This window comes from Lygodium microphyllum, chromosome 6 (genome assembly GCF_053477565.2).
Source record: "Lygodium microphyllum isolate KBCC chromosome 6, Lygodium_microphyllum_v1.1.10, whole genome shotgun sequence".
Classification (NCBI taxonomy): domain Eukaryota; kingdom Viridiplantae; phylum Streptophyta; class Polypodiopsida; order Schizaeales; family Lygodiaceae; genus Lygodium; species Lygodium microphyllum.
Genome location: NC_141140.1, coordinates 120,339,124 through 120,483,302, shown reverse-complemented (window position 1 = coordinate 120,483,302; position 144,179 = coordinate 120,339,124). Strand labels below are relative to the sequence as shown.

At 39.6% G+C, this 144,179-nt stretch overlaps 1 protein-coding gene across 2 annotated transcripts; it reads right to left on the bottom strand.

Annotated features, from left to right (window-relative positions):
* Nucleotides 1-95,210: 95,210 nt before the first annotated feature.
* Nucleotides 95,211-98,151, bottom strand: LOC148035040 (pentatricopeptide repeat-containing protein At2g13600-like). Of its 2 annotated transcripts, none has more exons than XM_087679932.1 (3): nt 97,530-98,087; nt 96,812-97,112; nt 95,211-96,640 (listed from the first exon to the last, which is right to left on the bottom strand). In XM_087679932.1, exons 1-3 carry the CDS (start codon nt 97,743-97,745, stop codon nt 95,832-95,834), a joined length of 1,326 nt encoding a protein of 441 aa, XP_087536058.1. In that variant the 5' UTR covers nt 97,746-98,087; the 3' UTR covers nt 95,211-95,831. The 2 variants fall into 2 exon arrangements, with proteins under 2 accessions (XP_087536058.1, XP_087536057.1); XM_087679931.1 differs by having other exon boundaries at nt 95,215-97,112; nt 97,530-97,924; nt 98,006-98,151.
* Between the last annotated feature and the right edge of the window lie 46,028 nt (nt 98,152-144,179).

The following is a 144,179-nucleotide window of genomic DNA, read 5'->3' as shown; positions in this document are numbered from 1 at the left end:
ACTGTTTCCTATGCTAAAAACACTTGTTGTTGTTTCTTTTTTATTTGTGCATGCATTGATGGTTGCACAAGAAATATTGATTGTGCTTGCAACAATTAGATCTGATTGTAAAAATATAGTCAGGATAATAAGAGGGCCGAACACGGAACCCTGCTCCAAGGGGGATTGTTTTGTACTGCCACGAGGAGCTTTGGACCAGCCCCGATGGCGAGAGGTCAATCTGTTACACAAGAGGAGGTAGGAGTGCCAGGGGGGCTCTGGCAGTAAATCTCTTGCTTGCTCCTAAGAAATACCTGACCCTCACATGAATCAGGATGGAGGGTTACTTTTCTTTTGCATAGACACAAGGGATTTTTCGGTGAGCAGAGGTTTATCTTCTGCATAGGCAGAAGGGAAAAATCATTGTAAATAACTTTGCGAAATAATAAATAAATAAAATTTACCAAAATACTATTTTCTCTATCTTTGTGTTGTGGCGTAAAATTATGTGAAGGAACCTATGATAACGCGTTAATTAATGAAGCTGCTTTCATATGTCATAACTAATGTGATAGGTAATTAGAAAACTAAAGAAAACCATTTGTGGAAAGCGAGTGGGCGAGATCCCTAACGGATTCGTCCTACGGATGGGTGGTCTCGGTAAGCGGGGAGCTTCTCTCACGAGATTAAATGAAACATTAATTAGGAAAAATTAGGTAGAGCCGAGCGTTGACTTACCTAGGGTCAGGTCTTAAAACCTTGATCAATAATTATCTTAGGGGAAAGGTGTGAGAGCTGTGCCAGAACTCCGTTAAGATTCCTTGAATCCTAACTAGTTACTGAAAAAAAGAGTTGCACTCCATGAACCAAGGGTAACTACAATCGCTCCAGTCAGACGAGAAGCCCTTGTGGGACACCTCTAATGGAGCTAGCTGATGTATCGAGACCTCAGTTTTCAAATTAGGACTCCGAGCTTGTAGGTTGATCCTTGTGGGGATGGCCGGTACCTTCCATTTACGGGGGGGGGGGGGGGGGGGGGGCTTTGGGAAACCTAGATGATAGAACATGTGCATTCTCGTGCAATGCTGGGCGAAGCTGTCTAGGATAGTTCACCGATGGACCACTAAAATGTGCATGCCAAGGAATTGTTAGGTAGGCATGTGACATATGTCCAATTTCGGTACATATTGAGGGAAATCACACAAAATTATTAGAGGTGCTTGAATATTTACTTTTTCCATTGCTTTGAGGGATGAACATCATGTGATGTGCTATATAAACTTGCTAGTTAACTAGGGGTAATTTTTTTTGGGACAAGCACCACCTATCAACCACACCATTTAGAAAAACAAACCCCTTGCATGAGCAAAAAATCAAGCGACCTCAAAGGAAAATTTCAAAACTACAAACGTTACACTAGTACTAACATTACAAAGGGACCACCAACCATTTTTGTCCACATTTAACAAACTACACACCATTAAAATATCAATAATATGCAAAGTATATGTTGATAGAAATTCACAACTCAAGCAAACCTCCTATGAAATAGAAAATACCTCGGATGATGATAAATCTCTTATAATATCTTCCCACATGATCACAAGTACTATCAAAGTATCTTGAATTGATCTTAGAAGTATTTGAGTTCCCACATGCCTCTTCTTTTTCCTCAATGATGTGATGTATCCATTAAGCTTCTATCATATGGATTCAAAATTCACAACACATCAACTTATATTTGGAGATATTTTGCAACACAATTTTCAAGATCAAACTATAGAGTCTAAAAAAGTTTGAGATTTAATGTATCATGAGTTGCAAAACTTTCAAAATTTTAAATAGTTATAAAATTTACCAGTTCATGGAACTCGATTCAAAACAACCCCTCCTATTTTTGTTAGTCAAAGGTTCTTATATATTTTATATCAATTATAAAAAATGTTCTTTTATAAACATTAAAAATTTGTGGTAACACCAAGTTGTGGTAGGTGTTACAAGAAATAAATTTTTGTTAGTCAAAGGTTCTTATATGTTTTATATCAATTATAAAAAATGTTTTTATTAAACATTAAGATTTGTGGTAGTTGTTACCAAAAATAATATTTCGTAAACATTTTGTAGACATTTTCCAAATCTCTCGAATGGTGTTTTACAAACATCCCTCATCACAATGGTAGCCCCTCTCTTAAATTTAGAATGCTTTTTTTTTTCCCTTTCCAATCCTTGCAATTCCCTTTTCACTAAACGTTGGTTTCTAGTAAACACTCAATTAGAAAACATGAAGACTTCCATGGAAGTGAACTTTCCAATCAATTATCCATGATTAGTCACCAAAAGCAAACCTACATGCTACCATGACTTATAAAAAAACTATAGTGCACCACCATCAAAACATAGTCTCATATATCAATTATCAACTAGACATACCACACAGGATGAACTTAGACCAAGCAACTCAATGGTAGGTTATGAATGACTTAGACATCCAATCTATTTTCACTGCACAAAGGACCACCAACAATAGCACAAAGGAAGATGGAAATTATGATCAATCTTTTATTTAGTACATGTAGCTACATATATACATCATATGTCTAGAACAGAAATCATGAAATCAATCCACAAAAGTAGGTTTAAGATAGATAATGTCGCTTCCATGGTATACTAGATGTCCTAGCTATGACCAATTGATCTCACTGTTGATGCATCCTCACAATGGACATAAACATATGTGTTTTCATGAAATAAGCAGTAAAAGCCTTGCTCCAAATGTAAAATACAAGATATTGTGAGTATAAATATTATGTTCATCATGTGGAACAAAATGAATATGAATTTTAAAATGGAGCAAATAGCTATATCTATCCATGTACAACACTCTACTTGTGTGTGTGTGTGTGTGTGTGTGTGTGTGTGTGTGTGTGTGTGTGTGTGTGTGTGTGTGTGTGTGTGTGTGTGTGGAGCATTGAGCCATAACTAGCTAGCATCACTCACAATTTTCTTGAGACAAGAAATAGCAACATTATATGTGCTTATGGTCTTGCTTGAATATTGAGACTCACTAGGCAGGAAATATCACTTGTTGCAAGAAATCTCTCTATCAAAAGAACCTCAACATGATTGTTAAGTTCTTCAATAAATCTAAATGAGTAGATTGCCATTCTTGGGCCAAACCTATTCACATATTTGCACATTTTCATTGCATGTTATAAGTAAATACTTACATATCAATATCAAAACATTCAAACAAGAAGAGCCTTTAAGATCCCACAAGTTCATGTCTTTACACCATGACAAATTGCCACTTACCAATAGGATGAATATATAGACTTCCCAATCCCCTATCACAATCGGCCTACTTCAAATTTCCAATTATAAGTTACATGCATAAGGTATACTTATCTCATTGTGTTGACATGGAATGATAAAACATCAACACAACTAAATATGGGGGTCAAAAGCTTTGCACAACCTTGCGAAGCTGCTAGCAAATTACATCAAGTTACAAGGTTCTCTTGGTTACCTTATAAAAGTGGACAAGTGCAAGCATGCAAGTTAGTTGGGCGAAGACAAAAGGCTCATTACATCTGCACATATCTAGCAACTTTAGGTTACCCCTTTACATGATTTTTTTTAAATTCCTAATACCAACTCTACAAGACTAAAACAGTGAAGATCTAGAAAAGCAACAAACGTTTGGAACTATTTGTCAGCTTGATTCTTGTGATTGTACTCATTTCCAAACAAAGCCTCTCTGCCAATCTAGTTGACAACTCTTACCTTGGACACCAATAGGTACCTCAAGCTTCACATTAGGTGGCTTGTTGAAACCAATTGCCATGAGTTTATTTTTTGTTTGAAAGAGTACTCCGAGTGCTTGAAGTTAAGTGAAAGGATATGCCGCCTCATATGCAAACAAAAATTGAACTAATATATGCGAGTGTGTTCGCTTGATTAGAAGCTAATCCAATTCAACGAGGGAAATTAAAGAAAATGGCATGAGCTTATATATGTAAACGAGCTAATATGAGATATTATATTACGTAGTTTATAGAGTTTTGGTTAAAAATTGTCCTATGGATGGGACCGCAACTGCCTAGCAAGATTAAAAGCGGCTCAATTCCGACAACTCGTGCGATCGATTTGCCGTAAGGGGAAGCAGCGATGTGGTTGTCCGTCCATGAAATATTAAGGCGGAATGGTCCAAGGCTTGTGCCTACCGTGAGCAGAGAAGAAAGGGAAGGTGCAGGATGGTAGGGTGGTGGGTCCATGCAAAGCATACTTTTAGCCACAGCCAAAGGCTTCCTTCCACGTTCAAAGGATTCGGGATGACATCTAATTTTCCAAGGTCGAGTGGTGAAAAGGCCAACCATGGATGTTATGTCTCACTCCTAGGACGCTTGGGGTTAGTGGAGCTATGGACACCCCTTGCCGGAGCTGTAGATTGCCATGAACCCAAAGTCTAGGCATCGGAAGATCCTATTCTAGATACTGGATGAAATTTATGGTGCCGTGTGATTTGGACTGGGTACTTCTGTTAGACAAAGGGATACATATTTCTCCTATATGGGCAGGAGACAAAGATTAATTGGAAAATAAGTTAAGGAACTTGTTTGTAAAAAGGACTGCTTGTTTTGTTTTCGTGTTGGTGCTGTAAATTACGCAAACGAACCCTGTTTCCTAAAAGGCCTAATTAAGGAAGTTGATTTTGAATGTCACACATAAATGTGATAGGGACTAATTAGAAAACTAAAGCTATCAAGGGAAGCGGGTGGGCAGAACCTTGACAGGTCTGTCCTATAGCAGGGTGCTCGTAGAGAACTGGGAGGCTTCTCACAAGGTTTTACTGACGTTTGACCTTTAGGAATTGTTAAGTTAGAACCTTGATTCATGCCATTTTAGGGGTCTGGAATGGGACTATGCTGCCTACAAGCAGAGAGGTTGAGCAATGCATCCCTCTCATTTTCCATTCTCCTTAAACCAAGTCAGCACGGGTCTGCTTCAGATTGGGTATCTCTGCATAAAGTAGGACGTCCAAAACCTGACGCTAGAATGCTATTAGGATGACAAATAGGAACCCAGATTTTAGGTCAATCTTAGTGGGTTTGATCACAAACGTTCCGTTGCGAGGCAGACTCGGGAAACCCTAGGTGACAAACCCCAGAACATTCCATGGGAGTGCTGGTGGCGACGCTTAGATTCATTTCTCGATGGACTACTAAAATGTGCTTGGACCACAGGCACATTACAGTTGATATCGGAGCAAAACTTCGTAATGATGCGTGATTGATTAATGTATGGTTCATAAACATATCCTAAACAAAATAGCCTAAGCTGCATGGCTTGATTGTTAGGCACCTCCTGCACTCACAAATGCTGACATGCAAGAGAAGAAATTTCTTCTCAAGCAGATTAAGGAACCCAAGTTTGGTGGAAAAGAGATAGACATTGCAGCAGAGGCGGAGATATGGATTGAATCGATGGATGATTATTTCTTTGCTTTAGGAACTACTGCTACCAATCAAGCAATGATAGCCAAACTTAAGCTAGTTGGCCAGGATTGGTAATGATGGAAGTAATGATGCAAGGATCAAGGTATTTCTGAAGTAGTTATCACATGGGTTGAGTTGAAAGATGTTGTATGTAGACGATACCTTCCGCCAACCTAATAGACTTTGAAGATAAATAAATTCTTCAGGCTCAAGCAGCTGGAATTAACCATAGAAGCCTACTACTCAAAGTTTGTAGCCCTACTAAAATACACACCACCTATGGATATTGCACAGCAAGTATCCAAGTTTTGCCATGGCCTGAACACTCCTCTGAACCATCGTCTTGAAGAAATGCGTCCAACGGACTTGCAAGATGAGTTACTTTGAGCAAAGCCAATCATCCAAGAACTTAAATTGGGCAATTGTGATAACGATGGTTCTCGAGATCAGGACAAGTGATGCCACACGTGCGGAGAAATAGGGCACATTTGTAGGAAATCTCCCTACCTAAGCGGTATGGCTTGATTGTAAGGCACCTTCTGCACTCACAAATGCTGACATGCAAGAGAATAAATTTCTTCTCAAGCAGATTGAGGCACTCGAGTTTGGTGGAAAAGGGATAGACGTCGCACCAAAGGCGGAGATATAGATTGAGTTGATGGATGATTATTTCTCTGCTTCAGAAACTGCTGCTATCAATCAAGCAATGATAGCCAAACTTAAGCTAGTTTGCCAGACTCGGTTATGGTAGAAGCAATGGTACAAGGATCAAGGTATTTCTGAAGCCGCTGTCACATGGGTTTAGCTGAAAGATGTTGTACGTGGACGATACCTTCCGCCAACCTACCAAACTTTGAAGATGAATGAATTCTTCAAGCTCAAGCAACTAGAATTAACCTTAGAAGCCTACTACTCAAAGTTTGTAGCCCTACTAAAATACGCACCACTTATGGATATTGAGCAATAAGTATCCAAGTTTTGCCATGGCTTGAATGCTCCTCTGAACCATCATCTTGAAGCAATGCGTCCAATGGACTTGCAAGATGCGTTATTTCGAGCAAAGCCAATCATCCAAGAACTTAAATTGGGCAATTGTGACAAAGATGGTTCCTGAGATCACGACAAGAGATGCCACATCTGAGAACAAATAGGGCACATCTGTAGAAAATGTCCCTACCATCAATGCTTCCATTGCAATGAGCTGGGACACGTCCAAACAGACTACCCCGATCTAAGTCCAGAAGACATTGAGCCTCGAAGAAAACGAAGCTACATAGGTGTAGTCTATGGATGTATAGAGGAATCAGATGAAGACAAAGACTTAGAACCTACAACACCTCTTCAGGATGATTAAAAATCCTAGAAATTTTGTCAACATGAAATACAACTTTTATTGGAATAAACTTTTTTCGTGTAATCTAGATTCGGATAGATCTAATATAACAAGATGTTGTTTCAAAAACCACATGCCTATGAGTGATCGAAGTAGCGCAGCGGAAGCATGGTGGGTCCTAACCCACATGCTTTAAGCCCCATTAACACTTGTCTTCCCCCTGGTTCTTTCGAGATGAGAACATCTTGAGTTCTCTAAGGGGGAGAGAATGTAATGTCCCATGGACCAAAACCCCCCCTTCCCCCCCCCCTCTGCCCCCTTGGTTATCACCACCACGTGGCGGGAAGGGGAAAGGACGACATCGATGAGGGAGTTGCACACATAGTTGATGAAGATGAAGGAAGAGATGAAGTATGAATTCAAGGGGAGCTGGAGATGATGTCAACAAAATTGACGATATTGATGAGGAAATCCATCAAGCTAAGGACGATAATGAGCCACCTCACTCCCCCTCCCACTGCCTGCATTCCGCCTAATAATACCACCCCTCCTTTCCACTATATAGACCCCCTCCCCCCCCCCGCCCCCTCCCAAATCACAAGAGGAGGACAAGCGACATTACCTCTTGCCATCCCCCTTGCTCCCGTGAGAGAAAGAGAGAGCCCTTGCTCTTGTGTGTGTGAGAGAGAGATCCCTTTTTGATGTTGTGAGAGAGGGAGAGCCTTGATACCCAGGTACGCAATAGGAGAGAGAGAGAGAGAGAGAGAGAGAGAGAGAGAGAGGAGAAGAAGAGGAGAAGAAGAGAAGAAGAGGGAAGAAGAGGGAAGAAGAAGAAGAGAAGGGAGAGAGAGAGGAGAAGAAGAGGAGGAGAAGAAGAAGAAGAGAAGGGAGAGATAGAAAGGAGAAGAAGAGAGAGAGAGGAGAAGAAGAGAAGGGAGAGATAGAAAGGAGAAGAAGAGAGAGAGAGAGAGGAGAAGAAGAGAAGAAGAAGGGAGAGAGATAGGGAGAGGAAGAGAGAGGGAGAGAAGAAGAGAAGGAGAAGAAGAGAAAGAGGGAGCCCTTCCCCTCTTTAGAGGGTGACTACACACCGTCTCTCCCCTGCAATTTATTCCCTTTCCCAATGAGTTAAACCTCCATCACAATCAAGGGAAGTCACCTCGGCACATCATCTCTTCGACGAGAGACAGAGAAAGGGGGAGCTACATAAGCCAAAGTATGGCCCCCAAATGAAGAGAGACACACATCAGTAGTAATCCCACACCCAACAATGGAGCCATCGGCCAAGGCGTTTTTGCAAATACAAATACATCGGGTATGGATAATTCATATCCAAATATCTAGGTATCAATTGCCATCTCTGCTATTCATTGAGGCATAGGTATGCGCATGAATCCAATTGAAGAAGTAGCTTGAATTTATCTTTTTTGATAATTAACAAACTCATAGGGGATCATAGGCTACTTCTTTTCCCAACCATAGATGGCCTTGCATAGATTTATGCATATGGTGCATTGAGGTTTGCACAAACCCATGTACTCAAATACTTTGCATCCCAATGCTATGCGATGAAGTCACGTGGCATAAAGAACATAAAAGCTACTTAAGGGTTATGCACATAGATGGTGCATGCTTGGGAAAGATTATATGACACATGCATCAATGGTACACAAATTGACCTTACATTAAAGTCTTGCTAATATCATGAGCTACTAGCTCATTGGGTTCTTGGAGTTATGCGTAGCGGGTGCAAAAAACAATCATTAGGATTATAACTATGATGCCTTGAGATTTGTTTGATAATATGTTCATCAATCCTATTCGGGGTTAGGCTAGATACAACAACAACCTTAGGCCAAGCGAAGAGCTCAAGGACTAGGAAACCTTGAGTCAAAGGAAAGACCGATGCTTTTGTACTTGTTGGGGAAAAGGTCAGGTTCTCAATCAAAGTAAGTGCTCAATAGAATTTACATTTTTTCATTGTTGTACCAGACCTTGGCATGTGTCTTAGACAATGTGTTAAGTAAATTTTGCATGGAACCGCTTAGATCCTAAGGGGGAGAGTGAGTATGCAAGGGAAGGGTTACCACGACTATTCTTGCAATGTTTGGAAAGGAGTACCATTGTTTGTTGGTTGATCAAATAATGTCCTAAATGCTCTTGCATTAAATTGACTGTTGGGATGTGACTGGATGATTACTCCAAGTGCTTGTGTTGATGGTAAATGCATGGCGGGGTCTGTGATGACAAATTTCCATGAGGAGTAAAGGAATGTTTTCCTAGAAAATGATACTAGGCTGATTGCCTTGATTGTGCTAGGTTCTTTATTGGATTAATTAAGGAATGATATTTTGCGTGGGTGGATCATCTCCAAGGTCACATCGCATTTCAACCCAAGAGGGCGCTGCTCGATTCACGAGCCCAAGGTCGAGTGGTGAAAAGGCCAACCACGGATGTTGTGTCTCACTCCTAGGATGCTTGGGGTCAGTGGAGCTCTGGACACCCCTTGCCGAGAGTCCGAAACGGAGCTGTAGATTGCCATGAGCCCAACGTCTAGGACTTATTCTAGATAAAGTATAGAATTTATGGGCAAGAGACAAAGATTAACTAGAAAATAAGTTATGGGCAGGAGCCCAACGTCTAGGGCATTGGAAGATCTTATTCCTTAACTTATGGGCAGGAGACAAAGATTAACTAGAAAATAAGTTAAGGAACTTGTTTGTAAAAAGGACTGCTTGTTTTGTTTTCGTGTTGGTGTTGTAAATTACGCAAACGAACCCTATTTCCTAAAAGGCCTAATTAAGGAAGTTGATTTTGAATGTCACACATAAATGTGATAGGGCCTAATGAGAAAACTAAAGCTATCAAGGGAAGCGGGTGGTGGGCAGACAGGTCTATCCTACGGCAGGGTGCTCATAGAGAACCGGGAGGCTTCTCACAAGGTTTTATTGATGTTTGACCTTTAGGAATTATTAGGTTAGAACCCTGATTCATGCCATTTTAGGGGGTTGGAATGGGACTACACCCTACGTGCAGAGAGGTTGAGCAACACATCCCTTAGTTTTCTATTTTTCTTGAACCAAGTGTGCGGCATGCATTTCTTCAATTGGGTATCTCTGCGTAAAGTAGGATGTCCAAAACCCGATGCTAGAATGTTGTTAGGAGACCTTGACAACTAAGAACCCAGATTTCAGGTCGATCCTAGTGGGTTTGGTTGCAAATGTTCCATTGCGAGGCGGAATCGGGAAACCCTAGGCAAAAAACCCCGAAACATTCAATGGGAGTGCCGGGTGGCAACGCTTATATTTGTTTCTCGATGGACCGCTAAAATGTGCTTGGACAACCAATAGGCGGGCAAGTGATAGTTGGTATCAGAGCAAAACTTCGTAATGATGTGTGATTTATTAATGTATGGTTCATAGACATATCCTAAACAAAATAACCTAAGTGGCATGGCTTGATTGTCATGCATCTCCTGCACTTACAAATGCTAACATGCAAGAGAAGAAATTGCTTCTCAAGCAGATTAAGGCACCCGAGTTGGTGGAAAAGGGATAGACGTCGTAGCAGAGGTGGAGATATGGATTGAGTTGATGGATGATTATTTCTCTCCTTCAGGAGCTGCTGTTACCAATTAAGCAATGATAGCCAAACTTAAGCTAGTTGGCCAGGCTCCATTATGGTGGAAGCAGTGGTGCAAGGATCAAGGTATTTCTGAAGCTGCTGTCACATGGGTTCAGTTGAAAGATGTATGCGGATGATACCTTCCACCAACCTACCAGACTTTGAAGATGAACGAATTCTTCAAGCTCAAGCAGCTTAGAAACCTAATACTCAAAGTTTGTAGCCCTACTAAAATACACACCACCTATGGATATTGCGCAACAAGTATCCAAGTTTTTCCATGGCCAGAATACTCCTCTGAACCATCATCTTGAAGCAATGCATCCAACAGACTTGCAAGATGTGTTACTTCTAGCAAAGCCAATCATCCAGGAACTTAAATTGGGCAATTGTGACAAAGATGGTTCTCGAGATCAAGACAAGAGATGCCACACATGTGGAGAAATAGGGCACATATGTAGGAAATGTCCCTACTATCATTGCTTCCATTGCAATGAGCTGGGACACCTCCAAGCAGAATTCCCTAATCTAAGTCTAGAAGACATAGAGCCTCGAAGAAAACGATGCTACATAGGTGCAATCTATGGATAAATAGAGGAATCAGATGAAGACGAAGACCTAGAACCTACAACATCTCTTCAGTATGATTATAAATTCTAGAAATTTTGTAGACATGAAATATAACTTTTATTGGAATAAATTTTCTCTTGTAATCAAATTCAGATAGATCTAATACAAGAAGACGTTGTTTCAAAAACTGCATGCCTATGAGTGATTAGAGTAGCCCAACAGAAGCGTGGTGGGTCCTAGCCCACAGGTTTTAAGTCCCATTAACGCTTGTCTTCCCTTGTTCTTCCAATATGAGGACATCTTGAGTTCTCTAAGGGGGAGAGAATGTAACGTCCCGCGGACCAAACCCCCCTGTCGTCCGCTGCCAAGTGGCGGGAGGGGAAAGGAGGACGCCGACAAGGGAGCTGCACGCATCGTTGACGAAGATAAAGGAAGAGATGAAGTATGAATTCGATGGGGAGCTAGAGGTGACGTCAGCAAAACTGACGATATTGACAAGGAAATCCATCAAGCTAAGGATGATAATGAGCCACCTCACTCCCCCTCCCACTACTTGCATTCTGCCTAATAATACCCCCCCTTTCCATTATATAAACCCCCCCGTATCACAAGAGGAGGACATGCGACATTACCTCCTGCCACCACCTTGCTCTCATGAGAGAGAGAGAGAGAGAGAGAGAGAGAGAGAGAGAGAGAGAGAGAGAGAGAGAGAGAGAGAGAGAGAGAGAGAGAGAGAGAGAGAGAGAGAGAGAGAGAGAGAGAGAGAGAGAGAGAGAGAGAGAGAGAGAGAGAGAGAGAGAGAGAGAGAGAGAGAGAGAGAGAGAGAGAGCCTTTTCTACTGTTATGAGAGAGGGAGAGCCTTGATACCCAGGTACGCAATAGGAGAAAGAGAGAGGAGAAGAAGAACATAAGAAGAGGGAAGAAGAAGAAGATAAGGGAGAGAGAGAGAAGAAGAAGAAGAAGAAGAAGAAGAAGAGAAGGGAGAGAGAGAGAGAGGAGAAGAAGAAGAAGAAGAAGAAGAAGAAGAAGAAGAAGAAGAAGAAGAAGAAGAAGAAGAAGAGAAGGGAGAGAGAGAGAGAGAGGAGAAGAGAAGAAGAAGAAGAAGAAGAGAGAGAGATAGGGAGAGAGAGAGAGGAGAAGAAGAGAAGAAGGAGAAGAAGGGAGAGAGATAGGGAGAGGAAGAGAGAGGGAGAGAAGAAGAGAAGGAGAAGAAGTGAAGAAGAAGGAGAAGAAGGGAGAGAGATAGGGAGAGGAAGAGAGAGGGAGAGAAGAAGAGAAGGAGAAGAAGTGAAGAAGAAGGGAGAGAGATAGGGAGAGGAAGAGAGAGGGAGAGAAGAAGAGAAGGAGAAGAAGAGGAAGAGGAAGAGGGAGCCCTTCCCCTCTTTAGAGGGTGACCACACACTTCGTCTCTCCCCCGCAATTTATTCCCTTTCCCCATGAGTTAATATGAGATTGAGAACTTCTCATGGTAGTTGGACATGCGCCCACTTAATGTATTGCGGAGTGAGGAAAAAAATTGATGGATCAAAAGGTTTGGAGGTGGTTCACACACATTCAGATGGTGAGAACTATATGAGATTTGAATGTTGTAACACCGACTTTGCTATGTATGTCTTTGAAGATCACTCTTCTTGTTTTCCCTCTAGGTGATCATAAGAGAAGAGAGGGGACTGCAAAAGGAAAGCACAGCTTCTAGAACAAGGGAAACATAAAAAGATTGGTATATGCTCAATGGATTAGTATATATTTCATCAGAATGTATGCAATTCAATTCAAACTGTTACATTTTCAATTGATAGTTGGGGTGCATAATGACTTCATTGATCCCTTAATAGACTTGTATTCAGATGAGAGTCCGTCGTAATCAAGGGAAGTCACCTTGGCACATCATCTCTCTGACGAGAGATAGAGAAAGGGGGATTTACATAAGTCGAAGTATGGCCCCCAAATAAAGAGAGACACACATCAGTAGTAATCCTGTACCCAAGAATGGAGCCACCGGCCAAGCTGTTTCTGCAAATATGAATACAATGTCGGGTATGGATAATTCATATCCGAATATCCAGGTATCAATTGCCATCTCCGCTATTCATTGAGGCATATGTATGCGCATGAATCCAATTAAACAAGTAGCTTGAATTTATCTTTTTTGATCATTAACGAACTCATAGGGGATCATAGGTTAATTCTTTTCCCAACCATAGATGGCCTCGCATAGATTTATTCATATGGTGCATTGAGGATTGCACAAACGCACGTACTCAAATACTTTGCATCCTAGGGCTTTCCCGTACTTATTTTGGGTATCTGGGGCGCTTTCAGGCCCATTTTAGAGCTGCAAGGTTGCGGATAGCAATTTTAGGGTACACTATGATTTCGACTGTATTGATTGAAAGTGGGTGCATAGGTTACAGATTTCGAATTTGTAATTTTTGAGGTGTTTGCAGGAAGGAAACATAAGGTTTATCTATAAACAGGTTGCATATTACATGTACTATTGAGCAATCAGTGAAAAAGGTTGCTTGGTGTATTGTTTTGCACCTGTTGTAAAAGATTACAGAAGACTAGCTTGCTATGTTGTATCCTTGTTTGTGATAATGGCAAAGAACAGTGGAACTCCCATTATTGAGAAGCTTGACAAGAACAACTATCCTTCATGGAAGTTCCGTGTGATGAACTTCCTCATTGGAAAGAGCCTTTATGAGTTTGTTTCAAGTGAAGAAAAGGAGCCAGAGCTGGGTATCCCTCTAACTGCAAATGAGTTAAAAGCATGGAAAGAATGGAGTGTGAAAGACAAAAATGTAATATACTAGTTATATCTAGTCATTAATAATATGATATTGGGACATATCAGGAATGGAGAAACTTCACATACAACTTCGATGGTTTTTGAGAATATGTTTTTAGTAAATACAAAGGCACAAAAGATTCAACTCAAGCAAGAGTTGAATGCCTTGAAGAAAGGGAAAATTTCTATCAATGAGTATGTATTGAAGGTGAGGAGCATTGCAGATGCTTTAGCAGCGATTGATGCAATGCCTGATGATGATGATTTGGTTTCATCCACTTTGAGTGGCCTTAATAATGAGAAGGCATGGAAATCATTTGTTACTTCAGTATACGTACATAAGCCATTTCCAGATTTCGATGAGTTGATCTTTCTCATGATTATCGAAGAGATCAATATGCAGGGTGACTCATATGAAAAAAATGGTGAATATGTTCAAGTATTTTACTCAAGTTCAGGAAGGGGACGTGGTAGTCCTCTTCGAGAGGCCGTGGTATGGGACGTGTTGGCGATAACTAGCAAAATAGGTTCAATCAGCAATTTGGTGAAATGCAAGTTTCAGGAGGCCGAGGAAACTTTAGAGGCAGGGGGAGCTCTAGAGAAAGAGGTGGATGGCAGAATAGAGGTTCTGGATTTTGCTATTGTTTGCCATTATTGTAGCAAAACAAGCCATATTCCAGCCCATTGCTATGCTAAGAAGGATGATATTCGCAGTGGTAAATTGTGGCAAGGAAATTATGCATTGTCTTCACGACAGAATGAAGACAAAAATGAGTGTCTGTTTGTTATGTAGCATATGATGAATGCGGTTACAGGAAAGGGGACACATGATGATGTATGGTATGTCGATTCAGGTGCATCTAATCATATGATCAGTCATGTTGAATGGTTTGGAGAGATGCAAGACTTACAAAATCCACGTTATGTGTAGAAGGATGATGATTCATGTCACCCAATTTCACACATTGGAAATGTTTCCTTGTCCTTGTATGATGGCCAAACAAAGAGTCTGACAAATGTATTACATATGCCATCAATCACAAAGAATCTAGTGTTTGTTGGCCAAATGGTAGGGTAGGGGTTGTAGTTCCGATTCAATGCAAAAGGTTGTTCTATAGAAGACTTTGATGATACGTGCAGGTTGGTTGCAAAAGGAAGTAGAGTTGGTCTCATGTTCACTTTAGATGCTGGAATTCCTGCAATGGATATTGCTATGTATGCTAAAGGAAAAGGAGTAGTTGCAGATATTGAAATATGGCATAAACATATTAGACATGTGAATGTGCAAAGGCTGAAATTAATGCAGTCTAGAGGATTGGTTATATGGTTGCCTTCTTTTAGAGTTGCAGAATTGCATAAAGTCCGTGAAGCATGCTAGTTTGGTAAGCAGGCAATACAACCCTTCTCACATGACAGAGAAGTGAGTAGGAAAATACTTGATGTAGTGGATACGGATGTTTGGGGGCCTACACAGAATGTATCTCTTGGTGGCAGCAAATACTTTGTCACATTTATTGATGACTGTTCAAGGAAATCTGGGTATACTTCATGAAGGAAAAGAGTGATGTGTTTGAGCACTTCAAATCTTTTAAAGCAGATGTTGAAATAGAAACAGGATTAAAAGTGAAGTGCTTGAGATCAGATGGAGGGGGAAAGTACCTCTCTAATGAGTTTAGTGGCCTCCTGAGGACTCATGGGATAAAGAGGCAATTTACTTGGAGGTATATCCCACAGCAAAATGGGGTTGCAGAAAGACAAAATAGGCATATTGCAGAAGTCGCACGGGCATTAATGGCTGAAAAGAATATGCCCAAACATTTTTGGTCTGAGGATATCCATACTGCTGTCTACATTATGAATAGAACTCCCACAGTTGCAGTTCATGGGATGACTCCTGAAGAATGCTTTACTGGCAAGAAGCCCGATGTATCGCACTTGAAGGTATTTGGATGTGTTGCATATGTTCATGTGCTAGATGAGCTATGGAAGAAGCTTAATCCAAAGGTAGAAAAATGTATTTTTATTAGATACTCTTTAGAGCAGAAAGGGTATCGCTGTTATAACCCTGTCACATATGAGTTCAGAGTGAGTAGGGATGTTATCTTTGATGAGATGGGCAGCTGGTATGCACCTGGTGGTGATGTATTAGTTGATGATAATGATTATGACAGCTATGTGCAGAAAGAAAAAAAGAATCACGGAGTCTTAGTGGACCAGAAACATTATCTGTTACTATACCTACAATGAACCCTTGGTCTGGGAGACTAAGGAGTAGCCCCACATCTTCAAGTGGATCTATAAGTGTTGCAGGGAAGGACAAAGGAAAGAAAAAAGTGTTGGATGGTAAATGATGTATCTACCAGTCATTTGGAATTTCATGGAGATTTTAGTGGTTCGGAGAGTTTGGATGATGAGCTTGGTATTCCTTCAGTCAGGACACCAAGTGTATATAGAGTTCACAGTAATGTAAAGGCTCCATTGAGTGATCCGATGGTATGCAAATGTAGCAGGGTTAGATACCTTGTTAAAAGATTTAGCTTTGAAGGTTATGTAACTCACCATTATGCTTATATGGTGAAACTAGTTGAGGATGTTGAGCCCACTTGTTTTGAGGATGCTGTTGGTCATGCTCATTGGGATGCAACAATGGATGAGGAGATGGCTGCATTAGAAGCCAATAAGACTTGGGATTTAGTATCCTTATCTAAGGGTAAGAAAGCTATTGGCTATAAGTGGGTTTACAAAGTTAAGCATAATGCAGATGGTTCTGTTAGCAGGTATAAGGCTAGGCTGGTTGCAAAAGGCTATGCTCAAACATATGGCATAGATTATGAAGAGACATTCAATCCAGTTTGCTAGGATGGCAACTGTTAGATGTGTGATTGCTTGGCAGCAGCCAAAGGTTGGATTTTGCAGCAAATGGATATTAAGAAAACCTTCTTGCATGGTGAATTGAAAGAAGAAGTGTATATGGGAGCAGCCAGAAGGTTATGAGGATTTAGAGCATTCCACATATATGTGCAGGTTAAAGAAGGCACTCTATGGGCTGAAGTAAGTACCTAGAGCATGGTCTGACAAGATTGGAGAGTATCTTGTCAATATTGGATTTTGTATTTTTGATGTTGATCACTCACTTTATGTGAGAAAGGGAGATGCAGATTTGGTCATCATAGTCATCTATGTGGATGACTTGATTATTATAGGTGACAGTGACAGTGGAATTGCTGAAGTTAAGGACTTCTTGAACAAGAAGTTTGAGATGAAGGATTTGGGTGAGTTGAGATACTTTCTTGGTATTGAGATGATCAAATGTAATGATGGTATATGGCTATCCCAAATGCAGTATGGCTTGGATATGTTATTCAAGTATGGTATGATAACATATAAGCCTCTTTCAGTACCATTGGAGCAGAATGTGAAGTTGAGTGCAGACGTTGTGGATGAGATAGAAGACCCTACTATGTTCAGGAAGATAGTAGGGAGTTTGATTTACATGACTATCATAAGGCCAGACTTGAGCTATGTTGTTGGCCTTGTCAGTCAGTTTATGCAGATGCCTAGAAAGCCTCATTTGGATGCAGTTAGATGTATATTGAGGTATGTGAAGTCCACTTTACATTATGGACTTTTTTATGAGGCATGTAAGGATGTACAGGTCTTTGGATACACAAATGCAGATTGGGTTGGTAGCATGTAAGACAAAAGATCTACTAGTGGATTCATGTTTTCCTTTGGTAGTGCAGCAGTTACATGGAGTAGCAAAAAGCAACATGTAGTTGCTCTATCGAGTACAGAGGCTGAGTATAGAGGTACTGCTATGGCACCATGTGAGGTGGTATGGCTGCAAAAGTTATTAGGTGATTTGGACGTGCAGGGAGATGGTCCAGTCTTCATTCATTGTGACAACATGAGCAGCATACAGCTAGCTAGGAATCTAGTGTTCCATGCTAAGATAAAACACATTGAGGTGCACTACCACTTTGTGAGCAGGAGAGATTGACTTAGTATATGTTAGCACACAGGATCAGATAGCTGACATTTTCACAAAGGCATTGGATGCAGAGAAGATTCGAAAGTTCTGAAGCTTACTTGGAGTTGCAGAGATAGAGTTGAGCTTGAGGGGGAGTGTTGAGATGGCAAGCTCAACACATGCAGACATTGATGATGGACCGCCTGGCTAGATGAGTCCGTACATCTACACTTAGCACGTTGGTGGTCATTATGATACTCACATGGCCACTGACTTATCACTTATTATATTTAGTTTGTTACACTTACCAATAGCTGGCAAAGATATAATGCCAATCGATTAGTGTTGTCACTTATGCATTGTTTGACTGAAAAGGCCACTTTCCTTTATGTTGTATCTTATCTATACTTTGTATACATTGTATAGTGTGTGGGAAAAGAAGAAAAAATCAGCAAGAAAACATTTTGGCCTCCATCTCTCTTCTTGTGTCCTTGAGTGAGCTTCCTCTTGTGTATACAGTGTGTGTTTGGCGTAGCAGCTCAAGCAAAGTCCCCCACCATGCGATTCTTGACAAGGGCAAGCGAAGAGCTCAAGGACTAGGAAACCTTGAGTCAAAGGAAAGACCGATGCTTTTGTACTTGTTGGTGAAAAGGTCGGATTCTCAATCAAAATAAGTGCTCAATAGAATTTACATTCTTGCATTGTTGTATGAGACCTTGGCATGTGTCTTAGGCAACGTGTTAAGTAAATTTTGCATGGAATCGCTTAGATCCTAAGGGGGAGAGCAAGTATGCAAGGGAAGGGTTACCATGACTATTCTTGCAATGTTTGGAAAGGAGTACCATTGTTTGTTGGTTGATCAAATAATGTCCTAAATGCTATTGCATTAAATTGACTATTGGGATGTGATTGGATGATTACTCCAAGTGCTTGTGTTGATGGTAAATGCACGGCGGGGTCTGTGATGACAATTTGCCATGAGGAGTAAAGGAATATTTTCCTAGAAAATGATACTAGATTGATTGCCTTGTTGATGCTTGGTTCTTAATTGGATTAATTAAGGAAGGATATTTTGCACGAGTGGATCATCTCCGAGGTCACACTACGTTTCAACCCAAGAGGGCACTACTCGATTCACGAGCCCAAGGTCGAGTGGTGAAAAGGCCAACCACAGATGTTTTGTCTCACTCCTAGGATGCTTGGGGTCAGTGGAGCTTTGGACACCCCTTTTCGAGAGTTTTGAACAAAGCTGTAGACTGCGTGAGCCTAATGTCTAGGGCGTTGGAAGACCCTATTCTAGATACTGGATGGAATTTATGGTGCCATGTGATTTGGACCAGGTACTTTTGTTGAATAGAAGGGATACATGATTCTCCTGTATAGAAAGGAGACAAAGATTAACTGGAAAATAAGTTAAGGAACTTGTTTGTAAAAAGGACTGCTTGTTTTGTTTTCGTGTTGGTGCTGTAAATTACGTGAATGAACCCTCTTCCCTAAAAGCCTAATTAAGGAAGCTAATTTTGAATGTCAAACATAAATGTGATAGGGCCTAATTGGAAAACTAAAGTTATGAAGGGAAGCTGGTGGTGATGGGTCTGTCCTACGGCAGGGTGGTCGTAGAGAACTGGGAGGCTTCTCACAAGGTTTTACTGATGTTTGACCTTTAGGAATTGTTATGTTAGAACCTTGATTCATGCCATTTTAGGGGGCCAAAATGGGACTATGCCCTATGGGCAGAGAGGTTGAGCAATGCATCCCTTTCGTTTCCCATTCTCCTCCTTGAACCAAGTGCGGCATCGGTCTGCTTCGGATTGGGTATCTCTACGTAAAGTAGGATGTCCAAAACCTGACGCCAAAATGTTGTTAAGAGACCTTGACAACTGGGAACCCAAATTTCAGGTCGATCCTAGTGGGTTCAGCTGTTGCAAACATTCCGTTGCAAGGTGGACTCGGGAAACCCTAGGTGACAAACCCCAGAACATTCCATGGGAGTGTTGGGTGGCGATGCTTAGATTCATTTCTTGATGGACCACTAAAAAATGCTTGGACAGCCGGCACATTATACTTCAAGTCATCCACATCTAATGCATCAACATCTTTTATAGCCATGTAGAACAATCCCTTGAAAAGTTTCTTATCTGCCTAAGCAAGGTTGACATCATCTTGAAACCATTGAAATATGGGCTCTATTTCTTTGTCCAAGTTGAAATCTTATTCAATAGTAGTATCAAATTATGCAAAATAGTAGAGAAACAAGAAAAACCATCAACCGTCATGTTAGAATTGTATGAGATAACTAGGAAAAGCAATGATGCAGGATGTACCTTCTTATTGAATATTGTCACATTAATAATAGTTGCATTTAAGATAGACAGAAGTATGTTCTCTTGCTCACTTCTCTCAAAACCACCTAAATCCTCAAGATCAAGTAATACATAAAGAAAATCAGTCATCCACTCTCCATCAATAGTATGACCTCTTGCTACATCAAAAAATGAACTAGCTAGGTGATTTAAAAAGTGGTTTTTGCCGTTGCTTTGTTCACCCATTGAGGATCATAACCTTCACATCTCCTTTCCAATCACTTAGCACAACATCGTAGATGCCAAATCACAAAAGATTAGCTAGAGAGACAACATCCACATATACTACATTTGCTGGAATCTGAAGGCCATTAATCAATGGCCATATGGAGCTATTTTTTTGTGTGAGCTACCTACAAGGTATTGAGACAAACTAGCTACCATACCCACTTGCTCAAGGGAACTAAATTATGAGAGTTTCCCATCCCAACAACCATTCATCATTGTATTTCTATACATCTTTGCTTTGTCCTAATTTTATCCCAACTTTTATTTGGAGGATCACTAGCACACACAATCTAATGATTTTCTCAAAGGAACACAAAGGAGGACTGGTTGTATATTTGTCATATGCATGGTATACCAAAGTAGGGCAACGTGATCTAGGAGCTTGCCTATCATAGTTATCAAAAATTGAAAGAAGCAGACAATTGACAAAGACTCATCAAACATAGCCATGAATCTCCAGTCCTTATCAACTACCGCAAGATCAATATCTATCTTAAGTTCTTTTGTTGGATTTGTCCCACTCATTTGAGCACCAAAACATACATGTAAATATAAATTATCTTTGGCTTCAATGATTATGAGGGCATGTCATGTTTTTGAATGGACTACTCTCTTGAGCATAAAGGATCAATAGTAATTATTTCAATAGCCTCATTGCCGGTTGAAGTCAAACTATGGCTTAAGTGATCATTAGTTGTAATCTCATCTAACTCTTTCTTTTCTATGACCAACTTGATAGCCTTCGACTAATTGTCTCATTGTCCATCTCCTCAATGTTATATACCAATGAAAGCTTTGCATCATAAGCCAGCATGAGAAGTTTTTCTAGGGAAAATTCATGTTGCTTGTTTGGCTCAATTGTTTACCTTATGGATGGGGCATATCATCATGCATACAAGAGGTAAAGAGCCTATGATCATCATCTATCCATATGAGAGAGAGAGAGAGAGAGAGAGAGAGAGAGAGAGAGAGAGAGAGAGAGAGAGAGAGAGAGAGAGAGAGAGAGAGAGAGAGAGAGAGAGAGAGAGAGAGAGAGAGAGAGAGAGAGAGAGAGAGAGAGAGAGAGAGAGAGAGAGAGAGAGAGAGATCTACAACAAAAACCACTCGAGTTACATCTTACTCTTTTCTAAAATAACTCTTTCTTTTTCAAAAGCAAGAAATTAGTATATGTGAGCTGAAAAGTGGGTCACTTAAGTCGAGTTAACTATGGGTAGTTTTTTTGTGTAGGCACCACTTTGTCACCACACCTTCATAATAGCATATGCTCTAACAAGAAATGTTAACATATTGCAAAAATTTCAAAACAAATTTAGAATCTAAAGTAGAATGTTTAAAATCTTAAACGAACAAAAATTCTAGTCAAGAAAAATGGCAAATACATATGATCTTTATATATCTATGTTAGTTGTCTACATATGTCCTTATATATCATATATATCACCCTAATTCACCCAGTACAACCAAGTTAGCTATGGCTACGACTTGAACCCAAGAATTCCAAATAATTAGTGCTAGAATTTGAGCTTTTGATATACTTGTTCATATTGTACAATTAGCTCGTCAACTTATATTACATGTGGCTCTTAGACCAAGAATCTAGCCATTTGTGGACTAACATTAGAGTTGGCATCCCACATTGTGATGCCACATTAGTTGATCAGGACACCTATATAGAAATTACATGGCACAACAGACAGATTTGAGCAAGGAGTAGAGAACGCATAGCAAATACGAGAAGAACATAAATTGCTTTAATCTCTAATGAATTGATACAAAGATGGTTCTTTCCACTCGTGTGCTTTCACTATGAAGGTTAGATGGTGATCTAGATAGATGATAGTTGAAGAGCTTAAGGGTGGCTAGAAGAACTCTGACTAGGTGAAAGATAGATTAACAATGGTTTTGGAGGGGTCTTCCTTATATAGCTTGAAAAGGTAGTCTAGTTAGCCCATCCAACCATATTATAAACCTTCCCTAGTTGATCAGGGAATATTCTCTTAGCTTCAGGCCAAGGATGCTATCCCTAGATCCCCATCAAGGGACTCGTGAAGGGATAATCCATGTCATTCCCATATATGGTGGAATCCTTGTTTGTAATGCCCACCCATGCTTTACAAGCCATTGGTAAGTCCACTATCAACTTGGGATTCCTCAAGTACCGGAAATATCTATCATTGAAACATATAAGAAAACACACACATTCATAATAACCTAGCCACCAATTGAGAGAAAAAAAATAGCTAATAGTGATAAGAACTTTCCATTGCATTTTTCATACATGTGCAGTATGCAATACGAGATTGCATCTAGCTAGGACTATGTAGGACCATCATCCTTCTTTTTTATCTTGTCCTTTTAGTCAAATTTTTTTATAATTCCAAAAAAGTTTTTTTTCCTTTATATCAGAGAGAAATAATCATGCATAGAGGGACCGGTAGGTAAGACTAGAGGATTCCCCTTGGTTGTTGGTTGCCAATTTCACCTCATCCTCTAAACTCTAGAATGCATCTTCCTCAATCATGTCTAGTAATATCTCTCTAGATAGGGGAAGGGCAAAAAATTGGCTTTTTGAGCAAACTTTTCTGGGCCATCTCCATTTCTTATTCCACATAGTCCACTTATTCCATCCCTAGATATTTCCACCACGGCTTTCTCCACCACCACCACCACCATCATTGCTGCGGCCACTGCCACCGCCACCATGGCTACCTGCACCACTGCCATTGCCACCTCCACTACCACTACCACTACCCTCACCACCTCCATGATTGCCACCACTACCTTCACTCTGTATACCTCTCTTTCTCTCTCTCTCATCTTTTGTTCTTAGTTTCTTAGTTTCTCTCTCTACATGTATATTCCATTTTTCTCTTTCTAACACACTTGCTTAAGTAGCACTCTATCTCGTGTAAATGATTCTCTCTCTAGCATGCAATGTGGGCACATTGATGCGATTGCCTCAAAGTGGTACACCATGGCCCACACCTCTCTCTCTATCACCTATATACATACATACATACATACATATGTATATATATGTATATAAAACTTAGTCACTCACTCACTCTCCGTGTTTGTCTCCCTCCCTCTCTCTCTCTCTCATGCATGCGATCAATTCACATAGTATAATAATGCCTCATATTGGATTACGGCATGTGTTGTAACAAACACTTCTCTTAAATCCTAAACATCTCTCTCTCTCTCTCTCTCTCTCTCTCTCTCTCTCTCTCTAGAGCTCTTTGTCTCTCTCATAATGCGAATGCTTGTGCATCTACTTTGTGATTTTAAAACTTTAATTGTAATGGATTAATAGCTCCCTCTCCCCTCTCTCCCCTCCCTCCCTCAAACAAATTTGATACAAGACAATTCATACAAGCAATCCAAATGTACATTTATATTGTGTTAACTCTGGCAATAGTGCTTTTACTTGACAAATTAAGAGAGACAAAGTCACAAAGGCTTGTCAAAATTTTGATATAAGCTATCCAACTAAATTGTATATCAATACTTTCTCGACAAAATAAAATGTAGTTATATTAAGATGTAGTATTGGCATTGTATTAGCCTCCCATATTGATTATTTCTTATTCTATGTTGCAAGGGCTTCTAGTGAGGTCTATGCTAGGGGACGATTGTGATGTTGCCTATTTCCTTGCTTGACAAGATAGTCTCATGAAACAAAGTATCTAGAACATACACTTGGCTAGCCTCTTGGTGACTCTTGCATTGGATTGGTAGAGTTTGTATTTAGCCATTCATTTGGGTGATAGTAAGAGCACATTCACCCTTGCAAATACAAATCTCCTCCTCTCTCTCAACATTAAGAATTGGTTGTTTGTATAACATACTACTTGTTTAGTAAAATAACAGAGGCTACAAATATATAGACCTTAATCCTAGCTTTTGATGTGACACATGACGATGGGGCCATTTCAAATGCAATCTATGCATGCATGTGCACACACACACACACACACACACACACACACACACACACACACACACACACACACACACACACACACACACACACACACACACACACACACACACACACACACACACACACACACACACACACACACACACACACACACACACACACACACACGTTTAGAGAGAGAGAGAGAGAGAGAGAGAGAGAGAATTAGCTATTGATAATAAGTAAGTTAATTATTATTACTATTATTAGTTTATAATTTGTTAATTATTATTACTTAATTAATGATTAATTATTAATAGTCATTTAATTATTAATTACTAGGTTTTTAATTATTAATTAATTCAAATGTATTAAATTGATTAGTACCTAGTTAATAATAAGTAAGATAATTAGTAATAAAATTAATTTAATGATTAATAATTAATAATTTTTTATTAATAACCAAAATTGGTTATTAATAATTAGTAGATAATTAGTTAATTATAGATCCTTAGTTATTAACTAGATAGTAATTGTTAATAAATAAGTAGTTATTCACAATTAAGAAAATATATTAATTAATTAGTAAATTGAAAATTTTATTATTATTTAATTATTATTTAAATATTAAACACTAATTGTATCGATAATTGATTAATATAATAAATAAGATAATTAGTAACAATTAGTTATTAATGAGTAAGTTAATAAAAACACAACTCCGCATACATTGGAAGGTTGATAGACATGTCGCCACAAAATCTTGAGTTCACCTCCTTCTCAAAGAATTCTTGGACTCCTGTATTTCCATCATTGTTACTCGATTCTAGCTCCTCTACATACTCCAAGCTTTCGGTGGCCTCCACCCCTTGCAATATCAACCCCTCTATTTGCATATTGTCCTCATCTATGCTGGGAACATCGCTTTGATCATATACTCTCGCACTTCGGGGAGATGAAGGTATAACATATCACCATTGAGGTTGTCGGGGGTTTGGATAGAAAATTACATATTCAAAATCACATACAAGAGAGATTTAACTTTTGTCACATGTATCATGTCATAATAAAATTGAAAAAAACATGAGTTCATGCGCTTATTCACAATGGGCCAGCAACACAAATGTGTCGTGCAAATCCGTCCATCTTTTTTCGAAATCTATTTCGAGAATTCCAGATGGACCTCGTCAAACTGTTGCTCTAGCTTCTTCAAGTACCACTTTGAACAATTGCACATCGAATAGGATCATGGAGAAGCTACGGTAATCCATCGTGATAATACTTTGCAAGTTCCCAAAATACTCCATCTCATATATAACCGTGTTTGGATCTGTTGCTCGTCATTGGCTCTCTTGATCGAACTTTGCCATGATACCACAATTTGTTGTGGAGCGCATTTTGTCGATACGCTCCACGTGGAAATGTCGTCCGCGCGACCACACCTATATATTTTGTAATGTACATTGAAACACTCAATTAGTTGTCGCATATAAAATATAGATACGACAAACCCTAAACACGTTGTCACCTTTGGACTACATCCCCTTGAGAATTCCCACTCCTCGGTTGAGACCTCTACCCCTTCGCGAGACGCTGCAGTCGAAGCTCCATGCAACCATCGCATTGACATAAACCGCGGCATCTGTTCCATGCCCTCAAGATATTGAATCGATCGATGGCGCATACTATGTCAAAATTTAGATCGCATTCTTCCCGATCTTTCCTGGCTTGCTCGTACCTAGCGAGCCACATCTCCATAGAGGAATGGTGTAACATACAAAAGCAATTCACTTTCTCCTCCATTGCAGCATCCGTTATTTTTCCTACCCCATTTTCAACCACCATATCTCTGGTCAGTCTATCATCATCCTTCAGCGACCATAGCATATTGTTGTTTGAATCCACTGTTGGCAACCACTTTGAAATATGCATTAATGCCTTAGACACCAACCAACCTTCAACCATGCTACCTTCTGGTCGAGCTCGTTGTCGCACAAAGCCTTTCATGGTTTTCATGAGGTGCTCTAAGAATAACATCCATCACATATGGACAGGTCTAGCAATCTCCACTTCATCTACAAGATGCACAAGAAGGTGGATTTGTATCGTGATCATACTAGTGGGTAAGTATTTCTTAAAGAGACAGACCATCTCCACTGCTCCCTGCCTTGCAGATTCAATAGAGAACGTCTTAATCTCCTTCTGCGAGATCCATTGCACTAAATTTGACAACCTGTAAATCACCCCACGTATTTTTGGAGTAAGGTATCTTGCGATCGCGATCGGTAGTACAAACTACCACAAATGAGGAAGTGTTATGAACAACGAATACACTCCAAATAGAAAAATACGCATGCCACTTACAATCCATTCATAGTACAAACGTGACATATCTTATGCCAATCATGGGATTTTAGCCTTGATAATTGGTCGTCTTTAGAAAACGCAGACCTGAGAGAACGCATCATATGTGTCGGAGTGCAGATAGACTTGATAATTTGCTTCACAATGCACTCTTCTTTAGTGAAAAAACCCAAGGAGCGTGAGGTAGCTACAAGCGACCATCAGCACTCGACTGCGGCCAAAGAACCTCCACCTTGCCTACCTCCTTCAAATCCATTCATGCCCCTACACCGTCTCTCTTTGCTATGATGTGGTCCCATAGTAAGCTACCCACATTCTTGAAAATATGCATGGGATCCAACAAGTAGTTGTTGATCTGTAAGTGGGTCCAATACAGCAACTTGTAGAAAACTGAGAACCATCACATTCCGTTTGGATGTGACTCCGTGTGGACCATTTTTAGCTCGTACCAGCTTTGGGCGTTCATATGTACTGGAGGTCATCCAAGAAAACCTTCCCTGAGTTCATGACCCTCTGGCAAGAAAGCGGTGCGTGCTTGATATACCATCTTCTTCATGGTTTGTGACCCTTAGGAGTCTAACTATGGCCCACACAATGGATATGCATGATAACCTGAGGTAACCAAACCTATCCCAACACCTTTATCCAGTGAATACAAACTTGAAAAAGCTATGATAGATATTACCAACTAGAATGGAAGCCTACTTACCTGAGCACTCCCCGAATCCCAAGAAGTCATGCATGATCCACATGAGAATGGCTCGAATATTGGCGGACCGCCAGCCATCACGCTTGTTCATGTTTTCCACAGTGACCCCCTCCTCCCACAAAATCTTAAGCTCATCAACTAATGGACGAAGATACACATCCATATTCTTGGCTTTGTAGTAGTCGGGAACGAGTAAGCTAAGGATGAGATGTCCCTTATTCGTAGAAAGCCATGGAGGGATGTTGTACTTGACAAGGACTATAGGCCACACACTACAAGAATTTGAGTGCAGACCGAATGGGTTCACGCCATCCATAGCAAGACCGAGTCGAAGATTCCTTGGCCCTCGAGCAAAGCCTGGAGAGGTAGAGTCAATGTGACTCCATGCGCGTGAATTCACTGATATTCATTGAACTCCATCTGTGTATCTATTCTGTGCATGCTACGTTGTCAAGCTCCCCATGCCGGACGTACGAAACATGTGGTTTATGGGGGGATAAGCAGAAAGTGTCTAAAAACTTTTTGAGGGATGGTTTGCCCTTGCAAGTCCTGTCGATACCTATGAGCATCACACTTTGGACATGTCTCCATAGTCTCGTATTCTCCTTGAATTAGTATGCAATCGTTGATACATGCATGGATGCTATTGTAGTCCATGTCAAGCTTTCATAAAACATATCGCGCATCATCATGAGACTCAGGCATAATATTTGCAAGTGATAATATATGATACTTCAGTAACCTGAAAAAAATCATAAAACTCCTTGAAAAAGTACAATTTTTTTAATTATAGTGCTGAAAAGAAATCAACGAAGCATACGTACAAGGTACTTGAACAACTCAATCACACTCGCATCGCTCCACCCGTATTTTGCTTTCACACTTAGGAGTGCAAATAGTGTCTTTAGGCGAGATACTCGGCACCCATCATCTAATGGTATGGATGCTTTCTCTCTAAGCGAATCAGATGTCTCGACATCCATGGGTATCAATGCATTGATCATTGCCTCTATCTCAGGCTCCAAGATTGTAGGAAAGTTTGGAAGGCTACCTGTCTCCTCTGGTATTGATGGTATAGATGGGGTAGTACCTTCCAAGTGGTGGATTGGCTCAGGCACTCCATCCATTGCACACCCACGAACTCTTCTAACTGGCCGCAAAGGGTGCACTCCTCCTTGGGATGAGATGTCACCTCCCTGGATAGAAAATTTTTCGGCCACACCCAATGTTTTTGTATATGATATTCAATTAGTTTGCAAATACAATGCATAATTGATATACACTTTTCTTACCGTTTGCTCAAAATCTGAGATCGCCTGATCAATGATCTCTAATTGAAACTCGCCAAAGCATCGTACGTGTTCTATAGGCAATCGATGTTTTCGTCTAATTGCCACCTTACATTGAGAGCAAGGACATGGGACATGTTGATTAAGATACGCCTCGTGATCTTGAACATCACGACCTTCATCGTTTTCCATTTGGTCTACGTTACGACAAACAATTTGTTTTTATTATCATTATTTTTTTCTTTTTTAAATTATTTGAGAAGGGGTTTCTTCTCTTATAACTCAACAAAATTAACGTATGTAAAGTCTCCACCCACCCACAAATTAACATATGTCGGAGTGTTTCCTGTCTCATGGTATTGCACCGGACCTCGCTACCACTACTCCTAATACTACTATTACTATTACTACAAACAAGAAAAGAAGAAGTTAAAGAACAAGATCTTACCCTCTCTTTGTTTTTTATCCATTCATTCTCTTCTCTCCCTCCTTCTCTCTCTCTTTTTCTCTTTCTTTATTATGTTGTATGTTTATTCCCTCTCTCTTTGTCGTTCCTTCTTTCTTTTTCTTTCTCCCTCTCCCTCTCTCATTTCCTTTAACAAAACATCTCTCTCTCTCTCTCTCTCTCTCTCTCTCTCTCTCTCTGCTCTACTACTACTACTACTACTACAAACAAGAAAAGAAGAAAAAACTACTACTACAACAACAACAACAAATAAGAAAAGAAGAAATTAAAGAACTACTACTATAAAAAAAAGAATAAATTTAAAAACTACTACTACTACCACTACTACTACTACAAATAAGAAAATAAGAAATTAAAGAACTACCACTACCACTACCACTACAACTACCAAAAGTAAGAAAAGAATAAATTAAAGAACTACCACAAAAAGAAGAAGAAGAAAAGAATAAATTAAAGAACTACTAAAAAATAATAATAATAATAATAAATTAAAGAACTACTACTACTACCACTACTACTACTACAAACAAGAAAATAAGAAATTAAAGAACTACTACTACTACCACTACAAACAAGAAAAGAAGAAATTAAAAAACTACTATTGCTACTGCTACTACTATTACTACTACTACAAACAAGAAAATAAGAAATTAAAGAATATGATCTTACCCTCTCTTTGTTTTTTATCCATTCATTCTCCTCTCTCCCTTCCTCTCTCTCTTTCTCTCTTTCTCTATTATGTTTAATATTTTTTCCCTCTCTCTCTTGTTCCTTTTTTCTTTTTCTCTCTTCCTCTCCCTCTCTCATTTCCTCTCTTTCTCTCTTAGTACACATCAATTTTAACAAAAACAAGCAAAAGAAAAGGAGAAAAAATAAAAACAAAGCAAGAGGGAACAATGCACTCACCGCAGAGCCCCGAGGATGGATTCGGCGGCTCCTCTTCGCGACGGCGTCTCCTCTTCACCCTCCATACACTTCCACCTCTTCTTCTCTCGTTCTCTCCCTCTCTCTCTCAAACGCAAGATGCAGTTCGCTCTCCTTTTCGCTCCCTCTTTCGTTCGTTCACGCAAAATACCACGCTCGGGTTTCGACCCACTTTTTTCGCCTGAGTATCGTCGCTATTTGCGTCGTTGCTAATTTGTGTTGGAAATGGCCGTTGCTATACTCCTATATCCTTGTAGTGAAGATAGAATTTATGTAGCAAAGATATATAATGCAATATCTCTTTAAAAAATATTCGGGAGATTGATGAGTCATGTACACCAAAAATAAAATTTGCAAGTCATGTGTGATTTGGGAGATTGATGAGTCATGTTGTAACTTGCAAGTCCTATTTTAGTGATTTTTTCTTATTTTTAGCCCTAAAATATTTTTAAAATAGCAAATAAGCTCAAAAGTTCCTTTAAAAAGTTTACTTTTTTTTCAAAGTATAAGATATTTATTTAAAAAATTATACTTTTTTGATAAATATAAGATCTCATTAAAAATAAAGATAATAGCATTATCACATAAGTGAATTGAGTAGTGACCATTATCCTAAAGTTGAAAAATCCTAGAAAAATCAAGCATCTTAGATATAGTTGAAGAAGACTTGAGAAAACCATGAAAAAGAAAAAAATCAATTTCTTATACTTTTTACATTATAAAATATTCATTTACTACTTTTACTAATATTAAAGAAATACACTCCAAAGATAGATTATTATTTTATATATGTACACTCATATCTTATAACTCGTGATATAATAAAATAATTTAGATATAAAAATTAAATAAAAATTAATTTTTAGAATCATATTAAAGTATATTAAGTTTTTTTAAAAAGTTTATTTACGTGAAGTGCTAATGAGAAAAACTAAATTCTAAATGGTTTATATATTTCTAGTCCAAAAAATCAATAGCGAGAGATATATAACTTATACAAAGAAAATAACATTTTTTTTTTCAATGGTGTATACCATTAACCTTAAACATATATCCAAAATTTGCATTTTCTTGTAAAAAACTTATAATGTGTTTACACTATTGAACTCGATCTTATATATATGTTTTGTTTTGGTTTATGAGTCAAGTATACACAATTAGATTTTGCAAGTATTATCACAAACCAAGTTATGCAAGAGCTATCATAAGAACTTATATCTTGAACATGACTTGTCTTATCAAGAACTTCAATATGTCTCTAATATATTCTAATGTCTTGGAAAGTACCACTCAATCTCTCCATAAACTGTTGCTCAAAACTTGTTGATGGAAAGATGTTTGTAGAAAATATTCCATTTTTATTACTTACTCTGATAGAAAAAAAATTACATTTGTTACTTGTATCAAAAGTTATTGTGTATTTGTAGAGAAATACATTTAGTTGGAGGCAAGTATAGATCCCTAGCCATATAAACATACTGAAGCTCAGCAAGCATTCTTGAGGTGTATCCTCTTGTTTAGCTTGTTTTCCTTTGTGGGAGCCTTTACAAGATGGTAGTTTTGTAATCTGATCATTTTTACAATGAAAGTTTTGGGCTTCTAAGTTTCACATGTACTTCTAGTATAGATTATACAAGAGTTTATAGAACAAGAAGGGCGCCTTGTGGATGCTATGGAAAAATAATAAAAGCATATATATATCGTGTAGAGAAAGAAACACAAGGAGAAGGTTAAGAAGGAGAATTCAAAGAGCTTAGATACATGGGTGTGACAAACATAAGTCATGTTGTTTCAAAATATCGAGTATTAACTTCAAGTCCTATATTTGTCATACCGTTTGATAGCTTTTGTTAGTGAATAGGACTATTGGGAATATCAAAACATGTTAGAATTTAAATATTTTGGCTAAAAAATATCTCTCAGTTTTTAAAATATCGTATCTTTTGATAGCTTCGCTAGAAAATAGGACTATCATGACTACCAAAACATGCCAAACTTTAGATATTTCAGATATAAAAGAGAAGAGAACTTCAAAATGGACTCTACTATATCCAAAGTGGAGGAGACAACAATACCACATTTTTTATATACATGGCAAACTCTCTTTGGCTATTTTCTTAATCAAGGGATCAACAAAAGTACAAAATTTTCATGTTTTTGGTCCTAATGTATATATACGGCTTTAACAACTATTGAGAGGTGGAAACTTATCAATCCCACTTTTCTCCAAGGCTTTGATCGCAAACTCTACAACAGATGTCAAGTTTTCTTTACTAGCTTCTCATTGGCATTATAGTATGCCTTGCCCTACTTGGATCTATATTTCGAGTTAGAGAGTTGTATCTCTTTTTGCTCAATTGGCTCTACAACCATATCATAATAGTCTTGCATTTAATAAATGTAGTTATGTTAATGGTATTGACTTGGATGTAATATCTAGCAAAAAATGGATGATACACTAAACTTGAAGCAATTACCTTCCACATGACATGGGTGAGAGCAATCAATGCTACTTGATACCATGTGGAAATGGCTGACAGCTTTCTGTGTGCTTGCACCCATGTCGGGGGAAGGGAAAGAAGTGAGCTTTTCGTGTGAGCATTTAAGTGAGCTTTTCTGGGAAACCTCCATTTCTTGTTCCACACATTCCACGTATTCCTCCTATTCTCTTGTGCACATATCAAGCACTACTACCACCCCCTATTGCCACCACCATCTCCACCACCACCACCACCACCACTGCCACCACCATCACCACCACTACTACTGCCATTACCACCACCACCACCACCACCGCTGTCGCCACCTCCACCGCCACTGTCATTATCACCTCCACCGCTTTCACCACTACCATCCCCTCCCATGTTTCTCCCCCCATGTTAATTAAGATCTCTCTCTCTCTCTCTCTCTATCCCCCATCTTCCACCAAATATTCTCTCTCTATTTTCTCTCCTCCCCATCTCCCTCTCTCTCACTCTCTCACTCACACACATACACACACACACACACACACACACACACACACACACACACACACTCTCTCTCTCTCTCTCTCTCTCTCTCTCTCTCTCTCTCTCTCTCTCTATTGGAAACTTCTCGCTTCTCCCTCTCTTACACTCACCTTCTCTCTCACTTGATCTCTCTCTCCTTGTGTCGCTCACAAATACATACACACCCACTCTCTCTCTATTCCTCTTTCCTTTCCCTCCCTCTCTCTCTCTCTATCCATCTTTCCTTTCCCTCCCTCCCTCTCAAATACATACACACCCACTCTCTCTCTATCCTTCTTTCCTTTCCCTCCCTCTCTCTCTCCCCCTCTCTCTCTCTCTCTCTCTCAAATATAGCAACTAAATAAAGCAACTAATGAATATTAGATCAAAGAGCACTAGACCAAATAAGCAACTCTTCCCTTTCTCCCCCTCTTACACACACACACACACACACACACACACACACACACTCTCTCTCTCTCTCTCTCTCTCTCTCTCTCTCTCTCTCTCTCTCTCTCTCATGCGCTCACGAAGACACACACAGACACACTCACACGCACGCACACACACACTCTCTCTCAAATAGCAACCTCTCTCTCTCTCTCTCTCTCTCTCTCTCTCTCATACACACTCTAAATTAGCAACTTCTCTCTATCTCCCCCTCTTAATTTTGCAAGGGTCATCCATCCATTTTTCACAACCCTCTTATTATTACAAGGATCAAGGGTTTGCATGAGGTAAATTATCTTAAACACTTTTAGTTGTTAATATCAGGACAAAAAGAATCACATTGTTATCCCACATGCATATATACATTTATGTACCTCTCACTTTTATGTGCATGATTTGATATTATATCCTGATATACACTCCCATTGTGCACACATAGGAAAAACTACATTGTGCATGCTTTCGCTACTTTCAATCGAGCATTATTGTGTGGACTTACTACAAGAGGATAGGGTATCAAATAGTTTGTTGGTTTTTTTTCCCACAATACAATGCCAATAAGATTGGTTTGTATTTTTGCAGAGGGGATACAATTCTTGAATTTCAACCTATAATGTTGAAGGATGTGCCAGTCACACAAACACTATTGAACTAACATGTCTCAATAATACTATCTACAATAACATTTTGAAAAAAAAATATGTTGCTAATTATGAATTGATCATATAGAGGGCCATACTGAAAGTCACGTGGAATTTCACTTGCAAGACATCGTCTCCCACGAAGCTACAATGGTGCAAGATGTTCCAACCACACATGCAGGTGAACAAACATGAAGAAGAATATTATCTATCGTTAACATTTAGTAAGAAGAATATGTTACTAATCAAGGAGTCAATGTGCAGAGGTCCATAACATTGAAATCCCTATGGAAGACCCCTTGCAAGTCGGTGTCTCCCATGCCGCTATGATGGCGAAGGTGGAGTGGCGTACTATTCTCTATGACCCATTCGAGATCAAACATGCATTGCAAAATGATTAGCCAAGTGAGGCATTCTCTTGATTGCTATAGGCATTGGAAGAGGTCAACCAAAACAAGATGGTCGAGGTTAACGAAGAAACCACAAACACAGCATGCAATATCATGGTGGTTCGTCTCCCTGAAGATAGTGTTGTGCATGGATTGGAGGATGGAATTCCATCATGGAACTCCCATATTGAGGCAGAGTTAGCTGATGCCATGTATCTGGCTGATCGTGTTCTCAAGGATGCAATGATGTTATTGTTCCTTGCCACAACACACTCCATGGTAGAGCTTATCGAGCAAGTTGTGGAGGATGGAAACCGACAGATGGAGTCAGGGTAGAAGTTTAGGCCTTACACGTGGCACAAGTTATTCATTGCGAGACACCTATATGTATCATTAGAGGTAAAGAGGTGAGAGTTTTAAAGTCATGATATGCTCATGCAAGATACTATTTTTGCATATCACACTTGTTGGCTCCATTTAGTGAATATAATTACTAAAATTAGTATTTCAATCTTTTAATGTAGGTACATGTGCTATATTTTCTAGCATACATGCGTTCAGATATTGCTTACAATGGAATCATCCCTCTAGAGTTCACAAAAGATGACAGTGGGTGCAAGATACATCAGGATCCCCAATGAGAGGTCAATATGAGGTCCAATGTTGTTAAACTATTGTTGATATGTTTTGTAAAAATTTAGTAGATTCCTAATACGTTATACAACTACCAAATATTGTAGGTGGCATGTAACATGGTAGGGCTTTTTGGAGCTCATTCTTGCAAACGAGGTCGAATCCACTGAGGATCAGAGGTAGAAGGAAGTAGAGATAGGAGATGGAAGAGAAGAAAAAGAATAGACAAGAGGTAAACATGATAAAGACAAATCACAATGAATTGAATCAATACGTATTGGCAGAACCTGAAATCCTTTGTCTAGCACTACTCAGAAGCACTCTCCACGCATTAGATCTCATGGAGCTCCTTCATAGACCAAAAACGTGCATCGAAATAACAGCTCCTTCTCTACTGCTCGGAACCCAAATTTGATGGCTCCATTGGCTTCAGAAGGGGGGTAAAACCCTAGGACACCTGATCAGGAGTCTCCCAGATCACTTCTTCTTCTTCTTCTAGCTCAAAGTGCAGTTTTCAACCTGTCAGCAACAACGATCGCGAAGCGTGTGATTTCGCCAATCTATCTTTCTTATGAAAAATCCCATAACTAGCTAAAAAGGCAACTTGATTTTTGCATGCCATCCTAATCTAGAAGCTTTCATAGCTTTTTTGGTTTTTTACAATAAATAATATAAAAAATAGGCTAAAATTATCCAAAATCCTAGTATTTTTGGATAATCCATGCCACGGATACTAGTGCTAATGACTCAAATCACATTAACTCTCTACATCAATAAGAAAGTCGAATGATGATGCACTCCAGAGTTTTTCACACTGTGCCTACGTAGTGGCACAAGATCCCACCCCCTCTGAATCTGCACATCCTCTGGTATGTGCCACCGATGCACCACCTGGATCAAACACCCATAGTATCAACTTGTTGCTTATCATACATATAAGAAAGCATCCCCCTGGATCATAGATCAAAATACTCGGCATTTGTACAACTCTTGAGCCATACCTAGTACCTCCTCTAAGGTCATAAGGCCTTGGGTGTGCATCATACACTAGAGGTTGTTGAATCTCCATATACATGCTATCAATACACCCATCAATAAATACATAGTAGCATGCCTGCTCTTTCAAATTCTATCACATGGGAAGTTGCTTCTGATAACCTTTTTGCTCTACATCCAACATAAACTGAGCCTCACTTGCATTCAACACATTCTCACCATCACCGAAAATAGTGAAACAATCCATATCTTGAAGCATGTTAGAGTTGCCTGTCAAGGCCTCTAACAAAGCATCTGAAACATTTTCGAGTTGTAAAGCATTACATTTAACATCTTGTACATGCATATCCTCGAGCTTATGAACTATTTCAGAAACGATAACTTTATCATCCTTCAAATCATGTACATCCAACAAGTCACCAATCTTCGTTTGAGTCCCTGCATCAAGTAAAACATTATCTTCATAAACCTCTTCAGATACATCAGGAAAATCTATAGATGCAATGATTGACTCTTCCACTACAGGGTCTTTCAAGGTATTCGTGGTTGTCTCAATATCAGACTGCAACTTATATCTTGGTTGCTTGCCCTTCTTTTTGCCATCTTGTTTGCTATCCTATTTTTGCTCCTGACTGACCTCTTCCATAACATGCTCAGGAGGTGACTAATTTGTAGCTTTAGACTGATCCACACTTATTCTTGTTATTCTTTTAGATGTCCCTACATTATCTTCATCTCTCTTTCATTTCTCTTCCACAAGTACATCCGTGTTTTGTACCTTTGCTAAATATGCATACACTAAATATGCATCTACCGGTGATTCCCAACCAGCGAATGTCTTGCCCTCCATGAGACATTTTACTATCAGTAACCTTTCTCTTTTCAACTGCATGTAAAGCATGTGTCCATATTTTAGCCTTTGGACCAACCATCACTTGGCCATGCATTCTATCCAACTGTAGACCAAAAGTAGAATAAGCATTTCGAACAGCCAAGTCTTCCAATAACTTTTGCATATATCCCTTTCCAAAATTCAAAGCAAGAGGCAATCCCGTTTCTTGTGCATGGATCTTTCCATCTTTCTAAAAGATGAGCTGTCATGCCAAGGCCTCCTAATAGGCAGCACAATCCTTTCTCTCATGCTGCAAACTATCACACCACATACATTTTTTTCTTGGCTTGGGAGCTACTGCCCATCCCCTTTCCTTTTATCCTTTTTCATCCAATTTTGCAACCTTCAGTTGAAGATCCCACATGCCTTTAACCAATTGATCTAAGGCATATTCCCTAACACTGGGAACAATAACATGTACAGCCATAGGGTTAGCCACAAAAGTGGGTGGCTTACTAGAGATACATCAACTGTCTGCCCGTAATAGTGGGCAGACTGGAGACATGCAATCTTTCTCTTCTTCTATGCATTTTCACAAATGTAGCAACAGCTTTCTTGAGATGTCTCCACTTTGTTTTCAAACCTGTCTCTATAGTTTGATCCTCTAGCAAATCATCAAGCTTCTCTTGAAGCTCAGGATCAGCTACCTGTAGAAACATTTCAATTTTTTGACTTGCGAGAGTTTGCTGTTCTGCAAGATCCAACTGCTCAAATTGACTTTCAAATTCTGTTAATAATTCTATAGCTACAAGACCTTTATTGGGTTGTAAAACCCACTCTTGAAAAGTCTTGTGCGTAATCAAACTGGTATCTAATGTAAAATTCTTCTTTGAGTGTCTTCTTGAAAGCTACCCAAATCAGCATCCTGCATGTATAATTCAGTAATTCACGCTTTCAATTCATGTACAGTAACACGTACAAAATATCGGCTCCATGTAAGTTGAGCATTCCAAAGAATTACATCTTTTGAGTATAGGTATGTACATAAGCAGATACATTCGTGCCATTGAATAACTTTATCTCATGCTCAACTTCTTGCAGAGCATTCATCACAACACTTTCTGTTTGAGTAGAAGCCTGTGTCACCTATTGTTGTTGTTGTACTTGCATAAGCATATTCATATTTTGCACCAACTATTGCAAAACATCATTGGAGATTGTGTTCAAAGGTTCTCCCATCTTGTCTTTCCTTCTTCTGACGACCTTTCACATCGGGTTCACCAATGTCGGAGGGGTTTTTGTCAAAATATTGAATCCACAAGGGATCAAAGGTAGAAAGAAGTAGAGATAGGAGATGGAAGAGAAGAAAAATAATAGACAAGAGGTAAATACGATAAAGATAAAGCACAATGAATTAAATCGATATGTCTTGGCAGAACCTGAAATCCTTTATCTCACACTACTCAAAAGCACTCTCCAGGCATCAGATCTCTTAGAGCTCCTTCGTAGACAAAAAATGTGCATCCAAATAATAGCTCCTTCTCTGCTGCTCGGAAACCAAATCTGATGGTTCCGTTGGCGTTGGAAGGGGGTAAAATTGCACAACACCTGTTCTTGAATCTCCTAGTTCACTCCTTCTTCTTCTTCCAGTTCAAAGTGCAGTTTTCAGCCTGTCAACAACGATCGCAATGCACACGATTTTGTCAATCTCTCTTTTTTATGAAAAAAAACCCATAATTGGCTGAAAAAGCCACTTGCTTTTTGCATGCCATCCTAATCTAGAAGCTTTTCTAAAATTTTCAAATTTTTACAATAAATAATATTAAAAATAAACTAAAATTATCCAAAAATCTAGTATTTTTGGATAATCCATGCCATCGGACACTAGCACTAATGACTCAGATCACATTGACTCTCTACATTAATAAGAAAGTCGGATGATGATGCACTCCAAATTTTTTCACACCGTGTCTGCGTAGTGGCACAAAACCGTGTTCTTGTCTTCTTTCCTTCCCTACAGAAGGACACACATCACTATCAACATCATATAATGATAGAATATTTTAAAGCTCTAACATCATCCAATCATGACATGTGTGGAATTCACGAGCATCATTTCTTTACCTCTTTGCGCACGTACCACGTCTGATGTGACCTCAAATCCACGACACTCAATTCTTCTATCCTCTGCATGTTAAAAATTATTGTTGATGTTACTTTGGTGATGAACAAGAAGTACATGTCTTCACATCATGAGTTTTGTACAAAAGAAAGCTTAGCATCTTAGTGCTCTATAATACGTGTGTCAATTGATGCCTCACTGCTTCTCATCATTGTCATGCATCTCTCTATAGCGGTGTGTAAGGTAACACTCTCCACCGCAACATTTGTAAGAACTTGTTGTATCCTTCTATCCATGCCAATGTCACACAGACCTCCTTGGTGATGCCTTCCATTGCGATCCTCATACATGCATTGATCCTCCTGCACATTTGCCCATTCCCCACACTCTCTTGGCACATTTTATATAGCCCTCCTCTCCATCTGCCCATACATGAACCGGACTTGCAAAGTCACCATTACAAATCTTGAATGGATTGACAAGATAGCACCGAAGACATGCTACTAAAGAAGGATATTGTAAACTACCCGTACAGAAGCCTCCATGCTACCAACTTCATTGACTTCTATGACTCTATATCTTTTTCTGGCTTGAAATCATGGAAGACAATGCAAAACATTTGCTCTTTATGCTTTCTCTTTATCTCCTGGGTGTATTGGAAGAACAAATCATGTTCCACTCGAATGGTATAGTAGTCCTTCCAACTCAAAAGCAATCTCTTTCCTCCGTCTTGCAACATGGCCCAAAAGGTCTCTTGTCTTACCCAACTTTGAAATGGTGCATTTCCATCTATTCGAATCAAATATATGTTGTTTAATACCAATTTGTCAAACTTATGATGCACATAATTTAGATGAACAAGAATAACCTATATTTAGGCATGCCCATCAACGTTCAAATTTTCCTGTCAGAACTCTCCATGGCCTTCAATATCCTTATGCGATCTGCCTCATTTAGCTTTGAGGATGCCAATGTGTATACTCTCTCTTAATTCAATACACCCCCTATCTTAGAGCCCCACTCTAAGCATGAGACAGTTCTGCATTGACAAAAACATTGTTACTTTGGAAAAATGTAGTATAAGTACATATAGATGGCAGGTACGAGGTAGCAACTTATTGATACCACTTCTCTCCGAGACTGGGGTCTGCAACTCTTAGCAAACGTCGAGTTTTCTTCATGATATTTTCATTGATACTATAGTACACCTCACCTCACTTGGTTCTAAACTCAGAGTTGAAGAGCTGTGTTTATTTTTATTTGATCAGTCACACTGCAATATCATACTCGTCCTGCACTAGGTAAATAGGGACAACATCATTGCATCAGGAAAAAATGCATTAGAAAAAACATTTTTAAGATAGCTTGAAGAACTACCTACCTTCCACATAACATGGGAAAATGCAATCAATGGTGCCTTGTACCATGCGGGAATGGGCATCGGCTTTCTGTGCGCTTGCACCGATACCTTTCCCTCATCAGTTAGCTTGTCAAAAATAGTTGTGTGGTCAGCCTCTTCCCTAGCATCCTTGCTTCACAAACAAGGTCTGGATATGAGGTATGACTTTTGTGCCAGCCTGTGTACATTCTATATTAGGATCTCATGAATATGGTATGTTGCATATCTATTTGTACAAGAAATAGCTAACAAAACCTCCCCCTCTGCCACATTTGTCACTTTCACAAGGCGACAATCAACGCGCACATGTTGCCTTGCATTATCTAGAAAGGCGATTGCAAACAATCAATTACGTTAAGGATGGTGTAAGAAACAAACACATTGTAGAATGTTAAGGTCCTACGGTTTAGGGCCACTTACATGTGTATATCTCATTCATCCATGTTGTGAGCCGATGGTTACCATCCCAAACATAAAACATACAATTTGACAAAAAGGCCCAATCGGTGCCGTTGATTTCTACCTCGAAGTCATCATGCTTCTTTAGCCAATGGGGATCCCACTTAGTTCTAATCGTATCATCAACCTCCTTGCATTGGTGTCTTGGAGTCTCTAATGACACTATGAATATACCCATCCCTCTAACATACCCATTGCAAAAAAAAGTTTTCGAGAGTTGCTTGTACCTTGATGTGACTTGTCTAATTGTAGACATGGAAACCAAACGACATAATGGGATGGGTGGCAAAGGGGTGGATGTCTGCATTTGAATTAGATGATGAAGTAATTAATGCCCAATCAATGTAAATAAATGAAAATCATAATCTAAATCATATTGCCATCTCTTACAAGCACTCATCGTCAATGTTTCCAACTTGTCTTCTATGCATGCTTGCACAATACGTTTATCGCAAGTGACTGTGAGAGCGATCTCACCAGTCGTTTCACTGGCATCTGTCATGTGCTTCCTTTCGGCTCATTGTGTTCGATTCTTCTTGGGTTGCGTACGAACTTGATGCTTTGATGGTCATTGCTTTCCTCGTCAATATCACTCTCCGATAGTACGAGCTTTCTCTTGCCCTTCCTTGCCTGTGTCATCGAAGCGTGCCCACCTTCTCCTAATGTCACTACTTCCCCACATGCAATTGCTTGTAGCTAGTCAATGATCGCATTTTTGTTACTCTTCCTCTCGCTCTTGGAGGGCGACTCCTCCCTTGCGATTGCATGTTGCCGGTGGCAATAGCCTATCGTCCTGTTGTAGATCGTGGAGGCAAGTCAGAGTTCTTGAGAGACTTGTCTGATCATCGATCTCTTTCCTAAAAATAATGATCCGAAATAGGATAAGAGGGGGAGATAGAGCAATCGTAACAAAAATCAAGAGAGGATCTGCTCACCATCTATTCAATTGGCCATTGCACAATTACATTTTCCTCAACATTAATCTCAGTAATGCCTTTGCCATGGGCCTTCATACCCCTCTGATGCACAATGGTGATAAGAACTCCCACTTCTCCCCAGGGAGCAATCTCGGTGAGGGGAACGTTTATCGGACTAAACCGTCTGCAATCCTTTCATCACCCTCGTAAAGGGTAACATGATCTTGTCTTTTGAAATCAGATTCAGCCATGATAGAGGGGCTTAGGGTTACTTCTTACATATATATTGATTCCTTAAATTCATGCCAATGAAATACCAATTGAGAGAGAGAGAGAGAGAGAGAGAGAGAGAGAGAGAGAGAGAGAGAGAGATGACATTGGGGAGGGAGAGAGGGGGGGAAGGAAGAGATGACATTGGGACAAGAGAGGGAGAGATAAAGAGAGAGTGTGTGAGAGGCAAATACAAGGAGAGAGAGCGAGAGTGAGAGCGAGGGAGAGGGAGAGGGAGAGAGACACAAAGAGGGGAGAGGAAGGAGGAGATAGAGAGAGGAAGGAAGGTGGAGATAGATTGAGAGAGAGAGAGAGAGAGAGAGAGAGAGAGAGAGAGAGAGAGAGAGAGAGAGAGAGAGAGAGAGAGTGTGTGTGTGTGTGTGTATGTGTGTGTGAGTGAGCGAGTGAGAGAGAGAGTGGGAGGGGGAGAGAGAGGGAAAAGCCTGGGATAGAATGGTGAGATAGAGTATGTGTGACTGTGTGAGAGAGAGAGGTGTGGAGAGAGAGAGAGAGATGGAACTATACTAAGGGTAGGGGACAGAAAACAAGAAGTTGAATTGCAAGGGAAGGGGGGTCCTTTTAAAGACAAAGGAGAGAGAGTGAGGGAGGGATAGAGAGAGAGAGAGAGAGAGAGAGAGTCACATACCAAGAGTGAAACATTTGCAATGTGAAAAGGGGGACAGGTCCTTTTATAGGTGAAGGAGAGAGAAAATAGGGGGAGAGAGAGAGGGGAAAAGAGGGAGAGCATGTGATATGTGTGAATTTTTCTCACCAAAAAGGGCTCACCGGAAACTCCTTGTCGAATAATTTATTTTTTTGATAACCCATTCTTGGATAGTAAATTTTAGCCCAACAAGATTTGTGGTTTTTTTTCGCCCATTAAGGGGCTGTTGTGGCGACCCCTTTTTGGTGAAAAAACAGATCACAAATCCGAGAATATACAGCACTGGGAGAATAGGGACCAATAGGATATGGGTTTTTTTCTACTCTTGGGTGAAAAAAAAAAACCTATACCCTATTGATCCCTATTCTCCTCATGTAGTATATTCTCAAACTTGTGGTCTGTTTTTTCACCAAAAAGAGGTCGTTGGCAGCCCCTTATTAGGCAAAGAAAAACCCACAAATCTAGTTGGGCGAAAAGTTACTCTCGCAAGAAATGGGTTGCCAGAATTTTTTTTCGTTCGATAAGGGGCTGCCGGTGACCCTTTTCTTCCGGCGAGAAAAAATTACACACATCACATGCCCTCTTTCTCATCATCCTTTCCCTCTCTCCCCCCCATTTTCTCAACTAATTAATAAATATTTACTTAATTAAATTTATGAGCAAAAAAGAGATATATAATTTTCTAAATAGTAGATCTTTACACTCCTAGAAGTGTAATGTGAGATAGTCATATAAAGTAGAAGCTTATACACACTCGTTCACACATTGCTTTATTCATGTTGTCTCTCTCTTTCATCCCTCTCCCATCACTTTGTTACTCTCTCTTCCCTTGCCAAACTAGATTTGTGGTTTTTCTTTTTCACCTATTAAGGGGCTACTAGCGACCCCTTTTTGATGAAAAAACAAACCACAAATCTAAGAATATACAACATGGGGAGAATAGGGACCAATAGGATATGGGTTTTTTTTCACTCTTGGGTGAAAAAAAAACCCGTACCCTATTGGTCGCTATTCTCAGAATTGTGGTTTGTTTTTTTGCCAAAAAGGGGTCGTTAGCAGCCCCTTATTAGGCGAAGAAAACCCACAAATCTAGTTGGGCGAAAAGTTACTCTTGCAAGGAATGGGTCACCAAAAAAAATTTCGTCCAGTAAGGGGCTGCCGACAACCCCTTTCTGGCAATGAAAAATTCACACATCACATGCCCTCTCTCTCATCACCCTTTCTCTCTCTCCCCCCATTATCTCAACTAATTAACAAATATTTACCTAATTAACTTTATGAGCAAAAGAGAGATATCTAATTTTCTAAATAGTAGATCTTTACACTCTTAGAAGCATCATATGAGATAGTCATACAGAAAAGAAACTTAACACACTCATTCAAACATTGCTTGTTACTCTCTCTTCCCCCATCACTTTGTTACTCTTGCTTCCCTCGCCGAACTAGATTTGTGGTTTTTTTCACCCATTAAGGGGCTGTCGGTGACCTCTTTTTGGCGAAAAAACAAACCATAGATCCGAGAATATACATGGGGAGAATAGAAAAAAAATACCCATACCCTTGGTCCCTATTCTCCCCATGCTATATATTCTCGGATCTGTGGTTTGTTTTCTCGCCAAAAAGGGGTCGCCAACAACCCCTTATAAGGCGAAGAAAAGCTCGTATCCTATTGGTCCCTATTCTCCCCATGTTGTATATTCTCAGATTTGTGGTTTGTTTTTTCGCCAAAAAGTGGTCATCGATGGCCCCCTTCCTGGTGGATTTGTGGGTTGGTTGGGGGTGGGGGCGGGCAAAGAGGACTTGTGGGTTGGTTGGGGGGGTTGGTTAAGGGGGCACTGGCACCCCTTTCCTAGCGAATTTGTGGGTTGCTTTGGGGGGAGGGGAGGGAGGGGGGAAGGGTGCACTGGCGCCCCCTTCCTGGTGCTTACCTATGTCGCGTCCGCCCCGCCTGTCACACTGCGTCTGTCCCCGCCATTCGACGAAGGGATTTGTTGGGAGGGGGGGGGGGAGCAGAGAGGATCTGTGGGTTGGTTGGTTGGTTGGGAAGGGTTGGTTAAGGGGGCACAAATGCCCCTTTCCTGGCGGATTTGTGGGTTGTTGGGCAGACGGGGGGGACAAAGAGGACTTATAGGCTGGTGGGGGGGGGGGGGGGGGGATGTTGCTTAAAGGGGCATCAGTGCCTCCTTCCTAGCAAATTTGTGGGCTGGTTTGGGGAGGAAGGGGGCGCTAGCGCCCCCTTCCTGGCACTTACCTGCGTTGTGTCTACCTGCTTATCGCACTGCATCCGTCCCCGCCAACATCCATCTGTTCGTGCGTTCTCTCTCTCTCTGGTGGGTGGGCGAGGAATCTCTCTCACTTATATAAAGACAAAAAAATTAAAAACCATTATTTAATTCCTTCTAAATTGAGAAATTAATTAACTAACTAATCAATAGTGATTAATAGTTAAGTAAATAATTAATTGATTATGAACTAATTAATTAACTATTGATAAATTAGTTAATTTTTTATTTTAGCAAGTTAACAAAAAAAGTAAAAGTGCTATTTATTTTTTTCTAAATTGAAAAATTGATTAACTAACTAGTAAATAGTTATTAATAATTAATTAATTAATTAATTAAGTATAAACTAATTAATTAACTTTTAATAAATTAGTTAATTTTTTATTTTAACAAGTTAATTAAAAAAGTAAAAAACGTTATTTAATTTCTCCTAAATTAAGAAATTAATTAACTAACTAATCAATAGTGATTAATAACTAAATGATTAATTAACTGTGAGCTAAGTAACTAACTATTAACAAATAAGTTAATTTCTATAACGTACCCGTCCCTCAAATGGCGGGACACGTCTTAGCAGCCCATCGGGAAGAGAGTCTAGAAAGCTCCACCTGGCACTTGCAAGGGATGTCACAGGGTTTGCGACCTGAAGTCCGGGATCCTCGTATAGTCAGGTCTTCCTAACAGTCTTCTAGCATCAATCTACAACTGCTCCACTTTTCGCAGATGCAACTGGATCCAAGCAGACTCATACCGCACTTGGTTCAAAGAGAATGGAAAATGAGAGGGATGCATCGCTTGACCTCTCTGCCGGTAGGGCATAGTCCCATTCTGGTCCCCTAAAACGGTATGAATCAGGGTTCTAACCAACATTGTTTAAGGTCATCATCTGACTTTTCCTAACATTTCTCGTTAACATTTCCTTTGAGAAAAGCTCTCGGCTAACCGCGACCACCCTACCATAGGATAGACCCATTGGTCACATCCACCACACTTCCCTCGGGGGTTGTTTTAGTTACCTAATTACCTACCACATTATGTTTGACACATAAAAGCAGCTTCTTTAATTAACCCATAAATCACAGGTTCCTTTACGTAATTTAGGGCACAGACACAAAGACAAGATAACAAGATCAAACACTTCCTTAACTTATCCTTAGATTAATGTTTGTTTCCCATCCATACAAGAGAATTAAGTGTCCCTTTCTGCCTCCGTAGAAATAATCCTTCCGTATCCCGAAAATAAAAACCCGAAAGTTTATCCTACCAAGATTCTACCTTGTAACTAGTATCAAGGCCTCGAGATCCCATCTCGAGTCACGTAGAACACTTGTGTAGGGTCCGAAGGCATTGGGATTTACGGCCAGAGCCCCTCCTGGCACCCAAGCATCCTCCTACGCCAAGTAATTTCCACAGAGAGTGGAGCTCCGAGAGGAACACCAAGGAAAATGGAATTCTCTTGCAAGAAAATCTATCTTGTAACATCAACAAGCTTGTTTATCATGTTTCATATGATCACAATGAAGAAAAGAACACCAGGCACAACAAATCTTCATGCAGCATCATGTAGATCTCCCACGGTTTTTTAATAGAATCAACCATATTCTTCAACATCTTCACAAAATCCATCAATAGAACAAAGAAATCAAAGAATACACCATCTTTGAATGGAAATACATCACATAGTATTCATCTTCAATATCTTCATAGTCTTCTCTCTCAATCTCTCATATACAGTCACTCTGTTTCAGTAGAATTGGCTATCTCTGGCTCTCTCTCTCACACTCCATCAATAATACATCATATCCTCACTACAATCTCTCAAAATCACTCTCAATAATCCCTCTTAGGTCGTGGATACCCCTCCCAAGAGGTATGTCTGATATGAAGAGTCACCAGAGCCACTACAGTGTCCTTTCATAGCTCACTACTGTCACTTCACTCTAGTCTTCTCTTGAGTCTTCAGCAGCTACTTCTTCCACTTCTTTCAGCTCTTTTGCACTTGTATTCACCTCTTTCCAAGGCTAGAAAACTTTCCCCAAAGTCACACATACATTCCACAGAACACTTACAGAAGCATACAGAACAGTCTACAGAACAGTACCAGAACAACTACAGTACAGAACAGAACAGAAACAGAACAGAAGCAGAAGCTCTACAGAAGACCTACAGAAGGTTACAGAAGGTCATCAAAACCTCATAACTCATTCTCAAATCATTCCAAACTCTCACAAACCATTCAATAAGCTTTCACAATATCTCATTCTTCATCAATCAATACTCCTTCCCTCCTTACAGAAGACAATCAGAACAAAACAGACCAAAACAGAACAAAACAGAAGGTATACAGAACCATTCAGAACCTATCAGAACATCACAGAACCATCAACAAGCATCATGATCTTCCAAAACACAATCAATATCATCCAAAACATTCTCAAACCACTTCTAAATCAACCAATCATCCCATAAAATCAACCATTCAGCTCTCAAAAACAACAAAAATCAGCCAAAAAACAAGTCATTTCAACACTCAACATATCCCCACACTTAATAAGGAAGCGTCCTCGCGACCCAGGAAAAAGGGAATACAAGTTCAGGGAAAAGCTCAACTTTGATCTTCAATATCTTTTCACAAAGAATCCATCCACCATGACCCCATCTTATAACCTGTTTCTGATATAAAAATACAAAGAAAGGAAAACTCTTTTGAAAGTAACACCTCTTATCAAACTAAAAATCACAACAAATTTGTAAAGGATATAAAAGTTTGCTTCTTCTTCTTCAGCATCTGCTTCAATTCTCCAACCACGACCCCATCTCTACAAATCTCCAAAACATAGCTCGTACACAAAATCCAATAGGAAACCACCACGTTCGTTTGGCATTACTGTGGAATTAGTTTGACAAAGGGAAAAATATATAGCATAGCGGTGAGCCAATTGTTGGTAATAGAGGAGGGTAGGAACAGAAGGTCCTAAGAGAGATCGTCTATGATAAGCATCAAAGAAGGTAGCATCAAATGGATTATGTTTTGAAAGATAGGTTAAAAGATCCATCCTCAGTTGGTTAGTACTCTGGACAAAGGTAGGAGCTGTGTTTTGTCTTTGATTTAGGACCACTGAATCAATCATGGGATGCCACGAACTATCCTGACAATCAGCTACTTTGGAGGAATAACTTTGAAACATATCAGCTATGCGCAACTCCAAATGATGGACATATAGAACAGCGTGTAAGACCACATCCCCCACATACCATGCCATATCTACCTCATCTGGAATTAACAAATCTCCTCGGAGATACATGTATGACATCAACATGGTATCTGGCGTGACAGAATCTTCAAAGACCATTCTGACTACCTCTGTCAACAACTCAGCAGACCAAGCCCCACTCCAGCCATCCTCTGGAAAAGGTAAATCCATCGTGGAAAGCTTCATATAGAAGACCAACTTCTGTAAGTGGTAGTGGACAAAGAAAGAATGGTCTGGTAGGACAAAGTCCTGAAATTATTCAAAGGTAGACCATAACAAGTCCATTCTGGACTGCAATCTTTCCACTTTGTCTTGGAATAGAGGGCACAAAGTAGCCTGTCTCTGTAGGGCAGCCAAATCCTGCTGTGAAAGAGAAGGAATTAATGGAACAGGAGGGCTTGGAGGAACAGAGCGGGACTTTGCAAGCTGATCTTGCAACTGCTGGATTTGGGAGGCTTGGTTGGCCACTGTGTCATTAGCCATCTGTAAAGCTGAAAGCTTGTCATCTAAAATAGCGTGGAATTCTTTCGCTTCGCTGGACATCCTCTCCTTCTCTGTTAAAAGGCTAGTAACCTGTGACTGAGCCTCGAATAACTGGGTCGTCAATGAAGAAATCTCATCACTTTGAGTGGCAACCAGTTGGGTTTGCTGTTCCATTTGCTTAAATAGATCTGCTAGGGTATCCTTAGCAGAAGCTAACTCAGATGTTGCCTTATGCAACTGGTCTTTGGATTGCATGAGCTCCTCATAGAAAGATGCGTACAGCTGCTGAACACAGGCTGTCACTGACAACTCAATGGAACTTTGAATATCCTTGCAGAGGAAAGGAATGGCATCTCCTGAAACGAGACTGTTCAGGGAAGGAACTGAGATCTCCAAGGATCCTTCTCGATGTGCTCTGAACAGGTTATTGCAAGTGAGATACCCAGGAAGTTCACTGCCAGAAGTAGCAGGGAGAGGAACTGAGGGAAGTACAGCAGGGGCTTTATCCGCTACCCGCGTCAAGCGTTTGCGCTGAATGACCAGGGGAGGCGGAGAATCATCATCCTCAATGTCAATGGGTGCTGACTCTTCTGAAGGGGGAGGAGGAGGTACTGGATCGGATGGAGGAGGTGGAGGCACAGTCTTCTGTAAACCTGAATAGGTCAAGAAGGCAGACAAATATGATCCATAGGTAACATTGGTAACATTACCCCTCGTGACTTTAACAAAATGCTGATCCATTTTAGTAAGGAGGTATGTGCTCCAATCAATAGCAACTCCTTTCAGCACCATCCTGGAAGCTGTGAAAAGCTCTTTGGACAAATAGTGGGATGGCGTTTTGGCAGGCATAAACCTGTCCTGAAGGAACTGACACATCGTCTTCCATATGGGTTCAGTAATCATAGAAAACGAAACTCCTGAAGAGTTTATCACTTTCTTAACATCAAGGACTTCCCTTGTCTGCTTCTGCAACAGTTTGAGAATCTCTTCATTAGAGAAGAGCTGACGAGTGGTCACAAAAGGTTCTCCTTTGAAGGGTAAAGACAGAGCCTTCCCTAAGCCTCGAGATGTCAATGTCATAGACATGCCTTGGACTACTCCGGTCTTCTTGCTGTAAGAGGCCAGGAACTCATCACATACGGACGGATCCTCTGGAAGTAATGGAAAAGGAGTGGCCACAAAAGCAGCAAGTCCCGCCTTCGTGAGGGGCTCAAAAGTAAGTAGGGACGAGTAATCCCTACTAACTAATGGGACGTACTGGATAGGGGGAGGAGCATGAGAAGGCGCCATTCAGATGGTTACACACACACCACAAACACAGACAATCAAGGAGAATGCCTGCAAAGCAACAGACAAAAACCAAGGATAAGAGAATTACCAATCAAAACGTGACACGACCTACTAACCCCAAGCAAACCACATCTTAGAAAAAATTTGACATGACCTTGAGACAAATGCGACCGAAAGCTTCATGCGATGCATCAGACAAACACCCTGAACCCCGTATCAGGCAATAAAATAAAAAAAAACTGCATACCGTACCCGTAACCGTAACTAAAACAGGAAACCAAAACAATACCATATCCGACACATATCAAAACTACATCTGTGATAGAACCAAGACAGGACCATGGAAAATAACGCTAAGAACTGCGCAAACCCATCCCACGAAACGCTTCAGTAAAAAGGGAATTAAGTGCAGTGAGGGGGGAATTAATTTAATGAAGGGTTCATTTTAATAAATTATTAAGAATGGGTGAATTTTTATTAGGTGATAAACCTTAACAAGAAAACGGCGGTTCCTTATTATAAATTTAATTACCAATTATTAGGTTAAGCGGTGCAGTTATTCGATTCCCGGACTTCGATTCCCGACTGGGTCTCTAAATGCAATTCATTGATTATAATTTAAGGTGATGTGGAGCGCTTTTTTGCCAGCGCGTGCTCATGTGACGGCTGGTTTATTTTAATTTAAAAAAAATTTAAAGTGCCTCTTTAGCGCACGTAGCGCGTGCTAAGTGAACGGCTGGTTGATTTTTAATTAAAAAGTATGTGTGTTTAGCGCGAATGCACGTGGAAACGGTGGGTGAATTAAAGGGTTCATTTTAACAATTAATTTGTGATTAAGGGGAAAAATAAAAAATAAATAAAGCACATAAAATAAATACCTAGAAGGGGTGTGTATGTAATGCAAGAATGCGCACGGAAGAGTTTTAGTAAAGGAAAAGTAAAGAGCACTGGTGAAACAACAATGACAACACCTTAGCAGATGTGTTAAGTTGGTTTGTGTTGGTTTTTTATTTATTATTTATTTTTTATTTTTAGTTGTGATTATTTAGGGTTAAATAAATGGAAAATAAGCAAGGGAGGTAGGGGGAATTTTTTAGAATGTTTTTAGAATTTTTTAGAATTTGTTGCAATTTTTTAAATGAATTTTCTATATTTTTTGGCAATTTAAGGGTAAATTTAGGAAATATGGAATTTTCAGAAATTATAGGGTAGGCAATTTCCAGCAGACAAAGTTCCAAAAATTGGCAAAAGGAATTTTTAGAATTTTTTTTGAAATTTTTAAATGGAAAAATTAATGTAGTGATTAATTAAGTCACCTAAATCACATTAATCACATAAGTCAATTAAACATAAGTCAATTAAGTCTGGTTAGTGGGGGTAAGTCAGGTTAGTCTACCTAAGTCTAGTCAGGTAAGTCAAGGTGGATTAGGTTAGTCTACCTAAGTCTAGGGTCTAACTAACCTATGTGAGACTAACTAACCTAGGGTTAGTTAGTGGGGGGAGAGACTAACCTGAGGTAGGTTAGTGGACTAACTACAGTTAGGTTAGGGTTAACCTAACCCTAGTTAAGTTAGTGGTTAACCTAAGTCTAGTCAAGTTAGATTTTAACCTAAGTTTAGTTAAGTTAGATTTTAACCTAAGTTTAGTTAAGTTAGATTTTAACCTAAGTTTAGTTAAGTTAGATTTTAACCTAAGTTTAGTTAAGTTAGATTTTAACCTAAGTTTAGTTAAGTTAGATTTTAACCTAAGTTTAGTTAAGTTAACTAAAGCTAGGTTAGTAATTAATCACAGTGAGGTTAGTATTCACTAATCTAAGGTTAGTTGCTAACCTGGCAGGTGAGAGGGTGGGAGGAGGTGGCAGAGGGAGTGGAGGCGGTGGACCGATGGAGGTGGAGGAGGAGGAGGCAGTGGAGCGATGGAGGTGGAGGCGGCGCACGGTGGAGGTCGGCGGGCGGCGCACGATGGAGGTCGCGGGCGGCGCACGATGGAGGTCGCGGGCGGCGCACGGTGGAGGAGAAGGGAGGACGCGCTGGGGGGCGGCAGGGGTGTGTAGAAGGGAGGAGGAGGCGAGGGAGGACGCGCTGGGGGGCGGCGGGGGTGTGTAGAAGGCAGCGGGCGGGGAAGGAGATTGCGCAGGAGGGCGGGGCAAGAGCACGCCGCCAGGGGGGGCGCGAGGAAATGGCGGGAGGGAAAGGTGCTAGCGGGCGGGGGTAGGGAAGAATGCGGCGGGCGGGGCGCTGGGGGGGCTGGGGGGTGAAGACAGGAGGCGGGGGAGGGAGGGGAAGAGGAGGGAGGAGGAGGGGAGGAAGTCGGCAGGAGAGAAGGGAGAGGAAGGAGGAAGAGGAGTGGGGGGAGGAGAAGGAGTGGGAGGAGGAGAAGAAGGGCTGCGGGGGGAGGCAGGACGGGGGAGTGGGGGGAGGAGAAGGAGTGGAGGGAGAAGAAGGGAAAGAAAGGGAGAGAGAACGAGTGGGGGAAGGGCGGTTGGGGGGAAGGGATGGGCAGTTGGGGGGGAAGGGTGGGGGGGGCCCATGGGGGGGGCCATGGGGTGGGCAGGTGGGGGGAAGGGTAGGGACAGGGGGTGGGCAGGGTGGGGAAAAGGGTAGGTACCCCCGTCCCGCGCACATGCGCGGGGCGGGGTAAAAAAATTTGCCGTGACGGGATTGAAATGGCACCGGGAAGACGGTACGGGTTTCGCGGACACGACCGAGGCGCGTGGAGATTCGTAAAATCGAAAAAAGGCGCGTGCACGCGCAAAACGAGCGCGAGAAAAAACGGAAAAATAAAGAAAAATTAATAACTCCCAATTCGGACGTCAAAACGAAAGATCGTAAAAACGAAAAGTGGGCAGGACGACAGGGGGGAAACAAGAAAAATACGGGACGGGGGTTCTGGGAGGGGTAAAGGGCGTTCACGTACAAAAACACAAAAAACGAACCAAAAATGCAATTTAAAAATTAATATCGAAATATCCGTGCATCGGAATGAAGTGCAGAAAAAAGAAAAACTGTGCAGAAAGATGTGCCCGACAAGCCTATCACGTCAAAACATAATTCCGACTAAGGTAAGATGCGTTCACATGGGAAAAACCCAAAAAACAAACCCGAAAATGGGATCGGAAATTAATATTTGACAAACCGTTCACCGGAATGACGTGCAGTAAGAAGGAAAAATGTCCACAGAAAGGAGTGGCCACAGGGTTATCATGTTAAACCGCAGTTCCGGCGGAAGGAGGAGGGGTTCACATGCAAAAAACTCCAAAAATACTCTTGAAAACTCATTTAAAAATTAATAAGTAAAAATCCAGAAGGCGAAAAAGGGTGGAGGAAAAAGGAAAAAGGTAGGGGAAGGCACAGGGGACACGGTTGTCAAATCAAATTGGAATTCCAATACAAACAGGGCAGGTTCACATGGAAAGATGTCAAAAATACGCACGAAAAAGTCTTAAAAAACCGGAAAATTAATAACGGACAAACCGTGTATTGGAATGATGCGGAATAAAAAGGAAAAATGTTAGGGGAAAAGCGATTGTCAGGGCTATGACATCAGATCATGGTTCCGAAGCAAGAAAAGCACGTTCACATGGAAAACCGGCTAAATTGCATAAAATGCTTCAAAAATTAATAACTCAAAAACCGTGCACCGGAACAAAGGTAGGTCAAAAGGAAAAATGGTCAATTCAAAGGGAGGAACAGGGCTATAAGGTTGGATTGGGACTTTGGTGAACGTAGGACGCATTCACATGGCAGGACCGCAAAATCAGGGAATGAAGGAAAACTGCAAGGGAATAGCCCCAAGGGTGGGTGGAACATAACCGGGTGGGTGGGAAGGGATCCCATTAGGGTAAAAGTAAGGCAAGGCATACATGCATGAGCAGGGTAAGGCATATGCAGGGGGGTATGCAATGTAGACGCGCAGGGACGCGTCCCCACACTTAAGACCTTAACGGATAGGGTTAACCGAACAACAGGGACCTAGGACCACGCCACAGACCATCCACTAACGTCCCCACACTTAAAACATGACCATCACTAAGAAATAGAAGTTTGTAGGGTTAAAAAAACTTGGCCCGTTTCGTCAAGAATCAAGGTTGAGTATCGATGGCACGTCCAGTGTGGTTGTCGGCGCTGGAGGGACCAAGGCATCTTCTCGGCACACGTTCGTCATGGCAGGGACCACGCCGCAGCACCCAGGGAGGTAGCTGATGGAAGGAATCGCAGGAAATGCATTGTCGATAATGAGGGATATTGCACTCAACTCACAGTCACTCAATTGGAATGAAAGATCAGTCACTCGCCCCATGACTGATATCACTCGAAGAAGAATGATTGAAACCCATATCTCATACCCGGTTGAGGAATCAACAAGGGGGAATGGTGCAGAAGGAGTATACCAGGGTGCACATTTGATGGTGCATTAGTGCGTCCAACCCGTCTGGCATAAGTGCAAGGAGGAAGGCAAGGGAGCCTTACAGTGCCGTGTACAGAACAGGGTGATGTGTCTTGTGTTGACGGTAAAGACCCATCCCGTGGGTGCACAGGGAAACAGGAACATACCTGACTCCAAGTGTCGTAACGTCCCTCAATCTCACCTCTCGGTAATTGATTGAAGAAACTCCAGTCACACTCATCCCACCCTCTGTCTCACGCTCTGTTGATAGATACAGGAGGGCAGCCTTTTCCTGAAACCCATTAATGTAATCCTCACAATCACTTGTGCAAAGGGTGTATGCCTTGTGCGCATTTGATTGGTGCAACTGTGCATCCCGCCCTGTGCCGGCATACGGTGCAAGAAGGAAGGCAAGGGAGCCTTATGGTGCAGTGCACAGAAACAAATTGTGCTTTGTGCATTGAGAGGCCCATCCCATGCATGCAACACTTCATTCACACTTCTCACCTCTCATTCGATTTAAAGGGAAAAGACTGGTCTCTCACCCCACCCTCTGTCTCACTCTCGGTTGATAGATACAGAGGGGCAGCCTATAGTCACTTCCCCATCCGGTTAGGATGAAAGCTCACATCACTCAAGGGGTTGTCGATGAAGATCGCGTCATCAGTTGTTGAAGAGGCGTACCCAGGGAGGTAGCCATCAAATCGAACATTGTGTTGGATAGGAACATGTAGTCTGCTAGAGGACAGTTAGTCACTTTGCAAAGAGACCCATGACACAGCGTACCAAGGGAGGCAGCGTCGGAATTGGATCCTAGGGATATCAATTAATGAATCCACTTTCTGGACTGCTGGGTGTTACCACCTTTCCCACAGCCAGCTTCTCGCCCAAGGGTGTTTACCACCTTTTCTTGGAACGAGGCCTGCTATGACAGGGAATTGCTTCCTTTTCTCTCATAACAGATTTGTTTTGTTTTTTTTTCTTTTTTTCTTTTTCTATTCCCGAGGGTGTTTCCACCTTTTCTCGAAGGATAGGTCGGCATGACAGGGATCTAAGTCCTTTTCTCCCATGACCGATATGTTTTTTTTCTTTTTTTTCTTTTTCTTTCTTTCTTTCTTTTCTTTTCTTTTCGTTTCTTTTTCTTTTTTTTTTTTTTTTTTTCGAATTGAGCAAGAGAATGGTAGAACTACCATTTATCAGAACCCACCTCGCCACTGATGCTGGTGGAAAATAGAGGATAAGAGATCAAGGCTAGAAGGGGGGTCTGAGGAGATAGAGGGTTGCATCCACCTCATCAGAAGTGATTGAAGAACGGCTATCAAAAGTAGCATCATAACAAGTACAGTGCCGCGCCAACGAGGGAAAAGATCAAGTGGCCGTAATTGTCAAGATCCCCAAGGAGGGAAGTACTTCTTCAAGCGATATCCATTAATCAGAAAGGGATCATCAGAGGCATCAACGGTCTGCACTTGGACAGAACCATTAGGGTTGACTACAAGTACCTTATAGGGGCCCATCCACCGCTGTTGGAGCTTGCCAGGAAACTTGCCAAATCGTGAATCATAGGCTAGGACCAAATCACCTTCTTGGAACTCCTTGTTTTTGATGAAGCTGTCATGGTAAGCCTTACGTCGAGCTTGCGTGGCTTCCATGCACTGTAGAGCCATCAGACGAATTTCGTCCAAACATTCCAAGTGCAGGAGACGGCGTTGCAGTGAATCGTCATCCCCCAAACGCTCTTTGATCGCCACTCTCAAAGAGGGTAGTTCCAATTCAACAGGAAAAACTGCTTCTGTACCATACACCAGCTGGAAAGGTGTCTGTCCTGTTGCTGCTTTATGAGAGGTTCTGTACGCCCAGAGGGCCTCTGTAAGTCGATCGTCCCAATCACGACGATGTGCAGCAATTGTTTTTGTCAGAATCGAGCAGAGGATGCGATTCGTGACTTCGACTTGGCCGTTGGCTCTGGGGTAATAAGGAGTGGACTTGCGATGGCGGATCTTGTACAACTCTGTCAACTCTTCCATGACTTTGTTGAGGAAATGAGTGCCTCTATCACTTACCAGCTCTAAGGGACTACCAAAACGGGTGATGATATTCTCGTACATGAACAGGGCCACGCTGTTACCATCGTCCCGCTTTAGGGCTTTAGCTTCACACCACTTTGTGACATAATCCGTACATACGAGGATGTATCGGTTCTGTTTCCTTCTGGTAGGAGGGTCGATCGGACCTACGAAATCAATGCCCCACTTCTCAAACGGCTTTAAGGGAAGGATAGGTTGCAGTGGCATGGCACTTGTCTTCGTGGGTTTCCCCATTCTTTGACAAGCATCACATCTTTTACAGTAATCATAGGAATCTTTGTGAATGGTAGGCCACCAATATCCTGCTAGCAGAGCCTTCCTGGCTGTAGCTTCTCCTGCAAAGTGACCTCCACATGGCTCGTCGTGGCAAGCCTTCAGAACAATCCCAATCTCATCTCCTGCAACACATCTTCTGAGCATTTCATCTTTGCCTTTCTTGTACAGTGCACCGCCTAGCAGGGTGTATGGGGCTGATTCTAGCATGAGCTTCTTCCTTTCCCGACTAGAGATACCAGGAGGGTACTGTTGGGTTGCCAGCAGATTGGCAATGTCTGCATACCAGGGAGTTACAGTTTCTACCAAGAATAGGGAAGCATCAGGGAGGTCTGGATCATCCTGCTCCTCGTCTGCAGTTTGTGGGATACGCGACAGATGATCAGCCAGAACATGGGAACGACCAGGCTTAGTAATCACCTCAAAGTCGAACTCCTGGAATAAAAGGAGCCATCTCATCATTCGTCCTTTCACATCTGCTTTGTTCATTAAGAAGGACAGGGCCTCATGATCCACATAAAATTTAAAGTGGGTAGATAGGAGGTAATGGCGGAACTTCTCCAGGGCAAACACCATTGCCAAGCACTCCAGCTCGGTCACTGTATAGTTCCGTTCCCTATCAGTGACTTTTCGGCTTGCGTAATAGATCGGTTGATCCAGCTTCGACGAGCCCTTCTGGCATAGGACTGCGCCTAAGCCTTCAATTGATGCATCAGTGTGTACATGGAACTCTTTCGTCCAATCAGGAGGTTGCAGAATGGGTGCCTCTATCAGACACTGCTTCAGAGTGTGGAAGGCTTTGTCACATTCTTCTGTCCAAGTAAACTCTGCATCTTTCCTCAGGAGCTTGTGCAAAGAAGTTGCCTTTGTCGCAAAATGGGCTATAAACCTTCTGTAGTAACCCACATGGCCTAGGAATCCCCTCAACTGTTTGAGGTTGGTGGGTGCTGTCAGAGCTGCAATCTTTTCGATCTTTGCAGGGTCTGTTGATATCCCTTGTGCAGAGACAATGTGGCCCAACAGGACTCCAGAAGAGACCCCAAAGATGCATTTGTCGGGGTTGAGGGAAATCCCGTACTCCCGGCATCGATCAAAGCATTGCTCCAGGTGGTCCCAGTGTTCACTGATCAAACTATAGACACAGAAGTCATCCAAATATACTTCAATAAAGTCGTGCAGATGATTTTGAAATGCAGCCATCATGACTCGTTGGAAAGTAGCAGGGGCATTGCAGAGCCCAAATGGCATCACTCGATAAGCGTAGGTCCCCCATTCTGTGGTGAAGGTTGTTTTGGATTGGTCTTCTTCTGCGATTTGCACTTGGTTGTATCCGCTGAATCCATCCAGAAGGGAATAAAGTTCATGTCCTGCCACTGTGTCCAACAGTTGGTCTGTGAAAGGGATTGGAAAGTGATCCTTCTTTGTCTTGGAATTAAGCTTTCGAAAATCCACACATATTCGCAATTTGCCATTCTTCTTGGGTACAACCACGATGGGTGAAACCCATTCACTATTTGCCACTGGATAGATGAACTCGGCTTCCAGAAGCTTCAGCAGCTCCGCTTTCACCAATGTGGAATAATTCGGGTTCATTCGCCTCTGTCGTTGCCGTACTGGCTTGGCATCAGGCTCCAAGTCAATATGATGTTGACATATTGTGGGATAAATCCCCTTTAGGTCTTTGTAAGACCATGCAAACACGTCCAAATTTTCTTACAACAAGTTGTACAAGGTTGACAACTCCTCTTCTGGGAGACTGCTACCCACCTTCAAGTGGCGTTCAGTGCCATCTGCATCCACAAAGGTTAACTGCCTTTCACCTTCTACTTCACGGATGAAGGTCCCGCGGACCGCTTCTGGATACAGATCCGACTCCTTCAAGGGAGTGATGTCCTCTTCTGATGTCCCACTAGAACCAACTTCTTCTTTTGGTGGAGACTTAGGTTGCTCCTTAAGACGTTGGAATGGGATTAGAGTTGTTCCGGGTTTGGTTTCAAGATTAATTACCTCTTGACTTGAAGACTCCTCTTCTGAAGATGACACATCCGGGAACGTCACATAACAGGAACCCTCTGATGCTTGTTGGGTTTGTTGGATTGGTGCTTGTTGGCACGATGCATCATCATCATCTTTCTTTGGGTAGGATGGGTTAGGACGGCAGGAGCCACACTTAAAAGATGGCTTGCTCTTTTTAATCCATTTCTTATAAAGGTTTTGCATATGAGAAGATCCATTTACCAGACCAAATGGTACCATCACCATTCTGTCCCATAGCATGAGCTCATCGGCTTCTGATACTTCTGGAACTTCTTCCTCAAATGTATTCTCTTCGGGTGGGATAGACTCTTCTGGCTCACTTTCATAATCTTCTTCGTCCATATCATATTCAACCTCTTCTGTCTCTGCTTCTGCTTCTGCTTCTGTTCCTGCTTCTGCTTCTGTTCCTGCTTCTGCTTCTGTTCCTGTCTCTGTTTCTGTCTCTGTAGGAGCTCTGTAACAGAAGAACAGATTCTTTGTTTCCTCTCCTGCCTCTGTCTCGGCTTCTGCTATGGCCATGTAACAGGGAGAGCAATACATCCATGCTTCTATCTCACTGTCAGAAGTGATTTCAGAAGTCATTCCTGGTTCAGGCAGGAAGTATTCGCCCATTGATAATGGCTTTGCATCTTTTGGAAGCCGGCTTACAGTATCCACTGTTAAGGAACGTGCCACTGTTTTCTTAGGAAGGATCTGTTTGACAGCATCTTCGCCCGCTGATGTTCCATTCGTAGCCTCATTAGGGGAGTCAGAAGATAATTCCAAGGAGGTGGATCCATGTCCTTTTTGAGAACCATACAGTTTCAGCACCACTTTGTTGGGTCCTCTACCCAAGGTCAAAATTCCTTAGAACCAATCCGTCCTTGCTCGGGCTTCAAAAAGCCATGGTCTGCCCAGTAACAGAGGATAGGATGTGCCATAAGAGTTTGGCTTCACCACCAAATAGGTCAGCCAATAATCTTTTCCAGCCACTGTAGTCTTCACATATGGAAGAATGCCCAAAGGCTTGATTCTACTCTGATCCGCCAGTCTGATGAGCCATTGGGTTGGTTGCACACCTTGTAGGCCTAGATCCTTCATTGTCACATCCGTCATAATGTTCACCGATGAACCTCCATTAATCAGTGCATTTGCAATGAAGCAGCCTTCTATCCACACACCAGTCTCTGGAGTACCCGGATCTAGGAAAGCATTAGCCACATCCACTTCTTTTACAGGCTCTGGAGCCTTGTTGGACTTTGTTGCTATTGAGGGAGCAATCCTTAAACCACGTCGTCTTGTCAGTATACTTTTGAACCTTTTCCGGCAACTAGGGGACAACATCAATAATTGTCGGAATGTAAGGTTTGGTTTAAAGGTATCTAGATCTCTGACCAGATCGTATTCCTTAATAGGATCCACTGGCTTCTCTAACCGGTTAGGGAATGGGGCAACACCCATTTTCATTTTTCCTCTTTCTTCCAACAAAGGCATCATGGGAACTTCTTCTGCCACTTGTGGCACGTTCTCCTCTTCTATATCTTGGACCTCTGGTCCTGTCTCTGTAACTGTCTCTGTAACTCTCTGTGGCACTGTAGTGCTCTGTACGGCACTGTTAGGCTCTGTGCTGTTCTGTTCTTCTGGTGGAAGATTGAACTTCACTGTTCTGGCAGGAGGGTTATTTTCTTTCTGGACAGGTGGTTCCTTCTGCTTTGCACGCGTGATGGCAGCAACTTCCAATTCTACCAAATTGGAGGTAGGCTCTTGGGCCTTGGACGGACTATCAGTAGCACTGTTTTTCACTGGGGCTGGGCTTGGACAGTCTTTTGCAGTGTGGCCTTCTCCTTTGCATCGACTGCATAAGGGCTTGTAATCCACTGACCTTCGAGGATTTGGACAATTTGGTGAGATGTGTCCCTTTTCTCTGCATCTGTAACACTCCACTTCTGATCTCTGACCACCACCAGACTGTCTGCCTCTGTAACTTTGAGAGGGAAATCTTCTGGGTCCGAAATTAGGACCAAACTCTCTAGGCTTGGGTCCAATATCTTGTGTTGTCATTTTGGATTCCAACAGGTTGAATCTTGCGTCTTCTTCCTTCCTTCTCCTATCATGCATCTCCTTCAGAGAGCAAATGTCCTCTGTATGATTCTTCCGCAAACAGTAGGAACAGAAGGCCCCAGGGATGGTTGGTTTTCGTGTACATTCAGTGGCTAAATGGCCTGCTTGATGACACTTACCACACCAAGTATTTGACCGCATCACATCTCTTCCTACTCCTGCAACTTTGGATATGCTAGCGGTATTCACTTTCAACGTCTGTAGTTGTTCTGTAATCACATCCATCAACTCCTTTTTTATGTTTGCAACTGAGTTGGATAAGTAGTCCTTCAAGCTTTCTCCTCCGGCCGTACTGGCAGGAGGGTTTTGAGGAGTCTCTGTAATTACTGCATAAACGGGTTGGGCTGGTACAGAGGGGTCTCTATTCTGGTTCTGATTCAGAGCTCCTGTTTGAACTGTTGGCTGTTGACTCCAGTTGGTAGGGTTCCACTGTTGTTGCTGATTTGGCATTGAGGAAATTGGTTGGGACCATTGTTGTTGTGGTTGAGCCATCATTTGAGGCATGGATTGTGGCCACTGTGGATTTGGTACACTGTACTGTGATACCGGGGGCATCTGTTGGTAGGGATAGGGAACAGTCCCTGGAACTGCATTTGGTGGGTACATCATTCCTGGCATCAGAGGAGGTAGGACTCCTCTTCCTGAATTCATCGCTAATCGAGCTTCCACTTCATCGTACAGTCTTGCACCTTCTGTTGCAGCTTGTAGTGTGGCTGGTCTTTGCAGCTCCACAAACTTACGGACTTCTGGTTGTAATCCTCTGAGAAACACCCCCTTCTGAATGCCATCATCTAGATTATGGTTAGTCCATCTCTTCAGGATGGATTCCATTCGTGAGACATAGGCTTCCACTCTTTCTCCAGAGGACAGACTTAGGTTCATAAATTCCTCTCTCATCTGCTCTTCAAAACCTTCACGCCTGAATTTAGTGAGGAAGGCCAACTTCAGGTCGTCCCATGTGCCAAAAGTTCCTGCTGCTTGTCTCTCATACCACTGAAACGCCGCGCCCTTGAAAGTGGCGGGGAATATTGCTAACCAATGCTCAGGGGTTCTGGCATTGTTAGCCACACACGCTACCATAAATTCTGCTACATGAAGATCGGGGTCTTCATTGTACTCTCCCTTAAAAACTGGCAATGGAACTACATTCGCTGGCCTGTCATCAATATTTCCAGGACGGATCTGGCTTGGAAGTGGACCTCCAGCAGGAGGAGGAAGGGCTTGATGTGCCATGGGGACTTCTGTAAAGAGTTCCGCAAGGGCGTCAAAGGCGGCTTCTGCTGCGAGCTCGCTCTCGGCTCTGATTCTTGCTTTCTCTCTTCTCACGTACCTCTGGACTCGTTCTAACGCTTGCCTTTTTATTGCGTCATTCATCAGGGGGTTGATTCCACTATGTTGTTAGTGCTCCACAGAGGGTTAACAGAAGGCTTCAGTCTCTGGAGGACTCTCTTGCCAACATTTCTTCTACTTCTTTCCTCTCAACGTCCCTGAATTCTGCTTTCATGCCACTGCACAGAGGAAGGTATTCGGTTCTGAAGGTGTCAAAATGCATACGTCTGAGCATTGTGGTGATACCATCATCATAGTAATGCCAGCTTCTGATGGTTTCAATAGTGTATGTTGTGAAAAACACTCTGTCTACCAACTTCCAGTGGGTTGCTAATTGAACAAACAGAAGATTATCAGTACACCAAGCATCCCATGTATCTTGCTGTTGAGCATCCACGAACAAATTCCAACTCTTTTCCTTCTTGTCCCTGTGAACCTCTACAGACCAAGACTCCTGAAGCTTCTTCACAATCTCCCACTTGATGTTGTCTGGAAACTTCTCAATGAATGCCAAATCTTCCATGGATGGTCATTCTCTCTGTTTCTGCTCTTCAGTTTGTTCCCAAACAGTTTGCCACCAAGATGCAAGTTTCTGCTGCTTCAATAGGAAGAGGAAACTGTCCACCACATAGAGCATGCATCATGATGGTGATGTGTTTCCGCCATTGTGGGATGAACTTCTTGTGGAAAGTGGCTTTGATTATGAGAAATTCCAACTCTTCAGTGGAAGAAGGAACTTTACAAACATCCATTGAATTCTTCTCTTCTTGGCAATGCCAATTCCTTCATTTTCAGCCTCTTTTGGTGCTTGTTGATGGCAAGTTTCCCCGGCTGCGCACCAAAAACATGGAGCTCCGAGAGGAACACCAAGGAAAAGGGAATTCTCTTGCAAGAAAATCTATCTTGTAACATCAACAAGCTTGTTTATCATGTTTCATATGATCACAATGAAGAAAAGAACACCAGGCACAACAAATCTTCATGCAGCATCATGTAGATCTCCCACGGTTTTTTAATAGAATCAACCATATTCTTCAACATCTTCACAAAATCCATCAATAGAACAAAGAAATCAAAGAATACACCATCTTTGAATGGAAATACATCACATAGTATTCATCTTCAATATCTTCATAGTCTTCTCTCTCAATCTCTCATATACAGTCACTCTGTTTCAGTAGAATTGGCTATCTCTGGCTCTCTCTCTCACACTCCATCAATAATACATCATATCCTCACTACAATCTCTCAAAATCACTCTCAATAATCCCTCTTAGGTCGTGGATACCCCTCCCAAGAGGTATGTCTGATATGAAGAGTCACCAGAGCCACTACAGTGTCCTTTCATAGCTCACTACTGTCACTTCACTCTAGTCTTCTCTTGAGTCTTCAGCAGCTACTTCTTCCACTTCTTTCAGCTCTTTTGCACTTGTATTCACCTCTTTCCAAGGCTAGAAAACTTTCCCCAAAGTCACACATACATTCCACAAAACACTTACAGAAGCATACAGAACAGTCTACAGAACAGTACCAGAACAACTACAGTACAGAACAGAACAGAAACAGAACAGAAGCAGAAGCTCTACAGAAGACCTACAGAAGGTTACAGAAGGTCATCAAAACATCATAACTCATTCTCAAATCATTCCAAACTCTCACAAACCATTCAATAAGCTTTCACAATATCTCATTCTTCATCAATCAATACTCCTTCCCTCCTTACAGAAGACAATCAGAACAAAACAGACCAAAACATAACAAAACAGAAGGTATACAGAACCATTCAGAACCTATCAGAACATCACAGAATCATCAACAAGCATCATGATCTTCCAAAACACAATCAATATCATCCAAAACATTCTCAAACCACTTCTAAATCAACCAATCATCCCATAAAATCAACCATTCAGCTCTCAAAAACAACAAAAATCAGCCAAAAAACAAGTCATTTCAACACTCAACAGAGAGACCTCTCACGGCGGGTTCGGTCCACATTCCTGGTGCGGATTCATAACCCCCTTGGTTAGAGTTTAGCGGTTCGTGGGGGTAGCTAGTGCCATCCTTCCTTAATTATCCCTTTAGGAAATCATCCACAGCTGAAGCAACAAGCCTAATAACATTTCCTAGAGAAAACATCTATTTTGTTCCCATGGCAATTTATCCTTAAAGTTCCCGCCATGAAAATATAATCACTTGGATATTCATCCAAAAGCACAACCAATCCTTAAGTATCCTTTCGGAAACAATCAAGCTGAAACAACCAGCCTAACATCCTTTAACTAGGAAAACATCCTTTCCTAATCCAGCAAGTAACCACTCTGCTTTCTAACCTCTTTTCCATCTCAAACAAGGTCAACCCTCATTAGAAACATCAATGGTAAACCATCTCAACAAGTCCCTTAAGCCACCGTTGCATTGGAACTTAGCTTATCCCTACTTAAATCATTTTCAGCCTTGATAAACTGCCTCCCTAGGGTTTACTCTCCCCCTTGGGATCTAAGGTTGCTCAAGGAACAAGTTTAATGGTTATCTTCTAGTTCTTATTAATGACCTATGTGATTTCACCTTGACCTTTGTTAATCAAGGCTACCTAATTTGGGTAGAAGATCAACCCATCTTAAGCCCTTTAATGGCGAATACATGCATTTATGTTTTTTGTGATATGTCGGATTAGGGTCTAACTTGCCCATCTTCTCTCTAAGACAACTTTTAACTTTATCCTACAATTTCAAGGCTATCATACAAAGCTTGAATTCAAGCACTTCAATGTACGTTAAAATTGATGCAATCTTCCTATGCAACCTTGACATGGTTCTTGTTATACTTTATGCAATTTTCCTTCAATGCATCATCTATTGTTACTTGCTTTTCAGTCTTCTTTCCTATTCTTTTCTAATGTAACACTAATAACTTTTACTTATTTTATGTACGCAATTCTACCTCTATTTAAGAATTTAAGATGCGTAAGAAGAATCTAAATCTTGGTACAACCTAGATATGAGCTATAGTTGCCGGAGGGTTGGTGGTATTCATGTCTCTGCTTGCATTGGATATGTTCCTAGCTCTGTTTGCAACTTCAGCACTTGTGCTCCTTGTAACTCGTCTCTTGGGTGCCATCCTTGTGCGTTCTTGGTCTTGCAACCCTTGAGGTAAATCGACCGCTCTTGCCTTGGCAAAAGGAAGTGGTACGAGGGTTCACAAGGAATCTAAGGCCAATCAATGTGACTTCAAACATGCATAACTCTTCTCCTTCTCTCTCCCTCTTCTTCTCCTTCTTTCTCCTCTCTCTCCCTCTTCTTCTCGTTCTTTCTCTTCCTTCCTCTTCCTCTTCTTCTTCTTCTTCTTCTTCTTTTTCTTTTTCTTCTTCTCTCTCTCCCTCTTTTTCTTCTTCTTCTTCTTCTCTTCTCCTTCTCTCTCTCTCCTCCCCTTCTTCTTCTCTTCTCCTTCTCTCTCTCCCTCTTCTTCTTCTTCTTCTTCTTCTTCTTCTCCTTCTCTCTCTCTCCCTCTTCTTCTTCTTCTTCTTTTCTTCTTCTCCTCTCTCTCTCTCCCTTCTTCTTCTTCTCTTCTCCTTCTCTCTCTCTCCTCCTCTTCTTCTTCTTCTTTTCTTCTCCTTCTCTCTCTCTCCCTCTTCTTCTTCTTCTTCTTCTCCTTTTATCTCTCCCTACTCCTTGTTCACGGCCAGGGGGGGCACTGAAATTACAGGAGGAGGGGGGAGGGGGGGGAGGGGGGAGGTGCTGCTGCTACCTACAGATGACCAGGGGGCGCTGTCCAAACGGAGGGAGGGGGGAGGCTCTTATAAGGTTTGGGGGGGGGGGGGGGGGGGGGGGGGGGTCCGCCACCACCCACCTGGGGGCTGCATGCCCCCCCTCCCACTCAGTACTCACTCTCTATCTCTCTCTCTCCCCGCCATGCACATGGCAGGGGGAGAGAGTGGGAGAGTTAACAAATTTTCAAAAAAATTTAAAAACTTTTGAAAGGGGGGGGGGGGGGGGGGGGTCTCATGGGGGAGGCACGGGGGAAGGGGGGGGGGGATATTACAATTTCTTACTTAAGCAAGTTAACTGATTAATGAGTTAATCACTATTTGATAGTAATTAGGTAACTAATTAGTTAATTAACTAATTATCAAGTAATTTTATTAGTAAATTAACTTAGTAATTAATTAATTAGTTATAATAAATAAATAATTAGGTAAATAATTATTGAGTCAAATTATAAGTGAATAAAATTAACTATTAACTAAATCAATAAATTAACTATTAAGCATTTAATTAATTCTTAACCAACTTCACCTACTAATCAACCTATTGATTAATTAAGTAACTAATAAAAATTAAGTAATAATTTTTTTGAATAATTAATTAATTAATTAATTTTTAACTTTAATTATTTAATAAGTAAGTAATTAATTAAGCAACTAATTAACCAATAAATTAATAACTAGTTAATTATTAATTATCTAATTAAAAACCAAGTAACTAATTAAGTAACCATTTAACCAATTAAGAAATTACTTATTAATTAACCAATAACATTATATTTTATATTAATTACTTATTTAAATAATTCAATTTATTAATATTAATAAATAATAAATAACTACTTTATATATTAATTATTAATTAATTACTTAGTCAATAAAATTATATATTGATCAATTAGTTAAATTAATAACTATTTGTTTAAAATTAATAACTACGAACTAAAAAACAATTAGTAATAACCAACAACTAGTTACTTAAAATTAATAAATAATTCATTAAAATTAATAATTAAAAAATAATTTATTATTTATTTATTAGCTATGAATTACTTAAATATCTTTAATTAGTTATAAATTAGTTTTTAATAATCAATAAATATATTTTATTCAAGTAGTAATTGCTAATGGTAATATTATATATTTATTTTATTTAAAAATATTAAATGATTTTATCACATAGTTATTTAGTAATTAAAATATTTATTACTTAATTAATTAATATTAATCTATTAATTAAATTTTTATTGATTTAATATAAATCAAATAATATTTAACAAGATGATATTTGTTAGTTCATTGATTAGATATTTAGTGTATCGGTCAAATTATATCAATTAAATTATTAATTAATTTTTTAATTCATAATAATCAGCTTGTTTTATAATTCATGTATATCAACTAGCTTATTGATTAATTAGCTATTATAGTAATCAATTAGTATGAAGAGAACCATTGGTATATTAATATTACTTAACTTGTTTATTAATTTATATATTACTATTAATCATTTCATATACATCAATGTATTATAATAGTAATACTAATTAATTAGTTAGTATGATTATACATTAATACATTAGTTGTATGGGATTTTTTTAAAAGGGAATAAAGAGAGAGTGCAAGTGCATGTGGATTAGGATTGTTCTGCCCACCGAGAAAGGGGTCATCGGCGTGTCTACATCATCTATCTTAGTTATTTGGGTTTAGGGTCCAAGGTATGAGAGAGAGTGTGCGTGTGGGCCAGGATGGCTGATGAGAGAGTGCATGTGGATTGAGATCATTTTGTCGCCAAAGAAGGGGTTGCCAGCAACCCAATATTTGGTGTATAAAAATATGACTAGCATCCCCCCTTTCTCACATCTCTCTCTTCGTATGGCACTTGTCTCCTAGTCTCTCTCTCTCTCTCTCTCTCTCTCTCTCTCTCTCTCTCTCTCTCTCTCTCTCTCTCATGCATTTAATGCCCCACTATGTCAAAGTGGTTATATAAGGCCACACACCCCCTATGACATAACCTCTCCCCCTCCCTCAAGTTATGGATTATTTTCTTAATCTCGTAGGTACGTACACCTCTCCCTCCCTCTCTCTCTCTCTCTCTCTCTCTCTCTCTCTCTCTCTCTCTCTCTCTCTCCCTCTCCCTCTCCGTGGCACCCACATCCACTCACACACACACTCTCTCTCTATCTCCCTCTTTTGCTCTCTCCCTCCCACACAAATATTTATATCCTCTATCTCTCTCTCCCCCCCTTTCTCTCACTCACTCACACACACACACACACACACACACACACTCTCTCTCTCTCTCTCTCTCTCTCTCTCTCTCTCTCTCTCTCTCTCTCTCTCTCTCTCTCTCTCTCTCTCTCTCTCTCTCTCTCATGCACACACTTTATATATTCTCCTCTCTCTCTCCCTCTCTTGTATATGACATACACCCCCACACTATCTTTCAATGAAACTCATATCTAACATGAGTATTTGTACATGTGTAGATAGCTTTGGAAATGGATCCAACATCTAGTGCTACACCAAATACCAAGGTCCGCATATATGTATCATCCCTCTCTGCAAACCTATTATGCACTACACAAGTAGTCGGTTCCTGATGTTGAAGAAGGAAGGCATTTGCAATGGCAATGGCTACCGTGTTCTTGCTATTACCCATGTAAATGGACAAATACAAATCACACTGGTCCATTGTAACAATGACCATGAGGCTGTCTAGGTATATGTTCTGGATACTTTGGTCTCACAAGACTATCTTGTCGAACAAGGAAATGGGCCTACATTGTAGCCTTCCCCCACCATAGACCTCACCCATAGTCCTCGAAGCATTGAGAAAACAACAATCACCGTGGAAGCCTAACCAACCCCCTTGGACATTGAGAAAAACAAAATCATCCCTATCACGCTCGATGTGGAAGAGGAGGGGTGTGACAATCCTCTTATGTTGTAAGTGTGGTTGAGTACATAATGTCTTCGGGGGGCCGACACCGAGTCTTATGTCATTTGCTTTAGAATATGAGTGCTATAGAGAGAGTGGAGGAGATCCTAGTTTTCTATGATGGCAATGTGGCATACGAGCTTCCACTAGTAGTAGACAATATGCGTCCAATGGAGGGTATGGAGCAAAAGTACAACGGCCATTGCTGGACAAAGCCCATGTCAACATCGATGCCATTCCTCGGTACTGTTTGTCGAATCAAATGTATCGGAGAGCTAGAGTGTCCCAATAGAGATTGTACTTGTAGATTGATTTTTAGCTCCCCAAATAAGGTGGCATGGACAGGTGCAAGATTCTTCATTCACTCCACTATCATTAAAGTGAATGCAGAGTTGTATGACATGATTCTAGTACCCTATTGTAAGTAAATAACACTAATCAAGTCCAAATGCATGCCATGCAGGTAAACTCAGTACCACCATACCGACTGTTGGAATGTCAGTTGTTGTTGGTCTCGGAAGCCTTGGATGCTTCTACTGTAAGAACCCCCCATCCTGCTCTCCAAGTGCGAGTGTATAGTGTATTATGTGATGTCAGCAAGGCCAATGTCAAGACTATTTATTCATCAAGACACACATAACCATGAATTGCAAAGAGGCACATGTAGAGCTAATGTCAAAGAGGTGCGAAAGACCATAGAGGAAATGGTAAGAGACTTTAGTGTAGCTGGACCTCGACACCTGCAAATGACTGTGGCTAGAAGGCTAGTGATGGGTGCCTTGGTTCATGAGCAAGGTGTCCCCATGTCTGACACTGAACTCTCGACGATGATCAAGGAACTCCAACCACTCATTCAAAGGAACAGGTAACATATTATTCCATTCACAACACATTTCAAAATATCTTTAAAAGGCCATGCATATGAAGATCAATATTTTGTGTATGCAGGTTCAAAAACACGGTCCGTGCAGCATGCGCTGAGAGTGATCAGGGAATGGAATCTCGTCTTCTAAAGTTAAAGCAACATTATGCATATGGATTTTTCCATGGTATTCTATTTCCTGGGCAAGGCGTTGACAATGATAGTAGGTGCTTTATATTCAAAATGTCAACAACTAGGCCAATCTTAGGGGTTGACTTAGTGAATTGTATGTGAAGGAATGACACTGGGGACCTAGGCAATACCTAGGTATGCTTTGACCATGTGCATCGCATTAATGATTAGACCACCATGGCAGCACATGTGTATGACCCAAGGTAGTTTCTCTTACCTAATTCTATCGTCACAACACAAACTTAAGCAACATAGTTCTCCTTAATCTCCCATTCCTTTCTTGTATTTCTGTACTATACAAGAGTTGATGACTCTGGCAATATGTGCCGCACATGTGGAGGTGTGCAATCACGAAAGATGATGCAACAATGCAATATCGATTCATTTGGGCTTGGTCGGCCTCAAGGAAATTTGTGGATTGCAATATACCAGCAATGGATTGTTGGCCTAGTTGGTGGCATATCAGATATCCATGTTGAAGGCGGCACTTTGTCAGGGTAAGACTAGTTCATAATAGTAGGATGTGACGTGTGGTGCATTTATTTTCTCACGCTCCATACCTTCTCGTGCTATATTTTTGTCCAAGTGGTGGAGGACGTTGCTATTATGCCAACCATGAACTTGGTAGAGCCAATGCATGCAATTTAGTTAGCAAGGGAGGGATTCAAGGGATCTATCAGCTTATACAATGGCCAACGCTCTACTACAAAGCACAAAAGGACATGCATTCGTTGGTGGAAAGTTCCATGGTGTAGGACCCAATGTAGAGAAGGTTTTGAGTCAACTACAACAAGGAATCAGCCCCACACCTTGAGCAACGGTAAGGATGGTTGAGGAGGTGGCAAGAGGAACTGAATTGCATAAACGTCTTGATTTTCGAGGAGACAATGTGACTATAGTAAGAAAACGCAAGGTTGATGGGAAAGTGGGGTTCGAGGAAGCCAAGCCTCTCACAGGCCTGAGTATGTGACCAAAAACATATCTAGAAGAAAGGGTACAAGAAAACTAAACTTTGAGGGCCCTTTGCCTTCCGACCAATCAAGGGAAGTATCACCAAATTTTTCAAAGGAAATGGTGGTGGAGACAGTCCTTCATGACATCATTTGGGCTATAAGAAGGATTCCAGCTTGCATCCATGTACAATGTCAAGGATGGTTGGGAGCTAGAGACGGAAATGCAAAAGACCTATAAAAAATATGTCACGTGGGGTGCCTGCACCTTCATTTTGGGGCATCATGGAGTGGTCTAGCTCAAGAGGAGAAGCTAGCAATCAACATGGAATGTGGCGCCAGTTCATGTGGTTTTGTAATGATAGTGTGGACCATACATGGAACATTTGTCCTTCCATTCAACACGCACCGCCCAAGGTTCCACAAGTATGGCCAGTGACACGAGGCACTAATTTCACCATAGAATAAATCCACATCTTGGAGAGTGGTGGGTTTGTTTTACAAAAGGCAGCACAAGAGGCGGATGTTAACTAGGGCTCGTGTAGATATCGAAGAGGTGTTTCATAGGCTACAGGGAAAAGAATAGACTCAGCGTTGGCTCTAGATGCAACTGTGAAGGGCCACACAATGGTGAAGGTCTTGAATCATGAGGTTTTCAAACTAGAGACAGCTAACTCAAGTGTCATGCATGAGTGTTATGATGTGCACATTGCAAAGAATCAAACATGTAATTGCCGAGATTTCATGGACCGTGCCGCAGAAGGAAAAGTGTATTCGGCATGCAAGCACCTATACTATGTGTACCTCCGAGTGTTTGGGATGGATGCAAATGCCAACATGTTTATACATCAATCCACACTCATTGAAGAAAACTTGCACATTGTATTTGGAAGCAGAAAAACTTTTCCAATACCACCTATATAGTAACCAGCAATGCAATGCCAACACTACCTCTTAGCACAACTGCATTTTATTTTGTTGAGAAGTCACCGTTATAGAATCCATTTGGATGGCAAGCCTTTGGTGAAATTGTCTCTCTTAATTTGACAAGAAAAAGCACGTATCCCAGAGTTAACACAATATAAATGTACATTTGGATTGCTTGTATGAATTGTCTTGTATCATATGGGGAGAGGAGGGAAAGGGAGAGAAAGGGGGAGGGGAGGGAGCTATCAATGCATTGAAAGTAAAGTTCTAAAAACACTGAGTGGCTACCCAAGCATTCACATTGTGTGTGTGTGTGTGTGTGTGTGTGTGTGTGTGTGTGTGTGTGTGTGTGCGTGCGTGCATGCGTGCGTGCGTGTGTGTGTGTGTAGGATTTAAGAGAAGCATTTGTTACAACACATGTCATAATCAGATGTGAGGCATTATGATACAATGTGGACTGATCGCATGCATGAGAGAGAGAAAGTGAGAGAGGGAGGGAGATAAACACAGAGAGCGAGTGAGTGACTAAGATTTATACACGTATATATATGTACGTATATGTGTGTGTGTGTGTGTGTGTGAGGGAGAGAGAGAGAGAGAGAGAGAATATAGAGTGAGAGGGAGAAATTGCATGTACAACCCTAAACTGAGAGAGAGTAAAGACATGGAGTAATTCTTGAGAGAGAGACAGAGGGGGGGAGAGAGAGAGAGAGAGAGAGAGAGAGAGAGAGAGAGAGAGAGAGAGAGAGAGAGAGGTGTGCGGGCCGTGGTGTTCCATTCTTCCGAGGTGATCGCATAAATGAATCCAGATTACATGCTAGAGAGAGAGAAATCGTTTACATGAGATGGAGTGCTATTTGATCCAGTGTTCTAGAAAGAGAAAAAGAGAATATACACATAGAGAGAGAAATTGAGAGAGAGAGAGAGAGAGAGTGTGTGTGTGTGTGTGTGTGTGTGAGTGAGTGAAGGTAGTGGTGGCAATCGTGGAGGTGGAGAAAAATTGCTATAACTTTTGCTCCTGGAGTCTGATTATTACTGAAATTTTTTATTCAAATTGAATTTTGATATCCCCTCTTCAAATCAAGCTATCAAGCTCCCAAATCAGATCATGATAGAAATTCCTACAATAGAAACTCTGAACCTGTCTTGTGAATTCATGCAACCTGTAAACACCCTATGGAAGCCTTGTTTCACCCTGAAATGGATCCTGTAGGTATCCAGGAAACACCTGCAATTGATAGGTACATGTTGGAAAGACCTATATATTTATTCAAGGATGTCACAAACTGCCTTGTTTGGTACCACTAGTCTTCAAAGCTTCATCCACTCTTTTCCGAGTGGTCTTCCATGGTCCACCACCTGTGGTGAGGAATAAAATGGTAGGACGGGGACGGGCACCTAAATGGGCTCTAAAACTTCGGAAGGTATGGAAAGTTCCTTCTGGGCCAAGTTGTGCACCCCTACGGAGTCTTAAATAGCAAGGGAGGGTCACCTCTCTATTGTCTTGCTATCTCGTCCAGCTTCGACCTTTTTCCTCTGTTGGAATATACATGGCAAAGCTAGTTTTTCAACAATCAATGCATGATATGCATGGCTTAATAAAAAAAAATTCAATTTCATGATATGCAAGAATGGAAATGGAATAGGGTTGGGATTGAAATGAGGATAGGTAAGGAACACTTACAGCAGTGACTCATTGCTTTACAATTGTATTCCACTTACCACTTGATTCTACTTTTAGCCAAATTGCATTCAATCCATCAAGCAATCAAGGTTAGGATTAGGCATAAAGTTTCCAACAAATGGAGGAGATTATTAACAATTGGCTTCTGAATTTTATTGAGAAGGAAGACAAGAATTCAGCATGACATCATTTAGCCCTATGTTGGGTCTAAATGCAATCAAATGGTAATTCTTAAATGGGATTACTCTTAATTCTCCCTTTTCAACAATCGGATGGCTTAAGCAATTGGATATTAAAGGGATTAAGAGTGAAATTTAGAAATACTTCTTCCATTGTTGGAGTATATGATTATGGAAGCTCCAATTACCGTTTGATACTTCAAATTCTTAATCTCCCGCTTGATGTAGCCAAGAATATCCTCAAATTGCAATCCCCATGATGAATATGTAGCTCATAGACTCCAATTCAAGAAAGCTCCAATATCCAAAAGCTTGGTAGAAGTTATCCTTGTAGCCCAAATGTGGTTGGAAATTTGGAAGGGAATCAATGATGAGCATCCATAAGGGTAGAAGACTTCAATCCTTGATATAGAACTCTTCCATTGAAGCACTTAAGCTTGCATATGTTGCCCATACACTTGCAATGCCAAGAAGAAGCCATATTCTTGCAATATTGATGCGCCATGAATTCTTGACATAATCCCATGCATAGAATCTTTAGGATGCATCAAGAACCAAAAGCCCCATGATACCATCCTTCAAAATCCAAAAATTCTAAAAAATCAAGTGGCTGCCCTGTTTTGACTCATTTCAAGAGAAGAAGTGCTCTAATCTTGCAAGGAAACTTCAATGTCGGTTCAAGGATACTTGATAGAACAAAAGCCCTCTGATACTTTGAAGAAATTTCAGAAAAAACTTACTGCTGTCGTAAATCTGCCATAGCCAAGGTTTGGAAAGGTCAAGAATGATCAAGAAGGTGAAACATGTCACTAATCACTTTGCTGAGATTGAGTAATCTTGGTAGAAGCTTGGAGTAATCCATTGCAAGTAGCACCTTAGCTAAAATTTTCATGGAGAAGGGGAGGATCTGATCAGCGCAAACAGCCATTCATGTCCTTCGAATTGGGAGTTGCCTTAGTCAAGGCATAAGGCTACTCTACATGAAGCTTATGGCACAGAGAGTCAAGCTCTGGTGTCTCATGAGAAAGTAAAGATCATTGGAAGAAGATTGAAGCAATGGAAGCCATGGATTCTTGGAGAAAAGCTTGAGAAGAGGAGAGACAAAGTCTGCCTCTCAAAAGTAAGTATTCTTTTACCTCATTTAATCACTATAGGTTATCCTTTTGTCAAAAAAGATTCCAAAATGACTTGTAAATGGACCACGACCTGCTAAAATGGCCTTGAGCCCACCATTTTTCCTTCCAGAGTTCTTCAAATTCCATCAACTTGGCCCCGACTTGCTGAAGAACACTTTCACTAGTCACGATTTAAACTGTGTAAGCCCTATGACCAAATTTCGGCCTCCCGATTACCCTGTAACCATGTTGTGACTAGATCCACCATGAAAATGACTTCCCACATGGATCAAAATCCATGCTCTGCTACCAATGTAATATACTAGTTCTCACAACAAATCAAATAACTGGAATTTTATGAAATACACCATTCTTACAAAGAAATACAAGAAATACACCATGTTTGCAAGGAAGCCATAGCCAAGGTAGCTAGTCATGAAATAGTATTGCCATGGAAGGTTGAGAATCATAGATGTAAGCTACAACATGAATACTCACCTCATGTCAAGGTGGGCATGGTATGCACCCCATATCTTGGTGGCTAAGAGCATGCACCCTCTTAGTTGGTGGGAGGAAAGAACCTCAAAGCATGTATTGCTTGAAAATGGCAAAAAGATCCCTCACAAGTTACATCTCCCCCTTTTATACTTAATCCCTAGCCTAGTCTAGACTAAGGTGACTTATGCTTTATTACAAGTTGCATGTCTAGAACTTCCAAATAAGCCCATGAAAGAATAAAAGGAGGCATACAAGGATTGGATAAGTAAAAAAAATTAAGGTCTTGCATTAGATATCTATATGCATCTCAAAGACATTGATTCCACACATTAAAAAGGCTAGTACATGCAAAGATGCTTGGAAAATCATTGAAAAAATGTATGGCACTTGCATGAAGGCTAGAAAGATATAGCTAAAGCAAAGATTCCATGATGCATGGCATGGAAATAGAAGAATTATTGATTATGTGGTAGAAATAAAATAGGTTGCAAAGAATCTTACTTCAATAAATCCACATGTTAATGATGATGATTTGGTATATGTTACTTTAAGCAAACTTTGACCTGCATACAAATCCCTTGACACCTCCAGTTCTATGAGAGGAGTCTTTATGCTTGATTTTGAGGAGTTGATTGCTTTGCTACTTACAAAAGAGGTTAAATTGGATCTTAATGCATCGAGCAGTAAAAAGAATACAAGTCAAGATAGAGTGTTTTATCATCAAAGAGGCTGTGCTAGCTCATTTAGAGCTAGAGGATCATCATATGGCCATGCAGATAGCTTTGCACATGGCGATAGTACATTTGGACATGGTGCTTTTATGGCTAGAGGCAAGGTGACATCCTACTCTAGAGGAAAAGTACATTCTAGTCCACAAAGAGATGGTGCAAGTCATAAAGATGGACAATTTGGTCACTTTGAGAGAAAGTGTTTTCATAAGCAAAATGCTATGTGAAGGGGTCAAGAAAGGACCCACTTTGGGCACTATGTAGGTGAATATAGTGATGGTGGCTATGGTTCTAGGGGTGGTTCATCACCTAGAGGTCATATCTTCGCTATCAAGGAATGTACTTGGCAGTAAAGTGCATCCTCCTAGAGAGGATGACTAGTTTTTGGATTCAAGAGCAACAAACCATATGGCACATTATGTAGAATGGTTTGATAGAAAGCAACAACCCCAATCCTCTTTATCCCAATTTTCTACTTTATTCCCTTGGTTTTCAATGGCCTAACAACATTTTTCTTTTGTATATTAAGGTACGCTATCACTTCATCAAGGAAGTAATAGAGGACAAGTCTATTGAGCTTGTGAGTAGCAAGAATCCTGCAAATCTGCTCATTAAAAGTCTCTCAACAAAACAATTTTCCTTCCTTAGAAAGATGGTGGGCATAGAATGAGATGATGTCAAATCCTCGTCATGTTGTAATTTATCACGTTTACTTGTTCTCTCCTCACTAGAGACACATTTGCCTTTAAGTGGAAGATTGTTGGGGATAAAAGTGTATGTGTCTACACCACCTTGTATTTACTTCACACACCGTGACCACATAGTTGTATATTGCAGGTGTAGTAGGTGCCCATCACTATCACTTTATTTATTATTATTTCAAAGAATATTGAATAAGGGAAGGCCGATCACACATTGCGATTGTTGGATTTTCCATGTACATTGTGTTTCTCTGCCTTGCTCTCTTGCTCCATTCTGCTTCTATGCTTCCACTTAGGCTCTACCTTTCACCTAAGACCTCAATAATTTATCAATTTCAACTTCAGAAAAAATGAAGTTCCAAGGAAGCGACTAGGTTCTACTAAAGATGCTACAACTACACCAAGATTGATTATTCCTTTTGAGGAGATAGGCTAAGGCCTATGTCAAAATCATGACAACTTAGATTAATCAACCAAAACCTCATGCTAGAGGGAATGGTAACTAGAATAGGTTCTTATGTATAAGTCGTATCACAACAATTGCATGATGTATTAGAAAGGATTGTTGGAATGATTGTGTATTTTGAGTTATGGTATGTCAACACAAGTTGAAATTATGGAGATGTGTGCTAGACTTTCCCCAAGGTTAGCTACTCAACTCTTCAACAAGGAGCTATTTATTTACTCCAGATGCTAGGACTAGCAACCAAAGTGAGAGGTCTTTCTATAGGAACTAGTAGTTAGCTAGAAGGCACCAAGGAGCCAAGAGGGCTCTAGCCATCATTCCATGGGTGTGTTAGGACTAGTCTAACCCCCTATGAGCTTAAGATAGGTCTCCCGAAAGGCCCAAATGCTAGCTATTTTGGACAAAGTCATATTTATGAATTGGAATTGATATAATAACAACGATTGTAAAAATTTTGTAATAAAGGTTATTTTTCTAAGAATGGCTATTTTTTTATTATTTTTATGTTTGTGAAAACCTTACGTGAACAAATCTTGTTTTAATGGGTTAATTAATGAAGTTGTTTGTACATGTTAAACTAATATGGTAGGTGATTAGGAAGCTTAGCAAAGCCCATCTCCAGTTAGAATAGGAGGGTGAATTCCCGACGGGTTCATCTTATGGTAGGATAGTCTCGATTAGCTAGGAGATTTCCCACAAAAAGCATTAGACTAAAAACTTATAAGAAGAGTTGAACATAAACTATCATAGAGAATTGTCCTAGATCCTAACTTAGTGTCATTTTAGGGGACCGGAGTGAGACTTTACCCTATTAATAGAGGGGTCTATTATTCTAGATCTCCCTCATATCTCACTCTTTGAACAAAGTGTGAAACTAGTCTACTTTGGTTCGGGTTGTCTTACATGAGCAACTACCCATAGCCAATATTAGAAACTTTGTTAGGAGACCGTAGAGTCAAATAGGAGCCCTTTTTGTAGTGTAATATCCCTATGAGATTTCCCTATGAGGATGCATTCAAGTGATCCTAGGATATGAAGTTTGGGTTTTTCTTAGGATTCCCAAATGGAGTCACCTAGGTATATTCCTTGATGAACTACTAGAATCGCGTTGTTAAGGATTTGTTAGATACGCTTGCTATATGTGATATCATAGCAAAAGAAATAGTAGTTATGAGCCTAGATAGAATTGTTTGCGAAGCTTGTACATAATTATGGTTAAGTTGATAACTTTCTTCTAAAGCATTTTTACCACTGATGAATGATAGAGCAGCACTTCCTAGTATTTTAAGCTATGTTTACCTCAACCATGCATTCTTGGGATTTTAACTAAAGAGATCCATTCACGTTTAGTGTGGATCAAATTTATAACCCATCCCTACTATATTGTGAAAGGCATTCGACATGGAAAGGCATATAATGATTTATTAATATCGAACACCTTGCTTATATCCAAACTAACTTTAAAGAGAATTTAGTGGATATAAAACCTTAAAGTTGTTTAGTTGAAGAGAATTTAGCGGATAGAAAACCTCAAAGTGCTTAAGTTTCTCATCTTTGAAGAATCTAGATTAAATCCTACCCTTCACATAGGTAGACATCAAATTTGATAGAATGCTACATCTATAAATGAGTGATTTAAGTCATTGCAATTGAGCGTGTTACTATTTTAGGCTGCTCTCGCCACCACAACTATTGTAAAGAAGGTTAGTTAGACCTTCCTTATAAGTATCAAACCCTAGATATTTTTGTCATGCCTCCAAGTATAAAACCCTAGATATTTTTGCTAAGCCTCCAATTTATAAAACCATTGATGTCTTTGATTTTCATGGATAAGCTTTGTAAAAGTGATGCCAGGAGGCATATTCCACAGTGGATTCCGTGAGACCACAGTGGATTCTGTGAGTTTTTTATTCCATGGTGGATTCCGTGAGGTTTTGCGGTGGATTCCGTAAAACTATATATATTTATCGGGGCTTGTACACAAGGTGGATTCCTTGTGTGAGAAGTTAACGGGGATGCTTGTCCTTTTCAGGCATCATGTTAATTTAATGCGCATGTGGGTGACTCCACAGCAGGTGATTTCGCAAAATACATATTTAAATTAATGGACGTTTATGAGTTTAGAGTCCACTCGTTTTAAATTAAGGTTAAGACAGAGTTCCAACCTATTTATTTATTTTCTTGCTGAAGACTATTAGGTGTCCACTATTGTTTATTTATTTTATTTATAAACAATTGTGAATGCTTCAGTTGATACGTAGAACAAACAGCGGTGGCTTTGGGTAGCACTGTGCATTAGTGTAAGTCCAAGCGTAAATTTCATTATTAAAATTATTACTCTATTTGTAAGTTATAAGTTTAAACTTCTTTAGTAATAATTAGATCATTATCCTTAGTACTATTAATTTATTTATTTATTAATATGGATTATTTTAGGATATGAGATTTAAGATATGCTTTTATTGAAATAAGCTTTCTTTATGGAATACTTGTTATTTTCTTAATGTGGTTAAGTTTAGAAGGCTTTCCTAGCTTTCTTTATAAAAGCAACAGGATCGCGCACAAAACAGGAGAACAAGGTGAAAACTTAGTTTTTTCGTTTCTCCCTCATCCAGAATCGGAATTCAAAGCTTCAAGAGTCGTTTTGGGGGTTTTGGCACACTCCCGGATGCGATGCTAATGTCAAAACATCAAGATTCAGAGCATAGAATTTTCTACAGCAAATGCAGCATGTTACAGGATACCTCTTGACTCTTAAAACTCAGTATTTCAATTGATATTTGTACTTTCTTTGTAATTATATGTAAGATATGTATGTAAATATCCATGTAAAACTATAATATATAATTAAAGATGGCAAACCATGGCTTTTGCCATGAGGGAGGTTGAGCCCAATCGTGCGTTTTTCTCTTATCTTTCTCAATCTATTGAGTTATTCAAATCCTCTTATGTATTATAATGTTGTTTGTATTTAATAGTTGAGATTTTTTATTTATGGGGGAGGTTAGGCCCAATCATGTGTTTTTCTCTTGTCTTTCTCAATCTATTGAGTTATTCAAATCCTTTTATGTATTATACAGTTGTTTGTATTTAATAGTTGAGATGTTTGATTTATTAGATGTTTCCACTAAATTCTTTGTTTATGATTGAGATTTGATTTGCTAGATTTACCATGTGTTCCGGTTCGCAGCAAAAAGAATCCCTACTATGATGTAATGCCACTTTCGCTATTGCAATTATGAATAAAAGATAACTATTTTCCTTCCACTTGTATAAAGAATAAAGATTTTTTTTAGTCTTATGATAGGAATGTGCAAATGTTTACATGAAAACTTAATTAACTTATATCAGACTAGTTCAATATGTTGTAATCCAGTGCATCACACCTATTATTAGCCCTATAGAAACTTAGGAGAAGAAATTTCTTATTAAAGCAAGTCAAGCCATTCAATTTTGATTCAAAAACTAAAGATGCCAAAACTCATACTAAGGTATGGATTGAGACAATGGAGGATTACTTCCTCGTAGCTAGTATTAGTGGTTTAAAGCAAGCCATGATAGCCAAGTTGAAATTAACAAGAGAAGCATGGCTTTGGTGGAAACAATGAACCTGAACCAATGGAACCTTAGAATTGGTGGCCACTTTGAGCAATTGAAGGAACCTGTGTACAACAAATACCTCCCACCATCTTATTATAACATGAACATAAATGAGTTCTTCACCTTGCATCAAATGGAGATGAGTTTGAAGATTTTATTTTCGGTCCTGTATACTCCAAAAGTATACCCCATCCATGGGAGGTCTATGGATACTACCCAATAGATAGCCAAGTTTTTCCTAGGGCTAAATCTCCTATTGGACACCCGATTGCAAGTAATTTGATGCTTAGATCTTTAGGATGCTTTGCTACAAGAAAAATTCCTCTACTGATGTATAAATCAAAGACCTAGATATCAAAGACATCAAATACATATTTTTCCAATAATAGGTCGCATGTTTTCATCAAAAGCATTCAAGTCCAATAATAGGCTGGTACAAGAAAGAAAGTTAAGGTTAATATGTCGAAACTTTTATCCCAATAAGCTAAAGCAATGACACTTAGATAGGCTACCATTGCAATGAACCAATACACTTCAAAAGAAAGTGCCTAAAGCCAAACCAACCTCTTTATCAAAGACAATTCCATAGGCAAAATAGAGTAGCAACAGCCAAAGGGAAATGAAAGGTTACTGCAACTACCTACAAGGTGGAAGAAGAAGAGGAAGAAGCCACAATGGAAAGAGGAATGGTTCCATGCTGCTCTCAACAAGAAGGGACCAAATTACTAATTCTGTGTGATTCAAACACCTACAAACTATTAAGATAAACCCTTCAATATTTTGATAGATTGAGAAAGCACTCATTCTTTTATTTCTCTAGAGTGCGTAAAGAAGTTAGGAGTAAAGATTGCACCTACTTGCAAGCTTTTAGTAGAACTAGCTAATAGGAAAGAAGTTATATTTCACAACATGATAGGAAAGTGGAATTCGATCTAGGTAATGAGCATGACATTTTGTGTCATGAACTTGGGTGGGTATGAGTGCATGTTAGAAATGGACTAGTTAATTCCAAATGATGCCCATATACATTATCAGAAAGACCAAGTCCCATTCCGAAACTTAAAAGGAAATCACATGATAACACAAGGTGAAGCTGGCAAACCAAAAATTCAATTGGTTAAAGGTTCACATATAGTACAAAGTTTAAGGAAAGGATTACCCATCTATCTAATTAAGCTCAATAGAACCAGAGGTAGAGGAAGAACCCCCTTAGATAGAGGAGTTCACAAATGTCTTCCTTGTAGAACTAACCAAACTTCCACCCAAGAGAGAAGTTGATCAAAAGATTAAGCTTATGCCAAGAGTAGGTCTAGTGGCAAAAAGGCATTATCAAATGTCAATCCTCAAGGACATTGAGTTGAGAGAACAACTTAAATAGTTATTGGATCAATGCTACATTTGGTCTACTAACTCACTACAAGGAGTCCCAATCTTATTCCAAAACAAAAATGATGGAATCCTTCATCTTTGCATCGATTACTATTAGTTTGAACTAGGTGACAATAAGAAGAAGTATCCAATCCCCACAATCAATGAGCTGCTTGATAGGCTTCAAGGAGCAAAAATCTTTTCTAAGATTGTTCTAAGGTTAAGATACCATTAAATTAGGATCAAGAAAGACGATATCCTAATGCTCTAGCTATCAAGCTAGTACAATGTATGTCCAAGCCTTATCTTGATAAGATTGTTTGGGTTTTCCTCGATGACATCCTAATCTACTCCAAAGAAGAATAAGAAAAACATGAATGGTAGCTCCAAATTGTGCTAGATACACTAAGAGCACACAAGCTCTGTGCTAAAAAGACCAAGTGAACATTCTTCAATAGTAGAGTACCTTGGATTCATAATATCGAAGAAAGGAATTGCAATTGACTCGTGATGTGTAGAAATTTTCACCTCCAAAGTTGGTCAAGGAAAGGCAAAGCTTTCTAGGATTAACTAAATGATATCAAGTTAAAGATTATGCCTTGATTGCTACAACCCTCACCGACTTTCCTAGGAAGAAAATTTACATTGTATGGATCCCAATTAAGCAATCCAAATTCGAGAAACTCAAGGAAAGTTTTGCAAAAACTTCCATCCAAAAGCTTCTCGATCATCTGACCTAAGATTTTGAGGTCATGTGACGGATGCAAGCTCTCTTGCACTAGGCTATGCACTAATGTAGGAAGGTCATCCAATGGCCTACTCTTCAAGAAACTAAAGTCACATGAGAAAAATTATGCTACAAATGACTTAGAGTTGTTAGCATGATTCATGCTCTCAAGTTACAGACATTACTCACTTGGAAAGAAATTCACCTAGTCATTGATCATAAGAGTCTCAAATGGATCTTTACCTAGCCAAATCTAAATGTGAGACAATAAAGATGGATCAAGCTACTACAAGAGTATGACTTCTTGATCTCATACAAGCTACTAGATAAGAAAAATGTCGTTATGGATGTACTAAGCTACACTCATCCTCAATACTCTCATCTTGAAGGAACTTCAAGAGCCAATTTCCTAGCTACTACAGAGTCAATGCCAAGTTATCCTATCAAAATAGATGGCAAAGAAAGAAACATCCAAGGACCCAAAATACCAATAGTACAAAGAGATGTTCAATTTAAGGAGAGTACCTAAGATAGGCTTAGGTATCAAGACTTTTCTATTAAGACTTTTCTATTAAGGAAGGACTTGTGTACTTCAAGACAAGTCTATGTATTCCCACTAGAAAAGAACTAAAGAAGAAGATACCTTGGGAAGCTCACAACTCCCCATTTTCAAACCTTGGCTACACTAAGACACTCAATACAGCTAGAAAGAGTTGTCATTAGGAGAAGCTAGGGGGTGATGTACTTCAGTATGTCACTGAATGCTTAAGTTGACAAAGGGTGAGCTAGAGCATATCAAGATATCGAACCACTTCATATCCCTCAAAATGAAGTGGAAATTTATTGGTCTAGATTTTGTGGTAGGGTTTCTCTTCATCCAAGGAGGACACAACTCTATCATAGTGATTGTGGACATGCTAACCAAGCTCTGTCAAGACAAACTACAAGGATTCTGACATTGGAAAACCTTTTATAAAGGATATATTTAACTCCATGGGTTTCCAAAAAGGCTCATCAACGATCAACATGCTCTATTTACTTCCTGATTTTGGAATAGCTTATTTGAGGCCCTTGGAATACAACTATGCTCTAGTATAGCTTACCACCCCCAAATATGACTGGACAAAGTGGGTCAGTTATGTCATTGAAGGCACACTAAGGGCATATTTTGTTGCAGAGAACATAAGAGGTGGATGAAATATCTACCCTTAATAGAGTTTTCCTACAATACCTCTTATCATCAAAGCATCAAGATGACCCTTTCCAAGCTTTCTAGATGCAAGTTTTCTTTACCATGCTCAACTTCTTTGATCCAATCCTAAAGGTAGAAGCCTCCACAATTAGATATTAGAAGAAATGGATGAGCAACTTAAAGCAATAAGTCAAGATAGCCAAGGATCTCCAAAAGGCCTATGTTGATCTTGGAATATAAGAGCAGATCTTCAAGGAAGACAACGTGGTGTTTCTCTGTTCCACCCAAAGAAAAGTTCATTGTCATTGAGAGAATCCAAGAAATTAAGCCTAAGATACTGTGGACCTTACAAAATCATTAAGCACCTATGGACTAATGCATACAAGTTGCAAGTCAAATACTTAAAAATCCACAATGTATTCTATTCCTTCCAAGCATCCAAAGTCAAGCTATTTTTCATCAATTCTAGCAACTTATGGCTACCAAAATGCAACCGAATTGGGCTATGAAAACCCTAATCAAGCCTTAATGGCTTCTCAAATTGAAACACTTGTTTGTCCTAGATGTAGAGTTCAATGATGAGAATAATATCTCTCTTGAGATACAAAAAATAAGGACCAATTTCAAAGAAGATAGAATCCTTGATCGTCATGATAATAAAGCTTCACTTAATGTAGTTCTCATTCCAAGGACAAGCTCCCACAAATATTGAATATCGCTCTGATACTAGTAAGAGGGAAGCAATGGTGGGATGTGAGGTAGAAGCCATGGAATGCAAGAGGGTTGAGAGGTATTTATGCATAAACATATAAAGTCTTTGATTCTACCCTTCCAAGTAAAGATGAATGATCTCAAACACCTTTGTCTTTCTCTACATGTTGCTTGCTACATGGTGATCCAACTACCTCTACTAATAATAATAGAAATCTATTTTCCATTATTTGAAATGAATTAAATACTGATGTAGACACAATCTAAGAGCTTAAGCACCTTGTTGAAGAAAACAAGCCAAAGGAAAAAAAACAAAAGAAAAGCTTTAAGCTTCAAGCTTTTTTGTGGTTTAAATTCAAATTTGCAATCACAATTATGTAATTAATGTAAAGTGAAGTAAACTCTATGTTATTGATGTAAATAATGTCATTAGAATGGCCACAATAGAAATAAATATTTACATAAAAATTTATAATTATTTTTAAAAATGCATTCAACTCTTCAAAAACAAAAGTTTCTTTACAAAGGTTTTACTTGCATTGGCCCAAAGCATGCGTGCACGCACATGCACACACACACACACACACTCTCTCTCTCTCTCTCTCTCTCTCTCTCTCTCTCTCTCTCTCTCTCTCTCTCTCTCTCTCTCTCTCTCTCTCTCTCTCTCTCTCTCTCTCTCTCTCTCTCTCTCTCTCTCTCTCTCATGTAAAAAGGCAATTTTAAGACCTCAAAACTCTCCTAATGATTGAAAGATACTCAAAGTCAAGCTAGCCATATTCTCTTTTATGCTAATGTCAATGAATGTGTTCAGGATAAGCATGTTTGCCTTTGGTGCATCTAAACGGGGAGAGCTTGAGCATGTTCAAGATTTTTTATGGACTTAAGGCAACAATCACCAACATGCTATGGTGTGGGAGTTGGTTACAACTAACAAATCTAAGGAAGTGCTAGACTTGAGAAGCTTAAGGATGAGACATATCAATGAGCTTTTCAACTAGTCAAGAGGCTTAATGTGCAATAGCCTTGTATTAGGGGGTGACCTACACTTCCAAGCAAGCTATGGCCAGGTCTAAATTGTTGGAATGTCATCACAAGCAACTCCACTAAGATACCAACTTCAAAAGAAACCCAACAATTAGTCACCATGACAAACAATTCAAAAAGCTCAATGGTGTGGCAAAGATAATGGCAACTAGGACCCAAGCCTCAACTACTTAAGTGATATGGCTATTGGCAAGAACCTACAAGAACGAAGTTACACCTATGGGCAAGAAGCTCAATCACTCGAGAAAACTCTAAAGGCATTAGATGATGAAGTGATTTTGTGGAATCGATATTGCCTTTACTAGCTCCCAACGAATGAGATCAAGCATCACTAAGACATGTGAAGGGAGTGTGATACATGAGACACTAAATCAAAAGGATTCATGGCCTACTTCCAAAATTATAGAACCAACTCAAGCAAGCCTATTTCAAAACGAAAGAGGCAAGCTCTTGATTATTGTCCCAAGGGAAAGGACATTACCTATAGAAATGTGTAAACGCCCCGAACAACGTAGTACGCTTAACAATTATGATATTTGCTTGTTTTCGAGATTTAATATAAAAGAGAATGAACACTTAAAGCTGAAAATGAAAATTACTCACAAAATTATAGCCATGAAAATGTAAAAGTAATGGAGACAAGATTGAGGGTTGAAGATGGGCAACCCCCCCTGAAGGAATGTATTTCTGCTCAACCCAAGTCCCTTAGGGAAGAGCTCAGTTACAATCAACCTGAGAGTGAGAAGAAGTAATTCTCACTCTCACAAGATCATGCAAAGATGTACAAACACACATGCATTATCTATTGTGCAATGATAAGAACTGATTTCTTTACAGTATGAGAGAAGAAAAAGGGGAATTCAGCCTTTCTCCATCGTTGATCGGCAGTACATGGATAGAGCTTGCTTCTTGTAGCTAAAATGGAAGAAAGAGCTCAAGAAGGAGGTGCTGTAATGAAGTTACAGGCTTGCTGTCTTCTAAAACAACAGTGATAGAAGAGGGAATATGGAGGAATTTGATAATGGAGAAGTGGGGGATGATGATGGGGATGGATGGGGCCAGTTTCTGGCTATCTGTGGGTGCTGTACATGATTTTACAGCAAAGAAAAATGATGCTCAATGAAGAAAAACGAGCTCTTATTTATAGGAGAGGGGAGAGCTAGTACAAAAGGGGAAAGTGGAGTAGCACAAGACAAGTGTCCAGCCACATGTCATGAAATGTGACAAGTGGTGGGACACTTGGAAACTTGTGTGACAAGTGTCTTGACACTTGTCTCTTCTCTATGGCCTTCCTTTTTGGGTTGAATACTGTTAAGAATAGAAACAACCAAATTTAGTAAGCACAGTCAGAGTACAGAACTTACTATTTTTAGAATGACATCCCTATTTTTTAGGACTAGCATTTTTAGGCTAATTCGAGGCTCCTAAATTTTAGGGACCTCCTAAAATTTAGGGATCTCCTAAAATTTAGGGACCCCCCCAATATGGATATCATATGAAAGATTTTTCCGTGTATATCGCAAAAATGGTATCCGAATCTTCATGTGACTTTCCTATGCAAAGAAATATGCATTTCAAGCTTTCAGTCCACACATGCACATTATACAAGCATTTCATGATCATGCCATCTTGTTGATTGTAACTGTTTGTTCTAGTGGATCTAGCCCACACTTCAAGGCATCAATCCTTTCTGTGTACGAGTCTAACCCTGATATGCGTGAGTTCTAGTCACCGGCGCCCAATCGGGTCATATAGGTGGAAGTGTGAACTATCTTTTCTCTAACCCACCGCGTGGGTCCACCATAACCTGTGACCACTCATCAGTGGCCAGCTCCAATGCACTTTTCTTTATATCTAATTAGTGCAAAGGAAATACATTTAATAAATCATTATATAGACAAATTAATGAAAAAGGATACAAATTATGTTTCTATAGAGTTGTGACAGCCCTCTGGCTTTTATTCAGCTGTCCTCAGCTGAAAAGCTTCTTGATATTGCTGTAGAATATTTGGGTAATCCTTCATGAATCTTTCATCTACCCACTGTGCATCTGTTGTGGGTAGATTCTTGAATTTTAGTAAGAATTTTCGTGTCACAAGGCCACTTCTCGTGGTTTGATCCTTGAGAAACAAAATCTTTTCAGGTTCCAAGAGTTGCTTTGTTTCTTCAACTTCTGGGGGATCTTCAGTAATGGGTTTCTTTGGTTCTGGTCCTATGTAAGGTTTTAGCAAACTTACATGAAAAGCATTGTGTATTTTCCAATGAGTAGGAAGCTCAAGTCGATAAGAAACTTCATTTATTTTCTCAATCACTTTGAAGGGTCCAAAGTATCTACTGGAGAGCTTTGGAAAAGAAGAATTTTGACCAGAACCTTGTTTGAGCCTGCTTTTATCAAACTTTAGCAAGACATATTGACCTTTTTCAAAAGCCAAAGGTCTTCTTCGTTTATCTGCTTGCTTCTTTTGTCGCTCTTGGGCAACTTTGATAGTGGCTCGAACTTGATCCATTGCGGTTTTTAAATTTGAAGCAAACTCATCGGCAGCAAAAATCTTATCTTTAGTGCGAATAATTGGAGGAGGAATCACTTTACCTTGTACTATTTCATTTGGAGCTTTCCCTGTGGATGAGTGCACTGTATTGTTGTAAGCAAACTCCAATAATGGAAGATATTTCTCCCATTGTGACTTATGTTCACTAACATAAGCTTTCAACATATCCAAAAGAGTGAGATTCATCACCTCTGTTTGGCCGTCAGTTTGAGGATGAAAAGCTGAGGAGAACTTTAAAGTGGTTCCCAAATTCTCAAATAAAGCACGCCAAAAGTTACTTGTGAATTTGGAGTCTCTATCTGAAATGATCTTAGAAGGCATACCATGTAATCTGAAGATATGTTGAATGAAAAGTCTTGCAGCTTGTGCGGATTTCAATGTTTTATGACATGGAATAAAATGTGATTGTTTGCTGAATCTATCAATTATGACCCAAATCATATCATGACCTTGAGGTGTTCTTGGAATACCTGAGATGAAATCCATTGTGATAGATTCCCATAGATCTTTGGGCACTGGAAGAGGTTGTAACAATCCTGGAATCTTCTGCCTATCATATTTGGATTTTTGGCATACCAGACAAGCCTCAATGAAGTTATGTGTATCTTTTCGTAATGTTGGCCAATAAAAGTAGCGCTCAATTGCACTTAGAGTGGCTGCCCTCCCTCTATGCCCTGCATAAGGGGGTTCATGACTTTCTTTAAGCACCTTTTGTCGAATAGGAAGAGTGACACAAAGGCGATTGTTCATGAGAAGGTAACCGTCTTTGATGGAATAATCTGGATGAGAACCTCCTTGCTGTAAATTTGACCAAATTGCTACAAAATCAATATCTTCATCATAAGTATTCTTCATCGTTTGAAAATCTTCATGATGAGCCACTGTAATAGTTGCAATGCGAGGCACTCTAGAAAGTGCATCAGCAACTACATTTTGTTTCCCTGGAGTGTACATAATTTGAAAATGAAACATAGACAAGAAATTTTTCCATCTTGCATGTTTCTCCTGCAAATGCTTTTGAGTCTTGAAATACTTCAAGCTTTGATGATCGGTTTTAATAAGGAATTCATTGCCTAAAAGATAATGTTTCCATATCTTTAAAGCATGAACCACTGCTAAGAGCTCCTTTTCATAAATGTCATACCTTTTCTCCACATCATTTAGACGGCGGCTTTCAAAGGCTACGGCATGGCCTTCTTGATTTAGCACTGCACCAATACAATCACTGCAAGCATCTGCTTCCACCACAAATGGTTTTACCAGATCTGGAATGATAAGAACAGGTCCAGAAGTAAGAGCTGTTTTCAGCCTTGTGAAGGCTGCCTTCTCTTTTTCCTTCCATTGGAAAGAGATATTCTTCTTTGTAAGGTCATGAAGTGGAGAAGCCATATGTGCAAAATGCTTGATGAAGCGGCGGTAATAAGAGCATAAGCCAAGAAACGATCGCACCTCATGTACATCACGAAGATGAGGCCATTGTTGGATTATCCTGATCTTTTCAGGATCCATCTGAATCCCTTCAGAAGAGATGACATGCCCAAGGTAATTTATTTTATGCATGAAAAATTCACTCTTTTTACCATTTACCAAGAGTTGATTTTGTTGTAGTAATTGTAGAACAATTTCCAAGTGTTGATGATGCTCCTCTTCATTCTTGCTAAAGACAAGAATATCATCAAAGAAAGTACCGACATATTGTCGATGCTCTCTAAAGATGCGCTCCATCATTCGATTAAAGGTGGCTGGTGCATTGGTTAATCCGAAAGGAACCACCAAGAATTCATAAAGACCGTATGAAGTGCGGAAAGCAGTTTTGTGTACATCTTGTGGTATTACCCTAATTTGATGATAACCACTCTTTAGATCAATGCGGCTGAAAACCTTTGAGCCTCCTAGACGATCCAAAATGTCATCAATTCTGGGAATAGGAAACCGATTCTTCACAGTGATTTTGTTGAGGGCTCGATAATCAATGCACATCCTGAATGTGCCATCTTTCTTTTGAACAAGAAGAACCGGTGAACAAAATGGTGAGCTACTTGGCCTAATTAGCCCACGGTTGAGTAGGTCTTCGACTTGCTTTCTGATTTCTTCTTGTTGAGGACGGCTCACACGGTATGGTGCTATATTAGGAGGAGAACTGCCCGGGATAATATCAATATGATGGTCTTCTGGCCTTTCTGGGGGAAGTTGATAAGGAAGATCTTCCGAAAAACAATCTTTATACTTTTCCAAGAGCTGAAGTTGCTCTTGGTTTTAAGCATTCATATTATCTTTTACATCAGTGACATAAAGCAGACAACATTGAACACAATCCTTAATTGCTCTAGAGACTTGCATATGGCTTACCATAGGTATGGTGTCTCCAGAAACTCCAGCTTGGATCTCGTACTTCTTGCCTTTGTTGGTGAGTTCTACCTTCTTTTTCTGAGAGAAGATGGTTGAATCTACTCTATGATTCCAGGGCATGCCAAGAATCACATCGCAACCATCAAGGTCTCCGATACAGAAGGTATCTTCGTCACTATAGCCTTGAATTTGAAACTTGAGCTTGCCAATGTAGGGTATCACAGTCTTCACTGTGTCACCTTCATCAGCATTTAAAGCTTGGCGAACTTCTGCCGGAGTGTCCATCTCTTCGTTCTTTAATCCAAGCTCTTTAGCTAATTGCAAGGAAATGATATTTTCATTCGCCCCAAGATCTATCAAGAATAGTGCTTGCTTACCTTGCAACTGTCCCCAAGCTTTTAATAATTTGCGCGTCTCTGGAGTGTGAGTTGTGTTTGCAACTACATCACTGATAGCATTGATTTTCACTAGCGACTTAGGCTTGTTGTCAAAAACCTTGCTTTGTCCCTTGTTTGGACATTGCTTCGCTATGTGGCCTGTTTGTCCACATTTAAAGCACTTCCCTTCTTTCATGAAGCGTTGCTTTTCTTCTTCGAAAAGTTGCTTTGCTTGTGGGTATAGATTGGAGCGAAATTGAGGAGCATTAGGAGGTGCATAGGGCTTCATCTTCTTTTGATTTGATGGCTGCTTTTGCCACTGTTTTTGTCCTTCATTTGGGACTGAATACTCCTCATCATCAGCTACTCTCTTCTTATCATTCTTTTGGAATGATTTGTTGCCATTGTGCTCCATTTCCCATGTCTCAGCATGGTCAATGAGTTCCCTGAGACTAGAACAATGATAATGATTAAGAGCAGTACGAAGTTTAAAATGCAAACCTCCTTGAAACTTCCTAAGCTTTTCCGAACTGCTGATCTTCTTGAAATGTTGGACCTTCAAAAGTAGCTCCCAAAATCTCTTGGTATAGTCACCAAGTGACTCATTTTTCTTTTGCCAAAGCCGATCCCATTCCATTTTGACATCTCTTTTGAAATGAACAAGAAGAAATTGACTTTGTATCAGGCGAATAAAGGACCGCCATGATTTTGGGGCAGCATGATCATATTCCAACCCCGTCCACCAAGTATGGGCTAAGTCGGTTAAATGTAAAGCTGCAAACTTAATCTTTTCTTTTTCTTTATACTTGTCACGACCATACAAAATTTGAAATTGACGAATAAACTTCAGAAGAAGATCAGGATTTCGGGAACCATTATACATACTGAACTTGATCTTCTTTTCAAGTTGAGATAGTGACTTAGTCTTCTTCTTCTTCTTATGCCTTCGTCCATGCTCGGATCTTGAGGTTGAAGATGATGAAGTGCTTGATGGGGATGAAGATGGAGACGAGGGTGAAGAATGTCGACGCCTTTGACGATGATGAGGTCTTCCACGAGAAGCGTGTGACTCTTCATTACTAGAAGAGGATCCATCAGAATAGGCGCCAGATGACTTTGAAGAAGAGGATGAGCTTCGACGCGATCTCTTTCTTTGTCTTGAAGTAGAATGGGACTGCCTCTTAGAAGTAGTTGGACTTCTTGATCGGCTCCTTTCATTGGTATGGCTTTGTCTTTTTGAAGTAGATGGGCTTCTTTCCTTGAATTCTTTGGGATTCTCAACTTTTTCTAGTTTGAGAAGTTGCTCACGAATTTGCTGATTCTCCTCTCTAAGACTTTGAATGGCTTGAAGGATAGCACTCGATTGATCCATTGAGACTAAAGAAAAAAAATATATGCTCAAGCACTCAATGCAAGGGCTGAAAACAAACAAACTTATAGTTGTAAGCACTACCAGTGTTGGGGGTGAGGACCAAGCCAAAGCTCTGATACCACTGTAAACGCCCCGAACAACGTAGTACGCTTAACAATTATGATATTTGCTTGTTTTCGAGATTTAATATAAAAGAGAATGAACACTTAAAGCTGAAAATGAAAATTACTCACAAAATTACAGCCATGAAAATGTAAAAGTAATGGAGACAAGATTGAGGGTTGAAGATGGGCAACCCCCCCCCCCCCCCCCCGCCCCGAAGGAATGTATTTCTGCTCAACCCAAGTCCCTTAGGGAAGAGCTCAGTTACAATCAACCTGAGAGTGAGAAGAAGTAATTCTCACTCTCACAAGATCATGCAAAGATGTACAAACACACATGCATTATCTATTATGCAATGATAAGAACTGATTTCTTTACAGTATGAGAGAAGAAAAAGGGGAATTCAGTCTTTCTCCATCGTTGATCAGCAGTACATGGATAGAGCTTGCTTCTTGTAGCTAAAATGGAAGAAAGAGCTCAAGAAGAAGGTGCTGTAATGAAGTTATAGGCTTGCTGTCTTCTAAAACAACAGTGATAGAAGAGGGAATATGGAGGAATTTGATAATGGAGAAGTGGGGGATGATGATGGGGATGGATGGGGTCAGTTTCTGGCTATCTGTGGGTGCCGTACATGATTTTACAGCAAAGAAAAATGATGCTCAATGAAGAAAAACGAGCTCTTATTTATAGGAGAGGGGAGAGCTAGTACAAAAGGGGAAAGTGGAGTAGCACAAGACAAGTGTCCAGCCACATGTCATGAGATGTGACAAGTGGTGGGACACTTGGAAACTTATGTGACAAGTGTCTTGACACTTGTCTCTTCTCTATGGCCTTCCTTTTTGGGTTGAATACTGTCAAGAATAGAAACAACCAAATTTAGTAAGCACAGTCAGAGTACAGAACTTACTATTTTTAGAATGACATCCCTATTTTTTAGAACTAGTATTTTTAGGCTAATTCGAGGCTCCTAAATTTTAAGGACCTCCTAAAATTTAGGGATCTCCTAAAATTTAGGGACCCCCCCAATATGGGTATCATATGAAAGCTTTTTCCGTGTACATCGCAAAAATGGTATCCGAAACTTCATGTGACTTTCCTATGCAAAAAAATGTACATTTCAAGCTTTCAGTCCACACATGCACATTATACAAGCATTTCATGATCATGCCATCTTGTTGATTGTAACTGTTTGTTCTGGTGGATCTAGCCTCCACTTCAAGGCATCAATCCTTTCTGTATGCGAGTCTAACCCTGATATGCGTGAGTTCTAGTCATAGGCGCCCAATCGGGTCATATAGGTGGAAGTGTGAACTATCTTTTCTCTAACCCACCGCGTGGGTCCACCATAACCTGTGACCACTCATCAATGGCCAGCTCCAATGCACTTTTCTTTATATCTAATTAGTGCAAAGGAAATACATTTAATAAATCATTATATAGACAAATTAATGAAAAAGGATACAAATTCTGTTTCTATAGAGTTGTGACAAAATAAAAGGTACATCCTCAAGATTTACAATGATTGAAAAGCTTGATATCCCTAGTCTATGATGAAAACGTGGAAGAGGAGGATGAGGAGGATTCAATCTAATCACCCCTCTTAAGACCCCCAATTTGGTGCTTTTAAGAACACCCACAAACCACTTTCCTAATATCGGAATCGACAAGTCAAGAAACATCCCAAATGTTTGTGGCTTGTGCAAGAGGCATGGTGAGACAATGAAGAACCTTCTGTAGACTGCCTAAGGTGCATGGCCTCTAGAGTGAGCTCAAGAGGTGGGTGGAGGCAAAAGGTTTTTCACAATCCCACTTCAATTTAAACTTTTTGGAGGCAATGTAAACCAAGGCTCATTGCAAATCTAGAACATGACCAAGGCTACTGCAATACAAGCCATTTGGTGACACAAAAAATAAACGATTTGGCAAGTCTTTGTTTCTGTCCTCTTTGGACAAGCTATCTTGCAAGAATGTTTCAGTGAACTTCAAAGGTCTATGTAAGACTGGCTCTATATACAAAGCAACCTTTAGAACTCTCAAGAAAGTTGGCTACATTACACCAGCTAAGCCACATCCCCACCTTGATGTAATTAACGTAAATATTGTACTATTATTAATACATCACATTATTTTTAAAAAGTAAACACATGCCAACGACACCCTAAATCCACATTTTAAGCCATTTATCACAACATTTGAGCCATTCCACCCTCACCTTACAAAGAAATAAATTCTCAAAATGGAAATAGATTTTTCAAATACATGAGGAATTAATAGATTTGGTTTTATAGATATCATCACCATCCAAAAAGATCACACCATATTTCAAAGACAACACAAAAACATTTTCAAACAATTGATTGCATGTGCAATATGCTATAAATGATGCAATTTAGTCTTACACAATCCCTGCACATCCAGAGAATATAATGACATTACAACTAGCCCTAGATTTTGTTATTTTAATTGCATGCCACAACTACCATTTCAGTTAGCCTTGAATTGGGTCCAGCTCAATTAAACTTGAGATTAAAGTTCTCCCTAGCTATACATGAACTGTGCCTCACTCAAAACCTTGAGCCGAAAAAGGAATGGAACCCAGGCCCAGGTGTAATTGAACCAGAATGCGAAACTTTTTCAGAATCCAACCTAAGTTTATGTTTCATTGCAAGTATTTGTCAGCAGCATGTGAAAAATACTCTTAAGAAATCACTATTTCCAAGGCAAAGAAAAGCTTCCACAACACACGCCAGCATACAGTCACTGTTTTTTGTACAGAGCTTCTGCAGAACAGTTGTGGTGACCCTTATGTCACTAGTCAATGTCAATACAAAATACTATATACACTGACGGACATTTTTCTGGCTGAGGTATCAGATGGTAATTTGTACAAGTGTCATGCAAAGGGCCTGGTGAGCCAATGATACGCCCACAGGATGCATCAGGCATAGAGCTGCAGATCCTTTTGATCAAACAGCACTAAATGTTCAAAGCAAACTTTTTTAATTTCCACACTCCCCAATTTTGAAAACCAACCACACAACAAGACATAAACCAATGTTAGCAGAAGACGCATAAGTTCTACTGTCTTGGCTAATTGGCGCACATGAACAAGAGATCAATGTAGGCACACCTAGTGTTCTACAGTCAGATTAATACCATACTCTCTACTTATGTTTAGAAAATACATTTGGGCCTTCTCCAGTAGACCTGCATGCATACATGCATTAAGCAGACTTGTTAGCATAACCAGATTTGGTTTTATACCTTCCTTTAACATGTTTTCAAATGTCTTGAAAAGATTTTCAGTCTCTCCACACTGTGCATACCCTGTGATTAGTGCACTCCATACGACAACATCTCGATCTGGAAGCTTGTCAAACACCTCTTGTGCTTTCGCAAGCAAACCATATTTGGCATACATATCCACTAGTGCAGTGCCAATATATATATCCTTTTCCAATAAACCCTTTCGAGCAACATCAGCATGTAAATCTTGGCCCTTGTCTATGGCTCCTGCACTTGTACAAGCTTTTATTGCAGAAGCATATGTAACTGCATCAGGTGAGATGCCCTGAAGCTGCATCTGTTCAAACAAACTCAGTGCTTCCTCACCACGTCCATCTTGTACATATCCTGCAATCAACATGCTCCATGTAATTACATCTCGAAGTGGGAGGCTGTCAAAAACTTCTTGTGCTTTTGCAGGCAAGCCACACTTGGCATACATATCGACCAATGCATTGCCTACAAAAATGTCATTTTCCATCAAACCCCCTGTTACAATGCTCGCATGTATTGCTTGGCCTGCACCTACAGCTCCTAGACCACCACAAGCTTTCAGGATGGAGACGAAGGTGACTGCATCTGGGCAGACACCCTCCACTTGCATCTGCCTGAACAAGTCGAGAACGTCATTTATTCGACGATTTAGGGTGTAACCTGTGATCAGTGCATTCCAAGAAACAACATTACGAAGTGGAAGGTTGTCAAAAACTTCCTGTGCTTTTGGAACTGCACCACATTTGCAGTACATGCTAACAACAGCACCACCAGCAAGCTCATCATTTTCCAGCAAACCTTTTCTGACAGCATCATCATGTACTCTGGTACCTGTTTGCAGGTCTTTCCGCTGTGCACAGGCTTTGAGCAAGCCCATGAGAATATGCCGTTTGGCATAGCCTTGGCATTTCTGGTAACATAGGGTAGCCGGATCCTCTGCTGAGTCAGGCAATGAACGGTTATGGATCCCGTACTCATCACTGTTGTAGTGCTCTTCTCTAGCGGATGTGTCTGCAGACAGATCTCCTTTTCTCCTCAGCTCCACCTGAACCCAAGAAGGATTGTACCGGCCATTGATCCATAGAAGCTCCTTGGTGACTTTATGCTTGAAATCTGGGGACCTAGGACCGGTCTGAGCGTATGCATGAGACATCAGATAAGGAAAAAATAAGACAAACTCCCACTATAATTCCCGCATCGAACTACAACAACAGAATGAGCTGCTACAAGGGAGGGATCGCATACCTAGCAAAGTGCAAATGGGGCGGGAGGCTGCCGGCCCCAGGGCCCCCCACCCCCAACCGCACCTAGCTAGCTATGTGATGCCTCCTGAGCTTCTGCTCAGGATGTTGAACCCTATAGGGAAGACCCAGGCCAGCAGCCCTCCACCCCCAACCGCATGCGGTGCCTTCCCAGCAGAAGCTCATGACGTTGAGCACTCTATGGGAAAACAATGGAAGAAAGCCCCTTTTCTCCAATTCTTGTGGTGATAAAGGGGAGAGAGAGAGAGAGAGAGAGAGAGAGAGATGAAACCTGGTTGAGGACTTACTTTGCGGTCGCGCTTGTCCCAGAATTGGGAGGGATCCCTGAAATACTCCTTCCACAGGAGTTCTGTCCTGGCTGCTGATCTTGGGTGAGGGGGACCTTCTAATGCTGCTGCGTCTTCTTGTGTCGTGTCCCCTTGTTGTTTTCTTCGATTGAGTCTGCGCAGGAGAGCTTCTCGAGGGCAAGACGAGATAGGGAGCCCGCGACGCAAGCGTATCATGTCTCGTCGTTACATGCTTCGTATTTCCGGTGAATATGTAGCACTGCTACACTCTCGGGGTTCACAGTCCAAATGTTTTAGCCAGCCACATTTACTGAGAAACCATTTTCCCTTCACCACCAAATCTCCTCCCTGAGTGGACCTTAGGCATTGGAATTGGAACCCCTCGGCTTGTGAGCCTACATATCAGAAGCAGAACTACGACCAGTTACTCTAACTAATCCATGAGGTCTTCTGCAAAGAAGGCTACAGCAAATTACCTTTTGAGACACAGCTTGAGCAAAGACAAATGAAACCCCCAAAGAGCTAATGATGAAGTCTCAAATGATGCGATCATATGCTTTATCAATTCATATTCACCAAAATGGATCTTTCATTACTGCAACATCCGTGGGGGTAGTGCCTTGAAGCTAACACTGTAGCCATCAATTTGTATGACAAGTTCAACCTCTTAAAAAACCCAACAGAATTCTAACGAGTGTCATCAATGCCCAGGGATTTTCCATCCTTCATCCTGATTCCTCATCAATACATCGTGAACTTCCTCTTCATTAATTAACTCATTACAACATATTCCTTCACATAATTTAAATAATCTTTGAAAAAGTAATTACAAACAATGGTGTTTCCTCGTATCTTATCCAAGGTACAATGCCCAACCTACATTTCATCCCTTACAATGGGGCCCATATCCAAAGCACCTAAATATATGTGTCTTATTCTAAAGGAAACAATCTATATAATCCACACTTTATCTAGAATAGGGTCTTCCAACATCTACAAATGTTAGGCTACGAATATTTCTATCTCTATTTTAGGCCTAGCATGGGGTTTAGGGCCTCCTTGACCCGCATGATGACATAGGAGCTAACCTTGCCTTCCATGGTGACCTTCTTACTACTCAACCTTTGTCCAATATATCAAGCAGTGCCCTCATAGGTCTATTTGCTTCACTAGTAGTTTTGCAATGCCATCATGGAGGCGATCCACTTGTGCATCTAGCCCTTGTTTGATAAGCCTTAAAATGAATATAAATCTCCCCCTTAGGGGATTTTTAGAGTTCAAACAAAAACAACCTATTTCCCATGAGAAAATCATATCTTTTCCAAAGCCAACAACATAGCACCTTAGTACTTCGAAACAAGTCTTTTTGTGCATTCCCAATAAAGATAACAAAATCATAAGTTCTCTCTAAAAGAGAATAACATCTTATCATGCACATTCAATCCCATTATTGTAATACAATGCATAAATATTCAAGGACTACATTCTTTCTTATCTCACCCTAGGGTTACTAAGTTACTAGTAGTTCCTTCCCATATTTTGAATCTTAACTTGATGACTTAACAGCCTAGTTATTTTATCCTTCCAAGATTCCCTCGGTTAACTTCTCAAGTTAAGGCCTAGCATAGACATATCTCTCTCTCTCTCTCTCTCTCTCTCTCTCTCTCTCTCTCTCTCTCTCTCTCTCTCTCTCTCTCTCTCTCTCTCTCTCTCTCTTTGATTCTTAGGTTTCCCTTTTTGACACCAACGCTACTTTGCAGTAGCTTCACACAATGTTGCTACTACAAAGTGGCCTAGTGTTCCTTGCATGCGAAGCACACAAATAATGCTAATTTCACATAAAAGAGAAAGGTGAAACTCCAAAAGAAGTCCTATAGCTTGCAAGGACACATGGAATTTGTAAGATCGAGATGAAATATTGAAATAATATCACAAAATACCCTACTTGTTGCTGCTTGACATATTAGTGCTAATAAATTGATGATTTGAGTTTGCATTAGGTCCAACGAGCCATTTAGAAAATGAGGGCTGCTAAAGTGATGGCTCTTACTGAGCTATCAGTTTTACATGATAATGTAGGGCTAAAATAGTGTTGCTATTGTGTGGCAAAGTAGTTATAAGTATTGACATATTTTAAGATAGATCATCATGGCGTACAAGCCATTTAATTGGACCACCATTGGTTTCTTCTCATCACTCACATGCATTTCCTTTTAGGCTCCCAAATATAGAAAAAACAACAAGCTTTTGAAACTTGTGTTTGTCAACTTGGGGGATTCTTACATCCATAGTTTTGCAAATGTACATTTAAACTAACAAGTTCCTAATCATAGAAAATGTTGAAGAATCAAATGCCCACAAAATGCCCAATTTTTTGTGCAAATTTTATTAGTCCCCCATCCTTTGTAACTTTGCAAATTGAGGCTCAATCAACAACAACAAAATCTTTAATACTTGGGGGCCATTACATAATTTTCCCCCTTACCATAAGAAGTTCCAAGTTATTATATGCAATACAATGTCCATAGAAAACATATTTGGTAGATTAAATAGTTATTCCCATAATGAATTTTGAGGCATCTTTGAATAGAATTACATGTAATTGTCATTTTTATCATTGCTATTTTTACTTATTTCCAAGATTACAAACTTTCTCCTTGAAATTTCAAAGATTTTTTAAAGAACTTGTGATTCATCTTACATTAAATTGTAATTTTTTGTAAAGCATAATGTGCCTCCAAGTACACAACAATTATTGTGAGGGGCATGTTACCAACAACATATTACACATATATTAAGTTTCTTTTTGTGTGCATGATTTCCAATCCTAAGGATGAACCAACATGCAATTGCTCCCTTTCTATATGGCTTGTTTTATAGGACCTTTAAAAGCTCTCTTATAAAAAATGAAAAAGGAGAGAAAGTGAGGAAAAGAGAACTCCATGCATACCACTAAACTTCTCATAAGATATGTTATATCACCTAAGAGTACATATCAACCATTAATAGTAAGGCCTTTAGGGACAATGCTTGCATAGAACCCATGTTTCACTCCCCACTCTCTCTCTCTTTTGCAAGGGAAACATGGTCATGCCCTAAATCAAACTAGTCATGCTTGCATTGTACCCTCGAGGCTAGCTTGCATGTCATCTTGAGTACCATCCCACACTTAGTTTACGAAAGTGTGAAATGAAATAGAGTAGGTTCAACCCCTTTGTTGTGGCATAGTCACATAAAGTTCCCTTAAATGTGATTAGCTTGGGTTTAAAGTGTGTTGTACAATCTATAATTTAATTAGAACAACCTATCAATCAATCAGGTCCACTCATCCATAAGATGGGGTCAATGAGACCAAACCCACCCACTTTCCACCCTTTCACCCAACAAACTTTAGTTGTCTTAGTAATTTATGCTACCACACTATTTTAACATACACAAATCTTCTCTTAATTAATATGTTACATAGGGTTGTTTACAAGATTCCTTAAGCATAACATATCATCAATCAATTCACAAGTTTTCTTTCACTAGAAAATAAAAAGTTTTCGCTATGTAAAGACCACCAATTCCATTGGCCAAAAATCTATTAGTAATTGAGGATGTGAGCTCCTAGTCACCACCTAGATAGGCCCTAAGAGACCACAAAACCTCATCCTAGGTAGCTAAGAAAGTAAGAACTAGCCAATAATCCTCCTCAGACCTAATACTCGACCCTTTTGCTCCTTTGAGGGTGTCAAATACTAGGATTAGGATACATTCACTACTATCCCATTCCCTTGAAGCTAGATGGCTTTTAATTGATGTGGCTCACTCTTAACGGCTAGACTGTTTTCCCTCAATGGCCATAATAGTCTAAGGCTAAAGGAACATCTCAACTACAACACAACTAATACATAGTAATGGTCCTCACTAGATTTATCAACACAATGAAGGAGTCAATAGGAAGCAAGAGCAAGACAAATCCATAGCAACTAGGTATGCTATCAAAAGAATTTAGTAATGCAATTTGGTAAAAAGTGAGAGTATGTTTCTCCCTTGAAAATTGTAATATCTCTTGGATTCATAGATATGGAATTATAATTCCTATTCATTTATGCACAAAAGACTTCATAAGGCACTTAGATCCACAAGCAAGTATGTTTGATATGTTATAACTAGAAAGCTACTAGCATCTAAAAGAGAGATTATAAACTTGAGAGAAGCCAAAAGTTGAGGCTACATGCCCAAGAAACCTATGTATATAATATTTAGAATCTCTCAATCTTGTGTGTGTGAACCTTTGAGATCTTGCTTCCACCATTGAGAGAGAGAGAGAGAGAGAGAGAGAGAGAGGCTCTTATTTTCTTCTTCTTCTTCTCATTTTATATTGCATGGTGTGTAGAGACGTCCACTTCTTGCTTGAGAGAAAGAGATTGAGAGAGTGAGGGACCAAGAAGGGGAAGCTTCTCCTTTATTGCATGCTTTTCTTTCTTGGAAGCATTGGAGGTGAGTGGATTGGTTTTGCACATCGATGGATTGAAAGCTCAAGAAGCTGCATTTGTATTTTGAGTCCATCAAGCTTCTTTTTAGTAGCACAAAATGAGAAATGAAATTTTAGTAAGTCTACTAAAACCTTTGAATCATTTATCTTTTCTTTCATTCATGGGGATTGAGTGGAGAGGTGTAAATGATTTAGAGGTAGATTATATATTGATAATGTGAGAGGTAGCCTAAATTGCAAAGGAGCATGAGCATCTTCTCATGGTGAGGTAGGCATCATGTGTGGTGTAAAGGAAACCTACTTCACATGAAGGTTATTTCCACATCTTCACATGAAGGTTATTTCCACATGTATTGCTCTTCTATTTGTGTTTGTAGTAGCTTATTGAACATAATCCAATTTTAGTGTAAATGAGAATTGTGCCTACTACAACGACTAGCATACGTTACTCCATCTCTACATAAAACCAAACGAAACTAGTGATATTAAAAGCTAGACATAAACAAAACCCTAAAAATTAACTTTATTTATAACTAGACATAAAGTAATCCTAAAATTATAACTAGACATAATGCAGCTTTATTTCATAACTAGACATAAAATAATCCTAAGACTATAGTAAACTAATCCTCTACAAACACCTAGAGTAGTGCACAAATAGAGCAATATTTACAAACACCTAAAGTAGTGGACAAACTAACTAACATTAAAATTCTACATGTATTTATAAGTGTAATTATCCATGTGTTAATTGCATTTAAAATTGTGTTTATTCTTCAAAATATTTGGCATAGAGACATATAGTAAGAATAATAGCATTGCAAAATACCTATGCTAACAATATTACTACACATCTTATTTGAAATGAAAAATTTTCAAGCAATAGTATTTGCCTAAGCTAGTAGTCTCTACACATTAACCTTAGATATGTGCAACTATTTACAATGAAGACTCTACGTAAATACCTATGATAAGAATAGCAACACTATCGAATACCTAAACTAGATCCTAATATGTTTACAAATGTGTTTATAAGTGAGTACCGGTGTGGTTGGCTACATTATAACTACATTTTTACATGCATTTATAAATGTATTGTTGTAGAATGCTCTATAGAGAGTAATGTAGTAATAACGACAAGGTTGTAGAGTATCAAAAAAGAAAAATATGAATATAATGTGACTAAAAACAATCTATGCATTTTGAAAAGGAAGAAAATGAGAAAGAAAAATACATTTCTCTTGAACTTGCTTGCACTTCCCCTTCTTTTGGGTAATGCTTCCTCTCCTAGATGGTTGTGTTTTTAAGAACAAAAATGGAAAAAAAAATTAGGCCTTTGTTTTTTTCACAAGAAGAATAAGAATAAGAATAACAGGAAGAAGAAGAAGAAGAAGTCTTACCTCATTATTGGGAAGAGAAAAGTCTATTGAACAACATTTCCTCTCTTAAATGATAATCTTTTGTAAAAGAAGAACACAAAAAAAACCTTTATCTTCTTGATGCTAATAATAATAATAATTCATACATTGTTGTTGAGAAGAAGAATGTGTGAAAAACGTTTTTGCATTAAGAAGAAGAAGAATAAAGTGTATCTTCTCTCAATGATAGCTCTCAAATTGCCTTCCTCATCTCAAGATGGAGATATAAAATTCCTAGCCTTGGGTCCGCCAAAGCATGGTTTATAAGGGATATTTCCACTCTTGCCCAATTTTTTGTCATCCTTTTTTATTTCTACTTGGCCCCTATGCAATCCAACTTCAAAGAGGACTTGTTCTACATTCTTGCATGTAGCATCAATGTCTGACACAGGCTGCATCTTGTATGCAAATCATATACATTCATATACTAGCTAAGAAATTAGAAAAATGCATGCATAGTCTAGTTTGTAGGAGTTATTGCACTAATTGGTTTACCATGTGAGAATCGAGTATTTTATATTAATCTCTTAAGGGTATGGGTAACTCCTAATGAGTGTTTTTGCATCAACAACTAAAAACTTTTAGCTTTGTTTTGGATGTGTATTGAAACATGTGCTTATTTCCAGGGGTTCAATAAAAAGTAACAATAAAGTATTACAAGCTAAGAATATGCATGTACATGCAAAGGGAGATAGAAAGTAGAATCCTAAAAAGAGGCACCCCTACCATTATGGATATCATTTAAAGAGGGACTATTGCATGTATATGTGTGAACAATTTATGATTTAGGATGTGCCTTAAACTCATGCTTTCTCAATCTTCTTCCATCATGCATGATCTCTTATCGCTGGTACATTTTCTCTCATCTTGCTCTTGCTTCAATCTTTCTAAATTTCCCTTGCTCCCTCGACGTGGTAGTTCAAGAAACCAACCCATCTAGTGATGGACACCAACTCTTCGCACAATGTGCCATCCGAAACACAACATGTGTAGACTACTTCTAGATTTGTACTATTTCTAATTATATGCATGCCAAGTGAGAGGTGCCTCCATGATTTTTTAGGGTTAAGGGATCCCCATGCACTAATACCTCATGGGTTGCTTGTCCTGATCTAGCATGCACTGAATGTCAGACGGGTTGTCCTTCAAGTTTACTCGAATGTAGTATGGAACACCACCAAGTGAGGGAGGCTTCTCCCTCTACTTGAGAACTCCCACATTTCTTGGTTTTGACCCTCATGTGCATTGAATGTATTATGGATCACTACCAAGAGGTAGGGGTGTCTCTTGAGGCTCAAGGGTTCCCACATTTCTTGGTATTGATCCTCATGTGCTCTTGAACCAAGTGTTGGTCACCACTAGGAAAGAGGGGCTTCTACCTAGGTTAAAGAGCTCCCACATAACTTGATTTTGACATCATGTCCACTTGAATGTAGTATGGGTCATCATCAAGCGAGGGAGGTTTCTCTGTAGAGGCCTGAGAGCACCACGTTGCTTGTTGATGGTAACCCTTGTATGCACTGAATTCCATATGGGTCACCACCAAGGGAGACCCCTTGCTAGTAGGCATTGGTCAAAAGGGATCACCTGATGTTGACCATCATGTGCACTTGAATACATTGTGGGCCACCACTAAGTGAAGGATGCCTGATTTAAAGCAGTTTGTTTGGCTTGGAGAATCATTTTTTGGTTTTGGATTTTTTGTTGCGTATAGGAGATAGAAAGATTGAGCTAGTTTTTGAGGATGATGTAGAGGAGAGCTTGGATGAAAAACTATATATATTCCTCTACAATGCTAGTACTCACTCGTGTGCTCTAGAGTTGTCGTGCATGTTCAACTCGTCGCTTCCTATTGAGAAAGTATTGGACTCCTTTGGGAACCTATTAACTGAGAAAATTGAGGAATTCTAAAGAATCATGTCATCTAGCTTGGTGACCATTGATATAGAGGAATATGTGTACCTAGATGGCTTCAAGACCAATGTCGTTAAGAGAAAGTTAGCCAATGTGCTAGATAAATTACTTACTAGTGCACATAAAGACACAAAGGACTAGCTAGTACACTCAAAGAGATGTCATCTATTGCATTCTTCTTTTGCATTCCTTTGCTACTTGCATCTCCTATTAGATGGGAATAACTTGCAAGGAACTTCGCAAGTATTGCATGCTGGTGATAGGAGACAACTTGTTATTACTAATAGAGAGATTGATGAGGTAGAGGTGATCATAGCATTTGATGTGGAGGAGGAGGCAGCGGAGGCTGCTCAGCAAAGGCAAAGAGCTCTAGTTACTATCCTTGCCAACCTAGAGGATGTGCTATTGATGGATTTATATGCTGAGAAAGGAGGCTTGCCTATTTGCCTACATTTATGATGTCAGAGATGACCAAGATTATGTGTTGTTGGCCGACATTATGACTTCACTAGACATTCTCAAGGATTACGGTCTCATTGCCTTAGCCCAATTTAGGGAGGCTAGATAGTGGACGATATAGATCTATATCTCTTGGGCTAATGTTGCGGTTAAAGATGCAAAATGAACTTTGGGTGAGGAGATCCTCGAAAGGCTTAAAGCAGAGGCCAATGTTTATGAGCAATGCGACAATGGTGTACTGAAGAGAAAATGTTACGGTTAAAGATGCAAAATGAACATTGGGTGAGGAGATTCTCAAAAGGCTTAAAGTAGAGGCCAATGCCTATGAGCAATGTGACAATGGTGTACTAAAGAGAAAATCTTGAATGACATGATTTACACGCTCTACCTGCCCATCAGTTTGAGGGTGATAAGCTATAATAAAACAAAGCTGTGTACCAAGAACTTCAAATAATCCCTTCCAAAAATGTGAAGTGAATAGAGAATCACGATCGCTGATAATTCTCTTTGGTAGTCCATGAAGTCTGACGATTTCCTTGACAAATATCCTAGAAATATATGATGCTTTGTAGCTAGTTCTGATCGAAATAAGGTGGGTAGCCTTAGTCAACATATCCACAATTACCATGATCGAGTTGTAGCCTCCTTAAACTGGGGTAATCCAACTACAAAATCCATACTAATAAATTTCCATTTCATCTGAGGAATATCAAGTGGTTGTAGCTTTCTTGGCAGCTTAACTCATTCAGCTTTTACTCGTTGGCAACTCAAGCATTTAGTTATATATTTAAGTATGTCACCTTTGAGCTTCTCCCAATGATAGCTTTTCCTAACTACATTGAGAGTTTTGGCATAGCCAAGATGCCTTGAAAATGGGGAATCATGAGCTTCCCATAGTATCTTCTTCTTAAGTTCTTGACTTGAAGGAATACATAATTTTTTCATGAAGTAGACAAGTCCTTCGTCAACACAGAGAAGTTAATATACTTTGTCTTAAGCTTAGAATTTTGTTCTTTATTGTTAATTTCCTTCAGCATTTGCTGATATTTGGGATTATTGTTTGCCTTCTCCTTGGCTAGCTCGATGATGGGATTGCTAGGCATTGATATCCTTGTAGCTAGTGTTTGAGCTCTAGGAGATTCTTTTGAGATAAGTGCATTGAGAAATGATTTTCCGCTTAAAGCATTTGTAACTACATTCTCTTTGCCCGCAGTCTATATTTGATCTTAAAATCATACTCTTGCAAGACTTCGATCCACCGACATTGCCTCATATTTAGATCTGGTTGAGTGAAGTTCCACTTAAGACTTTTATGGCCGGTTACTAGTGAGAACTTCTTCCCGAGCAGATAATGTCTCCATAACTTAAGGGCGTGGATAATTGCAAGTAATTCTAGGTCATGAGTAGCATAATTTCTCTCACGAGTCCACTTTTCTGGAGGAATATGCTATTGGATGTCCTTCCTGTATGAGTACACATCCCAAGGCAAGAGAGCTCGCATCAGTCTCACCACTTTGAATTCTTTGCTAAGATCGGGTAGTTTGATGATTGGAGTTGTGACTAAGCTTAGCTTGAGCCTATCAACGCTAGATTGTTTGACTTGGGTCCATTTAAAGGCAACCTAGCTCTTGAGTAGGTTGGTGAGGGGAGTAGGAATCAAGGCATAATTCTTGATAAAGACCCAATACCATCCTGTTAAACCCAAAAAGCTACGAACTTCACTTACGGTAGTTGGAGTGGCCAGTCTGATACATCCTATCTACTACTGAAATACCTTTTGTTGAAACTATAAACCCTAAATACTCGATTTTCTTCTTGAAGAACACACACTTCTTCATCTTAGTATATAGCTTGTGAGTCTGCATTGTCTCAAGAACTGTCCACAGTTGTGCCTCGTGAATTCTTTCATCCATGGAATATGTTAAGATGTCGTCAAAGAATACTAGGACAAAATCATCAAGATAAGGTCTAAATATATATTGCATTAATCTATTGAAAGTAGCAAGGGCATTTGTTAGTCCAAATGACATTACGATAAACTCGTAATGATCGTACCTTGAGCTAAAAGCAGTTTTTGGAATATCTTCTTGCTTGATCTTAATCTAGTAATACCTTGATTTGAGATCAATCTTGGAGAAAATCTTTGCTCCTTATAGTCGATCAAGTAGTTTGTCGATCCTTGGAATCGAATACTTATTCTTGATCGTTACATGATTTATCCCTTGATAATCAATGTAGAGACAAAGAGTCCCATCCTTCTTCTGAAATAACACCAGAGCTCCCCAGGGTGAGTTACTTGGTCTAATGTATCCCTGATCTAAGAGTTGTTTAAGTTGTTTCTTTAGTTCGATGGCTTTCGAAATGGACATTTGATATGGTCACTTTGCAACAACTGGTGCAACTCCTGGTACTAGCTTGATTTCATGGTCGACTTCTCTCTATGGTGGAAGTTTAGTTAATTCTTCAGGAAATACATCAGCATATTCCCTAATCCACAATGGTTCATCTTCAGCTTCTTTATCATGTTTAGTCTTATTTAATTTGATTAGGTATATAGGCGAGCCTTTTCTTAAACCTTTAATGATTCGAGAAGCTTTTGCTAATTGAATCTTTGATTTTTCTGCTTCTCCTTGTGTGGTCACTTGTTGTCCTACAAGATTCAAGAATATGACTTGACCCTTTTCACAATGAATATAAGCGTCATTGGGAATTAACCAGTCCATTCCTAATAGGCACTCATAGGTTCCCAGGTTCATCACTCTAAAATGCATGTTGGTCTCATTGCCTTCTAGATTAAACTCCACCTTGCTTGTTTGCTATGTTGAGAAAACTTCTTTTCCATCAGCTAACTCAACTATCGGCCCAAGTGCATGCATTGTGTCTATGCCTAGTTTTCTAACACACCTTGGTGATATGAATGAATGTGTGCTTCCAAAATCAATTAAATTTTTATAGGGTTTACTATTATAGGTTAATGGTGTTTGAATCACTAAGAACTATTGGTTTGGTCCCTTCTTGTTGAGAGAGGCATGAACTCTTGCTTTCTCCATGTCGACATTCATCATCTTCTACTTCCTTGAGGGTTATGCCGGTAACTCTTCCTCTAGCTGTGGTTGTCTGACTCTGGTCGTTACAGAGCTGGCTTTGGCATTCGTTTTGTTCAAGTTTTGGGCATTGCCTTTGGATGTGGCCAGGTTCGTTACAATAACAGCACCTGAAAGTATCCTTATTACCACTAGTAAAGTTATCCACTGTTGACATCTTAGCCTTCTTGCTATTAATAGATTGGAATTGACCTTGGTCTCTTTTTGCATGGCGCCTAGCCGTATTTCTGTTTTGGAACTTATTATTCCAAGTCTTATTGTTTCTTGGCTTGGAGCTTGGATTGGAGTTCCTACACAATCGGTCTTGCTCTTATCAATGCATCTTGGAGGTTAGATGGATGCATTGCTTCAAGCCGTGTGTTCATGGAATCATCCAATCTGTGGCAAAACTTGGATACTTGCTACACAATATCCATAGATGGTGCATACTTGAGAAGTGTTACAAACTTCAAGTAATAGGCTTTTAGTATCATTCCAAGTTGCTTTAGACCAAAGAATTCATTCATCTTTTGCATGTGGCATGTTGGCGGGAGATACCGGCCTCGCACTGCATCCTTTAATACGTCCCAACTAATAGATGCTTCAGAGATTCCTTGGTCTTTACACCATTGTTTCCACCAAATTTGGGCTTCTCGTGTTAGCTTTAACTTGCCGATCATTGTTTGATTAGATAGGGTAATTCTAGTAGTAATGAGATAATCTTCCATGGACTTGACCCATATTTTTGCTTTAGCTTTGATATTTTTGCCTTTGCCATCAAACTCAGGTGGTTTGATTTGCTTAAGGAGGAACTTCTTTTCTTGGATCTCAACAGCATTAAGGGTAGGAACAACTTCCTAGGGTATCATAAGATTTTCTCTAGTCAGCTCTATGAATATTATCATACAATTTTCTCGTATCTTTTCAAAAAGATAAATCATTTCAGAACGAAAGAAATGCTTCATATCAAATTTTCAAAGAAGGTTACATCATGATAGAGTTTTCTGAACTAACTTAGGGAATCTAACCATGGATCTTAGATATATCTACTGACTTGTAAGATGGTTTTTTAGCATATATATTCAATATTTGGTATTTGGAAGGAGGGTTTGGATAAATCTCTCTTTGGTAGTTATGACGAGGGTCTCGACCAAAGACTGCAATCCTATAAACTCGGTTAAATTTTCATATACATATTGATTTAGGAGAATCTAACGTCCTTCAATATGGGATTTGGATCAAAATCTTCAAAAGGAATAATTCTATTGAACTGGACTCAAGTTAACATGGAGATAATCAAGATGATTACACTCAATATAACAGTCTATACCATATCTCCTCCATTGCCACTCAGGATAGAAAGGAAAGAAACTGTATATCCATTCTAAGATAGTCATGAAAACATCTTCGCCATCCATAGTCTGAAGAGTGCATATCGGATGTGAACATACCATGAAGCACTATAAATTTCTTCCAAGCATCATCATCTTGGAAAAAGAATCATTATCAACTAAATAATTTACACAAGACTTAAATTATATATATATACATGTATATATATGTATATATATATATATGTGTGTGTGTGTGTGTGTGTGTGTGTGTGTGTGTGTGTGTGTGTATATACATATATGTATATATATATAGATATATATATGTATGTATGTATATATGTACACACACACACACACACACACACACACACACACACATATATATATATATATATAAGTTGCTAGAATGGCAACCAATTTCATATACAATGGTTGATAAAATAATTTTCTTCACTATAGGGAAAAAATACACGGTTTATTTGGGATGGCTTGTTATTTGGGAGAGATGATTTTCCTAATACAATCTAAGCATGGCATTCGAATACATCCATTGGGTAATAATCAGGCTTTGGAGAATGGATATCTAAAAATCGATACTTTAAAGGAAGATCAAGAAGTCTATCGTTGACATAGTTGCGGCGTTTAAAGTGACCGACAACCATAATAGGGTCCGTTGGGATGACCTTTGTCGCTTCCTTGTATACATATCGATTTAGTTTAACCTCGTGGCCTCCAGTGAATAAAGTTGAATTTACTCTGACTTCATGGAATAAATAAACCTTCACAACTTTAAGGTTTTCCATCCATCTTATCCTCTTCAAATTGGTCTAAAGGAACGCAAGACGGTTTGCATTGATATAACAATATCCACCACTTATCATCCAACGTCTTTCTCGGTATAGTGGAGAAGGATCATAGATGTGATCCAAAATCAACATTACTTGCATTCTCCATTCATAATTTGTAGAATGCATTGCCAATGTAAACATTGCTTGGAAGATTAGGAATCGCTCCCAATCTTTGTCTCTCTGGGTAAGATTAAAAAAACACATATCAATAAGGGAAGGGAAAAAACTACTCATATCTCAGGCTACAATTACCAAGTTTTTAATTTCTTTTGGCTCTGATACCAGTTGTAACATATCTGCCTTGATTATGTAACAACGTTTTAGTAGTCGCCCCCCAGAGTTTACCTTCCAGCCATCACTATCTGCGTACTCTAACCAGAATGATTGAATTTTTTTCAACTAGTTAACCCTAGGTCTACCCTGCAGGGAAAGCGTCCTGTCATTACCCACGGAGAATCGACCTGAAGGTTCCTAATTGACCTAACAATTACCTTTCACCAACTAACTCACATCTGGAGATGTCCTTCAAGAGTGTAATATTTCCATGCAATAAAAGTTAGTTACCTAGTTCGAAAGTTAGTCAAATAATAAGTTAGTAAGATTACTAACTAAGGTAAAAACTAACTAACATTAATAACCAATAATTTTTTATTTAATTAAAATATTTTATTTAAAAAAATCGAGAGTCGTAAATTTGATATTTTTCTCGGATTGACAAGGACTATAGCCACCCTTCACGGAAGTTACAACATAAACAAGACTTATGAGCTATACTAATCACTAGTATTAATGTGTATAGTTTGGATGGTCCAAAAATATTAGATTTTGAGCAAAACTAGTATATTTTAGATATTTTAGATATCATCCTAAAAAAGATATGGAGATTTCTGGAACTGGATGTCATTTAAAAGAAAAGACAAGTGATGTTTTAGTTAGTTTTGGAGATTTTATAAAAAGAAAAATAAAGCAAAGTGATTGGCAAAATCGCGCGCGCCGCGATCGCAGTCCATAGACAGAAAACAATACTTCGAACAAGGAAAAGAAGAAGGTGTGAGCTAAGAGCTTTCTAATCAAGTGTCTTGGAGTTTTACCCCCCTTTTGGAGCCAATGGAACCATCAGATTTATGATCTGAGCATTAGATCACTGATCTTTCCAAGATTCCCTCCATAAAGAGCTCCTCTTCTTAGCCACAAGTCTCCTCTCTCATTCACTATAAATATGAGGCATGGGGAGGCACAAAAAAGGAGGAGACCTCGAGAGGCCATGAGAGAGAGGTAGAGAGAAGGATACCCCTCCAAGAGATTGTGAGGGAGTGCTTGAAAGAGAGAGAGAGAGAGAGAGAGAGAGAGAGAGAGAGAGAGAGAGAGAGAGAAGAGTCACCCTGAGAGGCTGCAAGGAAGAGAGTTAGCTCAATTCCCTCTAATTCGATCCTCGACTTATCCATCTTCTCTTACACTCTCCCATCTCGAATCTTTTCCACCTTCTTAATCTCTTGAGTCTACTTGTGGATGATGGCCCCCATGCGAAGAATGTCATGTGCGGATGATGGCAATCCCATAACCAACAACAAAGCTTTAAACAAAGGCATCACCGTCAATCCAAATTGCGGTACCGGTTGTAAGTAATGTATTTCAAAATTGGTAGATGCTTGTTTTGATTCTCGTATGAGATACGTTAGGCCTATACTATGATGCACGAGTATAAATCATTTCATCTCACATATTCGTAAGATGGAGCTTGCGAAGTATATATATCAAGGAAAGTTAATTGTACCTAGTTGCATATGGCTTATTCGTTGATAGAACAATTGCAAGGAAGAATTAGTCAAGGGTTATGAAGGATATAGTCATTAAAAGAACGACATTAAAAGATTGTGTATACAAGTGCTAGGTTAAAGCATAGTCAAGGGTTATAAATAGCATAATTACTAAAAGAATATGACATTAAGAATCATGAATAGAAAGTACTAGTTTAGATACTTCAAAAGTACTTAGCCCAAGAGCCCAAATATTAAGAAGAACTAGATTCTAGCTCAAGGCAATTTAATTACTTGAGATAATCTTGCACTTATCTTATCAAGTATTTACATGTTATGCCTATAACATATTTTGATATATGAGGATAATTTCCTATTTGCCTCATGACTTGACTAAGAGCTAGTACAAGAAATTAATCATAAGGATTAAAACTAAGATGTCTTGAGATTTGTCATATAACAATGGCTTTTGCCAATCCAAATTCCGGGTTGGGTTATCAATCAAGGTAAGTGACCTATAGAACTTACATCATGAATAGTTTTTGAACCCTTAACATATGCCCTAGCCGAAGGAAGTGTTAAGAAACATTTTTGCATAGTATTGCTCTTAGATCCCAAGGGGGAGAGCAAATATACAATGGAAATGTTATATCGTCTATTCTTGCATTGTTTGGAAAGAATGCAATTGGTTTTTTTGGTTGATCAAACAACATCCTAAATGCTTTTACATTCAACTGGTTGTTAGTTGTTGTTTGGATTATTATTCCAAGTGCTTGTGATTTATGGTAAATGCATGGCAAGGGTCTATGATAACAAGTCGCCATGGAAATAATTGAATGTTTTCTTAGAAAATGATATTAAGGCTGAATGCCTTGTTTGTGTTTGATTCTTAAAGGATTTAATTAAGGAAGGATCGCGCTAGTCTACCCCCAAGAAGCTATCAGCGAGACCCTACTTCAAGGGGGTCATGATTATCGCTACGAGAGGCTTGGACCGGCTTCATAGGTGAAAGGTGTGTCAGTATGAATAGTCTCGGGCAGTAGGAAATGTGGGTGCCAGAGGGGGCTCTGGCTGTAAATCTTGCATTGTTCCCAGAATCTGACGAGCCCCTTCATGACCCAGGATGGGATCCTGGAACCCTAAATACTAGTTACAAGGGTGGAATCTTGGTGGGCAGAATACCCTCATGGAATTCTGTGTATCTTCTGCTGGGTCGAAAAGATATTGAATTTGTGGTGCCATGAGATTTGGACCAATTACTTCTCCAGGGCAGAATAGATACTTCTGTTGGACACAAGGGATACATAAATTCTCCAGTATGGGCGGGAGATAAAGATTAACTTGAAGATAAGTTAAGGAACTTGTTTGAACTTGTTTTTCAATAGATTGCTTTGCTCTGTTTTTGTGTTTGTGCTATAAGTTATGCGAACAAACCATGTTTCCTAAAATGCTTAATTAATGAAGCTGATTTTAAGTGTCGCACATAAATGTGGTAGGACCTAATTAGAAAACTAAAGCTATTAAGGGAAGCAGGTAGGTGAAACCCCCAACGGGTCTGTCCTACGGCAGGGTGGTCCCAGAGAACTAGGAGGCTTCTCACAAGATTTTACCGTCGTTCGACCTTTAGGTATTGTTAGGTTAGAACCCGATTCATGCTATTTTAGGGGTCTCCTTTGGCTTGGGTATATCTGCGTAAAGTAGGATGCCTAGGATCCGATACTAGAATGCTATTAGCAGACCTTGTCTCTAGGAGCCCAAATTTCAGGTCAATCCTAGTGGATTCGACTGTGAACGTTTCGTTGCGAGGCGGATTTGAAAAACCCTAGGCGACAAAACTCGGTACATTTCCTGGGAGTACCGGGCAGCAACAATTAGATTCGTTTCTCAATAGACCGCTAAAAGCGTGCCTGGATAGCCAATGGGCGGGCACCTTAAAAAGAGGCTTCTTGTCTTGAAGGACTGACTACCATTACCCTTGATTCATGAAGAACAACACTTTTTCTAGTAGCAGACTAAGGATTTATGAAATCCTTAGCAGTGCTCTGGCACAGCCACTGTACCTTCCCCCTAAGATAATTTATAGTTTGGTTCTAAGACCAAACACTAGGTAAGTCGGTGAATTGGCCCTTCCTAGAGTTTTTTCCTAGTGTCTTTTTTTGGGGAAACCTCTTGACTAACCGAGACCACTCTACCATAGGAATGGATTTGTTTTGGGATTCCATCCACCTGCTTCCCTCTATGAAGTTTCTTAGTTATCTAACTGCCTACCACATTACGTGAAACATATAAAAACAACTTCATTAATTAAAAATCCATTTATGCAAGCACAAATGTTCATTTGCATAATTTACTCATGGATACACAATCGAAATAAAACAAATTCATTGATTATATTCCATAATGTGTGTTCTCTTACCCATACAGGAGAAAAATTACAATTTCACGTGTTGCCTCATCTGGCGCATTTGCATGTCACCGAGATCAAATCCACCTATAGCTGGCATTTTTAGGTGTCCCAAGTGGAAATCAGGCTATATAGGGGACCAAGTAGTTCCTAGCTATGTAAAGGAAGGTTATTTCCCAACAAAATAGTACTTAGTAACAAGGTCATAAATAGACCATTAATTCATTTTCCTAAAGACAAACAATCGCTTATGCCTTGTTCAGATCTTTCAATAGTTTGGCCATGTGATCAATCCTCATATAGTGAATGATAAACATTTCTTAGTAATGATAATAATTATTGAGTTGCATCCCTTACTTATTTTATTTTATTCGACTCAATACAAGGGCACCTGGTGAGCCTAAGTAGGGATTGGGGTTGCAAATGTAATCTCAATTGCATGTCTCGAACCCAAAGCACTCCTCTTAGTAGATGCCATCACATGCTCAAAGCTCCTCAAGAATTCTAGCCTTTGCTGTTCTTGGATGATCCCACTAGTCCATGATTCCATGGCAGTAAAAGCATCCCCTCTTGGTATGGGGATTCAACACCTATCCTTGGGGGAGTATAGGGCTCCTCAAATTTTATATGTTCCAATAATTAAGTCAATCAGGATCTAATCTAGAAAATTACAACTAAGATTGGTGTCTTCAAGCAGTTATGACTTCAAACAATCATGCAACTTTCAAGTGATGATTAATCTCGTAGTAATCGACCTTTGAATTTCACGCAGTGAGCTCCTTCCCTTAGAATTTAACTAGGATATCTAGATTTGGGGTCTCTAGTTTCTCAGTTTAAGGTTTATGATGACATTCTTGTAACCCAAGTTTCCTGGCCTTAAGCAAGCTTCTTCAACTTAGAGATATTTCTAGTCTTTAAAATTTTCTATCAAAGCTTCTAGATTAAAACTATATCCTTGACTAATTTCTTCAAGATTTCATTCTTAATAAATTTGTCTTGAAAAATTCCTCATGAATTCTCTTGGGTTCTAGGTTTTTGTAGTTTTCCTAATAGTTTCTAGCCTATAAGATGTTCTAATAATTTATCAAGTGAATACTCTAAGATCGCAGTATTTCTTAAGAGGCTTATCTTATTTCTATTGAATTCGGATATAATTTTTTAGAAAAACATGTGTATCGCGATTGGTAAAGGGTTGTTATCAGCGCTCGTGACTCCGTTAGTGACTCCCGTGCTCGCAACTCCAATTGTTGCTTCCACGGTAACAGTGCCACTCACTATTTCTGTTGTTGAATTCCTTCCTTGTAGGGCCATGACGGAAATATGATTCGTAGAAGAAGAAGAACATGGTAGTAATACTGGCTAGCATAGGTGTAAGACTCTCAATGATGATGATGGTTATTGCAGGATTTGATGATGTAGGCATGACGAATGGTTCTTCTTGCTTTGTGGAGAGCAATACTTCTTTCTCCCTCACCTTGGCAAGTAAGGCTAAGAACAAGAGTAGCTCTTTCTCTAGTATAGAGCAAGAGTGAGATAATAGGTATGATCTCTCTCTCTCTCTCTCTAGTAGACGGAGTACGAACAAGAGTAGAGGTATGACTTCTATCGGATTGTTAGAATGGAATAGGGTTCTTCAGTGTCTTCTCTTCTCACATTAGAGTAGAAGAGGATGAGAGACCTTCAGCATATCCCCTCCTTGGGTTGAATAGAATAGTGTCTCCTTGTCTCGAGAGTAGAGTCTCCTCCTCTTGAATTGATGGAGTAGAGTCTCTTTCTCTTGGAATTGTAGAATAGAGTCTCCCCCTTCTCAATCAATGTCTCGCCCTCATCAAGATTTTCCTTGTTGTTCTCCCTGGTTATGCCCCATGTCCTCAATTTATGTTGAAAAATAACAAATGATGTATGCTCCAGGAAGAGATGTCCTGAATCCCATTTGCACAGTGAGGAGAGTGGAGAGGCTGAAAAGCTATAAAGGCATGTACCTGGTTCACTTTTCAAGATATGCTATTTTGTACTTTGTACTTCATTTTGTGCCTGTAATGGTCAGCTCAAGATTGTGTTTATGAGTCCAAGCCTACAGGTTGGCACCTAATTCACTTGAGCAATAGTTTGTCTTCTTGTCTATGTCAATATGAGCCTTGTTATCGACTTCCGTCCTCTATAGTCAGTGTTGTGCTCCAGATCCATGTTTTCTCACATGGTATTAAAGCATAGTCGGGCATGGCACTACTCCTCCAGCTTCATTTCACTCTTATCTAGCTCAGCTTGAGCTCAGACCAACTCAGGACAAGTCTAGAACCCCATTTTCTACTCTTTCTTCTCATTGCCCTGCTTGGTAGCCATAGCTAGAATGCACCTATCTTCAATTGAGCACTTAGATCTCATCACACAGGCTATTTTAGCTCTTGGTTTCTTCAACAAAGTTGCTTCTCAGCTTAAGGCGCTCTTTGCTATCACATTAGATGATGACATTACACCCGCAAAATACGTCATTTTGCATTTACTGAAAACGGTGCAGTTCAAAATACTGCGACAGTCCGTATGTCTGTGCACGTAGCCCAAGGTGCAATCCAAGCGGTCATCATAGGGCAATTGAAGCCCAGTACATAAGCTTTCATCTCATAAAGAAATCTTTGAAAATAATGGTGTATACAGCCCACACAAAGTGAAAACCTAGGCCCTTGTCGTGGAACCCTAATTGGCAACCATAGCTAAAGCTTTAAAACTTGATTTTTTCTCACTGTTCATCCTCATTGAGGTCTCTGCCAATCAAACATACTCAAATTCCAGCAAGATTTCCTCTCCAATCCAACAGAAAAAGCTTCAAGAAGAAGATTAAGCATCAATGCCCAACATTGAGCTCCAAGATAGTATCTCCTTGATACTCATGTAGTATTGTCAAACACTAATCATCCTGTGTCCCTTGACACATTGAGATACAACTTCTTTGCTGGTTATTTGAAGATGATTGCTGCTGGTTAAAAATGGTAGAGCTTGAGCAAATAACAAAGTTTAATGGGGAAGGCTTTCATGCATGGAAGGAGAAGACCATGTACCACCTTATGCAGAAAGGCTTGTGGGACTTGTTTGAAGATGAGGAAGAAGATGCTATAGAAGACCAACCTAAAACAAAGACATGGAAGAAGATGAACAACAAAGCTCTAGGTATTATTGCCTCGGGTCTATCAGATGATGTATTACACCACATCTCTGGCATCTAGGATGCAAAAAAGGCATGGAAAGAACTTGACAAGATCTTTGGTACACAAGCAAAGAACTCGAAGGTAAAATTACTTATGTATTTTTATAAGTTGTATGTAAAAGACAGTTCATCTATGACTATACACATCAATGAGTTCAAGAGCATTAAAACTTAGCTAGCAACTCTTAAAAAGAACATTGACGAGGATGAGGCAATAGCAGTGCTACTTGCCAGTGTTAATCATGAATTGTATGAGAACCTTGTTTCAACACTAAGTAATGTTCCCAATCTCTCACTCAAAGACATTGAGCACTCACAACTTGATGGAGAAAGTAAATTAAAAAGCAAAGATCCAAAAGAGACCAGCTCAAGGGAAAATCTCCTATACACCAAAACATGAATGAAGAAGAAGAAGATGCTTCCGCTATCATCAACAACTTAGACAAATTCTTCTAAGGAATTTGTTCCCATAGTGGATTTGCTTTGTAAAAAACCTTGCCAAAGATGTAAGAGTCTCAAGCTTTAACTTGACTAGGTTACCTACGAGCTAGTCTCCCAAGCCACGTTATCATGTAGGGGGGGAAAAAGTCAGCAAGTGTAGGGACTCATCATTTAAGGGGGGTATTGAAAAATAAAAAATGATATATGCTCCAGAAAGAGATGTCCTAAATCCCATATCCATAGTGAGGAGAGTAGAGAAGTTGAAAAGCTATAAAGACATGTACTTGGTTCACTTTTCAAGATATGTAATTTTGTGCTTTGTACTTCATTCTGTGTCTCTATCATGGTCAACTCAAGATTGTGTTTATGAGTCCAAGCCTACATCTTGGAATCTAATTCACTTGAGCAATAGTTTGTCTTCCTGTCTATGTCACTATGAGTCTTGTTATCGACTTCTGTCCTCCATAGTCAATGCTATGCTCTAGATCCGTATTTTCTCACAATTTATAGTTTTTCAAGGGGGGTCGCTCATCAAAAATATGTTAATTTTGCTTTACGTATAATTTATTTGGGGGGAGGGGGGGTTATTATCTTGCAACGCGATGATGCTGACATTTGTGATGATGAGGATACTGTCATTCATGATGATGGGAATGCTGATGTCCGCATTGTTGATTTCGTCGACGTTCATTATAGCTTATAATCGACCATTTTTTTCTGATGAAAAGAAAAATCTTATGTAATTTGTATGCTTTATTTCATTTTAAGTCATTCTATAACTCTAAGGTATAACTAACACATTCATAGTTGTGTGTGTTTTTTTTTGTAGGGTCAAAACATGACAAAGCTTACGAGTTGATTCTATCATTTCTTGAATAGCTTCATTTTTCTCATTGGTTAAGGACATTTTCTCTATTCTAAAGTGGAAACTTTAGCTTCTAACTCCTTAATCATTGCTTTTTGTGAATCCATCAAAGTCGTAGATGCAATGATTTGTCTATGGATATCAATCAAAGCAACCTTCTCAAAAGCTAAATCCTCTAGAACTTTGCTAAGCTGCCTAGTCAAAGAGTCCACTTTGTCTTGCAATAAGATGTACACTCATGTATAGATTGTTTGAAGATAAGAGGTCATGGAAGTCTTCAACGAATGAACCCCAGAAACTAGCTGTGAAAGCATAGATCCAGAAAGCACAATTCGCAAGGAAGGAGGAATTTGTGGATCCAATTGTCCTTCCTATTTTGTTGCAAAGAGATTGATATAAGACTAGAATGAGGCAAGGGAGCTATCAAGACTCTTGAGCAAGGATACATTTAAGAAGGCCAAGGAGCATTGTTTTAAAAGGTTCCTATAGGGATCTTGCCTAGACAAAGAGGACATCCAAAGCACTCTGGACAGGGTGGGGATTAGTAGATAAATCTGCATTCAACTCTTCAAAATTATGTAAGAGACATTGAAGAAGAAAAGGGTCAAGGGATCTTTACTTCCAAAGCCATCTTTAGTTCAACAAACAAGATGCGCAATCAACCAGTAAGTCTTGAAATTCTTTGGCAAGTCCTTTCACATCATAGACAACTATCTTGGAAAGAAGAGAGTGCCAAACTATGACATCTACAAAACATTCTTTGACCTGAGGACATTGCAAATAGCAACGATTAGGTTTTACATGTTAGAGCATGAAAAACAAAATGGCATTGCCATTTTTGTTATCAAGCTAGATGAAATTGAGATAGTGAAGGGCAAGAAAATGGAGAGAGTTTCTATCACTATCACCTTGATGAGCAGGGCTCTTCATCCACGTATCAAGGGGGGTAAAGGGTCAAAGGACTCAATGCACTTTAGCATGCAATCAAAGCAAGACATCTAGCGGTTGGGAGCATTTCACATTGACAAGGAAGATATTCAAGTATTGGACTAGGTGTTTCAACAAACTTCTATACCCAAGGTGATAAGTGCTCAACAATCAAGAAAGGAACTAATCATCGAAGCATTTGGACAATAGAAAGTGGAATGGCACATGGCCGCCACAAATGTAAAGACACTAAAGTGCATGTATAATATGTCAAAAGGTGATATTGGTAAGATTCATTGCATTTACTACATGGCCATGGCCAAGGAGTGCAAATCTCCTTGTTGAAACAATGAACTCAATAGACATACCAAAGATTCAAAATTTCAGGTCGTTCTAGATATTCCCTTAATAAGCATCCACATATGCACATTGCATGCATGGTGTAGAATAGTTGAGAAAATTGTACATTTGTACATTGGATTTGCATGGGAATTACAACCCTAGAGGGCCAGGGTTGGTGCTATCAGGGCTATTGAAAGGATTTTATTTGACATTGGTCTCCACAGGGGGAAATGCTGTGATTGAGGCACATCATCAAAGATCCAAAAATGAAAATAATGTTCTCACGAAACCCTCAATAGGTGGGATTAAGATCGAAAGGTTTTTGGGCTTCCATAGCAACCCCAAAAAGGTTCCTCTCATGTTCATTACAACCAATGGAAAGTGCTATACAACGCAATCAAAGACCACAAGGATGATGGAAGAGCAAGGAATAGGAAGCTCGAAGTCTAGGAGGCATTGGACACTATGTTCATGTATTGTGACAAAATAACCTGGCACATTGAGAACCTCCCGAGATGATATTCAAGAATGCCATTGACTAGTTCAAATCTTTCATGAAGGATGCCTGGCGAGAGAACAATTTTACACACTACATAGTAAGGAAGATTCTTTGACTCTTTTTAAAAAAACTTTCAAAAGAAAGGGAAAGAAAATATGAGGCTTCAATGATACCTGCAAAAGAGGCCACTACGAAGAGATATGGGGCCCTTCCTCTCTATAAGTGGTGCCTTTTTGCTTGGTAGTGACCCTCCCTAGAACTTGCTTCTTAGCACTTAACTAATTCCATCTCTTTTTTAATGCACAACATATTATTTATAGCTAGGGCGCCCCTATTTTGTGAGGCAATATGAGAGTTTGTCAATTTGGTCCACCCAAGGAATGGACAAGTCTCATTACCAAGCAAGGACTAGATACTTTAGGCATACAAAACATGGTGGTGGTGCACAACATGCAAATATCCTACTTGAAGCTTTCCAATGGTTTTATAGATTAATTTGGCACAAAATGAGGTTAGAAGAAGAATAAAGGATGTCCCATTTCTTGGACATTTCTCTTGCATTAAAAAGAGATAAGAAGCATACAATAACTTGACATGTGCAAATGACAAAATGTTAAAATGGCTCACCTCTAGGGAGAGACAAGGCCAGAGATGGGGCTCAAGGAGTGAGTAAGTAGATGTAGAAGGGGACGGTTTCATCTTCTTTATTGGCATGTTCTCATACTCATCACCCTCTTCACCCAAGGGTACCGGAAGCTATTTAAGTGGTGTTGGCTCCATTAGAGGTGATGACTCTATACCCAACACCCTGGGAGGGGAAGGCTCTATAGAAACCCTACACTATGTCGACCTCAAGAATTCTCATTTTGCATAAGGATGCAAGTCACCTAGTTCATGGACCCCCATTGCAATGGCATGAGCAATGTACGATGCATAGTAAGGGGCCCTCAAAGATTAGTATCCATATCCAATGCCAAACACATGCATCTTCTCGATCAAAATTATTTTCTCTACATTCGTTGCATATATCCTCCACAAAATGTGGTCAACACCTTGAGCGCAAAAATGGAGAGCCTTGCATTGTTCCAAAGAATATTCACTATGAAAATTTATAATGTGCAATAGCAAAGTGATTTATTCAGATCAATACACAATCTTTCTCTATAGTGCATCGCTAGACAGTGTGTTTACATGTATGTACCTTTGTATGATCCAATTTGCCAATGTATTGTGAGAGATCAACATATTTTTTGTGGCTTGTTATCTTGGAGCTACTGCAGCTGATGTCCTTGAGCTCCCTACTTACTTAAGGAAGTTATCACTGTCAACTAACACGTGTTTGCAAATAAACATTCTTAGAAAAGAAGTAAGGACCATTACAGACCAAGAATTAGAAGAGTATACATACTAAATACCAAATGATTTTCATCACTTTCATGCAACCAGGATGTCCATAAATTGATTGTGCCACCCCTAGATTCTTATGGTGTTGACGTTTCATGGTATTGAGGGTTGATATGACTGTGTTTTTGGCTATTTTTTGTAAGATTTTTGGATGATTTTTTTATGATTTGAATGGTGATCGATTATTTTGGAAGAGTTTGAGATATTTTTTGATAAGGTTGAACAGATTTGAGAAGCTCATGATGTTTTTTAATGGAGATATGATGTGTTGATAGGTTCTATTGAGTGTTTGATAGGTTTTGATTGGTTTTGTTGAGCTTCTGTTTTGTTCTATTTTCTTTCTATATGAGAGGATGAAATTATTATTGATGGAGTTTGAGAGTGTTTGGAAGCTTATTAAATTATTCTTGATGGTTTTAAATGTTTTTAGTTGAGCTAAATACTTTCTAATGATTTTTTGTAGTCTCTGTTTTTTATCATCTGTAGAGCCTCTATTTTTGTTATGTTTTTGCTGTGTATGTATACCTCTGTAAGTGTAACGTGCCCACCTCTATCGGTTGTCCAAGCACGTTTTAGTGGTCCATTGAGAAACAAATCTAAGCATTGCCGCCCGGCACTCCCATGGAATGTTCCGGGGTTTGTCGCCTAGGGTTTTCCGAGTCTACCTCGCAACGGAACGTTCGTGGCCGAACCCACTACGATCAACCTAAAATCGGGGTTCCTATTTATTAGGGTCTCCTGACATCATTCTAGCGTCGAGTTTTGGACATCCTACTTTACGCAGAGATACCCAATCTGAAATAGTTCCATACTACACTTGGTTCAAAGAGAATGGGAAACGAGAGGGATACATGCTCAACCTCTTTGCCCATAGGGCATAGTCCCATTCCGGTCCCCTAAAACAGCATGAATCGAGTTCTAACTTAACAATACCTAAAGTCAAACGGTGATAAATCCTTGTGAGAAGCCTCCCAGTTCTTTAGGACCACCCTATTGTAGGATGGACCCGTCGGGGATTCCGTCCACCCACTTCCCTTGATAGCTTTAGTTTTCTAATTAGGTCCTACCACATTTATGTACAACATTTAAAATCAACTTCATTAATTAAGCCTTTTAGGAAACATGGTTCATTTGCGTGATTTACAGCACAGACACAAAAACAAAACAAGCAGTTCTTTTGACAAACAAGTTTCTTAACTTATCGTCAAGTTAATCTTTGTCTCATGCCCATATAGGAGAATTATGCATCCCTTCTGTCCAACAAAAGTACTTAGTCCAAATCACATGGCACCAAATTTTACATCCTTTATCTAGAAAAGGATCTTCCAACGTCCCAGATGTTGGGCTCATGGGAATCTCCAACTCCATCCTGGATAGGCAAGGGGCGTCCAGAGCTCCACCTGACCCACAAGCAGTCTAGGAGTGCGATGCCATTTCCATGGTTGGCCTTTTCACCACTCAACCTTCGCCCCGTGAATCGAGCAATGCCCTCTCGGGGTAATCCGCGGTGTGATCTTGGAGATAATCTACCCGTGCAAATATCCTTCTTTAATTAACCAATTAAGAATCAAGCATAATCAAGGCAATCAACCCTAATAGAATTTTCTAGGAAAACATTCCTTTATTCCCATGGCAACTTGTCCTTACAGACCCCTGCCATGCATTTACCATCAAACACAAGCACTTGGAATAATCATCCAAATTACAATGCAACAATCAGTTGATTGAAAGAAAAACATTTAGGGTGTTGTTCAATCAACCAACAAAACTAATTGTATTTTTTTCAAACAATACAAGAATAAATGCAATAATAATTCCATCACATATTCGCTCTCCCCCTTGGGATCAAAGAGCAATTCTATGCAAAATTTACTTAATACTTGTATGCACATTTTCTAATGTTATTCTTTTTATGATTATGCTATTCATAATCCCTGACCGATTGCTCTATCAATAAATAAGCCATACGCAACTAAGTGCAATTAACTTTTCTTAATACATGCACTTTGCAAACTCCATCTTTCGAATATGTGAGATGAAATTTATCATTTTCAATGACCTATATCAATTTGGAAATACATTACTTACAATCGAAATTGCAGTTGGATTGGTAGTGATACCCTCGCCCGAGGCTTCGTTGCTAGTTGTAGGATTGTCATCCACACATGACATTCTTTGATTGGAGGCCATCGTTCGCAAGTAGACTCAAGAGATTAAGAAGGCGGAATAGATTCGAGATAGGAGAGTGTAGGAGAAGATGGCTAAGTTGAGGATCGAGATAGAGGGAATTGTGCAGCCTCTTGAGGTCTCTCTCTCTCTCTCTCTCTCTCTCTCAAGCTCTCTCTCAATCTCTCTCTCACAATCTCTTGGAGGATTATCCTTCTATCTACCTCTCCCTTGCAACATTTTGGGGTCTCCTTATGTTTCTCTTGTACCTCCCCATGCCTCATATTTATAACGAATTAGAGAGAAGGGGATAAGGCTGAGAACAAGAGTTCTTGGTTGAGGAACTCTTGAAAAACTCGGTGATTTGATGCTTAACTCATAAATCTGATGGTTGCATTGGCTTTAAAAGGGGGGTAAAACCCCAAGACACTTGATTAGAAAGATTTCAGATCACTCCTTCTTTCTCTCCCTGTTCGAAGTGTTGTCTACTGTCTATAGACTGCGATTGCGGCACGAGCAATTTTGCCAATTACTTTTCTTTATTTTTTCTTTTTATAAAGTCTCCAAAACTAACCAAAACATCACTTGTTTTTTCTTTTAAATGACATCCAATTCTATCTTTTTAGGATAATATCTAAAATATACTAGTTTTTTGCCCAAAAATCTAATATTTTTGGACCATCCAAACTATACACATTAATACTAGTGATTAATATAGCTCATCTCTCTTGTTCACGTTGTAACTTCCGTGAAGGGTGGGTACGGTCCTTGTCAATCGGAGAAAAATATCGGATTTACAACTCTTAGTTTTTTTAACATATATATTTTTAATTAAATAAAAATTATTAGTTATTAATATTAGTTTTTACCTTAGTTAGTCTTTAGTTAGTAATCTTACTAACTTATTAATTGACTAACTAACTTTCGAACTAACCAACTAACTTTTATTGTGTGGAAATATTACAGTATGTATTCTATGGGAAGAATGTCTAGCTTGGGAAAGTTTTCTAATTTTTGGAAGAGATGAATACAAGTTCAAAGTAGCTCAAAAAATTTAAAGAAGTAGCTACTAAAGACTCAAGTGAAGACTGAAGTAACAGTGACACTGTTGAGCTACAAAAGGACACTATAGTGGCTTTGGTGACCTTTCATGTCAAATATACCTCTTGGGAGGGGTATCCACGACCAAAGAGGAGTTATGGATGATTATTCTTCATTATCTTAATGTAATTTTGAGAGAGAGCATATGTGAGAGTGAGTGAGTGAGTGAGTGCGAGATAGCCAATTTTTCATGCAAAACAATGATTCTATGAGTGAGAGATCAAGAGAGAGACTATGAAGACTTTGAAGCTATTGAACATGAATGCTTTGTGATGATTTTCATTCAAAGTGGAGCATTCCTTTATGTTCTCTTGTTATTTTGACAAAGAATATGAAGAACGTATTGAAGTTTTATTGTGATAAATCCGTGGAAGAATTGTTATAAGATAGATTTTCTTATAGTAAACTCCTCGTTTTTCTTGGTGTTCTTGTTGGGGCTCCATGTTTTTTGTGCATAGATGGAGAAAAATACCATTAACAAGCACCAATAGAGGCTAAAAATGGAAAGAGTGGCAGTGTTGAAAAGAAGAAAAAGTAATGGAAAATTAGAGAATCTTGCAACTATTGAAGAATTGGAGATCTCCATTGCCAAAGCCACTTTTTACAAGAAGTGCATCCCTCAATGGCAAAAGCATATCACTATCTTGATGCAGGCTCTATGATAGACTGATCCCACTATCCTCTAAAGCTACACAAAGTTGTATCACAATAGCCCCACAAAACTAAAAAAGAGAAGTAGAAACGGAGAGAATGACCACCCACGGGAGATTTGACCTTCATTGAAGAAACATCATCAAGTGGGAGATTGTGAAAAAGCTTTAGGAGTCATGGGTTAGTTGAAGTTCACATGAACAAGAAGGAAAAGAGTTGGAATCTGTTTGTGGATGCTCAACAACAAGATATGTGGCATGCTTGGTGCATTGAGAACCTTTTATTTGTCCAATTAGCAACCCACTAGAAGCTAGTAGATAGATCATTCTTCACAACCTATGCTATTGAAACCCTCCAAATTTGGTATTATTAGGATAATGGCACTATGGCAATCCTTAGAAGAATGAGTTTTGATACCTTCAAACTAAATATCTTCCCCTTTTTAGCAAAATGAAAGCTCAATTTAGAGACATTGAAAAGAAGTAGAAGAAATATTGGCAAGAGAGTCCTCAAGAGACTTAAGCCCTTCTAATTCTATTATGTTGAGTACATAGAAACTGGGTGGAGCTAACTCCCTGATGAATGATACAATCAAGAGGTAAGCACTATGATGAGTCCAAAGGTATGTAAGAAGAGAGAATGTAAAAATCAATTAAAAAATGGCTATTTAAATTCCTACAAATTCTTTCACATTCCCAATGTTTGTGTAGCCAATGGTTACGAAATTTATTTATTAATTAAATAAAACAACAAATCCAATGTAAATTAAATCAACATAAAATATGACATGACATCTAAAAACTAAAATTTAGAACATAGCCAATACACAATTCTTAAAATTCTTAGAATTCAAATACCATACAAAATAAAATTAAAAAATTAATAAAAATAAATATAAATGAATAAAAATTAAAACCAAAATATAAACAAATAAACCCCAACACATGAGCACCCAAGTGACAAACCCTTCCTTGTCTCCTTTCTTTTTATTTTTACCATGGTATTATTATTTGATTTTGCATACCCTATAGAAGGCCAGATTGTCACTTAGTCGCCCTATTGTTTTTATACAAGGATTTTTTAATTCTACGGCTTGTTTGAAAGTGGAATCTTACGCATTAGGCCTTGGGGATGTCCACACACTACCAAGTTCATTTTCTTTTTTCCTCCTTCATAAGCACCGTAACACATATATAATTGTAACTAAAAATTAGCGAACCGTTGCACCCACCAAATAAATAGAATGCACCTCATAAAATTTTAATTAAAAGAAACTAGCCATTAATTTGTAAAAGGAACCATGACCCCTTCTTCTTCTTACTATTTAATGTTATGCTTCAGGATGCGGACTACTTAGGGAGGTCTCTAGTTCAATCCATTTTTTTGTTGATTTTGTTTCTCTATTATCTGTCTCAATATAGTATGTGTGGGTTTTTTAGGAATACTTTTTACGTTTCCTAGTTTTTTGTGTGTGTGGGTGATCTAGTGTGGCCTAAGCATCTTCTTCCACACCCCCGCTTGTGATTCAGCATGTATCATTACTAATCCATGATTATTCTCTCATTTTGGATGCTAACTCTATTTACAAGGCTTATCTTCATCCTGTTGTGGCTCTGAAATTCCCTCTAGTGGATGTGAAGCTCTATTACTCTTTTCTGGAGACTTATAAGAAGCTTTCAAGCTTGGTTTATGGCTGCCAGTTTTATTTATCCCCTGCTACTGTCAACAAGGCCTTGTTCCTACCTTTTGTAGCTTTCCCTATACCTAGTGGTAATCATTTATTATCCACTACTGCAAAGATCCTTGCCTTGTTGCAGAAGGAGACTTCTACCACATAAGGTTATCACCAGTTCAAGAGTATCAGTGTGGCACGTATTTGCTCTCCTCTATGGAAGCAATTATCCTAATTCCTCTAGGACCGTCGGGCAAGCTTGGATCCAAGTGTTTGTCCTGAGAACTATTCAATGCATCTGACAAAATCCTGGAGTGGGTTAAGCTTTATTAGACAACCTTTTTGTTGGCTAAAATGGATCAATATTTTTAGCATGTCACAAAATGTCAACTCAATAACGTTTTCTATAAGATTTTTCTACAAAAGATCATTCAATTGGCACCTCCCCTAGGTGGAATTCTTGTTCATTACCCTATTCCACTTCTGGTAGAGCAGTCTCCTCCTTCTGCTCATTCTTCTTGTATATGGAAGTTAGTTCAGATTTAGCAGATGTACCCCCTGTTAGAATCATTCAAAAGAAGTGCCGCACACAAGGTCCTTCTAATCCTCTCCCTGTTCCAACCCCTATGGTACAAATTCTGATACATGAAAGGTGTTTGCCTCTCTACCTCTCATGCCTTCCAAGCTTCGTTTCCTTCTGCCTTGCCACATGTAGCTAGGTTTTAAGCCTCCCTTTTTCTTTGGCTCTTCTCCAAATTTTTCAAAATTATAGCTCTTTTCTAGAGTAATCACTAGTTCTATAGCTTCAATATGTTTGAATTTCCTACTAGATTCTCTATAGTATAAGGTAGAACCCCTTGGCTACCATCTCCAACAAACCTCAACATGAGGAACACAATGAGAATGTAATATACTAGTTTTCACAACAAGTCAAATAACTGGAAATTTATGAATTACACCATGCTTGCAAAGAAATACAAGAAATACACCATGTTTGTAAGGAATCCATAGCCAAGGTAGCTAGGCCTGAAATAGTATTGCCATGGAAGGTTGAGAATCATAGATGTAAGCTGCAACATGAATACTCACCTCATGTCAAGGTGGGACATGGTATGCACCCCATATCTTGGTGGCTAAGAGCATGCACCCTCTTAGTTGGTGGGAGGAAATAATCTAAAAGCATGTATTGCTTGAAATGGTAAAAAGATCCCCCACAAGTTATATCTCCACCTTTTATACTTAACCCTAGTCTAATATAAATTAAGGTAACTTATGCTTTATTACAAGCCATCCCGGCCTAAAAGAGTTTTGTCCTCAAAGCTGAATTTGGAACAAATTACAAGGATGATTACAAAGATAGCTTGAAGCATTAAGAATCATGTTGAAATAAAGCTCCATGTTGATGAAGATCAAAGAAGTTGATGAAGATGGACCACATAAATGGAACAGACTGTTGTAAACTGTCCAAAACAGGCTGTAGTACAAAATTGGCCATATCTTGAGCTAGAAGTGATGGATTTCCATGTGTGAGATATAGAAATGTAGAGGACAACATATAGTATCCAGTCATGCCTTCAAAATCAAATTTTGATGCCGATAAGACAATTTACTTGTACTGAAAGAAATTTAATACAACAAGCTATTTACTACCCTGTTTATGAACTGTCTTCTTGTTTAAGCCATGGAAATTGTTCCAAATATTATGCTTGTTTCCATGAAGACTCTTCAATAGGCAAACCCTTCCATTTGATAAGGTATTTCACAAGAATATGGTTCCTTAGAACCTTCTCCTACTTGCAAATAATCTTCTCGGGCTCATAGAGGATCAAACCATCATCATCCAAGGGAGGTAGTTCTTCAAGAACTTGGATTTGAGGTCCCACATACTTTTTAAGCTGAGATACATGAAAGGAATTATAGATTCTTGTGGTTGAAGGTAAGTCTAGTTGATAAGCAATATCCCCAACTCACTTGACAATATGATAAGGACCATAAAACCTATGAGCAAGTTTGTTGTGTCCTCCTTTAAGAGAAGCATAACGTGACTTGGGAACCTCCAAGAATACCGATTCCTCTTCCTCAAACTCCACATGTCTTCTTTTCTCATCAGCATAGACCTTCATTGTCTCTTGAGCTTTATGAATGTTGTCCTTGCATTGCTTCATAAGGGCCTCCATCTTTCCAACTCCTCTTGTGCTTGTGGATTTACATCTTCATGAAACAATGTGGAGGGTACTTGTACTTTGTAGCCATATAGCGCTTCAAAAGGAGACATTTCAATGCTCATATGGTAAATATTGTTGTAACAAAACTCCGCAAGATGGAACCATTGTCCCATGCATTTTGTGTCTCATGGAAAAAGTGCCTCAAATAAACCTCTAGCCATTTTTTAAAGTCCTCCATCGAAGAGAATAAAATCCTCCAAAAGGTGCCCATAAACTTAGTGTCGCGATCGAACACAATCTTCATTGGCAAACCATGAAGCTTGAAAATACATTCCATGAATTGTTGAGCCACTTGCTTGGCTGTAAATTGGGCCTTAGTAGGGATAAAATGGGCTGATTTAGTCAATCGATCAACTACCACATAAATGCTATTCCACCCATGCTTAGTTGTAGGTAGTCCCACAATAAAATCCACAGAGATATCAATCCACTTGCCTTGAGGAATAGGGAGTGGCTGAAGTAAGCTGCTGGGTAGAAGAGACGAGTCTTTATTTTGTTGACATGGAAGACATTGCATTACATAATCCTTAACATCCCGCTAAATGCTCTTCCAATAAAAGCTCTTATGGATGTTGTCAAATGTTTTGAATAGCCTATGATGACCCACTAAAGGTAAAGAATGCATTTGATGCAAAATACGGTCTTTAAAAGAGGATTGTGGTATCAAGTAGACTCTACCATGATACCATAAAAGACCGTTGTGTCAATTAAAATTGGGATACTCTTCTCCTTTTCCTTGTTGAAATTCCTTCATTATCTTTGATGCTTGCTCATCAAGAAAATATTCTTCTTGGATGTCATGAATCCAATTCTTATGTACAATTGAAATTGAAGATAAAGGACATGCCCACATACGTGATAAAGCATCCGCCACAACTTTATCTTTTCCAGCCATGTAGAATATTTCAAAATCATAGCTTTGAAGAGTAGCTAACCACCTCCTTTGTTTAGGGGATAAATTTGGTTGGAAAAGGAAGTATTTCAGTACACGATGATCCCTCTTCACCTTGAAATGGCTGCCATATATATAGTGATACCACTTTTTGATAGCATGCAAAACTGCCAACATCTCTTGTTCATAGACATGTAGTTGATGTTCCTTGTCATCAAGCTTGTAACTTTTATAGGCTATAACTCCACGGTCTTGATACAAAACATCCCCAACTCCTCTTCCACTAGCATCCGCACATATAATGAATTCCTTAGAGAAATCCGAGCGTACAAGAATAGGTGTTGAAACTAATAGAGATTTCAGCTAATTGAAACTCTTGTCGGCTATGGAGTCCCAAAAGAAAGCTTCTTTCTTCAGTAGTCTATCAGTCAAAAGAGCTGCCACATGAGCATAATTTTTGATAAACCTCCTATATAATGAAGATAATCCAAGGAAATCTCTCAAGGAAGTAGAATTCATAGGAATAGGCCACTCTTTGACACATTTCACCTTGTTAAGATCCACACGAATGCCTTGCTCTCCCACAATGTGACCCAAGTATTCCACTTCATCTTCCATAAAAGAACACTTTGACATTTTAGCAAAGAGTGTATGCCTTCTTAATGTGTCAAAGACCTCTTGCACGTGCATCAAATGCTCAACCTTGGATTTGCTATAAATGAGGATACGTACTCTTTTAACCAGGATGGTTCTTCTTCTGTTTGACCATCTTGATTTACCTTGTTAAGCTTGATCAAGTAAATAGGTAATCCTTTCTTCAAGCCTTTCGCAATTCGAGAAGCTTTTGCTAATTAAACTTTACCATTTGCTAATGCCACAAGTAGTTTTGATGCATTTACTGTATCTATTTCTAACTTCTTAGCACAGTTGGGCGAAATAAATGAGTGTGTACTTCCAATTCCACTATCCCATCCTCCATCAAATCACACACATAGTGATACTGGATCTCTATATATTTGGTGCGTGCATGAAACACTGGATTTTTGGCAATGGCGATGCAACTCTGATTCCACAGTCAATCAAAACTTTAAATGATTTACCTCAGTGGGACTAGCTGGTGTCTGTACTATCAAATATTGACGATTTGGACCCTTCTTTCTATGGAATGCATCATGAACAGTTTCTTTTTCAATATCTTTTTTCATAGTAGGGTCTTCCTCCTTATTAATCTCTTTTAGGATAATATTTGACGTTTTTCCTCTTGCCATAGCTACTTGACCATGGCCTTGGGCAGCTTTGCCTTGATCTCGAAATTAGCCTTGGCGATGGTTTCCACCAAGCTTTGGACAATCTCTCCTAAAATGTTCTTGCTAATTACAGTGAAAGCACCTAAGACCATCCCTGTTTCCCTAGGTAGGAATAAAATTTTCAAATGCATTGGATTTTTTCTTTTTCTTCTAACCTTGGTGAAATTGGCATTGGGTTCTTTTTGCTTGACCTTTGAATCCTCCTTTGTTCTGGTTATTATAGCTCTAGAACTTATTATTTTTTGGCTTTGATTGTAGTTCTCGCACAATAGGAGCAGCTCAAATCAAAGCATTTTGGAGGTCTATTGGGCACATTGATTCCAAATGAGTGTTCAGAGGAGAATTTAGCCCATTACAGAACTGAGCAGTACCCATTAAGAAGTGAAACAAACTTGGAGTAATACGCTTCCACGGTCAATCCCATTTGCTTCAAATTTAAGAACTCATTCATCTTTTGGATGTGATAAGGTGGAAGTAAATATCTTCCTCTTACAGCTTCTTTTAGCAAATCCCAAGTAATGGTACTTTCAGGGACAACTTGATCTCGGCACCACTACTTCCACTAGAGTTGAGCTTCGCCAATTAATTTTAGCTTAGCTATTATGGCTTGGTTGGCTGGGACAGTTCCAACGCAGTAATAAAATAATCTTCCATGGATTCGCTCCAAATTTTTGCATCAGCTTCCACATTCTTGCCTTTCCCATCAAATTCTAGAGGTTTGATTGCTTCAAAAGATTCCTTTTTTTATTGGGCTTCATTGGGAATTATTGTGGGTGCAAATTTTTTGAAAATTTTCAACAATTCCCAAGTTAAACTTTACAAAAATTATATAGCATTAATATTAGAGTTTGATACTCAAATTATTTATCACGTAATTTATTGAAACAATTTCAAATAAAACTCTTTTTCCATTGCTAAAGTTAAATTGCAATTTCAGAGGTTTCAAGGAAAAATAAGGTTCCATTATTTCTCTGATGAAAAAGTATGAATCAATCTTTATTACAATGGATTTACAAGGTAATCAAATGGAAAGAAATACATTATTCAAATAGCTCACAAGCTTATCTTATCTTTTTTTTTTCTTTCAGAAAAGGATTTCCTACTACAATCTAAGTATGACACTCTGATACCTCCTTTATGAAGTAACTTGGATTTTGAGAGTAGATATCTAGGAATCTAAATTTTTGAGGGAGTTCAGGAAATCCATTATTTTTGTAGTTACAGCAACTAGAGCGACCTATGACTTTTACTCTGTCGACAACTGGAAGGATCTTCATAACTTCCTCATAGATATATTGGTTTAGTTTAATCTTCTTGCCTCTAGTATACATGGTTGAGTTTACAATGGCTTCAAAAAATAGATAGATCTCGACAACTTTAAGGTCTTCCTTTCATTTTATCATTTTTAGATTATTCTGAAGATAAATTAGATAGCTTGCATCGATATAGCGATATCCTCCACTAATCATCCACTGCCTTTCATGATATAGAGGTGAGGATTGTACAACTAATCTAATATCCGCATCATTGATTTCTCTAGGAAAAACTAAATGAATGCATAGTTGATATAAACATTACTCAGAAGATCAAGAATCGTTTCTAGGATTAGTTATTTTGCCATACATTAACAAAGAGAGAAAACATGTCCTAGGTTACTTTTACCATCTTTAAAAAAATATTTTTCTTAAGCTTACGTCATATTCTATTCTAACGAGACACTTTGAAACCAACTATAAGGTGTCCGCTAGGCTCATTCCAAGGCACACTTTTTTGTAGTCCACCTATAGGTTTTCGTGATGATGCCGCCTGCGCTCCCTTGGAACATCATGAGGTTTGTCACTTAGACCCCATTGAGTCTACATCACAATGAAAGTGTTCCGACCAAATCCACTAGAATCGACCTGAATATTCGAGTTCCTAGAATTAGATGGGTCTCCTAATAGCTAGCTCTAGCATCAGTAATTTCGAGTTTCCACTTCTACAGGATTACTCGATCTGAAGCGGACTTGCCATTACACTTGGTTCAAAGAGAATGGGAGACGGAGGGAAGTGCAATATTTCAACCCTCCTACCCATAATGCAAAATCCCATTCCCGCCCCCTAAAACAATGCAAGTCGGTTCTACCTAACGACTAGTTGGTCAATTTATCATCTTCCTATTTCTATTGTCAATTAAAAAAATCTCCCAGCTAAGCAAGACCACCCTACCGTTGGATGGACCTTCCGAGGGTCACACCCACCTACTTTCCTTTGATGACGGTATCATCTTTAGTTTTTTTTAATACCTACAATATATTTATTGAAACATATTCCTTCATTAGTTTGTTAAATCACATCTTCCTTTATGTAATTTATTTCATAGACACGCAAACAATTCAATCAATCCTTGAATAAACAAACTCCTTTATTATATTGGAAATTTCATCTTTCTGTCTCCGTGGAAGATATAGAGAATTCCACGAGGGTATTCTGTCCACCAAGATTCCACCCTTATAACTAGTATTTAGGGTTCTAGGATCCCATCTTGGGTCACGAAGGGGCTCGTCAGATTCTTAGAAGTAATGTGGAATTTATGGCCAAAGCCCCCTCTACATCTTCTACTGCCAAAGGCTATCCCTATGGATAGACCTTTTGCTGCGAAGCCAATCTAAGTGTATCGAAGTGACAACCATGATCCCCTTAGAGAAGGGTCTTGCAACTAGCTTGGGGGTAGCCTAGTGTGATCTTTCCTTTTATCATGCTTGTCAATGTTTTTAATTAGGGATATAGATTCTAGCAAACAGAAACAATCCTTTCAAACATATATCAATGATGCAATGACAATCACACAATCATGCAGTTCGTAGCTTTGCATAGCCACGATAGATCTTAGCCTAACATAACCTTACAATCTAATGAGAATTCTTCTCCCCAATGAGAAGTGTTAAGTATATTTCTTTCAACTTGTTAAGCAAGGCATGAATTTCTCGTTTAGGTATATCTTATCCAACGTAAGTGAAGTTCCTTAAAAAAAAATTATTGCAACAATAACTTAACGAGATGACTTACAAGACCTTTAAATAGTGTTTCACTTTTAAAGTGTTAATCAACACGTAACTTGTTGCATTTGACAATAATTATATCGAGTTATTTTACTAATCTCGAGTGCGCATAAGTCATATGTGCAATAAACTCATGCAACTATTTCCATCATGATTCTACAATTTATAATCTCGATTAATCTAACTACAAATCATAGTGGTTAATCATTTATGTGTGTATTAGTACGCTTTCTAGATGAAACTATCAATTTGTGTAAGTGTAAAATATGAAAGCTAATATTTTATGTACTTAATTCTTATATAGATGTTATCTGTGCAATCTAACAAGTAACTCTTGTACCATTTGATGCAAAGGCTAATGTTTTTAATAAAAATTCAACATAAACCTTATTATTTTATGTGGAAAAATAATAGCCTAGTAGTGAATAACCTGATTTGGCATGACATTGTTGGGAATCATGTCTTTGCTTGCACTCGCATTCGCCACACCCGATTTTTCGTTTGGTAGTGGCAACTCTGGCAACCTCGAGCACATCTGTATCTTTGGCGATACCCATTCTTTGACTGGTTTTGCGGTGGTTCTCATGATCTTTTCCCCTCGTTATTTTGGTGCCATCGTCCAGAGTGTGTTCCAGAGATAGGGAAGGCGGAATAAATTTGAGATGGGAGAGTATTAGAGAAGAGGGCTTAGTCAAAGACCAAGACAGAGGGGGTTGAGCTAACTCTCTTCCTCGCAGCCTCTCGAGGTAACTCCTCTCTCTCTCTCTCTCTCTCTCTCTGTCTTTCTCTCTCTCTAGCTTTCTTCCAAGTAATTCCCTCTCTCTCTCTCTCTATCTCTCCCCAGCTTCCTTTTGCAGCCTCTCGGGGTCTCTTGTGTCTCCAAACTGAGTAGAGGGTATGCCTTTTTATAGGTTGAAGGGAGTGCGGGATGCCTCTCCCCTCCCCTCTCTTTTCTATCCTCTTTGGGCAAAGATAGCTCCTTCACTCAGAGTGGGGAGCATCTTTCTCTCCTTTTTTTATTATTTTAACTTTTGTATCTTTAATTTTTGAAATAAAAAAAAGGGTATCGCAAGGCTCACGGCTATCAACACTTATTTTGTGATAAAGGAGTTTTTTCCTTTTTAAAACAAAATTGATGATGAGGATGTCAATGACGAAGAGGGTGATGATGTCGAGAGATGATGGGGAAGATGATGATGATGATGTTGTTGATGGACGACGATGATTAGGAGGGAGGTGGACTTTACGGCGGTTACTTCGTTCTTCACTTCCTTTGGATACAATCTTTAGGGTAACATCTCTCATAGAATTGCATAAAATTGTATTGGAAATGTTGGGCAATCTCGATAAAGCAAGATGAACCTTTTGCTATTATCGAAATCATAGATTGAGTGTGATGTTTAGTGATGATGAAATGAATGCTTTAGGTGGCTACCCATAGAATCTTCAGTAAAATTGTTTAGAATTTTTATATTCTAAAACGGCTGACAGTCGCCTCCATTTTTTATTGATTAGTGTTAGTTAGTTAGTTTTTTCTTAACATTAGTTTTTTTTATATTGGTTAGTTTTAATCGTTTAGTTAGTAATTAACTTACTAATTATCACTAACTTATCTAACTTACTTACTAATTGATTAGCTAACCTTACTAACTAGCTAATCTTACTAACTTTTATGAGCTGATGAAGGGTCCAAAATCTTCATTTTTGTCTTCTCATTAAAGCAAATCCATAATCTTAGACAGGTAAGCTTAAGGCACAAGTATCAATTGTAGATTCCACGTTATATTGAGAATGGTAAAAATGACCATAGAACCCATGGTTCCTGGTACAAGATCATAGTACCGGATACAAGATAATCTTGTACCACGACTTTATGGTCATTTTTACCATTCTATATATAACTTGGAATCTTGTATCCGGTACTATGATCTTGTACCACCAAGATTGCAATTGGACATGTGACTCATATATAAAGAACCATTCTATACAAAAAAGTGATGATCTTGTTGTACATCCACATTTGGGCAAGTTGCATAAAGATCCCCTAAAGAATTGTTTGCTGCATGCATTCTCCATCCATGATCATAATCAACTTGCCATGGATAATTTTCATGTAGACTTAAAGCTAACACATTAATCTCTAAGCCATGGTTAATAATTGCAATACTTGGAATCTCAAGCTCTCTTATTTTCAGAACTGTTGTTATCAGGGATTGAGCCCAATGATTATAGATGTAAGGACATTTAGGAATCAATCTTGAAGTCTCATCATATGTATAATACATATGCTTTACTTCTCATAATTTGTGTGTATGCCTTGCAAACCAGGCTCTTCTTCCTTTTATACCATAGCATTTACTAGTTCACCAAGAAATTGTCATTTTCTCTTTACAAGGTCAATAATTTTAGCATGGAATTCACTTTTTGCAATGCTAAGCACTTTTCCAAGAGTAAACTCAACTTGCTATTTAAGATGCACTCTTTAAGCACTTTTGTTAAGTCGGTTGTAGTCTCAATATTTGACTACAATTTGTAGCCTGGCTATTTTCCCTTTTTCTTTCCATTTTAATCTTTCTCTTGAGATACATCTTCCATCACATGTTCCACGGTAGGTCTAGCATAAGCTTTAGCCTTATCCACATTTACTCTAGTCGCTCACTTAGAAGTGCCTGCATTATCTTCATCAAATTTCTTTTCTCCTCGACAATCACATCCATGTTTTGCACCATAACAAAATAAGCATACATTGAAAAAAAGTCAATGGGTGAGTCCCATCTTGTCATTTCATGAATGCTTTGGCAATACCCCCTCCTAGACGAGTGCCAGTCCTATGTTTTATAAAGGCTTTGTCGGTTGCTATTTCATGCAAGGTTCTGGGAGTTTTCCTAGGCTTTAGCATAGCTGGGGGACTCAAGCCTAGATGAGCAAGATTGGTTAATGCTAGGATTGCTTTTGTCCTCAGGGTTTTCATGTTTCTCCTAAGGCTTTGCTCCTATTGTGCCATGGTTCTCCTCAGATGTGTGACTGATATACTTTCGTCAACCTGTTGTGACATTGTTGTATCCACTCTTGATTGGTCAATGCAAGTTCTGTTGTCAGTGGATTGAGTGTTGCAAGCAACTGTTGATGGTAATGGTTGCTTTGACTTATTAGAACACACAGATGTGGACTCGATGCCTTATTCCTCAGCTCTTCAGCACTCTTGGTCTCAATCTTCTTGGCGTCTACATCCACTTGCAACTGCCATTGTTTTTATTGTTTTCTCCTCTTTTTCTTGGGCAATTGAGGTGTATTCTTTAAAGAATCAAGACCCTAAATCAAGTCAGCCACCGTTGATGTGCTTGGTTGGGCCTCAGCATTCTCTTTCTCTAGTGTGTCCTCACGGGACATTACTGTGGCTTGTTGAATAGCCTTGCTAGGTTGTGATGGTACAATTGCCTCTCTTTTTGGAGAGTCTATCTCTTTAGCTAATTCCCCTCCATTTAGCCCCTCATCCGATTGTATTGGTAGTTGCTCTTGGTCAGGGGGCGTTTGCTCTTGGCTCTTGTCCTTACCCATCGTTGGAACATGCCTCCATTGCTTCTTATTAGTGCAGGTGTTGTGTTTAGAGCTATTTTTCTCTTGCTCAGGAGGTTTGGGTGACTCTGTAGAACTAAGAGATAATTTAGGATTCTTATCATGCAAGCTTGGACAAAACCAGCTGAAGAAGTCAGGGTTGTATTGATGGAAAGCATTGAGATCTAGGATTGCAAGGTCCTGAGTGAGGCAGAATATCTATGCACTAACATCAAGTACTTTAGGTGCTTCGGAAGTGCTGGAGGTGTCAAGGATGTTGGTTGTAACACCTCTTCCATAGGTGAATTTCTAAGGACACGTTCCACAAGGGGCATCATCATGGCCAAAGGCTGACTAATGTGATTCGTGATTGGAAGTAGTAACGGCTAGTTCAGCAGATTGGCCACTATTGGCAGACTCTATGGTATCAAGTCCTTAGAAGATTAGAAGTGGCCATGTCTTTTGTTTCCCTTTGTGCATTCACTTGTGCAAATTGAGCATCGATTGAGCTAGTCACGATGGATTGCATATGCATATCCTTAGGCTAAGAGCTAAGGGTGGTGTCATATCCTACCTCTTGTACATTTGGAAGTTTAGATGGAGATAGAGATTGGGATTGAGAAGTTGCACTCAACGACTGCTATTGTGCTTCCTATGTCTGTTTAGGAGAAGAGGATGTAGGAGATTTGGGACTCCTAGGTGGACTTGACACTGGCTGGGAGATTTGCTTGTGGCTATTAGATGATTCTGCCATTTGCTTTGTTGAGCAATCAACCTTACCATGAGCAATGTTGCGCCTATGATGCTCGTTATTTTCTTGGGAAATCAAAGGCTCCTTGGGCACTAGTGGCTTTTGTGTACCCTCAACGATTACATCTAATATCTGCTTGTTAAGCATGCTAGGTTGAGGATCTTCCTTTTGAATAGTCCTATTTGGTTTCTTGATTTCAATTGTGAGGGGCTCAGTCCCTCCAACCTTGTTGAGTGAAGACTTGGACTTTCCTTTAGATTTCCTCTTGTGATTCTTTGCTTTTATTACGATCTGGCCTTCAGCTGATAGAGGTGGTTTAGTCGAGGGTTTTGGCACCCAAATCCATCGGTTACCTGCGTAATACCCTTGAGCACGTAGCAATGCTTTGGATATCCATTGCGGCATTGTGCTGGCTCTCCATTTATACCTTCATCTATACGGCTTAGGCTTCTTTTGCGGCCTTCTATGATATTTGTAAGTCCAAAGCCTATCCTTGGCATTGTCTCCTAACCTTTTGGTTTCAAGCATGGCCTCGCTCATTAGTTCTCTCTGTTCAACATGCGCTTGTATCAACTCTTTCAACAAGTCCTTGCCCTCATTACTAGGCTTGCTTGGTATGTCAAAATATTCATTGTCTTTCCCTCTAGGTTTGATGAGGTCACCCTTACTAAAGGTTGTGATTATCCTCACACTCAGTAGTGTCAAGTGTATCCTCAGTGCTACATAATCGGCCTCACACTTCATCACCCTTTTGAAGGGTCTTCCTAGGAGGGTTTTCTTTCCACAATTAGCACTATTTGGAGGAACATGGAATAGGATAGACAAGCTTTTAGTTTCAATAGCTACAAGGATTTTACACTTTCCTATAAGTGCTTATGGGTGTTCCCCGTAAGGACTAAGAGTTGCATTAGTTGGTGTGAGCTCTGGTTGGCCTAGTAGGGTCCATGCTTCATAGGTCAAGATATTAAAATCTGCTCCTTCATCGATGAGAGCATCAACACTATGCTCTCTTTTTGCAGTGAGTTTGACCCTAAGATAAGCAGGTGGTACCATGTCTTCATCTTTCGGGTCTTGGCTTATAAATTCAAGCCTTCTAGTACATGCCTTTGAGTCCCCAACTGCAAAACTAGATGTGGATTCTATACTGATGTCTTGGGTTGTTTGTGTAGTGTCGTTCATGGTGCATCTATCATCAGAAATGTCATGTCTAGTCATCCTCACAGTTGTAGCTTGATGTTATTTTGTTCTGCTTAACTAGATGCAGTCTGAATGCAACATATACATGTTTTCATGGTGTGGTCTTTTTGCCCTTGTTGGCTAGATTGGCCCATTGAGGTTCTAAGGTCTCTATTTTGTTCGAGTACGGGCTTTTGGTTGTTGTTTCACAAGTGAGATTCTATGCTTATGTAGAGCCATTACTACACTAGGTCTAATTTGGAGGATCTGTCGCAGCACGCGTTCTCTCCAACCTACTTGGGGGAGGTCCGGAGAGGGCAGAGCCCCCCTCTGCGGGGGTCTAGGGGTGGCAGTCCCCCCGGCATGCAGGGTCGTTACGTTAAATATCATACACGATTGGAAGGACCATTCGTAGCCAAGATTTGAACTACTTGCTCTAAATTTCAATCTAGTGATAGATCTATGATGTGCTTTTGGTTCTATATGGTCTCCGGATCATTTTCAGGGTCTACAAGTTAAAATTTTAAAAAAATCCAAATTCGGCCCAAGAGGTCCGAATTGTAGGGGCCGAATGTCTGATTTGGCCCATCTAAATGGCGAGGGCCGAATGTCCAATTCGGCCAGTTCGAATGTGGTTGTTCGAGGGTTGAATGGGCGAGCGATAGTGGGCCGAATCGATTGGTGGGCCAAGGGCTGAGTCAGCTGGGCCGAATGTAAAGTTGTTCTGAGTGGTGATTTCAGCCAGGCCTTTTTGTGGGCCGAGCGGTGGATGTCCGAGTGGTAGTAGGCCGAATGGCCGAATACAAGAGGGCCAAGGGCCAATTTTGGGACTTGGCCCAGAATTTCCATCACTCGGACAGGCCGAACGCGGCACGATTTTGGTTGACGCAACAATAAATCACTCGAATCACACGATCTAGATCACGATAGGCCTCTAGATCAAAGCTATGGATAGAGGGGAAGAGTTGTACATACTTGGATTAGCAAATAAACTCCAAAATGCAAATCAACAAACAAATCAAACCCTCTTGCCTTGTTATAATAGTAGAAACCCTAATGCTTGTTTTTCTCATTTTTTCTTTGTTTTTTCATATCCTAATGCATCCAAATCACAAAGAAAACACCTACATTACTCCAATCTACTTTTCCAAATCCAAAAAACCAAAAACTTACTTGCTAAGGAGATCGAATACCTCTTCAAACTCCCTCACTCACTACCTATCTACCTCAAGCACCGGTTCAGGGATGGAACCCTTACTTCGATGCTCGATTTGAAGCACGCAAGCTCTCAAGCTTGAATCCATTTGTCCCAACAACCGAACTAAAATTTAGAGGCAAGAGCACAAGCTCAACCACCAAGACCCACTGACTGCTTATTGTTCAAGCATTCCAAGCCGAGCACTAATGGCTACCTCTCACATAGCCGATGCGCTATCCATATCTATGAGTGTAGTGAGCTTACCTCCATGCCCGATAAGTTGCCTCCTCTCCCTAGCACTCCGATGGCTCCATGGTCCAAGTGCAAGCTTCAAGTGAGCTCCATCCTCAAGCTCCATGCTCCAAGCTCCATTGCCGCAAGCAAGAGAAGAGAAGAGAAGAAGAAAGGAGAAGATGGAGAGCTTCTCCACCACGGTCCCTCACCCTCACACACTCACTCCCTCACACTCTCACACTCCCTCTCTCAAGCACAAGCTCAAGCAAGCAAGAAGAAGAAGAAGAGAGCTACTTTTGTCCATACACAAAAATGAGCTTCTTATTCACTTTTCAACTTTATATACAAAACCCTAAATCCCTTTTGGGTGGTCATCCCCTTTTTTCCTTTTTTACATGGGTGGCCGTGGCCTAGGTCCTTTTTCCCGTTATCCTCCTATCTTCCTAGCTTCCTTTCTACTGCCCATCTACCTTTACAATTTGCACATGTGAGAGCTCGACACTCTTAAAATAAATCATGGTGTGCCTTGTGCTCTTTTAGAAAAGTATTGATTTGCACTTTTTCTTGTGCGCCTTTCTCCTTGATTTAGGATTTTTCTACACTTCTTGTGTTTCCATATTTCTCTTAGCACGCCTTCGACTTCCGTTTCACTTTTGCATTAACCTTGTCTTTTGCTTTAGATTTTCCAGATTTTCCACATTGTTCATTTGAGGGTTAACATACATAATAGCCTTTTTGACATTTTTCTAATCTTATTTTGACCCCATTTCTATCATTTGATCTTCTAAAAGGTCTCAACCTTTTGAGCCTCTAGACCCTATTGCTCAACAATATCTGACTAATCATAGCTACTTTCAAATTCATGTAATAACTCAGTAGCTACAAGACTCGTGTTGGGCTTAGTCATCCACTCTATAAATATCCTATGAGTAGCCAAGCTAGCATGCTCAATGAAAAATTCTTCTCTTGAGGCTTTTTGAACTCACTCTAGTTTGGATCCTTTAGATGCAATTCTATAGTACCTATCTTTAATTCATGCACATTGGGCCGAACAAAGTAAGAAGAGCAAAGCAAGAGCTATAGTAGATGGAGCAAGAGAGCAAGAGAGAGAGACACCGTATGTGGAAACTCCAATAGTCATAATGTGTGACTGACCTTTCCTTATTCAATAGTCACTAAATGAGTAAAGAATAAAGTGACAATGATTGGCATCCATCGCCTGTAGTATACACGTGTGTGGTCATGGCGAGTGAAGTAAATACAGGGTGGTGTAGGCACATGTGCATTTACTCCCAACAACCTTC

Coding starts and splice junctions, on each gene's coding strand:
- LOC148035040 (XM_087679931.1), bottom strand. CDS start 97,745: ATGATACGCTTGCGTCGCGGGCTCCCTATCTCGTCTTGCCCTCGAGAA. Junction 97,113..97,529: donor GGGACAAGCGCGACCGCAAA/GTAAGTCCTCAA, acceptor GCATACGCTCAG/ACCGGTCCTAGGTCCCCAGA.